At 49.1% G+C, this 119,618-nt stretch overlaps 9 protein-coding genes across 14 annotated transcripts; 4 read left to right on the plus strand and 5 right to left on the minus strand.

Annotated features, from left to right (window-relative positions):
• Positions 1-423: 423 nt before the first annotated feature.
• Positions 424-4,149, minus strand: TMEM262 (transmembrane protein 262). Of its 2 annotated transcripts, none has more exons than XR_010561545.1 (4): positions 4,017-4,149; positions 2,954-3,378; positions 2,415-2,514; positions 424-1,993 (listed from the first exon to the last, which is right to left on the minus strand). XR_010561545.1 is itself a non-coding variant. In XM_065408132.1 (4 exons), the coding sequence occupies exons 2-4, from the start codon at positions 3,185-3,187 to the stop codon at positions 1,917-1,919; spliced, it is 411 nt and encodes a 136-aa protein (XP_065264204.1). In that variant the 5' UTR covers positions 3,188-3,341; positions 4,017-4,149; the 3' UTR covers positions 424-1,916. The 2 variants fall into 2 exon arrangements, 1 of the variants encoding a protein (XP_065264204.1); XM_065408132.1 differs by having other exon boundaries at positions 2,954-3,341.
• A 206-nt stretch (positions 4,150-4,355) lies between these two features.
• VPS51 (VPS51 subunit of GARP complex) lies at positions 4,356-12,699 on the plus strand. The gene is made up of 10 exons (XM_065407853.1): positions 4,356-4,571; positions 5,333-5,462; positions 5,562-5,708; positions 6,359-6,578; positions 7,015-7,756; positions 9,700-9,915; positions 10,706-10,924; positions 11,010-11,131; positions 11,588-11,675; positions 12,163-12,699. The coding sequence occupies exons 1-10, from the start codon at positions 4,356-4,358 to the stop codon at positions 12,421-12,423; spliced, it is 2,361 nt and encodes a 786-aa protein (XP_065263925.1). The 3' UTR covers positions 12,424-12,699.
• Positions 12,700-17,574: 4,875 nt separating this feature from the next.
• On the plus strand, positions 17,575-24,161 carry LOC135881990 (toll-like receptor 5). The gene is made up of 2 exons (XM_065408781.1): positions 17,575-17,644; positions 22,189-24,161. The coding sequence occupies exon 2, from the start codon at positions 22,197-22,199 to the stop codon at positions 24,159-24,161; it is 1,965 nt and encodes a 654-aa protein (XP_065264853.1). The 5' UTR covers positions 17,575-17,644; positions 22,189-22,196.
• A 9,154-nt stretch (positions 24,162-33,315) lies between these two features.
• TM7SF2 (transmembrane 7 superfamily member 2) lies at positions 33,316-45,719 on the plus strand. Its single transcript, XM_065408291.1, has 10 exons — positions 33,316-33,373; positions 33,626-33,822; positions 34,124-34,178; positions 34,530-34,724; positions 35,334-35,437; positions 42,075-42,194; positions 43,875-44,043; positions 44,504-44,584; positions 44,730-44,852; positions 45,559-45,719. Exons 1-10 carry the CDS (start codon positions 33,316-33,318, stop codon positions 45,717-45,719), a joined length of 1,263 nt encoding a protein of 420 aa, XP_065264363.1.
• A 6,915-nt stretch (positions 45,720-52,634) lies between these two features.
• On the minus strand, positions 52,635-54,169 carry ZNHIT2 (zinc finger HIT-type containing 2). Its single transcript, XM_065408108.1, has one exon. The coding sequence runs from the start codon at positions 54,152-54,154 to the stop codon at positions 52,853-52,855; it is 1,302 nt and encodes a 433-aa protein (XP_065264180.1). The 5' UTR covers positions 54,155-54,169; the 3' UTR covers positions 52,635-52,852.
• Positions 54,170-55,745: 1,576 nt separating this feature from the next.
• FAU (FAU ubiquitin like and ribosomal protein S30 fusion) lies at positions 55,746-60,013 on the minus strand. 3 transcript variants are annotated; one of them, XM_065407694.1, is made up of 6 exons: positions 59,905-59,981; positions 58,887-59,035; positions 58,348-58,435; positions 57,115-57,259; positions 56,124-56,179; positions 55,746-55,908 (listed from the first exon to the last, which is right to left on the minus strand). In XM_065407694.1, the coding sequence occupies exons 3-6, from the start codon at positions 58,420-58,422 to the stop codon at positions 55,783-55,785; spliced, it is 402 nt and encodes a 133-aa protein (XP_065263766.1). In that variant the 5' UTR covers positions 58,423-58,435; positions 58,887-59,035; positions 59,905-59,981; the 3' UTR covers positions 55,746-55,782. The 3 variants fall into 3 exon arrangements, with proteins under 3 accessions (XP_065263766.1, XP_065263767.1, XP_065263765.1); XM_065407695.1 differs by having other exon boundaries at positions 58,883-59,035; XM_065407693.1 differs by lacking the exon at positions 58,887-59,035 and having other exon boundaries at positions 59,905-60,013.
• Positions 60,014-60,092: 79 nt separating this feature from the next.
• MRPL49 (mitochondrial ribosomal protein L49) lies at positions 60,093-65,152 on the plus strand. Its single transcript, XM_065407750.1, has 4 exons — positions 60,093-60,188; positions 60,375-60,540; positions 63,553-63,677; positions 64,844-65,152. Exons 1-4 carry the CDS (start codon positions 60,093-60,095, stop codon positions 64,988-64,990), a joined length of 534 nt encoding a protein of 177 aa, XP_065263822.1. The 3' UTR covers positions 64,991-65,152.
• A 79-nt stretch (positions 65,153-65,231) lies between these two features.
• Positions 65,232-90,680, minus strand: LOC135880794 (pre-mRNA-processing factor 39-like). Its single transcript, XM_065407135.1, has 14 exons — positions 90,569-90,680; positions 86,574-86,887; positions 84,990-85,115; positions 82,407-82,525; positions 81,850-82,017; positions 79,660-79,924; positions 78,677-78,784; positions 76,848-77,012; positions 75,635-75,761; positions 73,923-74,191; positions 71,658-71,842; positions 70,088-70,162; positions 67,969-68,122; positions 65,232-65,831 (listed from the first exon to the last, which is right to left on the minus strand). The coding sequence occupies exons 1-14, from the start codon at positions 90,678-90,680 to the stop codon at positions 65,769-65,771; spliced, it is 2,250 nt and encodes a 749-aa protein (XP_065263207.1). The 3' UTR covers positions 65,232-65,768.
• A 1,515-nt stretch (positions 90,681-92,195) lies between these two features.
• Positions 92,196-117,786, minus strand: SYVN1 (synoviolin 1). Of its 3 annotated transcripts, none has more exons than XM_065408779.1 (16): positions 117,721-117,786; positions 110,547-110,695; positions 108,700-108,792; positions 108,081-108,233; positions 106,567-106,615; positions 104,322-104,425; positions 103,588-103,714; positions 102,316-102,415; positions 102,171-102,236; positions 101,371-101,487; positions 100,648-100,823; positions 99,847-100,005; positions 99,069-99,188; positions 98,626-98,812; positions 97,120-97,274; positions 92,196-96,688 (listed from the first exon to the last, which is right to left on the minus strand). In XM_065408779.1, the coding sequence occupies exons 2-16, from the start codon at positions 110,676-110,678 to the stop codon at positions 96,534-96,536; spliced, it is 1,893 nt and encodes a 630-aa protein (XP_065264851.1). In that variant the 5' UTR covers positions 110,679-110,695; positions 117,721-117,786; the 3' UTR covers positions 92,196-96,533. The 3 variants fall into 3 exon arrangements, with proteins under 3 accessions (XP_065264851.1, XP_065264849.1, XP_065264852.1); XM_065408777.1 differs by having other exon boundaries at positions 117,669-117,779; XM_065408780.1 differs by lacking the exon at positions 99,847-100,005 and having other exon boundaries at positions 117,669-117,779.
• Between the last annotated feature and the right edge of the window lie 1,832 nt (positions 117,787-119,618).

Below are 119,618 nucleotides of genomic sequence, written 5' to 3' on the forward strand. Positions count from 1 at the left end.
CAATTCCTGTAGCCTCAAAACACTTCAGAGCTCTCTGATTCTAAGCCCATCTGCTACGTTAAGCCACCTTGTGCTTTATTCACCCTTGTCCCCAAAACCCCTTTGTCCAGAGGAGGGAGATGTAATTATTTTCCTGGTCTCAACTAGATGGGAGACAGCGGATCTGTTTGACACCGCCAGCTGCTGGGACTTTTGGGGGAGGCCTGTTCCAACAGAAACCTCCTTTCCTGCCTGGGGATGGGGCAGGATTGCAGCCCCACCCACAGACCACACATAAAACTGCCCTTCTGCTTTGCTGGGAATGGGAGTGGTACAGAATCTTCCATCATCCCTCTGCTCCCACACATCCTTTGGGGGTTCAAATGGAATGGACACTGGATCCCAACCCTCTCCCTGCCACACACACACGTTTTAGTTTTGCAAATGCAGCTCAAACCAAATGACAGTAACCAGCCCCTTGTCGCATCCTCATTTGCCCTCCCTCCTACTGAGCTATATTGGGGGGGCGGGGGAGGTATAACTTACTTTCACCTATTCTAATTTTTAACATCAGTAACTACCTGGGCCTTAACTTTGCCAGAATTTGATGGGCAAATACTGAGATCCACCCCTCTATGTCCAGTATTATTTGCAGGGATGAGATGTCGTTAACCCCCTCCTCCAACGTCATCTCCGTTGAGCGGAGCCTTCGCTTCCCATCTCAGAATACCAGGGGAAAGGGAAGGAGTTGGCTGGGCCTCTTGGGTGTGATTATTTTACTAACGAGAATGGGGTGGGGTTGGTGTCCCCCTGCATCCCATGGGGGTGTGGGGGGGGTGTAATTCCAAAGTTGGTCCCTCCATCTCTGTACAGAGCTGTCACCATGGGTGCTTTGGGCTGTCCCCTACTGGAAAGGGGCATGCGTGTGTGTGAAGTATTGACCTGTTCTGGAGTTTAGGGAGGGGATGGGACATGCTGGTCAGCACTGGAGCTTAAAGATGGGGGGTGGGAGGGGAAGAGACTTCCTGGCTTGTGGATTTTCAGAGTTCTGGTGGGGATGGGGTTTCATGCTTTGAATACAGTTGTTTTCCTTCTATTTATTGAAATGGTTGATAGGAGACAGTTCTTCCTGTAGGGTTTGAAATGCATGGGGGGCCGCAGTGACCAAAGAGAGCACACACCACGCCCCCTGCCCAAAAACTGACCATTGCCTCCAATCCCACTGCTTTCCTGTGTCCAGCTCTTTGACTGGGCCTTAGTCCAGATCTGCTGTTTTGCAACCTCCCAAGCTCCCACCCTTTTCTGCTTTGCTAGCCCTGGGGTAGGGGAGGTGGCATGGGACTTAGGGTGGAAGGCAGTAGAGGAAAAATATCACCTTCCTCACAAGCCACTGCCAGTGGAAAGGAGAGCTATGAACATAAGTCCTGTAGGCTTCCCCAATGGGTGGGAGCTATTTGTGGTGGGGGATGAAGGGGCTGGAATCTGAACCTCTTCCCCTCCCTTGTGTTGGTTCCACCATGAGCCAGAGGGTTGGATCGGGCCCATGTCCGTTAGCATGACCCTATGGTTAGGGTGTTGGGGTAGGGGTTGTGATGGGCCACTGCTATGGAACGGATGAGCCCTGTAGCCATCAAATGCTCCCACTGAGGGTTGGCCACTTGAGTTGTTGAATGCCCATTGGGTGTGTTGGGGGAAAGATCCTGGCTGTAATGACTGCCTTGCTCCCACCTCCCAGGAAGGTGACATGACTAATGAATGACACCGTCTCTAACACTACAGCAATATCCTGTATTGTTATTAAACTTGATTTTGGCTACAGCCGGAGCAATGTGTTACTGCCCCCTTCCCTCCCCGCTTCCCAAGTCCGACAGATCTGGGGATGAATGCTGCGTGTGCATCTCTCTCCAGGGCTGCTTTGGACAAGGCCAGGCTGGGGCTCAGTAAAACTCCTCCCTGTATTCGATAGTCAGGTAGTCCAGGCAGAAGCGGCCCACGAAGAGGGCGAAGTTCATCACTAGAAGGGATAGAGCCAGAGCCCTGGTCAAGGGGATGGGAATGGGGTTCACAGTTTCCCTTTGCGACTGGACCAGAGGGGCAGCTAAACAGCTGGAGTCCTCCCCAGAATAACTGAGTGTCCACACATTCACCCTCACGCACACGGGTCCCCCGGCTGTGCCCCTGTGTGGTTCTGAGTCATGCTCAGAAATCTCCTGAGCTGGGGAGCCTAAATCCCAGCTGCCATACCCCATGCAAACTGGCTTTGGAAGGTGCTCCCACTGGAGCACACTTCTCAGCTAGAGTTGAGGATAGAACCCAGTAATCCTGACTCCTGCTCCTCCCCACAACCACTTAAACTGGTTAGACTCATCTGAGTTTCCCCTGTTGCCCTTGCTGTGAACACCCATCAGTTCAGGCATCTGGCTGGAGTTACTTACCCAGCGAGGTCAGGGCAAACCCCCTGAGAACCTTGTCGTTGGCCTCCAAAGTGTAAAATGTTCCAAGCAAGGCCCAGTAAAAGCTCATCACATGAGATACCTGCAGAGACCAATGCAAATGGTCAGGGAGATGGTCAGGACCCTTCCCTGATCTGTCACTCCCCGGTGCTAACCTGTTAGACCCCACTCCCCTCCTAAATGTCTTACTACTCCTGCCCAGAGATGAGAATAGAACCCAAGAGTCCTAATACTGCCCTCCTCACAGCCCTCATACTATAGTCATCCCTCAGTATTCAAATGTATAAGGGGTATAGAAATGGCCAACCTGGATTGAACCTAAGGTCTGACAGTGGCCAGCGCCCGTAGATCCCTGTCCAGTAGGGATGGGTTATCTCCACTTCAGAGATGAGGTGACTTGCCTGAGGTCACAGAGTCTGTGGCAGAGATTGGAGTAGAAAGCAGGTGTCCAAAGTACCTGACTAGTGCCTTAACCTCTAGGCCAAGCTGCAAGACACAAGGAGCAAGGGGACTCCCCTTACCAGTAGTACTGTGGTGCCATGAAAGCTCATGAGATCGAACTTCTGGGTCACAGTGAAGTGGTAGAGGTCTCCTCCGAAGATACCCATGTGAACCAGCAGCAGCAGGAGGGAGGCAGTGGTGAAGATTACTTTGCTGGGGAAAGTGACGGTGACAAAGGGGTCCTTCCAGCTCATACCTCCCCATCCCATGCTAGGTGTAGGGACCATCTGCTTGGTAACTTTGATGCTGACCATGGTGCTGGGAGAGGGTAATTAGCTCCAGGAGGCAGGCTGGAGGCTGTTTGTAGTGATGGCGTGACCTCACTGCAGGCTAGGAGTGGTTTGGAATCCTTGCTGAGGTCATAAAGAACTGAGAGTTCTAGAAGGGTTTGCAGAACATCCATAGGGGCTAGAGAAGGGATTGCAGAAGGTTGAGTGGAGGGACACTGGGAGAGGGGAAAAGAGGATACAGGATGGGGAATCATTATGAACTCTTACCCCCAACTTGAGATATCACAGCAATAAACAAATTAGATTGTCCCCATGCATGATAGATTATAGATGGATAAATGAGCATGTATGGGAATATTAGATGGGGATGAGATGGATGGATGTCTGGACAGATTAGATGGTATGTGAGGGCACGGACTGGTAGATGGGTTGGATGCATTAGATGGGTGTGGAAAGGGAGGGATGGATAGATTAGATGATGAGTGTGCCTGGGGATAGTTAGATTTATGGATGGATGCACAGATTAACTAGACTAACAGATTGTAATAATTGAGAAATTCTACGGTAACAGCATGATGTCATAAACCAGTTTGAAGGTGTCATGTGGTAAAATAAGGACCAGGATATGTCATAAAATCACGCCTGTGTGCTGACATCATAAAACAGTCTGGGAAATGCTGTGTAGATGTCTGATTAATTCATATGTGCATGGAACTGGATGTCATATGCTAACATGGTGACATCACAGCACGATAGGGCACTGCCACAGGCTCAGGGAACCACGCAGCGCCTGTGATGTCATTGGCTCATTACAAGATATCATTCAGTTGCAATGCCACCTTCAAAATGTCACCTTCTTGTCGTGGTCACAGTTGCCCTCCCCCGGCCGCCAAAGGCTTATTGTAGAGCTAGAGGCTATTGTCTGCCAAACAGCGCGTCGCTGCTTCCCACTGGCGACGCGTCGGTACAGGGGATCTTTGCTGAATCAAGAGAACGCTTCCGCTTCCGGAAGTGACCTCACCGCCATTGGGGGTGAATGTTCTCGACAAAACTTCACTGATCCCGGAAATGACCTCATCATCGTTGGCGGGGGGGGGGGGATGTGCTCAACAGAACGTCACTGATCCCGGAAGTGACCTCAGTGTCTTTTTTCCCGTCCAAACAAACCTGTGTGGCTCTCGGCCGGGGGAGGATGTCGGTTCCCCAGGGGGGTCCCCTGCCGGGGCCGGCCGAGCCCGGCTCGGAGCCGCCGGGCGGGAAGCGGCGGCCGCACGGGATGCTGAAGCTCTACTACGGGCTGCCGGACCCGGCGGGGGAGGCTCGGGGCGGCCTGCCCCCAGGAGGGGATCCCGGGGGACCTACTGACATCAATGGGGCGCACTTCGACCCGGAAGTGTTCCTCACTAAGGTGCTCCCTGACGCTGGATGTGCTCAGACCCAGGGGGACCCTCAAAACCTATGGATCCCTGTGTACCAAGGTCCTCCCCCCAATATTCCTCTATGAGCCCCCCACACACTGACCCCTCTGCCGGACTCCCCCCACGCCTGGATCGCCGAGCCCTGCCCGAGGAGCCTCCCCTCCCATACTGATTCTCTAGGGTTCGCCCCTCAAGTCCCTGGTTTACCCCTACCAGGGACGCAGACTCCTGCGGGGTAGCTCCCCCGGCAGCACTTCCCACACACACTTCCCTCCCTGGAACCCTGTCACAGCAGTGACTGCACCTGGGGATTCTCCCCAAAAGGGCTTGACTTTATAGCCTGTCTCTCAGGGAAACCATCCTGTCAAACCCATTTCAATATCGCAACCCCTGCCGGTGACTATTGCCTGCCTCCCCTGGGGAGCCCTCCTTTCTGCTCCCTCCTATGCACCTCCATCCCCCAATATTGGGCGGGCTGTGGGTCATGATTATGGGGTACCAGCAGAATAGGGGAGTTCAGGCCTGAGATTGATGGGGCTGCAGGTTGGCTTGAGGTGCACCAGCAGAGCTGGGGAGGGCACATAGTCTAGGCCTGAAATTGTAGGGGGCTGCAGATCAGTATTGAGGGGAATTGGCAGAACTGTAGGCCTAAGCCCAGGGTTGAGATAATGGGGAAACAGGTGGGGATTGAAGGGCACTGGCAGAGCTGGCATCCCTGTCTATGCCCCTCACTCACTGTTACTCTCCCTAGCTGCGGAAGGAGTGCTCACTAGCCCAGCTTATGGACTGTGAGACTGACATGGTAAAGCAGATCCGCGCCCTGGACAGCGACATGCAGACCCTGGTCTATGAGAACTACAACAAGTTCATCTCAGCCACAGGTACCATGCAGGGCTGCCCAGATCCCAATCATCCATATGTGGCCTTAGCATTGGGACTGAATCTTTGGGCCTGGCTGATTTCCTTCTTCTACTCCCCAGACACAATCCGCAAGATGAAGAATGACTTCAAGAAGATGGAGGACGAGATGGATTGCCTGGCTGCCAACATGGCTGTCATCACGGAGTTCAGCGCCCGCATCAGCAGCACCCTGCAGGACCAGCATGAGCAGATCACCAAGCTCTCGGGTACTGGCCACAAGCCGCCCTCTGAGCCAGCTGAAAAGATCCAAGGGTCTGATGTGGGGTGGTAGGGATACGGTGCTGAATAGGCTCATTGGTTTGATCCAGGGCAGTAGGGATGGCGTCTGGAGGCATGTCAGGCTAGATGAGCTCATCGGTTGTATCCGATACAGGAAATCCTATGTGAGGTTCAAGAGCAGAGAGGATTTTGGGAGAGGGTGGCAGGTGTGCTGTCCTCTGCCTTGGCTGGGCCAAGACGCCAAGTCCCTTCTCAGGAGACAGGGACTCAGGAGTGGATCTAGGGCTTCCAAGGATAGAAATGAGGTGTGGAGGGAAGCCTGGGAAGGAGAGCCCTGTAGCTGCACTGTTCAGTCCCCTGCTTGGCCAGTGCTGTGGCTGCTCTTCTCCACAGCTAGGGAAGGCAGTATTACCCTGGTTTCCCTGCTCTAGGGCCAAGATGGAAGCTGATGGAGCGGGAAGAGCAGCCCAGCAAACCACCCAGTGACCAGAAGAATCAGGATAGAACAGGGGTGGTGGGAGGGTCCATGAAGAGCTACAGGCCATATCCTGCCTGAGCAGCTGAAGAAGGGCATAGGGAGGAGGTGCGTGCTAGGGGATGCTGGCACTGCCTCTAACAGGGTTTCTCTGGATCCCAGGGGTCCACACGCTCCTGCGCAAGCTACAGTTTCTCTTTGAGCTGCCTGCCCGCCTCACCAAGTGTGTGGAGCTGGAGGCCTATGGACAGGCAGTGCGCTACTACAGCAAAGCCCGCTCTATCCTGCACCAGTACCAGCACATGCCCTCCTTCCAGGGCATCCAGGACGACTGCCAGAAGATCATGGCCAACCTGGCGCAGAAGCTGCGGGAGAAATTCAGGTACAGGCCCTTGGATCTGATCCAGTGTTGGGAGAGTGGACAAAGAGCGAGGTGGGACAGCTGCATTGGTCTGACCCAGAGTGGGAGGGATACCAGGGTAGATGGGAGCAAAGGTCTGATCCAAAGGATGATAGGTTAACTATTACCTTAATCACCCAACTTCCCCCATTCATTTCAGTCGGTTTGTTAACTCTGAAACTTAATGTCAACACAAATAGTGACGGCATGGTGGAAATCGGCAACATTGAGGTCTATCATTAGGTTTCAGAATTATTACCCCAATTGAGTCAAATGGACTGGATTCCAGGTCCAGAAGCTGGATGCTGTTGTTAATTCCCATAGCCATCCCTTAAACCCTACTGCAGGTGCATTGGGAGTGGGGGGTCCATGTCTCAGCTCCCCTGCCATTTCCAATGTCCTCTCCTTTCCTTGGTAGGGACGGGGGCTCTGGGGCAAAGGACCTGGCTGAGTGCGTGGAGCTGCTGCTGCAGCTGGATGAACCAGCAGAGGAGCTGTGTGACGAGTTCCTTTCCCATGCCCGCTGCCGGTTGGAGGCTGAGCTGGAGGCCCTAGAAGCAGAGCTGGGGCAGCCAGGTGGTGCCCCTATCACTGACATCCTGGAGTTCATCGACCGTGGCTGCAACATCTTTGTCAGCAACATGTGCCTGGTGATCGCCTCCTACCAGGAGCTGTTTGTCAGCCGAGAAGGGGTGCAGGGCATCACCCGCATGGCACAGGACAAGCTGGTGGCCTTTGTCAACTCCCTCATGGAGACATACTTCTCCCTGGTGGAGCGGCGCATCCAGCTGGAGAAAGGGGTCGGGGACAACTCACTGCTGGTGCGGGCCCTGGACCGCTTCCACCGGCGCCTACAAGCCCTGGCCAAGCTGCTGCCGGCCTCCAATGTGGCAGCAGAGGGCACGGAGATTGTGGTGCGGGCTGCCAAGGAGCGCATCCGCCAGTACCTGCTGGCCCTGCAGAGCTTCTACCAGGACTGTCTGACAGATGTGCGCCAGTCGCTAGCTGCCCCACGCCTGGCAGGCAAGGAGAGCCCCAACCTGGCCGAGCTGCTGGGCACCATCTCGGCCTCTGTCCTTAACCAGATCAAGTCGGTGCTCACCTACGTCCACCTCTTCACAGCAAAGGACATCACCTTCTCCAACAAGCCCTACTTTAAGGTGACACCGCCTGGGGGGGAGGAGGGGACTGTGAGCCATGGGAGTTAGAGATTTAGAGTCAGGTATATTCAGTTTCTCCTCCAACAGTTCTAATGCCCCTCAGCAATCCCTAGCTCTTCTAGCCCTTTTCATCAGGACATCTTCAAAGCTCTATATAAGGGCGGTCGCTATCATTAGCTCCATTCGTAGAGATGAGGAAACCCAAAAGAATGGTCCAGGGGTTCAGGCACTAGCCTAGGACTTGGGAGACAGGTTCAATTTCCTGCTCTGCCACAGGCTTCCTCTGTGACCTTGGGCAAGTCACTTAGCCGCTCTGTGCCTTGGTTTCCCCATCTGTATAAGGGGGATAATAGCACTGGGGGCAGGGGTGAAGCCACAGGGGGCTGTGGTGGGGGCTGGCAACCGGGCCTGCAGTCAGGTGTGGTGGGGGCTGGCAACCGGGCCCGCAGTCAGGTGCGGCTCTGCTCTGCTCCGCTCCCAGCCCCACCCCACCCCGAGGCTGGGGCCAGGCACAGGGCCGGGAATGTGGCTGGGGACGGGACCAGAGCTGTGGGCAGGGAGGGGCTGGGTGGTGCTCCCTCCCCAACCCTGGGGCTGGCCTGGTCTCTGCTGCCCCCTGCTCCTGAAGGTTCCTCCATGGCCCCCTGGAGTGGCACGCCTCCCAGTTTGGTGACCTCTGGAATAATGTGTTCCATGCAGATACTGTTCTGTATCAGTGTGCAGGGGTTTCCTGACTGCTGCTGGGCCCTTCCTGACTTCATAACTGTCTTCAGAGCTGCGGCCTTTATGAATGTCCCGTCCCCCACAAGGACTTTGTGCAATTGAGACTACACCATAGATGTGCCTTTTTATGTTGATACACAATTCAGCTGTGTGCTTTGTCTCCTGAACTAAGGAGCCATGTGGGACTTCCCGAGATTCTAAAATCAGAAGGGACCATTATGATCACCCAGTGCTCTCCCACGCACCCAGGCTATAGAATTTTCCCCAGACGCTGGATTAAAGCATGAAAGAGATCTAGTTTAGAAAGAGATCTAGTTTTGCTTTAAAGACTCCAGGCGGTGGCCAGCCCATGGCTCCCCTGGTGAACTGTTCCAGGGTTTATTCACCCTCCCTGCTAGGAAATTGCTTTATTTCAAAGTTACATTTGTCTAACTTCAACTTCCAGCCATTGGATCTTGCTATGCCTTCGTCTGGTGGACTGAAAAGCCCCGTCTATCAGATAGATTTTCAAACTGGCTTATGTGCAGAGAAGAGTTCCTAGGCTGATGAGGAGAAAGGAGAGCTGATCTTAGGGAAGGAGACTGAAAGAGCTGGGCTTGTTTAGATTGGTCAGACGAAGGCCAGGAGGGGCTCTGACTGCTTTCTATCCATACAGCAGAGGGGCAAACCCCAGGGAGGGAAAGAGCTATTGCAGCTAAAGGACAGTGTTGGCACAAGAACAAATGGGGATAAAGTGTCCAGGAATCAGCTGAGGCTGGAATTGAGAAGGTTTCTACCCATCAGAGGAGGAAGGGTCTGGAACAGCCTCCCAGCAGGTGGAGTGGGGGGCAAAGAGCCCAGCTAGTTTTACAAGGGAGTTTGTGGCCGGGATGATATGGCCTGGTTACTTGTGATAGGAGGAGTTGGACTCAGTAACCTAGAAGGTCCCTTTGAGTCCTATGTCCCTGTAACTTTTTCCTGTATCTTTCTCCCTAATCCCAACCCACAGCTCCCAGGACTCCTCCCACTATGACATTTCTGCTGGTGCCCTTCGATCCCCACCCACATCCCCACCAGGTCTGTCGTCTGGGTGTATTCCATGGGCAGTCCTCATCTGGGGGAGCAGACATGGAGTGGGGAGATGGTGTCAGGATAGCTGCCTGGCTCCAGGAGGAGCCACTCTACCGGGCAGCAAGAGAAAGTGCTGAACCCCCCTCCCCCCCCCCCATTTCATCCCCCAGGGTGAGTTCTGCAGCCAGGGTGTCCGCGAGGGCCTGATCATTGGCTTCATCAAGTCCATCTGCCAGACGGCACGGCAGTTCTGTGAGACCACAGGGGACAAGGGTGGCTCCACTCCCCCCGCCCTGCTGCTCCTGCTCTCCCGCCTCTGCCTGGACTACGAGACCTCCACCATCAGCTACATCCTCACCTTGACCGACGAGCAGTTCCTAGTGCAGGTGGGCAGGCACCAACCCCTGGGACCCGGGAGCAAGGAGGAAACACACCCCCGCCCCCGAGATCCTGATCTGGGATCCAGGCCCTCAATATGCGGGGAGGGGAGTCCCTGTCTGTCTGGCTCTGGGGATTCTCCATGTGGGACCCCATGTTCAATTCAAAGCCCCTCAATACCCAAGGCCTCCTTTCCCATCAAGGGCTAGTAGGATGGACCTAGACAAGGGTGGAGGAGGCAGTCTCCATCTGAGGGGTTTGAGCCCCGAAGAGGAGCGTGTTAGGAGGTGGCCCCAGGGAGTGTGACTAAGCCAAATTTCCAGGGGATGTTCCCTGGGGTTGGGATCCCCAGGGCTGGGGAATTGTCTGCCCAGGGGAAGGGATGGGATATATGTATTCAAGCTGGATGGCAGTGGGAGATCTAGTGAGTGGGCATGCGCCCCCCTGAGCTCTGCTGCATGCCACAGGGTTTCCTGTCAGGTCCCAGCTGATCTGACCACCCCACTCCTTCAGTGGGTGTGAGATTCCATCCCCACCTGCAGGCAGTGGGGACATGGGGAGCATCAGGGATGGGGGCAGCTTGGGGGGAAGCGATGTATGGATGGCACTGGGCAGGGTAGGATGGGGGCAGCCCATGCCGTCTTGAGTGCCCCTACTCCACATGGAGCAGGTGGTGCTGGGTGGCACGTGGGGAAGGGTGGGGGCAGCCTATCCCTCCTGAGTGCCCCTCGTGGAGCTAGTGGGTGTTGGGGAAAATGCCCTGTCCGGCACTACTGACCCGCTGTTCTCCCTCCCTAGGACCACTCCCCCATCACCCCGGTTACCAGCCTGTGTGCGGAGGCCCGCGAGGCGGCCCAGAGGCTGCTCAACCACTACGTGAAGGTGCAGGGGCTGATCATCTCGCAGATGCTGCGCAAGAGTGTGGAGACACGCGACTGGGTCAACACCATTGAGCCACGCAACGTGCGGGCCGTCATGAAGAGGGTGGTGGAGGACACCACCTCCATCGACGTGCAGGTCAGTGGGGAAAAGGAGGATCCAGGGCTTCCTGTACCCCCAGGGACCCCGCACTCACCCAGGCTTCTTGCCTCCCCCCTTGCAGGTGGGGCTCCTGTACGAGGAGGGCGTCCGCAAGGCCCAGAGCAGCGACTCCAGCAAGAGGACCTTCTCTGTGTACAGCAGCTCCCGGCAGCAGAGCCGCTATGCACCCAGCTACACACCCAGGTCAGGGGGCTGCAACGGGGTGTGTAGTGGGTCAGGACTGAGGGGCACTGGCGGGGGGAGTGCAGGGCTGGAAAAGCAGGGGGCTGCAGGTCAGAAGTGAGGGGCACCGGCTGGGCTGGGATAGCAAGGGGCTGCAGGTCAGAACTGAGGGGCACCGGCAGAGCTGGGATAGCAGGGGGCTGCAGGTCAGAACTGAGGGGCACTGGCAGAGCTGCAGTGAGGTGTCTATCCTCCTAGCTACATGTTGGGGTGAGTGGCCTGCACGAAGGCAGGTGGGCCTGCTCCTACCTGCACCCCAGAGGAGGGGGGGCTTTGACCCTGTGTTTCACTCCCAGACGCAGCCTCAAGTGAGGAGGGCTGCCCAGATCCAATCCCCTGCTGTGCAATGGGGTTCCTGGCTGCTGGTGAGTGTGTAACCCCTTGTCTCTGCCTCTCCCCCCACCCCTCCCCGTGCAGTGCCCCCCTGGACACTAACCTCCTGAGTAACATTCAGAAGCTGTTCTCTGAGCGCATCGACATCTTCAGCCCCGTGGAGTTCAACAAGGTGAGCAGAGCTGCCACCCTGGGGGTGGGGGAGAGCCCCCCACAGATCAGAGCCCGCTAAACTCAGCTTGTCCTCTAGCTCCTCCCCCACCCCCCCAGTGCATCAGAGCAGGGACACAGCTCCCAACACTCACTCCATCTGATCACAGTGGTCTCTTCTGGCCTTAGGCTCTATTAATCTTCAATGGACCCCCTCTCCCCCCAGTGCATTAAAGGAGAAACAGAGCTCCCCACACACCTCCCCTGTCCTCTGGGGACCCTTCCCTCCAGAGCTGTCACACATCCACTCCATGTTCACTCACACTTCCCTGTTCCCTAGCTGCCACTGACCCCCTTGCCCCTCTGGCTGGGGGTGCAGCCCAGACCTGGCCTCATTCCTCCACAAGAGACTTCTGCCACATAGGGAGTCCTGGGGGTGATTCTTCCCCTCTGTGTCCTCCAAGCCCGTAGGGGACAGTGCTTGAATGACCTCCCCACCCACCCCCCAGGTCTCCGTCCTGACCGGCATCATCAAGATCAGCCTGAAGACCTTCCTGGAGTGCGTGCGGCTGCGGACCTTCGGGCGCTACGGCCTGCAGCAGATCCAGGTGGACTGCTACTATCTACAGCTCTACCTGTGGCGCTTTGTCTGCGATGAGAACCTGGTGCACTTCCTGCTAGATGAAATCGTGGGCAGCACAGCCCACCGCTGCCTGGACCCTGTGCCCATGGAGCAGAGTGTCATTGAGGTCATCTGTGAGAGGGGCTGATATGAGGGGAGTCAGCCCAGCCTCGAGGCAGACGCTGGCTTGCTCCTATGCGGGGAGCGGACACATGTCCCCCTCAGACTCATCCATTTCACCAGATCTTTCCCACACCAGATGGTTGTGAGGGGTGCCTGAGAGCATGGCGGAGAATGGCCTGTGAACATATTGGGGGGTGGGAGGTAATGCCCTGTGAACACCCTGTGAACATTCTCACTGCTGCTAGCCTGGATCTTATTGGGCAGGGAGGGGAATGTGCTGAATAAAACATACCATGATCTGATCATGTCTCTGCTGCTCATTGCAAGCTCTGGGGTTGGCTCCCCTCTATTGGCCTCAATTTCAGAGACCCCGTGTCATGTACGGCTTCCCTGTGCCTTGTTACTTGCAGGGTCTGAACTTCCCCTCCCATCTAGCACTAGCTCCTCCTCTGTCTTTCCTGGATGTGGGCGCAAGAGCTTTTGCCTTTGCAAGCTGCCATGTGCAACTGCCTCTCTGTATTTCTCCATATCATCCCTTCTCCCATTCCTTCTCTCCCTCCTGTTGTTTCCCTTTGTGCGGTTTATAGAATCATAGCAACGTAGGACTGGAAGGGACCCCAAAGGTGATCTGGTCCATCCCCCTGCACTGAGGCAGGATCAAGTATACCTTGACTATCCCTGCCAGGTGTCTATCCAATAAGGGGATTCTGCCTGCTCCCTGTGTAACCTGTTCTAGTCCTTACCTATTGTTGGGGTTAGAAAGTCCAACTTGAATCTCCCTTGCTGCAATCTAATCCATTTACTTCTCTTCCTACTCTATGTGGACATGGAGAACAACTAAGCTTTATAACAACCTTTTGCACGTAAGTGTGGTGCCCAAAACAACACAGGGCTCCAGTTGAGGCCTCACCTCAAGTACAGCAAGTACAGTTACATCCTGTGTCTTACCTACAACGCTCCTGTTACTACATCCCAGATGACATTTGCTGTTTTTGCAACAGCATCACAGCCTTGAATCATATTCAACTTGAGATCCACGATGTCGCCCTCCAGTTCCTTTTCTGCAGTACTGCTGCCTAGCCAGTTATTTCCTATTTTGTACTTGTGTGTTTGGTTTTTCCTTCCCCAGTGTAGTGTTTTGCACTTGGTTTTTATTGACTTTCATCCTATTGATTTCAGACCAATTCATCCAAGGTCATTTTGAATTCTAATCCTGTCCTCCAAGTGCTAGCAACCCCCTTCAGCTTTGTGTCATCTGCATTTTTATAAGCATACTCTCTACTGCATCATCTAAGTCATGAATGGAAATATTAAATAGATACATCCTCCCAGTTTACAGCAAACCATTGATAACTACCCTTGAGAACAGTGTTTGAACAGTTATGCCCCCATTTTTTAGTAATTTCATATTTTCCTAGTTTGCTTCTGAGACTGTCATGTGGGACTGTGTCAGAAGTCTTACTCAAGTCCAGATATATCACATCTACTGCTTCTCCTCTATCCCCTAGGCTAGTTATCCTGTCAAAGAAGGAAATTAGGTTGGTTTGGCATGATTTGTTCTTGACAAATCCACGTTGGCTATTCCTTATAACCTTATTATCCTCTAGGGGCTTACAAACTGATTGTCTAATAATTTGTGCCTGTATCTTTTTCTGGGTATCAAAGTTAGGCAGACTGAGTCTATAATTCCCTGGGTCCTCCATTTCCCCCCTTTTGGAAGATGATAGGTGTTATCCCAAGTCCTCTGGGACCTCACCCATTCTCCCGGAGTTCTTGAAGATAACCACTACTGGTTTGCAGATTGCTTCAGCATGTTCCTTAACTACCCTATGGTGCATTTAAGAAGGCCCTGCTGACTTGAATATATCTAACTTAGCTACATATTCTTTAACCTGTTCTTTCCCTATTCTGGAATGTGTTCTTCCTTCTCCCTTTTTAATAGTAACTGTATTAAGTATCTGGTCCCAACTAACCTTTTTAGTAAAGACTGAAACAAAAAAGGCATTAAACACTTCAGCCTCCCCTGTGTCAGCCATTATTTGCTCTCCTTCCCCATTAAGTAATGGCCCTGCACTTTCCTTTGTCTTTCTCTTACTTCTGTTTTTGCAGGAAGGGAGATGCTGACCACAGTACGGTTGCCATGCACAAGGGAAAATGCCTGCAGTGACCATGGCCTGAAACCACAGGATTCTCCCATCTTCATTCTTCAGGGTGGGAGCGGTGGAGTGTCACTCTGTTTTTGTAACAGCACTGTGCGTGCAGGAATTTAAATCCACTTTTCATCCAGGTCAGAGGTAATTGCCTGGGGCAGATTCTACCAATAAATGGGATTGGTTTGTCATATCCTTCAGAGAGAGACAAAGGGTGGTTTACACTGGGAACTTACAGCTGTATAACTACATGGAGAGAGATGCAGCTATGCTGACCTAATCTCCGGTGTAGATGGCGCTAGGTTGATGGAAGAATTCTTCTGTTACCCTAGCGACTGCCTCTCGGGAGGTGGATTATCTACACAGATGGGAGAACCCTCCTGTCGGCACAGGTACTCTTTACACTGAAGCGCTACAGTGGCGCGGCTGTAGCTGTAATGGTTTAAGTGTAGACATACCCTACGCCTCACTTGCACCTGCCTCTTGGGTGGGCCATGGCAGCTGTTTATACAAAGACCACTCACCCAGTGCCAAGGGTATGTCTGTACCGCAGATGAAGGTGTGACTAGTGTGAGAGAGCATACCACTGCTAGCTTTAGTCTAGAGGGTGCAGGTAACGACACCCGTGCAGATGTGGCATCATAGACTTCAACACAGGCTAGCCACTCAGATAAGTAGCCATGGTCCCTGGCAGGCTTCTCCTGGGATTGCTAGCCCATGCTGATGCCTGTGCCACCACAGCGTCATTGCTGTTGTTACTCGTGCTAGCTATATGAAAGCTAGAGGCGTAAGTCTAGCCTTGCTACACTTACACCTTAATCAGCGGTGTACATATACCTTTAGGTTTAGCTGCCTCTGGGGTGGGACACCACCGCTGTTTATACAAAGACTGCTCACCACTTGCTGAAATTTACCTGTTTCTGGTGTAGAGTGTAGCAAGCATTAACACTGTGCCAAAGCATCAGTTTAGGACAGGGAGTAAAAGGGGAGGGACAGCCCCCACCCCTGATCTACCTGGGACTATCAGGGGCGACTGATGACAGAACTGACCTAGGCTGGCATTTGGGTAGTGAGGTGCATTTAATGCTTCTGCGCTTGGGAAAAATGTCTTTAATCTGCACGAGGGGTTAGAACCACAGCATTGTGTGTCTGCCAAAAAACTACAGCAGAGCAGCGGGCGCCACACCAACCAGCAGGGTATCCCACCACACAGTGCCCTGGTAGTATCAGCACTGCTGCTTAGGGGAGTGTGCCCCCTACCCTGCTCCATGCAGCACAACACCCCTTAATGCCACACTGGTGCCAGCACTGACTCTGAGGGGACAGTGCCCCCTTACTGAGCCCCCACCCCACTCCCTGTACCACAGTGCCCCCTCGCAACACATGGGGGCATCTGCACTGATCCCAAGGAGAGGCAACCTACACCACTCCCTGCAACACCTCTACCTGATCTCCCATCTACATCCTGGCCAGGCTTAACTCTAGGGGGTAACCAGCTCACAGCAGTCGGCTCTTTCTTTACTACCCACCCCAAGGGCAGCAAGAGCTTCTTGCTTAGAAGGGGCCTTTTCACAGCTGCGTGGTGCTTCCTGCATCCCCAACGCTGGGCCCCTATGCAGTCAGAACACCCCTGGTTTCGTAACTTGGACCGATCCTGTTTGCTTCAGAGGACGGCACGTGCCCCATGACCTGGCACTAGTTCAGGCTGTGATGAAAGGGCCACAGTTGGGTAACACTCCCGAGCACCCTGTAGTTACCCGGGGTCCTGGGACACTCTGTGCGCAGAGAGTTTAACCCCTTGTGCCCTGCAGCGCCGCTCAGGGAGATTCCAGGGTTGGGCAAGCGAACATGCTCTGACACGGAGGTAAATCACAACCTGGGAAAATACCAGTTCTAGGAGGCAGTGGTGTGGGAGTTTGGTTCTCCCTGGCCAGGCTCTCTCCTGGCACGGTTGAAATGTCAAGTGTCATCACAGAGCAGTTCCAGCTGCGGGTCTTGTCTCCTTTTCCTCCCTCCTAACATAGCGCCAAAACGTGGTCCTGGCTAGGGCCCCCGGTTACCATTTCAGTGTTGGAGCAGCATTTACCATTGGCAGTGCAGTAGCCCCTACAGAGCCCTGATGAGATCGGGCTCCATTGGGCCAGGCACTGCACAGTCCTTCATTGAGACTTGGGCCCCATTGTAGCACAGACGGTGACTGAAATCAGAGCCGCATTGTATGGAGTGCTGCACAAACCCTGATCAAGATTAGGGCCTGCATTGTGCCAGGTGCTTCACAGACCCTGACCGAGAGTGGGGCCTCCACTGTGCTGGGGGCTGCCTATGCTTGATCAAGATTGGGGCCCCATTCTGCCAGGTGCTGCACAGACATTCAGCCCCTGTCCCAGGACAATCTAAATAGACAAGGCAGAGGAACAATTATTCTTCCCATTTCACAGATGGGAAACTGAGGCCCAGAGAGGTTCAGTGATCTGCTCATGCGCACACAGGGAGGGTGTGTCCAAGCCAGCAACAACCCAGGAGTTCTCCAGCCTCACTCTTCAGGCTTGGAGCTGGTCACCAGCGGGAATGAAGAAGGAATCTGCCTCAGGGGCCAAGATTGCACAAGGTTTTGGTCTGAAGCATCCTGAGCCCCCTTCCAAGTGGCCAGCCTTTCCCACGTTTACTGGTATAAGTAGGAGACTGGGAGTCAGGACTCCTGGGTTCTGTTCCAGCTCTGGGTGGGGAGTGATGTCTAGTGGTTAGAGCAACAGGGCTGAGAGTAGGGCTGCGGCTCATTGACTCAAGAAGATGTAAGGCCACTCACACCAGCTTGCTAGGGTGACCCGCGACCGTTCACCGCAAAGGCCTGAGGAAGCAATAACTGCAAGAGGGGGCCAGGAGGGGAATTTCCCCCAACTTCCCATTTTGCAAGTTCCTGAACACCCGCTGAGTAAACAGCAGCTGAGGTGGGGGCCGGAGCCTTCTGGGAGCAGCTGTCTTCTTCCGTGGTGGGGGCTTAAATAAAGCCGGAGCAGACGGGTGGATGGCAGAGGGCGCAGGTGGTGAACGTGGCTGCTGTGTGGTGTCTCCAGCACAAATCTTCGCTCCCTTGGGGTGAGTAGAGGGTCTGGTAGGGATGGGGGAGATGCTGGGTGGGAGGGAGAGTTCTGCAAAGGGATAGAGCAGGATGCCTGCAGTGCAAGCTTCCCGGCCAGCATGCCTGGGTGCTGCCTTTTGAGTATGGCTGCTAGAGGGGAGCACTGTCCCTGCGGCCCTCTACTGAGATGAAGGGGCCAGTTATGGTCACCTGGTTCCCTGGGAGCTGAGCTGAGACTGGTCACGCTCATTTCTCATATGCTACTGGGCAGTTGTTGGTTACTGCTAGCAGTCACTGCCCTGGAGAGGGAATCCAGTGGTCTCCCCATTCCCTCAATGCACAGTGCCCTGTACCCAATCCCTGAGGTAGCCAGGATATGAGGACACTGATGGGAGAGAAAGGCATGCTCAGCTACCCTGGAGAGCCTCCTGGCTTTACTTGTGCCTGCACCTTACAGCACAATAGAAATTGGTATTTCTAGCATAGAATTGCTAGAAGTCTAAATAATAAAATGGGTGAACTGGAGTGCCTCGTATTAAATGAGGATATTGATATAATAGGCATCACAGAAACTTGGTGGAATAAGGATAATCAGTGGGATACAGTAATACCAGGGTACAAAATATATCGGAAGGACAGAATAGGTCTTGCTGGTGGGGGAGTGGCATTATATGTGAAAGAAAACGTAGAATCAAATGAAGTAAAAATCGTAAATTAATCAAACTGTACCATAGAATCTCTATGGATAGAAATTCCATGCTCTAATAATAAGAATATAGTGGTAGGGATATATTACCGATCACCTGACCAGGACGGTGATAGTGACTGTGAAATGCTCAGGGAGATTAGAGAGGCTATTAAAATAAAAAACTCAATAATAATAATGCAGGATTTAAATTATCCCCATATTGACTGGGTACATGTCACCTCAGGACGGGATGCAGAGATAAAGTTTCTTGACACCTTAAATGACTGCTTCTTGGAGCAGCTGGTCCTGGAACCCACCAGAGGACAGGCAATTCTTGATTTAGTCCTAAGTGGAGCACAGGATCTGGTCCAAGAGGTGAATATAGCTGGACCGCTTGGTAATATTGACCATAATATAATTAAATGTAATATCCACCACAGCAGCCCAACACTGTAGCATTTCATTTCAGAAAGGGGAACTACACAAAAATGAGGAGGTTAGTTAAACAGAAATTAAAAGGTACAGCACCAAAAGTGAAATCTCTGCAAGCTGCGTGGAAACTTTTTAAAGACACCATACTAGAGGCTCAACTTAAATGTATACCCCAAATAAAAAAACATAGTAAGAGAACCAAAAAAGAGCCACCGTGGCTAAACAACAAAGTAAAAGAATCAGTGAGAGGCAAAAAGGCATCCTTTAAAAAGTAGAAGTTAAATCCTAGTGAGGAAAATAGAAAGGAGCATAAACACTGACAAATGAAGTGTAAAAATACAATTAGGAAGGCCAAAAAAGAATTTGAGGAACAGCTAGCCAAAGACTCAAAAAGTAATAGCAATTTTTTTTTAAGTACATCAGAAGCAAGAAGCCTGCTAAACAACCAGTGGGGCCACTGGACGATCAAGGTGCTAAAGGAGACAATAAGGGACGATAAGGCCATTGCAGAGAAACTAAATGAATTCTCTGCATCGGTCTTCACGGCTGAGGATGTGAGGGAAATTCCCGAGCCTGAGCCATTCTTTTTAGGTGACAGATCTGAGGAACTGTCCCAGATTGAGGTATCATTAGAGGAGGTTTTGGAACAAATTGATAAATTAAACAGCAATAAGTCACCAGGACCAGATGGTATTCACCCAAGAGTTCTGAAGGAACTCAAATGTGAAATTGCAGAACTACTAACTGTAGTCTGTAACCTATCATTTAAATCAGCTTCTGTACCAGATGACTGGAGGATAGCTAATGTGACGCCAATTTTTAAAAAGGGCTCCAGAGGTGATCCCGGCAATTACAGGCCTGTAAGCCAGACTTCAGTACCAGGCAAACTGGTTGAAACTATAATAACAATATTGTCAGACATATAGATGAACATAATTTGTTGAGGAAGAGTCAACAAATTATGGTTTTAGTAAAGGGAAATCATGCCTCACCAATCTACTAGAATTCTTTGAGGGGGTCAACAAGCATGTGGACCAAGGGAATCCAGTGGATATAGTGTACTTAGATTTTCAGAAAGCCTTTGACAAGGTTCCTCACCAAAGGCTCTTATGCAAAGTAAGCTACCATGGGATAAGAGGGAAGGTGCACTCATGGATTGTTAGCTGGTTAAAAGATAGGAAACAAAGGGAAGGTATAAATGATCAGTTTTCAGAATGGAGAGAGGTAAATGGTGGTGTCCCCCAGGGGTATGTACTTGGACCAGTCCTATTCAACATATTCATAAATGATCTGGAAAAAGGGGTAAACAGTGAGATGGCAAAATTTGCAGATGATACAAAATTACTAAAGATAGTTAAGACCCAGGCAGACTGTGAAGAGCTACAAAAGGATCTCTCAAAACTGGGTGACTGGGCAACAAAATGGCAGATGAAATTTAATGTTGATAAATGCAAAGGTAATGCACATTGGAAAGCATAATCCCAACTATACATATAAAATGATGGGGTCTAAATTAGCTGTTACCACTCAAGAAAGAGATCTTGGAGTCATTGTGGATAGTTCTCTGAAAACATCCACTCAATGTGCAGCGGCAGTCAAAAAAGCGAACAGAATGCTGGGAATAATTAAGAAAGGGATAGATAATAGGACAGAAAATATCATGTTGCCTCTATATAAATCCATGGTACGCCCACATCTTGAATACTGTGTGCAGATGTGGTCGCGCCATCTCAAAAAAGATATATTGGAATTGGAAAAGGTTCAGAAAAGGGCAACAAAAATGATCAGGGGTGTGGAATGGCTTCCCTATGAGGAGAGATTAATAAGACTGGGACTTTTCAGCTTGGAAAAGAGATGGCTAAGGGGAGATATGATTGAGGTCTATAAAATCATGACTGGTGTAGAGAAAGTAGATAAGGAAGTGTTGTTTACTACTTCTCATAACAAAAGAACTAGGGGTCACCAAATTAAATTAATAGGCAGCAGGTTTAAAACAAATAAAAGCAAGTATTTCTTCACACAACACATAGTCAACCTGTGGAACTCCTTACCAGAGGATGTTGTGAAGGCCAAGACCATAACAGGGTTCAAAAAAGAACTAGATAAATTCATGGAGGATGGGTCCATCAATGGCTATTAGCCAGGATGGGCAGGAATGGTGTCTCTAGCTTCTGTTTGCCAGAAGCTGGGAATGAGTGACAGGGGCTGGAGCTTGATGATTTTCTGTTCATTCCTTCTGGGGCACCTGGCATTGGCCATTGTCGGAAGACAGGATTCTGGGCTAGATGGACCTTTGGTCTGACCCAGTAAGGCCATTCTTATGTTCTTAAATTGGGAAAGAAAGAGAAGTCACCTGCTTGTGACCCCCAGATTAAGATCTCCTGCCCTGCAACCTGCTCAGGGCAGGGATCACAGACAGACCCCCTTCCACCTTAATGATCTGTATCAAAGTAGTACCTAGGAGCCCCAGTCATGGCTCAGGGCCCCATTGTGCCCGGTGCTGTACAAACACCTCACTTGAGACCCTATCCAGCCCACAAAGAGTCCAGTTACGAGCCCCATAGCACCTGGGATGGCCCTCTCTCTCCATATTCGACCCAAGCCCAGGCTCTTAGTTAGAGGCAGAGCTGCTCAGAAAATGCCAAGTGTCTTTATTATTTTAATAAATTACAGCTCCTGTGGGAAGTTCTTGTTTCTGTGAGGAAAAAAATAATACGAAAACGGGGGGCAATTTTTTCCAGTTTTCCATTAAAAAATATTGTTTTTCAAAAACCAAAAATTATTATCCAAGAAAACACACTGAAGATGAAAAGTTGATTTTTAACCAAAAGATGAACAACTTTTACCCAAAACCAACATTATTTTACTGAAACATTTTTCAGTTTCCAGGTTTTTTAATCAGACAAGTGGAAATTTTTCCATGAAATTAAAATTTTCCACAAAGTACTCAGTCTTGGACAAAAAGCCACGTTTTGTCAGAAAAAAAATATATCTTGACAGAGTCTTACCAGCTCTGGAGACCCTTCTTGCTGTCCCAGGGAGAGGCAGAAGCCCACTATCTATGGGTTTTATCTTGCAGCCCATCACAGTGGTGTCTGAGCACCTTCCAGCTAAAATCAATAGCAGTAGACCAGTCCCTTTTTAGATATCTTGCTATCTCTGTATAACACCAGTCCTCTGGGTGGGTTGTTAGTAGTAGGAATCAAACCTGGGATCTCAAGCAAGAACCTCTACTGCCTGGGCTAAGAGAGACAGCTTTATTATGCCTGTAGCAGCCTCATCAACCACTATATATCTCCCAGCCGTCACTGGTGGGGGCTAGCATGCTGCACAGAATGGGTGTGGGTTGTACCTGCACTTAGCACCACTAGCAGGCACAGTATAAATGTCCCATTACAGGAGTGGGTGCTGTGGAGTAACATCGTTCTTATTCTTTGGCAGGTTCCACTATGCTCAGACAACTTTGGCTCCTAGCGCTCTGGTTGCTGGGCTCTAGTCCTGCCCTGGCTGAAGTTCAGAGCTGTCACGCCTCCAGGGTCCAGTCTTCAGTGGTCTCCAGCTGCCAGGCTCAACACCATGAGACACTGCCAGAAATTGACCCATCCACCCAGATCCTTCTGCTGAATTTCAACCTCCTCTCCAACATCTCGGCCTCCTCCTTCCCCAGGCTGGAGAGGCTCAGGAAGCTGTCTCTGGGATGTCAGCTGGGGGGATCACTCTCCATTGGAGAGAAGGCCTTTGAGAAGGTGGCCAATATCACGTTCCTGGACCTCGGGGGCAACAGGAAGCTGAGCCTCCAACCCACGGCCTTGGCAGGCTTGCGGCAGCTCGAGGTGCTCCTGCTGGATGCCAATGGCCTTGATGAGACCGTGCTGGAGGGTGGCTACTTCCAGGATTTAGTGTCCCTCAAAAGGCTGGATCTCACAGGGAACCAGATAAAGAGGCTGAGACCCGATTCCTTTTTTCAAGGCTTGAAGCTGCTGGCTGTCCTCCAGCTCCGGCTTAACAAGATCAAGACAATCTGCGGGGAGGATCTGACCCACCTTGGGGGACGACACCTGTCCCTCCTAGATCTCTCATCCAATCTGCTGTCCTATAGGGACCCTTGGAACAACCACTCCTGCCCCAGTCCCTTCCGCAACATCACAGTGGAAACCCTGGATGTATCCTCCAACTCATGGGATGTGGGTAGTGCTGAACGGTTCTTTAAGGTCATGGCAGGTGCCCAGATACGGCATCTGAAGTTGCAGCACTCGGGGGCCATTGGGAGGGGGTTCGGGTTCAATAACCTGCGGGGCCTCTCTGCCAGCACCTTCTCAGGGCTCAGCCAGAGCAGGGTCCTCTCTTTCGACATGTCTCATGGCTTCCTCTCCAAGCTGGGGCCTTTGGTCTTCTCGGGTCTCCCTGAGCTGCGTGCACTGCGCCTGGCATCCAATCAGATCCACGAGATCCGTGGGGAGGCCTTTGCTGGACTGCAGCACCTCTGGACCCTGGACCTCTCGCACAATCTGCTGGGGGAGCTGAACATGGAGTCTCTCCAGAGCCTAAGCTCTTCCCCACTGCTGCACCTCAACCTCAAGTCCAACCACATTGGGGCCATCCAGCACAATGCCCTGGAGGGACTGAGGACCCTGCGGACGCTGAATCTGCAGGACAATGCCCTCTCGCGCGTGCTGCCAGGGCGGCTCCCTGCCCTGGAGCGCCTGCTGCTGGGCCAGAACAGGATCAAGGACGCCTGGGGAATCGGGAAGCTTTCCACGAATCTGACCTTCCTCGACTTGTCTTCCAACCGCATGCAAGACCTGAGAGGGCTCTGGAACGAGCTGAGGGGCATCCCTGCCTTGCAGTTCCTGAACCTTTCACACAACCTGATCTCAAGGTGCTCTGAGCACCAGGACAGAGCCATGCCCAGGCACAGCCAGCTCAGGGTGCTGGACCTTTCCGAGAACTCCCTGAATATCGTCTGGAATGCAGGGGGCTGTGTGGATGTCTTCCACCATCTAGACAGGCTGGCAGCCTTGAATCTCAGCAGAAACAACCTCCAGACCTTACCTGAGGGCCTCTTCCAGGGGCTGGTGTCTCTCCAGGCTCTGGACCTATCTGGGAACCTCATGGCCATGCTTCCTGATGGGCTGTTCCGGGACCTGCGCTCCCTGCAGGTGCTAGGGCTGCAGGGCAACCCCTTGGTGACTCTGTCACCATCTGCTCTTCAGCCGCTCCAGGCACTAGCATTCCTGAATCTCCAGGAGGTCTCTCTGCTTTGCCACTGCAGCTTGCGGGACCTGGAGGCTTGGCTGCACTCCACCAACGTGACCCTGAGTGGTGGGAAGGAAGGGGTTACCTGTTTTATGCCCACGCCTCCCTTCCCACGAATGCCCCTCCTTTTCTTCATCCAAAGCAGCTGTGTCCAGTAGCACAGCCCATGCTGTGTCCAGCTTTCCCCAGCATGGGATCCCACCTGTGTGGCTTTACAAGCTGTTCCATATGCCGTGCGCTTGGCACTGAACTGTGATACTTATGCCATCACAGGCAGCGATGCCCAGTCACCTTCAGCTTTGAACCAGTTTCCCAAAGGCATAAGCATAGCCTGGACTAGGAGTCAAGGCGTCTTGGTTTGACTCCTAGTTCTGGGAGTAGAGTCTAGTAGTTAGAGCAAGGGGCAGGAAGTAGGGTCTAGTGCTTAGAAGGATGGGGATAGGGTGGGGGTTCAGGTGTATTCCTGGTTCTGGGAGTGGGATCTCATGGATCAGAATAGGGGGGCTCAGAGTCATGACTCCTGAGATCTATTCCATTCTGTGGGGTCTAGTGGGTTGGAGCAGAGGGCTGGGAGTCAGGCTCCCTGGTTTCCAGCTCCAGGAGGAGAGAGGTCTAGTGGTTAAAGCAGGGGTGTTGGGAGTTCTATGGGTTCTATGCACAGTCTTGCCCCTGGCTGTACAACAGTACAGTAGAGGCATTGGGAGATTTCATAAATCTCTGGGGTGTTATAAAGTGCTCAGTGTCATCACCTTTATTCTTCTAATGCCAGTATAATGGGTTGACCTCCCTTACGGCTCCTGGCATGGCAGGAACTATGCTTTCTCAACCCTGGAGCTGATGGGTACACTATGGGCATTAGGCAGGGTCTGTTTAGCACAGATGCAGGTTAAATCACTAGCTACACTCCAGTCTTGTCTTTCCTAGGGAACAAGGTGTGATTTTAACACGTGTTAGCCCATATCTGTTAACTAACGTGGTGAAATCATAGTGCAGACCAGGTGAGATGCAGTTTTAACACGTTAGCTTGTCAAGGTAGACCCATATTAAACCTACAGCCACTTTGTCTATACTGGGATTTTAACGTGTTAAAAACACACCTTTTATCCTTATTTAGACCAAGGGATGCGCTCACCCAAGGGAGTGCTGGCATTATTCATTATTCTTATATTGTGTTACCGTAGTGCCTAGGGACCTTAGTCAGGACCCCTTGGTGCTCGGTGCTCTACAAACAGAACAAAAAGTCCCTGCCCCTACTTCAAAAATGACCCACAAGGCAGTGCGCTGGACAGTGACACAGGAGGCACGGGTACCTACTCACAGTGCAGCGTGTCATTTGCTGACACAGTCTCTCACAGTGAGGCTGCGCGGTACTGGCAAAGGCCATGCTGGTGACATTGGAACAGCAGCCGCGTATGCTGGCAAAAATACTATTGGCAAAACTTTTGAGAGTAGATGTGGCCTTAGATTGCAAGCTCTTTGGGGCAGGGACCATCTTGCAGTTCTGCATGTGTACAGCACCTAGCACAATGGGGTCCTGGTCCATGACTGGGACTCTAGACGTCATCACAATACACAACATAATTAATAACAATGTATGTAGACATGGTTGGGGCTTGTGGACGGGAGCTGGGATTTCGTATGAGTGCTATTTCCTAAATGGTCTCTCTGAAATAGCAGTGTTGATTTGTTGTTGTTACCTTTGCCAATAAAACCTCAAATTCTTAAATGCAATTTTAAAAGAACACAATAGTCTGGATTCATAGAACCCTGGAATGTGCCAGGGTTGCAGGGAGATCTACAAAGACATGGGAGTACAAGGGTGAAAGAAAGGAGAGGAAAATCAAATGGGGGGAAAGCCAGCAGGAGACCAAGTTTGTCTGTGCAGGAGACCAAGCTTTCTCGGCGGCCGGTCCGAAAATGTGGAACAAAATCCTCTGGGAAACCAGGACCATCCCAACCCTGCTTGACTTCCACTCCTAGTGCCAGGCTCACTTCTCCGACCAGCCTTCTCTGACATAAACACAGAACAGTGTGGACATAGACACAACCCTACCTAAACAAACCACGGCATGCAGGATTCTCCCCCTCGGTAGAGGATAAGAGAAAGAATGACCCCCATGGGGCAGATGTTAGTCTTATTGCATAATGCAAAGATCCTGCAGTGATGAGAGTGGGATAAGAGCCTGTATAGAACAGAAAACCTTCTCTCGCTGCTAAGAATAGGTTCCTGCTATTCAGCCCTGAATGTCTCTCTTGTCAATTTCAGGCACTTGCTGCCAGCCACACCCCTTGAATGCCCCTCAACAACCCCCTCGTTTGTCTCAGCCGTTGTCCCTTTCCATGCCTCTCAGTCAGTTCTTACCCAAGCTTAGACATATTTAGCAATTTTTATTCTTAACTCCTGAGTCAGTCCCTCCAGCCATTTTTAGCTGTTCTTCTCTTAGAACACCTTCCAATCTGCCATTATTCTCTCTGGCAGGAAGGGGACCCAGAAGTGAATGGAGTTCCTAGAGCCACACAGAAGGGCTGTCCCTGCCTTGCTTCAGGCCTATTTGGTCCCCATGTATGCGATGAATCCCCAAAGGGGATCCATCTAGTAAACCAGAAGTCCTCCCCCTCCTCAGAGGGGAAGGACAAAAAAATCCAACATCGGGATCAACTAATTTCGGGGAACAACAAATGAAAAAGACAGGAATGGGAGTGAGGGTTGTACGTTTACAAGCAGGGTTCCAGAGGGGGACATTGAGTAGAGGACCCTAGACAGCGGCCACTACTCCTAAAAAGAGTCCAGGGAGCTAATGGGCACTGCCCAGAGGAACCCTGCCCAGAGACATGAATTGACAAGTGCACAAATTTGAGCCCCACAGTCATGTTTGCAAGAAACCCCCCTGTCCTATCCCCTCTTCCTTAGTAGATACATGGCCAACTCCCGGAGGAGGTTGACGAGGAGGTCCCGTGACTTCACGTGGCCACAGATCAGGAGAGAGTAAATAAAAAGGTGCGAGGAAAAGTGAAGCCAGAACCTCAGCAAGAGGTTCTGGAGGAGGCAGGAAAACGGCTGCAAGCTGGTGCACAGTAAATATGCATGCCTCAAGGTTTCTCTCTCGCCACAAGGAAAACAAGTGTCAGGGAGTCTGAAAACCGTGTCAGCATTGTGTCCGTGCTCATGGCTCCATGGAGGAGCTGCCAACCTATATCCCCAGCAGGCTGTGGAACCAAGGTGGAATACAGGCTGGCCCACCGGGGCTCCTAGCCCTCCACAGATGGCAAAAGGTCCCCCCATTTCATATCAGGGCAGAACACAAAAGCGAGGAAATGGATAGTATGGAGTTCAAGCTTCTGTAGTTGTTCCTGTGATGCAGCTCGGAAGTGGCGCTCATATGGGAGGTTTGAGGCAGCTGGCTTGCAGGGCAAGGGCCAGGGGATACAGGTGGGTGGGGAACACCTTGCTACAGGACTCACTCAAGGAAAGATACAGAGGCATGGGGCAGGGCAGCCTTTCCATCCTGGAGCATGAGGTGGGGGACACATGGGGTGGACAACCCCATATGCTAGGCGAGTGTACAGTATCCACCTAGTCCTGCTGACTGTAGTCCAGGAGGTCTCCGACTTTGATGACACCAGCCAGGACCAATCTCCTGTGCACTGGGGGCACCTCCACCACCTGTGCCACACGATGTAGATTGTGGAACCAGGGTTCAACTGGGAGTTGACAGCCTCGGTAGCCACAACGGACCTAGCTGCAGAGGTCAACTTCCAGGTATTGAGGAGGTCCTGGTAAAAGACCAGCAGCTCAGAGGCATCTTGAGGGAGACTCTTGGCTGGAGTTAAAGAGCTGCCAGTCGTATCAGAGCCCTCAGAGGTGGCGGAGGAAGGTGTGCCATAACTGGATCCATGTCACACCATGAGCTCTAGAAAGGAGCCTCTGCAGAGCCTGAAGACGGAAAGTATGAACCTCGCTGTGTATGCACCAGGCCCTACCATCCCTCTTCCAGATGAAGGCTCAGGACACTGAAGAGACCCAGTGCTTCCCTGGCCAAAAGAACTCCAGGACCTTCCTCTGGAGGTTGGCCAGGGTACCCAGGAGTGGACACAGGACTTTGAACCGGTCAGGGGCGCCGAAGCCCTCCCAAAAGTGGCTCCCCACAGCTGCTGCCAAGGCTCCCTGGACAGGCTCCATGGTGGCATGGCTCGGGCGGGGGGCTCTCAGGGGGAAGAGGAGAGGAAGGGGACGGGGTCTGCCCAGGTGAAAAGTGGACGGGCCAGGCCCCACCACTTTCAAAAAGTGGGAGGGCCCAGCCCCCGGTTCTGGTGCCTCTGGAACCAGTGCCAGAGCATGGAAAGGACCAGCTGGTTAACAACCAGTGCCCTTCCCTCAAAGGCAAAGGCACTGGAGAAGCCCTGCCCATGCCTGCAACCTGTCAGACACTCTGGCCTCCAATTTTCCAGCAGGGCGGGATTGAGAGGTAAACAGCCAGATAGAGCGGCAGATCCGCACCCCACTGGATGCCGGCTTCAGGACAGGAAACCTCTGGGAATGAGAGTTCTATGTGGGGTGTCTACCCGGGGCCATCCAATCTCTGCTCGGTGCCCAGAAATAAAATCAGTATCCCAGCTGCAGCTAGGGTGACCAGATAGAAAGTGTGAAAAATCGGGACAGGGGGTGGGGGGTAATAGGCACCTACATAAGAAAAAGCCCCAAACACTGGGACTGTTCCTATAAAATCGGGACATCTGGTCACCCTAGCTGCAGCTTGGAAACTGCATGTATTGTGAGTGAAACTGCTGTATGCTCTTTGGTGGGGGGGCCTCACTTTATGCAGTGCCTAGCACAATGGTCACTGAATGGGGCTCCTAGGAACTACTGCAATTAGGGTGACCAGATGTCCCAATTTTATAGGGACAGTCCCGATATTTGGGGCTTTTTCTTATATAGGCTCCTATTACCCCCCCGCCCCCGTCCTGATTTTTCACACTTGCTGTCTGGGCACCCTAACTGCAATACAAATAACAACTGGAGAAAGAGATTCAGGAGGGACGGGATTTGGTGTGGCACCAGGGTCTCAGGAACACAAGCCGGGGTCAGGTTGAGGCTACATGTGCACAAAAGTGAGAGCCTCAGCGTAAAGCACTGGCCACTCAGCAGGACTCATCACGGTCTGTTTCCTACACACAATGCTCTGTTGCTAATGAAACACGGTGTGATGCTGAAAGGTGCATCCCAAGACAATCACAGCCCTAGTTCAAGCCATTGGCTGCCCCATTCAGCCTCCTTCACGCTCAAGAGGAGGAGCAATTAAACCCCTCGATGTAAAGACAGCTGCAAACAATGGAGGCGACCCCCAAAAGCAGTACTAAGGCTGTCTTCACTGCTAAAAAAGGGTGTGTTTCTAAAGTGAGTTAGCTAACAGCTGGGGAATTAGCTCAGATGGCAGAACACTCACTTGGCACGTGGCAGGTAGTGGAATGGATGCCCATTTATTTTATTTTATTTTTAGATGTGTTGGGATGACTCAGTGGTTCAACGCACCAGGCTCAGGGCTTTGCTTTCCCTTGTCCTGGGTATTCAGGTTGCTGTGTAGAAGAATGAGGCCAAATCTCACTCCTGACACACCTCTTAAAACAGCAGTGTGGCTTAGGGGATAAGGGCATTGGCCAGGGGCTCAGGAGAGCTGCATTCACTTCTCAGTTCTGATGGGTTATCTTAGGCAAGTTGTTTCCCTGCTCTGTGCCTCAGTTTCTCCATCTGTAAAATAGGGATACTGATAGTTACTTGATAAGTTTATGAACAGGAGTATATGACAGAGTTCTCTGCAATAGCAGGGACTGAACTTGTTGATTCAGGCGGTCCCTGCCATCCCCAGGAATGTTAGTTGTTTTGCTGTAAAACGCTATGGGGACAAGGGTCTGTAACTTTCACTGTAACACAGATAGGTGGGGTCACACCAGATTGGGGGGATGATGTTGCTACATTGGCAAAAACTGGCTGTGCCTTGTCTCCACTAGGATTTTGCAGCAAGGTAGCAAATGCTCATTAGTTATCCCGCTGTAACACGTGAATGGCCGTGAATTTGGTAGGGCCCTAGTCATTTGCCCTGCACACACAAACACTTCTGTCCCGCCCATTGCCTCCTCCCAGGCAGCTTTCAGTGCTGCAGGGCTCCTGGGATGGGCAAGGCAGCCATTGCCATGACCACAGCTCCAGGCCAGTAAGAAGAGAGCTTAGGGAGCTTGATCGACCCACTTAGTAAGAGTCTCAGAGTCATCGTGATAGGCCAGAAACTCTGGCTTTGCCCCTCGTTCGGCAAAACTCCCTGCTCAGATTGGATGTTTGGTGATAGTAACAGGCTGGGACAAGAGGACGAGCTACAATTGGCTGGTGCGATAACAGCTGCTGTGGGTTAAAGGGACAGGGGGTGGAGCGTATGCATGGGAGGATTCTGGAGCCACTGCTAGTACCTGCTGGGTGTGCTTTGGAGAGACGGACACCGGGCGGGCTGTCAGGTAGGACTGTGCGGCAAGGGGGAACCGGTTAGTCACACAGAGGCGGGCAGCAGGCAGAGCTGCGGCTCAACATTGCTCAGAGCGTTAGAAGTGACCGGTGCTGCAGCATTTCATATGGCTGACAAGGCAGCGTGGTCTTGTACAGCCACCAGTAACAGCCTGGGAAACCGAGAGATCGCCGCCAGGAAGGGGGTTTCTGGAAGAGTTGGAATTTCTTCCCCTTTTGTGAATTTGGAGGCCTGAGCTGCACATCGCCCAAACTTTCCCCTTTGTGCAATGATGCCCCTTAATCCCAACCTGCGTTGCAATCCTGGACTCCCCTCACATGCTCTGTTGGTGCTTCTCCATATCAACCTGCAGCCTCACCTGCTACTCCGGTTCTGGCCTCCCTCCCCCCCCCCCCCCAGCTCTGCCAATGCCCCTCTGTCCTGGCCTGCAGCCCCCTGCTATTCCATTCCTGGTGTCTGCACCCCCCATGCAGCTCTGCCAATAGCCCTCAGTCCTGACCTGCAACCCCAACTACTGTTCCCATTATGGGTTCCTCCCTCTCAATCCTGACACGCAGCCTCCCTGCTCTCCCAGCCCTAGACCTTCCTACAAACGTACTTTAAAACAAAAAAATGTTCTGCCAGATGACTAGGAACTCCAGAGCAGACAGGGCTGTTTTCTGTCTTTAACTCTATTGCTGGAAGTATTTCCAGGTCTTCTCTGATCCAGCAACCTCATCTTTCCCATAGCTATAGACCCACATTCAGTGCCCTGCTCTACCACAGACTCCCTGTGGGACCTTGGGCAAGTTGCTTAGGCCCAGACCCTCAAAAGTATTTAGGTGCCTAACTCCCATTGTCATAATCTGTCATCCATCACCGCACAGGAGTTTGATGCTGCTCCTATCTTAAACCTATGGATCTCCATGCTACTGGATTTTACTGAAGCAACCAGTAAGATTAAAAGAAAAATGAGTGGGAGATATGAATGACCGGGAGGGAACTGTCAAGAACCATGGGGCTGAGTTCCCTGGCTGGGGCTAGTGGGTTTAGCCTTTGGACAGGTTAATGAGCCCAGCTGGGCTTCAGCAAAATCACCTGATTGACCAGTCCATCCAATTGGCTGAAAGAAGCCAACACCTCTGCATTTATGCTCAACAGCAGCACAGCTTAACACTTATACCTGCAGCTGCAATTGCTCTTGTGCACAGCTCGCCAGGGATATTAGTTGGTGGCTCCTTCATGGAGCGGTGAGCATGGGCATGTACCTGGCATGGTTCACCACCTCCCCCGACACCTTCCCCTTCTGCGGTGAGAGGGAGACCCTGGTGCACATCTACTGCGAGTGCACCAGGTTGCAGCCCCTTTTCCGGCTCCTCCGGAACCTCCTCCTCAGGTTCTGGCTGCACTTTTCCCCACACCTCCGGATCTATGGCCATCCGTGGCCCCATGAAGTCGCAAGACCTCCTCGTTGACCTCCTTCTGGCATTGTCCACGGTGGCTGTTCACCATACCAGGAGGAGGAAGCTGGACGGGGAGGTGCTCTGTGAGTGTGAGGTCTATTTCCAATCCTCCCTTAGGTCACATTTCCAGACAGAGTTCCACTGGGCCACATCCACTGGACACCTTTGAGGAGCAGTGGGCATTGTCCAAGGTTCTCTGCTTAGTGTTCCCCTCTGGATCCCTGCTGTTGACCCTGTGACCCTCACTCTCATCCCTGTTTTTTCATTTGTGGTCCCCTGAATTCAGTTGAGACCTGGGTCTAGTAGCTCCTCCCCTTAGGCTGGGGTGAGGGGCCTTTAGATGTGGGCAGGCGCCCCCCAGAGCCTTAATAAGTGCAATTGCTCCTGTGCCTGCTTGCTCCTGCCCTGTTCTGGTCCTCCTCCTGCCCACCCGACCCTGCATCCTTGCCTGGCTTCTGACTCCTGGCTCTGATTATTGGCTTCAGATTCTAGCTCTGACCATTGGCTCTGGGTAGTGGCTTCTGACTCTGACATTTGGCTCTGGCTTCCGGTGCCTGTTCCAAAGTCTAACCTCTAGGGCAGACTGCCCACATCCTGGTCCTGACAGGGGGTGGGTTGCCAGCAAGAGAAAAACAATCCAGGCTAAGCAACATGAGTCATTCATGCCCTGTTCCCTTCCCATGATCGCTGCATACACGGGCTGGAAACTTCAGACTCCGTTCACCTCTGTAGTCCTGTGACAACTCCAGCCCCAGCAGCGTAACATAGGCCTGGTCTACGCTACACTGTTAGGTTGACGTAAGATGCTTTGCGTCGACCTAGCTGTGGAAATCTCTTCATTTACGTTTGGCTCCCGCTGATGTAAGTTCCTCTCTGTGGCACTTTAGTAACACCACCTCCCCGAGCGGTGGAGAGCCAAGGTCAATGTAATTAGATGGATGCAGTGTCAGTGCAGACCCTGCATTGCTTTCATTGACTGTGACTGGCTTTCAGGAGCCGTCCCACAATGCTCTGCACTGACAGTACGATCGATACACGCGTCCTGGTGAGGACGCATACTGCCGACACAAGTGATTTAATACCTGTGGTGGCTGTATGCAGATGTAAGTTAGGTAGACATAATTGTGTAGTGTAGACATGGCCATAGGCTAAACACCCAGCCCAGATCAGAGCAGGCTGTCTCTCACCCTTCCACCGCAACCACTGTCAGCTGAGAGTGGCAGGCACTAATGACCCATGTTCTGTCCCATAGGTCCGGGATCCACAAGAGCCTCTCCTGAAGGAGGAAGTGACTGTGGTTAGAGAGGCTTCCTGTGGGAAGAGCTTTGTGTCTCGGCAGAGAAGGTTGGAGCACGAGGATGATGGATCGGTATAAGATCCCACGCACCAAAGAACTGGAGTTTGGAGGGCCCCTGGGTAAGACAAGGGTGAGGGGGTTTGGAAGGCAGTGGCTCACATACCCTGAAAGGCAGTGCAAACTGGAGCTGTGCATGCAGCTACATGGTTAGAGCAGGGTGGGTCTGGGAGTCAGCACTTTTGGGTTCCCAGCTCTGCCATTGACTCTCTGTGGGATCTTATCTCTCAGGGACGCTGCTGCCTGTCACTCACCCACAGTTCTGATCACCCTGGGGATCTTGTCCCTCTAACCTCTCCTTCCTCCCTCTACAGGAGCCATGATCCTCCTCTTTCTCATGCCAACTACTGTCTTCTATCTTCTGCTGACATGTCGCACTGAGCAAGCCAGCGTGCTGAACTTCCCACCCCCGCTGCCACCCCTGAGCACCCTCTGGAGCCCCCACACCTTCCTGCTGCTCCTGGCTTGGGTGGGACTCCAGGCTGCCCTCTACATGCTGCCTATGGGAAAGGTAATGCGGGGTCAGCCTCATTGGGCAGAGGGGAGGGCAGGACGTCCCCTTCCCTGCTGGGTGCCATCTGCCTAATGGTAGCTGTTTGGCTACCCATGGGGGATCAAGGGCACATGTGAATTGCCTGGGCCACGGCTGAGCCAGATCATGGCTAGCTGGCTACACCATGTAGGCAGAGACCTGTCCAAACTCAGTTCATCTACACAGTTGTGAACCGAGGCTCCAGGGAGGGTGCCGATGAGAGGAGTTGGAGTCAAGACCAGAGAGATCAGTGTTAACTGGTTGCGTGGCTTTCCCCCAGGTCACAGAAGGGATCGTCCTTCGAGACAAGAGCCGGCTCCAGTATCGCATTAATGGTGGGTGTTGGATTTTGTTAGGGAGGGGAGATCGACTATGACCCACCCCAGAATTTGCAGCCAATCACATCACTTACTGAATTTCCTCATGGTAACAAGTAATGGGGGGGGGGGGGGAAGAGTGCTGTCTATTGGGACTGAGCAAGTGGCTAGGAGTCAGGACTCCTGGGTTCTATCCCCAGCTCTGCCACAGATTCCCTGTGTTACCTTGGGCAAGTCCCTTCCCCTCTCCATGCCTCTGTTTCCCAGAATAACAGTGCGCTGTGACTCAGGGATCCTCAGCTAAAAAGCCGCAAAGTATTGCTGTATCTAAGCAGCATGTGTCCTGTCTTCCCTCCTCCCGCACTGCAGCTTTCCATGCAATGGGGGTCACAGCCCTGGTGGTGGGGGCTGGATTGGCAGCCGGGTTGCGCCTCAGCTACATCTATGACCACTTCCTGCAGTTGGCTTTCTCGGCCTTGCTGCTGGCCTTCGGCCTCAGCTTCCTCCTCTACTTCAAGTCCCTCTTTGCCCCAGAGACAACACTGGCTCCAGGCGGGAACTCAGGTGAGCCCTTCTATACACATGGGGCACACGGACACAGGAATGATCTTGTGCACGCAGACACACAGACGTGTGCACATATGTATGTTTGAACACACACAGACACTTGCACACTGACACTTGTGCACCACACACACAGGGACACTTGTGCATGCACTAACACGTAGACACTCTCTTAGACACACAGGTCATACCTGGTGTGTCACAGGAGTGCAGGGGGAGAGCAGCCAGTGATGCCAGTCAGGGTAAAAACTGCCAGGACTCTAGGGAGGTATCTGATCAGTTGATGAGGGTCAGAAAGGAACCAGCCTTGTTGCAGAGAGTTTAACCTTCCAATGAAGCATCCAGCAATAGCACCCATTGGAAACCAGACATATCCAGATTTAGCACAGCAGGGGTGGGGATACCAGGCCAGTGGGATGGGCCCCTTGGACTGATCCGGGGTAACAGAGAGAGGAGCATACCAGACTAGATGGACCCATTGGTCTGATCTGAGGCAGCAGGGGGGATGCTGGGCTGGACAGGCCTATTGGTCTGGTCCAAGGTGGCAGGGAGAGGAAGGGGGAGTAGCTATTCCCCCTTGAGGTGCCTGACTTGCTATTGGTCACACAGGGAATCCTATCTATGACTTCTTCATGGGCCATGAGCTGAACCCACGCATCGGCTCCTTCGACCTGAAGTATTTCTGTGAGCTGCGGCCAGGCCTCCTCGGCTGGGTAAGTGGGTGGGGTTTTAGGGTACTCCCTGCTGCAGAAAGTCCCTTGGGCCCATGGCTATAATGACCTTGCGAAGGCAAAGGATAAGAGAACCTGCTGCAGGGGAACAGTAGTCCCGGGGGAAGAGTTGCAAGGGGGAATTTCCCTCCCTCCAGATGGCCATGTGTAGCAGATACTATCCATAGCCAGAAATCCCAGCCTAGATGGACCCATTAGTCAGACCAAGCATGGTGGGAGGGGTGAAGAATACCAGACTAGATAGGCCCATTGGTCTGATCTGGGGCAGCAGAGAGTGTGGGATGCCAGGCATAGGTGGCCCCATTAGTCTGATGCAGGGGTAGAGGTAAACCAGGCAGGATGGTCTTACGCGGGGGCTAGATATGCCCTTGGTCAAATCCGGGGCAGCGGGGAGCAGGGCCGGTTCCAGGCACCAGCCAAGCAAGCTCGTGCTTGGGGTGGCAGATTCTAAGGGGCAGCATTCCGTCCAATCTTAGGGCGGCACGGCTGCCCTTTTTTTTTTTTTTTTTTTTTTCCTTTGCGTCTGGGTCCGGCCGCCCTGCTTGGGGCAGCAAAAAAGTCAGAGCTGGCCTTGGCGGGGAGGGGAAGATACCAGGCTGGTCTGCCCCAGTATGTCAGTGAGATATTGGGGAGGTCTCACTCAAGGGTGCCAATTAGGTAGGGGGGAGGAGGGGCTGCCACGCCCCCCTCCCACTCCACCCCCACCCCGAGTTTCATACAGGAGGTGTGCTCCCAGCTGGAACTCTTAACTGCACAGCATTAGTGTGGAATGTGAGTTCTGCAAAGAGGTGCTTCTCCCAGCTTGTGTCCCCAAGGCAAGGAGTCAGTGTTTTCTTTCCAAAAAGAGGCTTGGGTGATTAAGATAAGAAAAGGATGGTAATTAAATTAAGGCTCTGGAAGTCCTTAGATGAGCCTGTAAAACAGGTTTCAGAGGGGTAGCCCTGTTAGTCTGTATCAGTAAAAACAAGGAGGAGTCCTTGTGGCACCTTAGACAATTTATTTGGGCATAAACTTTCATGGGATATAACCCACTTCATCAGATGCATAGAGTGGAAAATACAGTAAGCAGGTATAAATATACAGCACATGAAAAGATGGGAGTTGCCTTACCAAGTGGGGGGTCAGTGCTAATGAAGCCAATTCAATTAGGGTGGATGTGGCCCATTCCCAACAATTGACAAGAAGGTGTGAGTATCCAGTCTTTATTTGGGCCTAATTTGATGGTGTCCAGTTCGCAAATTAATTCCAGTTCTGCAGTTTCTCGCTGAAGTCTGGTTTTGAATGTTTGTTGCTGAAGAATGGCCACTTTTAAGCCTGTTATTAAGTGTCCAGGGAGATTGAAGTGCTCTCCTACTGGTTTTTGAATGTTACAATTCTTGATTCATAGATTCTAGGACTGGAAGGGACCTCGAGAGGTCATCGAGTCCAGTCCCCTGCCCGCATGGCAGGACCAAATACTGTCTAGACCATCCCTGATAGACATTTATCTAACCTACTCTTAAATATCTCCAGAGATGGAGATTCCACAACCTCCCTAGGCAATTTATTCCAGTGTTTAACCACCCTGACAGTTAGGAACTTTTTCCTAATGTCCAACCTAGACCTCCCTTGCTGCAGTTTAAGCCCATTGCTTCTTGTTCTATCCTTAGAGGCTAAGGTGAACAAGTTTTCTCCCTCCTCCTTATGACACCCTTTTAGATACCTGAAAACTGCTATCCTGTCCCCTCTCAGTCTTCTCTTTTCCAAACTAAACAAACCCAATTCTTTCAGCCTTCCTTCATAGGTCAAGACCTTTAATCATTCTTGTTGCTCTTCTCTGGACCCTTTCCAATTTCTCCACATCTTTCTTGAAATGCGGTGCCCAGAACTGGACACAATACTCCAGCTGAGGCCTAACCAGAGCAGAGTAGAGCGGAAGAATGACTTCTCGTGTCTTGCTCACAACACACCTGTTAATACATCCCAGAATCATGTTTGCTTTTTTTGCAACAGCATCACACTGTTGACTCCTATTTAGCTTGTGGTCCACTATAACCCCTAGATCCCTTTCTGCCGTACTCCTTCCTAGACAGTCTCTTCCCATTCTGTATGTGTGAAACTGATTTTTTTCTTCCTAAGTGGAGCACTTTGCATTTGTCTTTGTTAAACTTCATCCTGTTTAACTCAGACCATTTCTCCAATTTGTCCAGATCATTTTGAATTATGACCCTGTCCTCCAAAGCAGTTGCAATCCCTCCCAGTTTGGTATCATCCACAAACTTAATAAGTGTACTTTCTATGCCAATATCTAAGTCGTTAATGAAGATATTGAACAGAGCCGGTCCCAAAACAGACCCCTGCGGAACCCCACTCGTTATGCCTTTCCAGCAGGATTGGGAACCATTAATAACAACTCTCTGAGTACGGTTATCCAGCCAGTTATGCACCCACCTTATAGTAGCCCCATCTAAATTGTATTTGCCTAGTTTGTCGATAAGAATATGTCTGATGTCTGATTTGTGTCCATTTATTCTTTTGTGTAGACTGTCCGGTTTGGCCAATGTACATGGTAGAGGGGCATTGCTGGCACATGATGGCGCATATCACATTGGTAGATGTGCAGGTGAACGAGCCCTTGCTGGTGTGGCTGATGTGGTTGGGTCCTGTGATGGTGTCCCTTGAATAGATATGCGGACAGAGTTGGCAACGGGATTTGTTGCAGGGGTTGGTTGTGTGGTGTGTAGTTGCTGGTTAGTATTTGCTTCAGGTTGGGAGGGCTGTCTGTAAGCAAGGACTGGCCTGTCTCTCAAGGTCGGTGAGAGTGAGGGACTGTCCTTCAAGATAGGTTGTAGATCCTTGATGAGGCGCTGGAGAGGTTTTAGTTGGGGGCTGAAGGTGATGGCTAGTGGCGTTCTGTTACTTTCTTTGTTGGGCCTGTCCTGTAGTAAGTGACTTCTGGATACTCTTCTGGCTCTATCAATCTGTTTCTTCACTTCCCCAGGTGGGTATTGTAGTTTTAAGAACGCCTGATAGAGATCCTGTAGGTGTTTGTCTCTGTCTGAGGGGTTGGAGCAAATGCGGTTGTATCTTAGGGCTTGGTTGTAGACAATAGATCATGTGATGTGGTCTGGATGAAAGCTGGAGGCATATAGGTAAGTATAGTGGTCAGCAGGTTTCCAGTATAGGGTGGTGTTTGTGACCATCGCTTATTTGTGCTGTAGTGTCCAGGAAGTGGATCTCTTTTGTGTGAATTGGTCCAGGCTGAGGTTGATGGTGGGGTGGAAATTGTTGAAATTCAGATAGATTTCCTCAAGGGCCTCTTTCCCATGGGTCCAGATGATGTCATCAATGTAGTACAAGTAAAGTAGGGGTGCTAGGGAACAAGAGATGAGGAAGCGTTGTTCTAAGTCAGCCATAAAAATGTGGGGCCATGCGGGTACCCATAGCAGTGCCGCTGACTTGAAGGTATAAATCGTCCCCAAATCTGAAATAGTTGTGGGCGAGACAAAGAAAGTGACAAAGTTCAGCCACCAGGTTTGCCGTGACATTATCGGGGATACTGTTCCTGACGGCTTGTAGGCCATCTTTGTATGGAATGTTGGCGTAGAGAGCTTCTACATCTATAGTGGCTAGGGTGGTGTTTTCTGGAAGATCACCAATGGATTGTAGTTTCCTCAGGAAGTCGGTGATGTCTGGAAGATACTATAGTGATGGGGAAGTGCTGGTAGTGTCGGGCTTGAGGAGAGAGTCCACATAGCCAGAAAATCCTGCTGTCAGGGTGCCAATGCCTGAGATGATGGGGCGTCCAGGATTCCCAGGTATATGGATGCAGGTGGTGATGGTGGGCGGGGGTTGAAGAGGGAACGCAGGGGACTCAGAAGAAATACAACCAAGCCCTCTGAGCCAAGGTTACAGTCAGAAAAGAGGAAGATGTGAGGGGCATAAGTGAAAAGAAGGGGCCAAAACCCAGGGAAGGGATAGCAGTGGTATAAAGAAGTTCCCACTCTACCTGTGGTACTTATGTGGTCCCATCACCGTAGTATCTGAGCACCTCACATCACAGCCCCTCGGAGAAGTCGAGCAGTACTGTTATCCCCATTGTACAGATGGGGCACCGAGAGACTAACAGCCAGATTTTCAAAGGTATTTAGGCACCTAGTGGGATTTTCAAAAGCGCCTAGAAGGTTAGGTGCTTTGTAAACCCCACTAGGTGCCTAGCTGCATCTTTGGGTGCCTAAAAGCCTTTGAAACTCTGTCCCTAAGGCACTGACCTGAGGTCATACAGGAAGTCATTGGGGGGGGGGGGGAGAGGAAGGGTAGAACCCAGGTCTCTCAGATCTAGCTCCCTATCCACTGGACCAGCCTTTCTCTCTGCTGCATGCTGCAAAAAAAGAGGCCTCTGATGGACAGGAGCAAAACCAGGAAGGCCAGCTCTCTGAGATTCCAGCAATTGGTCCCAGGTAGGGTGACCAGATGTCCCAATTTTACAGGGACAGTCCTGATTTTTCGGTCTTTTTCTTATATAGGCTCCTATTACCCCCCACCCCGTCCTGATTTTTCACATTTGCTGTCTGGTCCCCCTAGTTCCAGGTGATTGGGAAGGATGTCATGGTTGACAGTATGAAAAGCAGCAGAGGTCAGGAAGGATGAAGGAAGAAAGAGAATGAGAGTCAGATGAGGAGAGCACTTAACTGTCAATGGGTGGCAGGTTCTGCCCCAGGCTGAGTTGTACAGCAATGCCTGCTATGCAATTTTAGGGCTTGTCTACACTGGCACCTTACAGAGCTGCAACTTTCTCACTTAGGGGTGTGAAAAAACACCCCCCTGAGCGCTGCAAGTTTCAGCGCTGTAAAGTGTTAGTGTAGACAGTGCACCAGCGCTGGGAGGCGCTACACCCCTCGTGGAGGTGGGGTTTTTTATAGTGCTGGGAGAGCTCTCTCCCAGCGCTGGTGCCGCGACTACACAGCCATATTAAAGCACTGCCGTGGCCAGCTCTTTAACGTTACTAGTGAAGACATGCCCATTTATTTTAACTGAAAACCATTTTTTGTCATTTTTTGTTGGGAGTTTGAAAAAAGGAAGGAATGAGAAAGTGTTGTATGAGTATCAGATGTGATTTATACATCAAATTTGTAGGGTTTCAGCCGTATTCAGGCCAATTCCAGAACAAAGAACAAAGAACAGAGTCCATAAAGTTGACGATTATTGTCATGATTTGTGTTATTTGTTGGGCACTATCTGTGTGCTCAGCACTATTCAGAATATGCCAGAAAATGCAGTCCCTGAGTCAATGCATATAAGATGTGTAACTCTGGATAAGATGGCTCAGATATTTAAGTATGCATAGTTATTGACCTCACATGTTCACTGTGTTTTATATCTATGAGTGGAGGTGCTGATGGCAATAGAAGTTTTACTTGTTTAAGGACTAGAAGATTTGACCCTCCAACTTTCTTTCAAGAGGAAGAGTTGCCCAGAGCTTCTGTGCCTGTTTATTTTCCTTTCCTGCCTGCAGTCACCCTGATATACCTCAGAAGTCTCAATTTTTTCCCCAACTTCAAAACGTGGAATTTTCTTGGTGTTTGATTTTAAAATAGTCTCCTGTGAAAACTGCAACTCAATCGCTGTAGTGTTATGTTTAAGACCCTTCTGGAAAGTAACTGGCCTTTAAACAGAAGTGAAAGCAGTGTTGCCAACTCTCATTATTTTGTCATGAGTCTCATGATAATTATTGTTTTCCTTAAAGCCCCAGTTCCTGGAGTCAAGTGATATGTGATGATTTCAGCCTTCCTTCTTAAAGAAAAATGAAGTTTAGTTCTTGTGGCTGTGGAGAAAGCTTCAAAATGTGACCCCCAGTGCACCTTAAAGGCTCAAAAAGCAGAATATAAATAAAAAACCCCACCAAATCTATGATTTTTACACAATATCATTATTTTAAAGCCAATCTCATGATTTTTGGTGAGCCTGATTCTTGATTTTTGAACATTTGGGGTTGGCAATACTATGAAAGTGACTTGAAAGTGTCAGTTTCACTACTGTTTAAAGTAATTTTTTAGTCTATGATTTGTAGTGGGGTAACACCCCTAGAGCCCCAGGCAGGTGCAGTATAAACTCATGGGGCCTTGCCCTAACAGGATGTTTCCAAAAGTTAAATGATCTATTCCAAGCGTGATGAACTGCAAAAAAGTGATAGAAAGTAATCTAGATTTTTCTACAATTGTTTCAATTGTTCTATTCAAGAGTTAGTAACAAATTAAGAATATACATTAAAATTTTAAACCTAACCAGTGTCCCTTCAGTGACTTGACACAAGATGTCAGAACATGTTAGTATTAGAGCTGAGTGAGTCTAATATTTATTTAATTTTTTTTTTATATACGAATTAGAAATTATTATCTGATAGGAGCACTATATATAAGATATCATCTGCAAGAAAACCAAGAGTTTATAGGTGCTCAAGTAGCCTCTGGAATCATAGTTAAATTTGCCCCCTCCCCTACCAAAATCTGAAATGGCACTCCTGGTCCGCTCAGCAATCAGGTGTTTTTCTCTGGGCAGACAGGGTGTTGGGGGCAAGGGAAGGAGTAGGGAGGGAGGCAGGTCTTCTCTAAACTCCGCCTGATTGCTCCCCTCCTGCCAGGCACTGGTGAACATGGCCATGCTGATGAAAGAGACTGAGCTGCGAGGCAGCCCCTCGCTGGCTATGCTCCTGGTCAATGCCTTCCAGCTGCTGTATGTGGTGGATGCACTTTGGAATGAGGTGAGTCACTCCCACATCCCTGGCTTAGCCTGGGCTTGGGATCTGCAATGGCCTAGGGGCTACAAAGGGAACCTTAGGGGAGGCCTCCTGGGTTCCCTTCCCATGTCTGGGAGGAGGGTGGAGTCCAGTGGTTCAAACAGGGGGGCTGGGATTGAGGACCCAGCTCTGAGAAGGGAGTGGGGATTGGTGATTTTAAGCACAGATGTGGCCAGGGTGGATTGATTTAATTTAAATAATTGATTGTAGTCAAGTTTTGCATTTGTACTTCATAGTTATTTTCCTAACAAAAGGTTGATTTTTTTTTTTTTCACTGGTGGGTAACTATTAAAACATGTCAGTTTGCAACCAAACATACCCTGACATTATACTGTACTAAATTCGGTACTTCTTTTTGCTAACCAGGAGAACACAATACATCTCTACACATTTATTTGAGCAATTATATAGCTTACTTTACATGTATTCTGATTCTTAATTTTTACTTTTTATTATGTTAGAAAATGGTGAAGGTTGTATTTATTTACAATATGATGATTGATGTTTTACTTGCAATTTGTGTCCAGCTCTATTTGGATGGAAATTAAAATTCAATAAAAAATTCCCAGAAACAGCATGTTAGGGTTTTGAATAAAATAAAACTACTTTGTGTGCTAATATACTTTTAAAACATTTATCAATAAATGTGTTCTATTTAAAACTGATTGTATTAAACGAAGGAAGTACAGTCAAACCCCGCAATAAGGCGCCCCGCCATAATGCGAAATTGCATATAACGCGATCACAATTTGGCCCCCGTTTAAGACATACAGTAATACAGTATGTACCAGTGGTCCCCAACGCCATGACGCCTGCCGAGACATTGATGTGCCCCCGCCTAGTGCCAGGCAGGGGAGAGAAGCTGCGGCCCTGCGCCTGCCGGGGACAGTGAGCACCGGCGCCCGCAGCCCTGGAGCTCTCTGTCCCTGGCAGGCGCGGTGCCGCGGCTTCTCTCCCCTGCTGGGCACTAGGCGGCGCACATCAATGCACCGCCTTGGGGACCACTGATGGGCTTGAAACCCCGCTATACTGCGACCCCGCATTTAGCACGATGTAACTTTTTGGACCCCAAACATCGCGGTATAGTGGGGTTTCACTGTAGTATCTGTAGTCTGTGAATTTAACTGATTGTTTCTGGTCACCATGTCATTCAAGATTTTAGAACTAGTAGATCTCATCCTCTCACACATAGTTTTTCTTCATAGATTGGAAGAGAAAAACAAGCTTTCCTGCCTGTTCAACTCCCAGTTGATTTCTTAACTTCAAATGAACTAGTCACTGAACTGATTTAGTTGAATAAAAGGAAATGAAATTAAATATTCTCTCTGCACCTGCAGAAGAGACTACTGCCAACAGTTGAAAGGTGGTTTAGTGCTTCAACAAACTCTGGTTCCAGGTGCCTAGCCAGTGATGTCAAGCAATTCTGTGTGTTCACTTTCTTTAAACTTGGCAGCAAACATGTCCTGCTTAATATTGGGGGGTTTTGTATTTAAATGGTTTAATAGATTACAGCATGGTTAGGCTTTAGCATAGGTTGTTTATTTCATATTTAATTTTAAATAGATTTAGGGTTTTTTAAATATTTAAATTTTGTTTAGCATTGATTTTTATCTATGCTGGATGTGGCTCCTCTGTGTCCTGCAGGAGGCCATCCTCACCACCATGGACATCGTACACGATGGGTTTGGCTTCATGTTGGCCTTTGGGGACCTGGCCTGGGTGCCCTTCACCTACAGCCTGCAGGCCTACTTCCTGGTCAACCACCCCCAGAAGCTGAGCCTGCCCATGGCTGTCGGGATCCTCTTGCTCAATGGTGAGGCTCAGGTGATTCCCTCCCACAAACCAGACCAATAGGCTCATTCAGTCCCATATCTCTCCTCTTCTTCCCCCCCCCCCCCAGATCAGACCAATGGATCCACCTAGTCAAGACCAATAGGTGTAGTATCCCTCTCACTTTACCCCATGACCCCATCTATCACAGTATCTCTTACCCCCCGCTCCACACACACCCTTCCTGCCTCACCAACCCTACAACTCACCTTGCTGTACAATGGAGTGAAATCCCTTCCTGCCAGCCCCAAGCCACACCCTGAAGCGTGAGGATTGAAAGCCCTGCTCAATGCCACCCTGAGCCAGCATCCACCACCATTGTCGTTCATCCCTTTGTCCTCTCCAGAGCGATCTGTTTCCATACCAATCCATGGCAGAAGTGCCAGTATCCCCATGCCTAGAGCTCCCACAGCCTATCCTCACTCTGGTTCTCTTCTTGGCAGGTCTGGGCTACTGCATCTTCCGCAGCGCCAATTCCCAGAAGAACACTTTCCGCAGGAACCCCAATGACCCCAGAGTAACTGGTGAGCTGCAGCCACCTCTTGGATGGGAGTTAGATGGGGGACTTGGAGTGAAGGAGTCTGGAGTGGGGGGAGAAGAAGGGGATGCTAATGGGAGGGAGGAGGAGGAATGGATGCCATGTGGGTAATGCTCTTCTCCTCCTCCCAGGTCTCAAAACCATCCCCACAGCCACGGGCCGGCGTCTCCTGGTGTCTGGGTGGTGGGGGTTTGTGCGCCACCCCAACTATCTGGGGGATCTCATCATGGCTCTGGCCTGGTCGCTGCCCTGTGGTGAGTCTAAATCTTGCCTGGAGGAGCCTGTGAAGGCTAGCAAGGAGGTGTTGGGGGGGGGGGGTGGTCTCCTTCTCCTGCCCCCAGCATTGGTGTCCCACTGGGACCTGTGCTTTTAGGGCATATCCCTACTGCCCCTCTGCAGTGGAGGCAGGGCAGCATCTCTCTAGCCCTCAGGGCAGTGGTGTCTGCCTTGGGCACCCATTGTGTCTTTCACAAGCTACACAGAGGGTGCCCGCTCTGGCCCAACATCCCAGTCATGGCCCAAGCAGATGGCACCAATATGCTGCCCCCTACTCCAGCCAGAGGTCACGTAGAAGGCACCTAGTCTGGTTGGCCTGAAGTCCCAAGTGGAAGGCACTGGTCGCACCTTCAAAGGATGGCATCAGTGTATCATTAATGTGGGAGTGGGGAGGAATCTAGGCCCTAGACAAGTTTGCTCAGCACTCAGGCTATCCACTAGAACAATGGTTCTCAACCTGTTTACCATTGTGGGCCACATATGCAGCTCTCTGTGTTTTATGTGGGCTGCATCTACGCAATATATATACTGCCTGTAAGGCCCTGAGGATGTCACATGGGCCACAGCTATGTGCTGATTAGGACACAAGCAGCCCCTGGGCTGAGAACCATTGCACTAGAAGGTCCTAGAGGAAGGGCCCATGGCCTCCTCTCCTCATGCCCCATGTCTCTCCCACCCCTTCAGGCCTGACGCACGTCCTGCCCTACTTCTACGTCTTCTACTTCACTGTGCTGCTGATTCACCGGGAGGCTCGGGATGAGCACCAGTGCCTGCGGAAATACGGGCTTGCCTGGCAGGAGTACTGCCGGCGAGTTCCCTACAGGATCTTCCCTTACCTTTACTGAGATGTGGCCCAGCACACCATGCCCCATGCAGACCCAGGCACGACAGCTCACATCTGCCCACCACTGCTCCAAAGGCTGGCAGGACGCTAGCCTCTGTCCTCACCACTGGGGCACGTTGTCATCCCCAGAGGGCTCCAGATGGAGGTGTGGGCTCTGGGGTGGGGCTGGGGATGAGGGGTTTGGAGTGTAGGAGAGTGTTCCAGGCTGGGACCGAGAGATTTGGAGTGTGGGAGGGGACTCCAGGCAGGGGCAGGGAATTGGGACACGGGGTGAGGGCTCCGGCCGGGGGTGCAGGTTCTGGGGTGGAGCTGGGGATGAGGGGTTTGGGGTGCAGAATGTTGGGAATCATTAAGAAAGGGATAGATAATAAGACAGGAAATATCATATTGCCTCTATATAAATCCATGGTACATCCACCTCTTGAATACTGTGTGCAGATGTGGTCACCTCATCTCAAAAAAGATAGATAGGAATTGGAAAAGGTTCAGAAAAGGCAACAAAAATGATTAAGGGTATGGAACAGCTGCCATGTGAGGAGAGATTAATAAAACTGGGACTTTTCAGCTTGGAAAAGAGACAACTAAGGGGGATATGATAGAGGTCTATAAAATCATGACTTGTGTGGAGAAAGTGAATAAGGAAGTGTTGTTTATTCCTTCTCATAACACAAGAACTAGGGGTCACTAAATGAAATTAATAGGCAGCAGGTTTAAAACAAACAAAAGGAAGTATTTTTTTCACACCACGCACAGTCAACCTGTGGAACTCTTTGCCAGAGGATGTTGTGAAAGGTAACACTGTAACAGGGTTCAAAAAAGAACTAGATAAGTTCCTGGAGGCTAGGTCCATCAATGGCTATTAGCCAGGATGGGCAGGGATGGTGTCCCTAGCCTCTCTTTGCCAGAAGCTGGGAATGGGCGACAGGGGATTGATCATTTGATGATTACCAGTTCTGTTTATTCCCTCTGGGGCACTTGGCATTGGCCACTGTTGGAAGACAGAATACTGGGCTAGATGGAGCTCTGGTCTGACCCAGTATGGCCATTCTTATGTATAACAAAACCCACAATGTTTTCATAACAGCACTAGATGTCTGAGCTGCATTCCTCTGTGCTTCACTCGAGCTTAAAGCATTGCCTCCCATGAGGGACCACGATGGAGCTCACTGCATGATTGGTAATGCTTTAATGAAAGAGTCTAACAACATCACAACCACTACAGTTGGCTGCAAGCTTATTGCAGGCTTCACCCTGGACATCTGAGAATGGAGCATGCCTGAATTCTCAAGCCCACAGCAGAAAGGTCAGCCCGACAGATGCATGGGTCATGATGAGATGGAGGGTTTGTCTTCACTGCAACAGTTAGCTCAAATGAGTACACTGGAGTTACTCTCACTTGAATTCGGCTAGAATATGTCTACACTGCAATCGGACGTGTGAGTGCAGCCTCGACTGGCATAGCCACATTAGCTTTACTCTAGCTCAGGGGTCGGCAACCTACGGCACGCGTGCCAAACACGGCACGTGAGCCGATTCTGAATGGCATGCTGCCTGCCCGGTGAGAGGAGGAGGAGGGGCGGAGGGGCTGGAAAGTGCCACGCTGGGGGAAGAAGTGGGGGAGGGGGGAAGCTTGGCTGCGGCAGGACCAAGCTTCTACCTCCTGCCCCGGCAGGGGAGAGCGGTGGGGGGGGGGGTCCTGGCCCCCCGCCCCACTCAGCCCCCCCGCCCACTGCTCTCCCCTGTGGGGGCAGGAGGCAGAAGCTTGGTCCTGTAGCAGCCAAGTTTCCCTCCTCCCCTGCTTCTTCCCACAGCTTGGTGCATTCTGGCCCCTCTGCCACTCCTCCTCCCTCTCCCTGCCTGCGATGGCCCTTGCGAGGGGGAGGGGGAAGAGTGGCAGCCTGCACACAGCTCCATAGAGCAGGCAGAGAGAGGTAGGGATGGGCCTGGGGGAAGGGAGTGGAACAGGGCATATCCTTCCCAGCCCCCTGCCATGAGCGGCTCATGGCAGGGGGCTGGGAGCACCCCCACGAGCTGAGCACCCCAGCCTTCTGCCCTGCACCCCCCACACACCCTCCAGCCCTCTGCCCTGCACCTCCACACACCCCTAGCCCTCTGCCTGAACCCCCCAACACCCAGCCTTCTGCCCTGCACCTCCACACCCTCCCCAGCCCTCTGCCCTGACCTCGAGTCGCCCCCACCCCCCAGCCTTCTGCCCTGTACCCCCCAACACCCAGCCTTCTGCCCTGCACCTCCACACCCCCCCAGCCCTCTGCCCTGAACCCCCCCCAACACCCAGCCTTCTGCCCTGCACCTCCACACACACCCCAGCCCTCTGCCCTGACCTCGAGTCGCCCTGCTCAGCCCACTGCAGGCCTAGGTGAACAGAACCCCAGGCTGGAAGCGGGCTGAGCAGGCTGGCAGCCTAAGATCAGCATTTTAATTTAATTTTAAATGAAGCTTCTTAAACATTTTGAAAACCTTGTTTACTTTACATACAACAATAGTTCAGTTTATATAATATAGACTTATAGAGAGAGAGCTTCTAAAAAACGTTAACATGCAAAACCTTAAATTAAAGAGAATAAATGAAGACTCGGCACAACACTTCTGAAAGGTTGCCTACCCCTGCTCTAGCTAGCATGGCTAAAAATAGTAGTGTGGATGCACAGGCTTGTACAGCATGTGCTGCTGCATCTTCACTATTTTTAGCCATGCTAGCTAGAGTAAAGCTAGTGCAGGTATGTCCGCCCCTAAGCTGCAGTCATGCCTCGGAAAGCAGTGTAGACATACGCTGAGAGCAGCATGAGAGCAACTGCACCGTGAAACAATACTGGAGCTGTACAGAATGATTGGATTAGCAGTTGATGTGCTGCTGTAACTCAAGCTGCTGCATTACTAGCTTGAGTGGCAGCAGCCCTCCAGCTTCAACCTCCATCCCCTTGCAAACCAGCTAGCTTGATTTTAGAGCACTACTTAACTCATGTTAGAGATTTCTGTGTGGACAAGAGTCAGGTTAGGAGCAAAACTTGAGTTAAACCTTGCACGAACACCAAAAAGAAGACAAGCCCCAAGGAGAGAGAGTCACAGCTGGGAGTCTGTTTTGGCTTGAAGTGGAATACAAGTTTGGTTTGCTGTGTTTGTAAGGGACTGATTAATTTTAAGGACTGGGAAAATTCTGGAGTGTGGTTTTGGACAATGCACTGATGTGACAATGATTTTTATTAAAAATATATTAAATGCAGTCCCCATCTGCGTTCTAGGGTGACCAGATGATAGGAAGAAAATATCGGGACACAAGGGGGGGGGGTCACTGGCGGAGCAAAAAAAACCAAAAACCGAGTGCTGCCGGTGTAACGACACAAACAGCTCCCTCTCCCAATTCCCTACTGTGGCCCAGTGCTGCCTGCAGTCGGGGGCGGGAGCTGAGAACAGCCGAGTGCTGCGGGCAGTCAGAGGAGATTATGCACCCTCCCTTAGCTAGGCATACCTTCAGCCTCTGGTTTTCGGGGGGGGGGGGGGAGGGGGAGAAACCAACGGAGAACAGCTGAGTGCTGCCGGCAGTCAGAGGAGAGGGGGGGGGGGGGAGGAAAGCCAAGAACAGCTGAGTGCTGCCGGCGGAGGGAAAAAAAAAAAAAAAAAAGCGGAGTGCAGCGTCCCGACCGAAGATCAATCGGGACGTGGGACAAATACCTAAATATCGGGACGTCTGGTCACCCTATCTGCGTTCAAAGTCAATTGTTTGCGATGCTTTTGAGGGCTAGATGAGCAAAGTGTCAGATCTGAAATACAGGAAACAACCAAATAAGCAATACTCCTTTTAGGGGGAGTCTGCTCCAGAACCTCCCTCCCCTGATGAGTAGAAACCTTCTTCTCATTTCCAGCTTCAGTTGATTCCTGGACATCTTATCCCTATTTGTTCTTGTGCCAACATTGTCCTTTAGCTTCAATAGCTCTTCTCCCTCCCAGGATTTACCCCTTTTGTGTAGTTATAGAGAGTGATTAAATCCCCTCACGTTTTAAGGGCCAGGCTAAACCACCCCAGCTCTTTCAGTCTCCTTTCCTAAGGCCGCCTTGCCACTCCACTCATCAGCCTAGGAGCTCTTTTCTGCACCTGGGGCTGTTTGAATAGCTGAGAGACAGGGCTTTTCAGTCTAGCAGAGGAAGGCATAGCAAGATCCAATGGCTGGAAGTTGAAGTTAGACAAATGTAATCTTGAAATAAATCAATTTCCTAGCAGGGAGGGTGAGTAAACACTGGAACAGCTCACCAGGGGAGCGTGGTCTGGCCACCACCTGGAGTCTTTAAAGCAAAACTAGATCTCTTTCCAAAACACATGCTTTAATCCAGTTTCTGGGGAAAATTCTATAGCCTGTCTGTGGGGGGTGGGGAAAAAGCAGACTGGATGATTACAATGGTCCCTTCAGGCCTTAGGTCCATGACAGTCCCACAGGGCTCAATTGTGTACCAACATAAAAGGGCACATCTATAATGTAGTTTCAGCTGCACAAAGTGCTTGTGGGGTATGGGACATTCAGAAAGGCCGCAGGCTTTGAAGCCAGGGAAGGGCCAGCAGCAGTCAGGAAAACTCTGCAGACTGATACAGAACAGTATCTGCATGGAACACGTTATTCTGATTCCCTGAGGGCCCATAGCCAAGGATTAGGTGTTTATGGCCATGTGGCTTAGAGGCTAGAGCACTGGGACTCAGCAGATTGGGGTTCTATTCCCAGCTCTGCCGCTGGCCTGCTGGATGACCTTCAGTGACTCATTTCCCTCCTTGTGCCTGTGTGTATCTTAAGGTACATCTACACTGTGATTAAAAAAAAAAGTCTCAGTGTCTTAGGTCAGCTGACTGATTCATGGGGCTTATGCTACGGGGCAATAAAGTTACGTGTAGACTCTTGGGCTGGAGCCCGGGCACTGAGATCCTAGTGAGTGGGGAGGGTCTCCGAGCACAGGCTCCAGCCCTAGCCTGAACATCTGCCCTGCAATTTTATAGCTCCACAGCCCCACCCCAAGTCAGGTGACCTGGGCCAGCTGCAGTTGTGCCACAGATCTTTTATAACAGCGTAGATGTAGTGGTATCCAAGGACCTTACAACCTTTAGTGTATTTATCCTCATAACATCACTATGTGGTAGGGCAGTGCTATTATCCCTATTTTACTTATGAGGAAACTGAGGCACATAAAGGCTAAGTGACTTGCCCAAGGTCACATAGGAAGTCTATGTCAGAGCAGGGAGTTGAACCCAGGTCTCCTGAGTCACAGGCTAGTGCCCAAACCAAATGGAGTTCTTAGCTCACAGGACCACACTCCACCCAGGATAGGTTAATGCTAGTTTGAGGCTTACACCCTAACCCTTCTTTGGCTGGGCAAAGGAATTTGAGGTAGGAGGTGGGTTGCGGTCAATTGGATACCAGTATAAGAGCTAGGTATTATTTTAAATTCATACAGATTCTATTGGATTGAGCCCCAGACCTTCCATGACTTCTCCCTTCCCCACCAATTCTCCCTCACTCAAACAACCCACCGCAAATAAAATGCCCCATTTTTCTCAATCCATAGCTGGCTCTCAGCTCCAAGCAAAAGAACAGACGGGCTGTGCTGCATGCCCGGAAGGGCTACAAGTTCAAGCTCTCTCACACTGAAACCTTAGGGTATCATTCTATGAAGCCTGACACTCATCACTGGCCCCATAGGACAGAGTGTAAGACTAAGGTGTTAGAACTCTAACTAATCACACCAAGCCAATGGGATTTAGGGACATCAGTAGCTTTCCAAAAATATTTAGGGGACAACACCCCTCTCCTTGAGACGCACAAAATTCACTGGTGCCACCCTAAGACAGTTTGGAAATGGGCCTATTTTCCAACAATCCTGCAAACCCTTATTCAAAATCCCTGTGCTTTGCATTCTGTGCTCTGATAAAACAAAACACACCTTTTGCAGACAACACATTGTTAGACTGTGGAAGTCATTGCCACAGGAAGTCATTGCCATAGGAAGTCATTGAGGTGAAGAATTCAGCAAGATTCAAAAAGGAATAAACTATTTATATGGATATCAAGAATATCCAGTTGACATAATTCAAGACAACATTATGGAAGGAATATTAAACCTTGCTATTCAGGTCTTAATGCCAATCTAACTCCTACAGAGCTGCAGGAGCAGATTACACTACATCTGCCTACTGTGGGGTTCTTACACCTTCCTCTGAAGCATTTGGGGTAGGCCACAGTCACAGATAGGATACTGAACTAGATGGACCATGGGTCTCATCCAGGCCAGCTATTCTTACCTTCCTACCACAGTGATCAGTTAGAATAGTTTAGAGAGCTAAATAAACATTAACTAGATAAGACTACGTACATTAAAATATCAGATTTTAAAAATACCTGATACTCATTCACTGTCTCTCACTCTCTCCTGAGCTGTGAATGGGTCTGGCCTTTCTCTCTCTCTCTCAACAGGAGCTGTCTTTTTAGTTATTTCCAGCTGAAGCTCCAGTCTAATGATGGAGATTGGGATTTGGGGGAATACATCTCCCATATTAATGCACAGGAAAGCAAGGACTTTTCACGTTCTGTTACTGCTGTTAATTTGACAGTGGTTTATAACAGCTGTAAGGATGCAGAGTATGTTTGTCCTTAAAATGCTCGTTTTCTAGTTGACAGCAACTCTAGCTATGAGGATGTCTAGCTGTCCTTTTATTGATGATTTCTGCAAAAATCTGTATGTGGTGGGATACAAAACACATAGAGTCCCATGCTGTGACCAGCTAGCAGTTTCTGCAGCACCAGTGGAAAACACACCAATTTTGAAACCAATAAAGTAACAGCAAATGCTTTAAGTGCATGGAACACACCAAGGGTCCCGCTGAATGGAAGACAGAAATATACACAGCCAGCTGCTTTGCTCTTTTTATTGCAACAGGTCAACTCCCTAGAAACCAAATCAACATTTGTGCCAAGACTCAGTGTGGTGGATTTATCCAAAATAGCTATTGACCAAGAGAGGGTTCATTCACTTTTCCCAACTTAAAAAAATAATCCAGTCTCTAAATGGGTCCAATTCCACTAAAATCCCCCAATGTTTTAAGTGTGGATGGTTTTAGGGGTGACTAAGTTCCAGCCATCAGTCCAACTCCTCGATCAATGGCTTTTTTGCAGGGGGCAGTTTCCCACCCCACATCTTCTGCAGTTCTTTGGTAACTACATCCACCTCTTTGACTGCCTCCAAATGGGTTTTATATTCCCTTTGTACCTCTAGGGCCAGGCCAGTCAAAGATTCCTGGTTCTCATTGACCCAGGAGAGCAGAAATTCACACTTCTTCTTGGCACCATACACCCTGGGCCGCTCCTCTGTTGGCACCAGTTTCTTGGCCTTGCCCAGCAGCCTGGCAAGATGGGAGAGGGCTGCCAAGCTGTAGCCTTTCTGCTTGGTTTGATTCTCCCCCATCAGGATCTGGGCCACTGCCATCATAGCACCTGCATTCCCCAGGGGGCACTCGGGGTACCGGCTGGCTGTCACTGCCTGGAGAGCAGCCTGCAGCGCCTCTGCTGTGGAGTGGAAGACCTGCCTGGCACCCAATGCCCCGCAGACATCCAGGACCATGTCAGAGAACTCAGGCAGCAGCTCATCTTCACTCAAGTCACCATTGTAGAGGGTGAGGGCGAAGACGTAGGCATAGAGGACATTAGGCAGCTGGAAGCATACCAGGGGTGAGGCTGGGGTGCAGGTCAGGGAGCTCAGTGGTGGAATGGATGCAGGCACAGCAGGCACTGGGCTTGGCATTTCTTCAGGCTGCTGGGTGGGTGCCATGCCTGAGCTCTCCTCTGGCTGCCGGGTGCCCGTGGGGGGGTAAGCACCTTGGGGTACCGGTGGCTGGTGGATAGGTGCTGAGTCTGGGATCTTCTTCTCTGGCTTCTGGGTGCCTGCAGGGGGCTGGGTATCCCCAGCTTCCTGGGCACCCTCAGTACCCCCCAGCTCCTGGACCAGCCCCCGGCCCCATCCCCGCCACCAGGGCCTCCAGGGGGGCAGGAAGGTTCCAATCTCCCCGCTGCTCAGCAGGCGCTGAAAGGCGGCCTTTTCGGCCGGACTGAGCCGCTCCCACAGACCGTCGTCCTGGTCCTCCAGGTCGCGGCCTAGCTGGGGCTCCGCGTCCTCGAGCTCGCGTAGCTCCCGCAGCCGGAGTAGCGCCTCTTTCAGGCGGGTTCGGGAGGCCGGGTCCCCCCGCTGGCCCTGGAGCCGGAGCAGCAGCTGCCGGCGGTGGAAAGCCTCGGCGCAGGCCCCGTGGCCCCGGTAACAGGGCACCGAACAGAAATGCATGTTACAGCGGGGGCACGTGTAGGGGGCCCGCTCCTGCAGGCACAGGCCGCAGGGCTCGGCCGCCTCCATCTTGGCAGCGCTCGGGTCTTTCCGCCACCACTCGGGCATTTCCGCCTTCCGCCACAGCCGCTGTTTGGTTCGGCTATTTCCGCCTTCGCGCCGGAAGCGCTCGTACAACTTCGGGTAACTCCGCCCTAGATTCGGAAACTCTCGGGCGTTTCGCCTCTTCAGCTTCGGAACTCCACACCCTTTCGGCTATTTCCGGCGACCACTGCATAAGGGTCGCGCTGTTCCAGGGTATGAGAAGTCTGCGGCATCGTGGCCGCCCCTGCCCTTACAAAGCTGGCACCCATATCTGAATAATCCCTGCATTGATCACCCCCTCCCACTCTGTCACTACCCTATCTGTTAAAAAATGAGCCTGCTCCATTCCCAAGGCAGCTGCACCAAAATTGCTTTGGGTTCTTGCAGAATGGAGCCCCAGGAGAGTCTGTACACTTCCTCTTAAAAAGCATCTTGCTTCTTCCTAGAATTACAGATCCAGCACTACACTCTCAAAGGTGCAGTAATAACAAAGCAGCAGCACAGTCCCCACCACACACACTGAGTCATCACTGTAAAGCCAGGTGGAAAGAACACTTGGGCCTTCCATCCAAGGATCTCCCAGCACTTCTCAACTATTGACACATTAAGCCATAACTGCCTTAGAAGTATCATCACCACATTACAGACGGAGAAACTGGTGCAGAGACAGACAGATTTCAGCTATATGAAGTGAGCAGCACTAAAGCCCTGCTCACGTCTTCCACTCTAATCTAAAGCATGAAGTAGGGAACAGGACTGAGTTACCCAGGTTCTCAATGCAGCTCGGAGTACTAGATCAATCTTTTTGTTCTTTATTGGGGGTAGCCGTGTTAGTCTGTATCTACAAAAACCACAAGGAGTCTGGTGGCACCTTAAAGACTAACATTTATTTGGGCATAAGCTTTCGTGGGTAAAAACCTCACTTCTTCAGATGCATAGAGTGAAAGTTACAGATGCAGGCATTATATACTGACACATGGAAGGTTTTTACCCATGAAAGCTTATGCCCAAATAAATCTGTTAGTCTTTAAGGTGCCACCAGGCTCCTTGTTCTTTTTGTTCTGTTTCTACTAATCTGTTTAAGCAGAGGATAAACAGTTGCCTGCTCATTGTAGCAACAGCTTCCAGAAGGGTTTTCCACCCCTAGATTTTGGGCACCAAAATGAGAAGCTCTGGGGAGACTTCTAGTGGGAGAAAGAATCTGCACTGTTGTAAAGAGTGAGTTCAGAATTCAGCCCACAGAGCAGACAAAACTAGCACTCATTCCCCTTCCTGCTTGGAGTGCCAGTAATGCAGGTTGCCTACAGGACATGGAATGCACTGAGGCTTCAGTGAACATGCAGTGGTATGTAAACTCTCAGAAGACAGCAGATAGGGCAACCCCAGTTGTCTGGGACCTAGCTCCTCCCCAACCTCTCTTTCTCAGCCACTCATAGCTGGTTCCCTCCCTTGAAGTGCCCCAGAGGAATCTGAAGCACAGGCAGGCAGGAGTGGTTGAGACTCAAGGGCATCTTGAACAGAGCCAGCTCACATGCAAGGGGAGGGAGAAGAGAATGCCCCCCCGCCCCCTGGGTTTCAGGACCCTGGGAATGAAAGCAGCCACAAGACAGCACGCTCAGGTGACATCTGCTTTATTGGGTGAAGTGTGCCATTTAGGAGTTAGCATTGGGGCCCTTCTTCTTGCCAAAGCCCGGCACAATATTGACAAAGCGCCGGTTGTACTGCATGCGTCTCTTGGCACGGCCAGTCTTCTTCTTCTTCTTCTCTTGCTTGGCAACCTTTGAGGAAGAGAGCACAGTTAGCTTAGCAACATGCCAAGAGGGGGCGGGACTCCTGGCTCCTAGTCCCCCTGTGTGAACCACTAGGCTGCAGTGGTCTCACAGTGTTTACTGATATCAAATTGCAACAAACCCTCAAGGTCTGCAGCAGGTGAAACAAACAGCCCCGCCCCCACTCCCCCTGGTTACATCAATGCACCAAAAGAATCACTTACCTTGGGAGTCTGGCCTCTCACCTTCCCAGCACGAGCCAGGGAGCCATGGACCTTACCTGGGGAGAGAAATCAGGAGAGCTGTACTCAAGTGCCACAGGACACTGGGTAATATGTACAGTGTGGCTGGGACACTGGTGTGGTTGCCCTGGTGGCCAGATTCATTCCAACTTTGTCACTCTAGGTCCTGCATTTTCTTCACTAGACCTTTAAGTTAACCCACATGTCACCAGCATCCTAGTAACTGGCTCCTGAACCTCCTTTGTAAAAGAGACATGGTGACTGGGGGCCTCTAAGGATATGTCTACAATAAAAAGAAGTCGACGACGACTAGCACCCTGGCTGGCCCAGATCAGCTGACTCAGTCTCACAGGGCTACAGAACTGCTGCGTAGACTTTCAGGCTCAGGCTGGAGCTTGGGCTCTGAGACCGTGTGAATAGGGAGTCTCAGAGCCCAGGCTCCAGCTGGAACATCTACACTGCTATTTTTAGCCCCACAGCCTGAGTCAGCTGATCAATGCTCTGAGACTCTGTGCTATGGGTATTGTTGTTTTGGGTTTTTTTTTTTTTTTTTTTAAATCAGTGTAGATGTATCTCGAAGGACTGACAAGGTTCCCACAACCAATCCAACCCCAATGGGCTTCAGTCCTGGACTGGAGTTCAATATGTTCTATTCACTCTGGGGCCTCCGACTGAATATGAGGGGCCTCCGAGTGCTGTCTGATGTGGATCCCTGTACAGTGGGCTGAGACCCAGCAAGCTTGTTTTACACAGGCATCCTCCAGGTCCTCTGGCTTCTCATGCACCAATCAGAGCCCCAATGGCTGCAGTGGTCTTAGTCTAGCATGACCCTGCTGTAGCTGGCCATCGCCTCTTGAAACCCAGCTAAAGAGCTCAGTGGGATGAACTCTTTTGCATGCCTCTTCCACCTGTCCAGGAGCTTTATCTGGGATTTAAGTCCAGTACACCTCTCCCAGAACCTTTTAATACTTACCACCCAGCATGCGAGCAGCCACCTCCAGGGTGGTAAACTCGCTGATGCCACATTGCCCAATGAGAGATTCATCCTCCAAGGGAGTTCCACCCAAGAGAACAACCTGATCCTCAGGTGCGATGCCCTCCAGGGACTCAATGTGAGCCTGATAGGAGACAGAAGGTACAGAGAGGTACAGTCAGCTGGTGAGGCCAAGAGAGCAAAGCTAATCAAGCACCTTCCTCAAGTCAGCAGGCATCACTGTAATCCTCCCCATAACATGAGGTAGAGGTGCGCTATCCAAGGGGACACAGTATCCCAGATCAAAGAGTGTTTCTTTCTGGGCAGCACAATGCTAAAAAGGTTGAGTGATTGGAAGGAGCTCAAATCCCACTGCCACAGATCAGGAACGAGGAGGACTGATTCATGAGGAGAGTTAGAGCTGTCCAAGCTGGCTTTGCAGGGAAAGATGATGCATTCCAACAGTCTCTGGGGATATGACTGGGGTAAATGCCATGGAGGGAAAGGAATCCATGCACTAGGGCACAGACAGGCGCTATAGAAAAGCCTGACCAAATTGTTTAGAGTGGCACTGGGGAGAGATACCACTGAGTTATGGGGTGAAACTAACAGCCCTTCATTCAAACTGCAAGGCCAAATGCAATTACCCCGATTACAATTTGGTGTCACAGAAAGTGCCAGGGAGATTTTAGTGACAAGCAATCGGGAATGTTTAATATTTCTTCCGAAGAGCAGACACAAGGGAGTACTGGTTGAGGCCAGCATTGTAAGAGGGGAGAGCAACCCCTCCTGAGCTCAATCCCCCCCCCCCCCCCCCCCGCAGCACAGCCTTTCCAATACCATGATGGGACACTGGAATCAGCACAGAATGCCCCTTACTGACTCAACTCCAGAGCACCTTGGCTTCCTGTGAAGGTCTTGCATCCAAGTTCCGGACTAGGAAGCACATGCTCAACTTATAATGTCAAGATCAAAGCCTGATGTGGTCCAACTTTGGGCAGCCATGTCCCTATGATTCTCTCAACACAGATCACACAGAGGAAAGGGACCTGCAGTGCCCAATACCTTCTTTGCCAATATTTATGATCAGAAATCAGCAGCAATTCTACCCCTGCCCTTCCCCTCGGGCATGAGCAATCAGATGAAGGATGCATTGAAAAGCCTTACAGAATTGTTTAGGGTGGCATAGGGGGGCAGAGAGAGAGCGTGTGTATGTGGATAGCGAATCCTTACCTTAATGTGAGCTACTGTTTCCTGGCCAGACACCTCAAGGGTGTGCAGGTTCTGAGCACGGATGAACAGCTGCATGGTTCCAGCTATGCTGAATGGACAGAACAACAAGTGTTAAGGCAATTTACCTGAGACCAGGCCATTCCCACAGCAGGCTAAAGACATTAGGCCTCACATTCTGTGGCTACATCGCACTAGACTGGCTGAGAGAGACAAGCAGCTACCCAGTAACCTACTGGGAGCGCTACAGATAAAACCCAAACAGGAAACAAGCAGACATCATGAGCCAGTGAAACACCTACAAACAGAACCCAGGAGTCCTGACTACCAGCACCCCTGCTGTAATCCACTCCCCCCCACCCCCACTTCCAGAGCCAGTGACAAACCCTGAAAGAGAGCCCAGAAGTTCTGTCACTGGCTCAAACAAAAGAGCAAGTAAAGGAACTCAGAAGACCTGGCTCCCAGCCCCCTTCTCTAGCTGTGAATCCCATATCAAAACATGAGTTAAGTGACTTAGCCTGCAGCAGTAAATCATTACCTACACAATGCAATCAGGATACCCAAACCCTGGCAAAGGCAGGTATCTCCAAAGGCCCTGGAATTCTGCTATGACTGCCTCTGATCAAGCACAATCTAGCCAAAGTCAGTCTCTGCACCTTCCCAACAATGACAGAGGTTTCAGGTAGCAGATCTGCTAGGACATAAACAAGGAAACTTTACTGATGCTCCTCCCCAGATAGACTTTGCTGCAACCCCGGCAACAGACAGTACTGGTAAAAAGTCAATGCCACCTGCTGGGCCTGGATTAGTCTGAAGGGTTGTGTAACATGTGGAAGTTTGGATACACTTGAGTAGCAGCATCCTTAGTATGCCACAAACAGAACCCAGGAGTTCTGACTCCCAGTCCTCCCCTGCTCTAAAACCCACTGACTCCACTTTCCTCCCAGATCTGGAGATAGAAGCCAGGAGTGGTTCACTAGGGAATGAGGCTTAAAAGTGCCCAGCTGAGCTAGCCAACTTTACCAGGAGATGCAGAATGGGGAGCCACTTCCCAATGACCAGGTACCTTGGGAGAGACACAAGGCACCCGGCACCATCCAGGGATCTACTCACTAGTCACAATCCATGACATGAGTCAGCCCCAAGCCTTCTCACAGTTTGCCTGTGAACCCCATCTGCCCCTTCCTTGCCCACGTTGGGCTCCTGTTCCAGACCAGGCCAGCGAGGCGCCTGGCCCACTGGAGTGGTGGAACAAGAGGCGGGGGAACCTCCTGCCTTCACTCACCCAAGGGGTTTCCTATCCGCCACCCTGGACCCATCTCCACCCCGCACCACAACTACCAGGCACCCCATACCGCCCGGGGGTGCCCCCGCACCACGAGCCCCCGGGGGACGGGTGAGGCGAGGGCTGCTTCGTGTCCCGCCCCATTCTGAATCCCCCCTCACACCCACAGCCCCCAAACCACCCTCCCACCGGCGTCACCCACCGCCTGATCCAGCCCCCCAGAGCCCCTCCCAGGCCGCGCTCTCCGGCGGGCAGAACATCGGGGCCTTACTCACCACGAGACGCTACCACCATACAAGATGGAGCCGGAAAGAGAAAGGAGTTGAGCGGGAGCGCGCACGCTGATATACGTACAGGGAGACGCGCGCGGTGCGTAAAGCGTCACGTCATACACGGTCGGCTGTCGCCCGCGGAGGCGTCCTATTTTTACGTCACAACCCCTCCCCTCGGTCCCAGCAGCAAGATGGCGGCGGCCATAGCCTTAGCGGGGCTGAGGAGGCGGCCGGGTAGCGTGTGGGGCGCGGGGGCCCGGCGGCTGCTGCAGGCGACTGCCCGGCAGGTACCGGTAACGGCGGCTCAGGTAGCCGGTTCGTCCTTACCGCCCGCCCGCAGCTAGGGGGTGGCTCTCCTGCCCCACTGAAACGGCGCCCGCCGTGGGGCGGGACAGGCAGCGCTCGGCTCCCGCCGGCGGGATAGCACAAGAACAGCACCTGAAGGTTATTTACCCTCCCCCCTTGCATTTCAGAGCCAGTCCCGGGACAAACCTGAGACCCACCACCCCCATTATCCCGGGATTGTGGAATCCACTGAAGAATATAAATTTGTGGAGAGACTCATTCCACCCACCAGAATTCCTGCTCCCCCCAAACACGCCGAGTACCCCACCCCGTCGGGCTGGAGAGCCCCATCAGGTAACAGTATAGGGCCCCTATCCTGGAGCTGGGTTTGGAAGGATTCCATTTATCAGTAAAGGTCAATTTCACCGCATGCACCCAAACCACTGAAATATTTCTATTGGTAACTGACATTTACAGATAGTCAACATAAAAATACTGCTTGAGAACTTAATTTGGTTTAAGGATATTTACTTTGTATATTTTGATATGTGATACTGAGTTTGTATTTTAATGGTTATAAAGCTTTAACTTTGAATTTCAACATGTCTAATTTCCCACAATTGTGAACAACATTTAAATCAACAAAATGCTTAAAATCCATGATTTTTCACAACTGGAAATTTAAATTGAAAAAGCTGCTTAAAACATTATCCATCAAAACAAAACAAAAATCAAATTCTGCCAAGCCTACTTGTAGGAACTGTTGTTGAGTGCCAAGTTTCAGAGGGGTAACTGTGTTAGTCTGTATCCACAAAAACAAGGAGGAGTCCAGTGGCACCTTAAAGACTAACAGATTTATTTGGGCATAAGCTTTCGTGGGGAAAAATAAACCCACTTCTTCAGATGCATGGAGTGAAAATTACAGATACAGGCATAAATATATATTGTCACAGGAAGAGAGTTACCTTACAAGTGGAGAACTTCCCTTCTCTTCCTGTGCCAATATATATTTATGCCTGTATCTGTAATTTTCACTCCATGCATCTGAAGAAGTGGGTTTATTTTTCCCCACGAAAGCTTATGCCCAAATAAATCTGTTAGTCTTTAAGGTGCCACTGGACTCCTCCTTGTTTTTGTTGTTAAGTGCTGATTTAGCATGCTGTACCTGTATCCCAGTTCTGCATTGACTAGCTCCTCCGACCAATGAGATAAGAGCCCAAGATGGTGCTGTTGTGAGGAAGACCAGCTTTGGCCTGAGCTAGAGGAGTGGTCTCCAACCTTTTTATGCTCAAGATCACTTTTTGAATTTAAGGGCAACCCAGAATCACCCTCCCCCAGACCTGCCCCACTCACTCCAATTACCCCCCCCCCTCCCCCCCGCTTGCTCTTCTCCAACCTCACTCATTTTCACTGGCCTGGGGTAGGGGCAGGGCTGTCCCTACCCATATGCAAAGTATGCAGCTGTGTGGGGCACCACATTTCCTGGTGCCCTGTGCAGCTGCGTGCTGCTCCACCCCTGCTCTGCCCCAGCCCTGCTCCCACTCCACACTTTCCCCAAAGCCCCAGCCCTGCCCCCACTCTCCTGAGGACTGCAGCAGGGCTGGGCCTGCACTCACCAGCAGCTGGAAGTGCAGCAACCTAGCTGTGCAGCCAGTGAGTGCTGGGGGGTGGTTCCCTCCTGCCCCCCAAGCCAGCCCCCATGGAGGCCTGGGGACCCCCCCCCTTGGGAGGGGCTGTGTATGCCCCAGAATAGCTAGGGATGGCCCTAGAGTGACCAGATGTCCCGATTTTATAGGGACAGTCCCGATATTTGGGTTTTTTTCTTGTATAGACTCCTATTACCCCCTTATCCCGATTTTTCACACTTGCTGTCTGGTCACCCTAGATGGCCCTGGGTAGAGGGTTGAGGTTTGGGAGAGGGTGCGGGCTCTGGGTTGGGGGATTTCAGTGTGGGAAGGGGTTCTGGGCTAAGCCTGGGGTAGAGGGTTGGGGTGCAGTAGGGGGTGAGGGAGGGAAGCTCTGGGAGGGAGTTTTGGTACGGTGGGGGGTCAGGGCTGGGGTGTAGGAGGGGGTTTAGGGTGCTGGATCTGGGAGGGGGCTGGGATTAGGGTGCAGCCTCCTGCTGGGCAGAATTTACCATGGGTGGCTCCTGGTCAGCGGCGCAGCAGGCTAAGGCAGGCTCCCTGCCCACTCCACTCCTGGAAGGGACCAATGTGCCCCTGCATACTGCCCCTCTCTGCAAGCACTTCCCCTGCATCTACTATTGGCCACAGCTCCCTGTTCCCGGCCAATGGGAGCTGCAGGCAGGAGCAGCGTGCAGAGGGAGACCCCTGCTCCCCGCTGGGGCCTGCACTGGCCATTTCCAGGAGCCGTGTGGGGCCAGGGCAGGCAGGGAGCAAGCTTTAGTGGCAGTCCCGCTGCACTGCCAGAGATCACGATCGACTGGGAGATCCTCTAGGATCGTGGTGACCGCTGTTCCACAGTATTTTAGAACATCCAGTGCTCTTAAGTGAAGGGGAATTAGTGTCACCTACATTTTTTCCACCAGATTATGGGTTATGCTGCAGTAAGTGCATTGAACGTTAGCAAGTCCCATATGCTCCTTAAAATGTTTTTCCATGTGATTTTAAAGTGGTGGGTTTTGGTCACAGTGCTATATATTCCTATGACTCAGATTATTTATTTTAGTCTGAGGAAGTTTTCATACAGTAAAAGAGTTGGGTGCCATTTGTCTCTTTGAAAGTTTCCCCCCATAGTGCTGCATAACCCTAAAGGGTATATGAGCCTAGAGCAAAAAGATACATTTTCTCAGATCAGAAGGCACCCAACCTGCAATACTCTTTGACTTCTAACAACACAAACTGGCCCCTAACTCTGGCCTCGCTTCCTGTAACTTATTTTGAGCTACAGTCACTGTTTGCATGTTTTATTTCAAGGATTTGTGGTTTTAAGAGTAAGATACAAAGTGATCAAGGCTTCTAGTAGTCCTTCCAGCAGGCCTCTTTGCCTGGAATAGGCTTACCCCTCTGTTTCTAAAGCTTGAGAAATACAAGCCTTGTTAAGCAGTTGGCATCAGAAAAGTGACTAAAATTTATTCCAGTCAGATTTTTAGCCAAGCTACGGCATATGAGCAGGCATCTGTTCTGCCTTTATGCTTAAGTCAGCTAAATTCTGATTGCATTTTTGCCAGGAACAACCCAGTTGGATTTTTAGATAGTACTGGGAGTCTGTGGTACAGAGAGTAGAGTTGCAAACTGAGATGACTTGAGCTTCACCAGGGTCACTTTTCTGATCTGAGCTCACTAGTGGAGCATGCAGAGCAGACAGTGGTCTGACCTAGAGCTGAAATCAGTTTTTTTTTATTAGATACTCCACCTGCCCTTCCGTACTTTGTGAGACGGTCCCGCATGCACAACGTTCCAGTCTATAAGGACATCACCAGTGGCAATAGGAGGATGACTGTTATCAGGAAAATCGAAGGAGATATCTGGGTATGCACCATTCCAACTCATTCCTAACAGCCTACCAATGATGATACAGCTTCTTCAACAATGCATATTCAGTGATTCTCCTTACCCCAAAAGGGAATGCAAATTTAATAATAGTAGGAGAATGTGTATTGAATGTATCCTGCAGAAGTCAGTTTCACAGCCAATCAGAGAAATATAGCTAGGGTCCTACCAATTCACAGCCCATTTTGGTCAAATTCACAGTCATAGAATTTTAAAAATGGTAAATTTCATTTCAGCTATTTAAATTTGAAATTCCATGGTGTTGTAATTGTAGGAGTCCTGACCCAAAAAGGAGTGTGAGGGGAGGGAGTCGCAAAGTTATTGGGAGGTGGGGGGGGGTGGTTGGTTGCGGTACTGCTACTCTTACAGCAGCACAGCCTTCAGAGCTGAGCAGCTGGAGAATGGCAGCTGCCGGCCAGGAGCCGAGCTCTGAAGGCAGAGCCGGTGCCACCAGCAGTGCAAAAGTAAGGATAACATGGTATAGTATGAGCACAGAAGTAAGGGTGACAATACCGTAGCCCCCTAAAATAACCTTGTGATCTCCCTGCAACTGCCTTTTGGGTCAGGACCCCCAATTTGAGAAACACTGGTCTCCCCCCATGAAATGTGTATAGTATAGGGTAAAAGCACACAAAAGACCAGATTTCATGGTTTGACACACATTTTTCATGGCCAAGAATTTGGTAGGGCCCTAAATACAGCTTTGTAAGACAATTACATATTCCCAAGAGTAACAGCCACTACAGTGATATTAGTTAGGAAAAAGCTAATAGGGATGCTATACTAGTCCAGAATAAGGAGCAAAGCTTTCTTTCTTGAGGAGAGATCACTTTCCTCCTTGCATGGATGCAGAAAATGGAGAGTTCTATTTGTTAGACTCATCTACCACCCCAGGAAACAAAATACCAGACTAGCTGGACCATTGACACTGCTATTCTGGCAGCTCCTACAAGACATAATTAACATAACATCTCTGAACGGTTTAGTGTTATGCCTTACACATGCCCAGCTTTAAACCAAGACAGTCAAACTAGCTCTTAACTGCTGAAAGTCTGGCCTAGTGTTTGATGCCTATAAACTTTTGGACTGTCATTATTTGATAGTTATATTGAGACTTTATTCTTGTTCTGTTTCTTTAATCTCAGGCCCTGGAAGAGGAAGTTAAGGAGTTCCTCACTCAGCTCGCTGGAAAACCACCACCTATTCAAGTCAACGAAATCACCAGCAGCATCCGTATCAAGGGCTATTTTGACAATGAACTGAAAGAGTGGTTGTTGAACAAGGGCTTTTAAATAAACTAACTATCCTGTTTTCTTTGTGCTGATGGATGCTATCTGTCCCCTTCTGAGGAAGATGTTTTCTTGCTCAGAGCTATCCTAGAACCAGATGAACCAGTCTTATTTTTTATGCAACAGCAGCAAGTGTCCACGTAATGTCCTATTAGCACAATGCTTTTTGCCAAGAGAGGGAGCTGTACTATAACATCCATGTGAAAGTTAACAAAACTCCATCCTCTGCTGTGCTGAAGAACGTCTGATTAATTGCACATTTATTTATACCACATGAAATGTACAGGAAAAGTTTACAAAATGACCCTTCCCTGGGTGACTGTTGCAATAAAATTAATTAAAAAAAAAAAGTTCTGCTCTATGAGCTCCAATAAGGGATTGTTCCTTGTTGCTGCTGCCAAATGAGTTCAGCTTTTGGATCCCATTGTGTCTGCAATGAGGCCAGTGTGAGTTCACTGTATACAGGAAGGGATTCTTAGACATTTCCATCTAAAAAGAGATCAGTTCAGTGCAAAGAGGCAGTGCCCACTCTGTGGCTGCCATTGGAGGTGAAGGCTAGACATGATCTAACCTGGTTCATAATGTGGGCTAAGGAAGGAGTTAGGGCAGCTCACTGCAATGAGAGGAGAAATGGGGCTTTTTAACAAGGCAGTTCAGTTTCCCTCTCTTACAAAGAGAGTCAACAGCCACTTTTCCTTTCACTTCTTGTTTTCTTGGAAGCAAGTGTAAAGTGGCTACTCCTTGAACTTTTGAACTGGTCATGCATTTCACACTGTCACTTTCAGCTTTGAGAGTAATAGTGGCTGTAGTTCCATGGATTTTGATACCCGTAGACGCCGTAGTTCTACATTTGAAACAGAAGAGAGAACATAGTTATTGTCAGAGTGGGGCAAAGCATGAGACTAACTTCTCCCCCAGCATTAAGGAAATTCCTTTGACAGTGAGGCCACCATAAAGAATTAAATTTCTATAGCACCCTTAACCCAAAGGATCCAAACACTATACATAAAGGAAGCACTTCATCCACCTCTGGAGTTCAATATGACCACTCTTAAACAGCTCACAGTAACACTGGATGAGGATAGGAAAGTGAAGAGTCTGCCATGCTGGATCAGACCAATGATTCATTTAGTCCCATATCCTGCAATAGCATGAATCAGTTATTGAGGCTGGAGAAGGGAGGTTTACATCTTATGGAGGCCAAGAATGTGTAGTTGTGGAGCAAATCCCATAGGCAAATAAAACCGGGGGGGAGGAGGAGGAGAGAGAGAGAGAAAGAGAAGAACAGGGCAAGTAACTTGCCCAAGGTCAGTGAGTCAGTGGTAGAGGTGGGAATAAAACCTGAGAGCCCTGACTTCCTGTTCTAGCCACAAAAGCTCATTCCCCTTCCAGTACTGGGACTAGAACACAGGAGGGCTAACTCTCAGTCCCTCTGCTAACCATCAGAAAACTCTCCAAGCTAGGAATAGAATCCAGGAATCCTGAACCCCAGCCCTTTGATCCGATCACCAGACCACACTCTCCTTTATTAAAGACCCCAGAACTTCGTTAACACACAGTTCAGGGTTGCCCAGCCCTGCCTCGTGCTCTTCCAGAATGTGCAAAGTGACTAACCAAAAACCTTTTAAAACCAGAAAATACAGGACTAAGGCACATATTACCTCTTCAATGCAAACTTAACTCTGCCCACTACCCTGCAGCTGGCAATAGCTCCTAGGAATGGATCAGTAAGGGCGGTGGTGAAGAATAAAATTACAAAGAGATATGGTGGATTTTCCATCTCTTCAGGTCTTTGAATCCAGACTGGATGCTTTAGTCAATCACAAGTTATTGGGCTCAATATAGAGGTAACTGGGTGAAATTCTCTGGCTTGTGTTGTACAGGTGGTCAGACTAGAAGATCCAATTTTCATTGCTTATCTTAAAAACTATGAATTTACAATAAGGAGATACAAGGAAGTTCTAAGAGAAAGTGCCATTGTGTTTTCCAGAGATCCAAATTCCAGCATTTATCTGTATGCACACCACCTGCATTCAGTGTTAGATGTAGCTAAATGAATGGTGAAGGGATTGGTTGGAGCATCTTTGCAGATCTGTTACTGTGATATGAGAGGTGCACAGTACCTTGAGGGATTAAGTATGCCTCTTTTCAGTGCTGAGTTCTGCAGGTTGTGTCAACAGAGGTACACAAGGGTGTCTTCTTGCCATAGGGATTTTGTTGGTAGTCTGTGGTCTCTAAGGCTTTGTGAAGGATAAATGAAGGCAATGTCTCAGAAGGAATCCTCATGGCAAGAGTGAAGGGGAGGTAACATTTAGCAAATCTGAAGTGGTTTGTGTTTGAGTGTAAGTACCTCTTGTTCAGCACACCTGACCAAATGCAAGGATTGCCTTAGCAAAAAGGTGCTATCAGACAGGGTCCTACAGTGCTCATGTGCTCTGTAGCATCTGTGAAGGGAGAGTGCTAGTATGGGTGTTATTGGCATGGTAGAGCATTGCTCAAAGAGGAAAGAGTTAAGGCTGCTTTGTGGGGAAGGACAGGGGATGTACCTTAACTCTTCATTTCCTGGTGTTCTGTGGTTTAAACTTAGCCATTCTCCAAATTCTGGAAGGGCACAAGACACCACAAAGGCAACCTTAACATTTTTAGGCATTTAAATTCCCTCTTTTAAAAAAAAAAAAAAATCTCTCAGCACCTCTGCAACACAGCCTACTTCTCCACTGTTTAACATCCAAATTTGACCCACTAACCCTATCCCCACATCCCTGTGAGACACAGCAAGTTCAAGACAATCTGAATCACCATGCAGATTTTATAGCAATCATCTTAACCGTTAAGCAACTCGCAACCTGAACTATAGTAGAGCTGCTGTTCTGCTAGAACAGGGAATGGACATGGAAACATGTCACACACATTTATTTCAATCCTGCCAGATGCATTAGCATACAGGGCTCAGAAAACCGCATTAGTGCCACACTGCTGACCTGATACCAGGTGCTATAGTTATAAGCGGCTGCTGGATTGGTACTCATATCTCCACCCATCAGTGGTGGGATGCCTGCAGTAGTGACCGCAGGGTTGACCATCCCAGGAGAGTCCTCAGCTCTCAGCTTTTTGTCTTCTGGTTCGTCAGTGCAGCTGGGGAAAAAATTAAAATGCAATCAGTAACTCAGTTCATAGCACAGGACCTAGAGGGGTCTGGAATCAGAGAGAGGAAACCTAGTATGGTACACAGCACATCCTTGTCTGGGCTCTGGGATGAGCATTACTTCATTAAGGAAGTCAATCATCAAAAATGCTGCTTTTTAGTCTGCGTACAACAATTGGCAAGCAGGAGTCTTAACTGAGCAGGGTGGCATTCAAGATCAGATACTGACAGCTCTGGTGCACCATAAAGCAATCAGGACTGGAAGGAGCCTCCTGTGTCAAATAGCATGGATTGGATCACAGGCAACCTCATGTTACAATCCTGTTTATAAACTTATCAAGGTCCATCTTCAAACTAGTTTGGTTGTTTGTCCCCACTGCCTCTACTGGCAGACTGTTCCAGAATATCAATCCTCTGATTGTTAGTACCTTTCTAATTTCCAGCCTAAATTTATTCTTGGCCAGTTTATCTCCATTTGTTCTTGTGTCATCATTGTCCTTTAGCCTCGACAGCCCTTCTTCCTCCCTGAGGTCTATCTCCCAGTGTATTGATAGAGAGCCATCAGATCCCTTCTCAGCCTTCGTTTTGCCACGTTAGACAAGCCCAGTTCTTTCAGTCTCTGCTCATAAGACTGGTTCTCATTCCCATCATCCTAGGAGCCCTTCTCTGCATACATTCCACTTTGGATTCATCTTTCTTGAACACAGGTGATCAGGCTTGTACACAGTATTCCAGATGAGGTCTTATAAATGTCTTGTCCAATGACATTATTACTTCCCTATCTCTACTGTAAATCTCTCACCTGATGGTATTGCATTTGCCCTTTACATGGCTGCATCACGTTGATTGCTCTCAGTAATTCTGTGATTGACTAATACACTGACATCTTTTCCTCCTCATTACCAACTGATGAGCACCTAGCTTATAGCAGAAAGTATTAGGCCAGGTCTACACTACCGCGGTAGTTCGACAGCTGGCAATCGAACTTCCGGGTTCGATTTATCGCGTCTGGTCTGGACGCGATAAATTGATCCCGGAAGCGCTCGCCGTCGACTGCGGTACTCCAGCTCGGCGAGAGGAGTACCGCGGAGTCGACAGGGAGCCTGCCTGCCGCGTGTGGACCGCGTCTGAACCGCGGTAAGTTCGAACTAAGGTATGTCGACTTCAGCTACGTTATTCACGTAGCTGAAGTTGCGTACCTTAGTTCGAATTTGGGGGTTAGTGTAGACCAGGCCTTAGTTTCTAAATTCACAACCTTGTACTTTGTACTATTAAATTTCATCCCATTTCTATTACTCCAGTCCTCAAGACTGGCCATCCCTGAAATAGACAAACTGTACCTCGCAAGCCACGCGTCGCTCTTTTATAGTTAAAATGTGGCTCACTGAGCCCCCTACTTTCCCCCCTATTCTCCACCTACCAGGCTGGGGGGAGAGCTCGGGGCTTCTGCCCTGCGTCGGGGTGGTGGGGCTAGAGGCTTCTGCCAAAGATAACTGGTGCCTGCAGAGATTTGGGGGCACAATTTAAAGGTTCTTCCTCCCCTCCCGCAACAGCTTGAGTCACACACCCAAGGCATGCCCCCCCTTACCCTCAACAACCCCTTCCCGCAGGTCCCAGGTGTTAGCTCCACGTGGAGAGGCAGTAGCAAACAGATGGGAGCTGCGGGGAGGAGCATCGTCTCTGGTTTCTGCCCAGCGGGGAGGGGTTCTTGGGGCTTCAGTGCCGTGGGGCGCGCTTGCCGGGGCTTGGCGCTTCAACAAGAGCGGGGCTGAAGCCCCAAGAGGCATTCCCTGGCTCTCGAACTTCTGAAGATTGTCATATTTGGCTCGGCGGGTCAGTAAGTTTGGCCACCCTGATCTAGTTCTTCCTATATAATATTCTGACCCTCCTCTCTATTCATGACACTTCCCAATGTATGAGAGACTGTTTAAAATCTGGTAGCATCTGTGCCTTACCCATTTTCAGGGGCTCTTTTCCTGGTCATCTGGTGTTTGAGGAACTTTTGGTGTTCATCATACGCTGTCAGCAAGCTGGGAAGACAGAAGGGGACAGATGGTTAAGAACAGGAGAACTTGCTGTGTGTGTTTCAGTGATTTTACCAAAGTTTGCACTGGTGAGAAGAGAAAGCTTTGTCCCTCTAACTTTGAACATGCTTTGTTTTGCCCCAAGCTTCGTTTGGCCCCTGGTACTCCCTAGCAGAGGTGGGAATAGAAGTGGCATGCTAAACTCCAACCACTTGAGCCAAGTCTTTACCCCCAACAAAATGGGTATTTACTGGTGGTCCCTTCTGGCTTTATAACCTATGAAAGAATGATTGTCTCCCTTGTTGGCAGATTTGAAAGATGGAAGATTAGGCCATCAAGTCTCAACTACGATCCCTAGTGGTAATTCAAGGGCAAGGGGCTGGCGTTAGCCACACTGTGACTGATCTGATGTTTGTGGATGCAATTAACCCAAAGTCAGTTCCAGGCTAGAGGATTCTGGGTGTAAGAATAGAGGGCTTAATTCTCTAGAGCCATCAATCAGGTACCTTTCACCAGAGAAGGAGAACCCCAAGAACACTCCCCTCTATGGACACTGGGACGGGGGGCAGTGTGGCCTAGTGGATAGTACTCTGGACTGGGATGCAGGAGACCTTGGTTCTATTACCAACTCTACCACTGGCCTTTTGGGTGACCTTGGGCAAGTCACGTCCACGATCTATGCCTCAGTTTCCCCATATGTAAAATGGGGATAATTATACCTGCCAGCTTTGGGCTCTACTGATTAAAAGCACCGTACAAGAGTTAGGTACAGTAACTCCTCACTTAACATCATCCCAGTTAATGCTGTTACATCACTGCTCTATTAGAGAACATACTCATTTAAAGTTGCGTAATGTCTGCTTGTTTGGCCGTGCGGGCTTGGAAGCAGGGTGGGCCGGCAGCCCCCCAATCAACTCCCCTCCACGCCCCCCCGCCCTCTGGCAGCCCCGTGGATCAGCAACTCCCCCCTCCCCCCGCGCCTCCTGCCCGCAGCAATCAGCTGTTTTGCGACGTTCAGGAGGCTGGGGGGGGGGGAAGGGGAAGGAGCAAGACGTGATGCGCTCGGGGGTGTGTGTGTGTGCAGGGGCAGGAAGAGTGGGGCAAGGGTGGAGTGGGGGCAGGGCCTGGGGTTGACCACCCCCTGGTACTTTGGAAAGAACAGCAAGAGGAGCAGCCAGACGATCTACCCTCTTTCACTCTCTGATTTCACCACCTCAACCAAGCTTCAAAGTCAGCATTGATGAGTACAGTATTAAATTGTTTAAAACTTGTACTGTATATGTATGTGTCTTTTGTCTGGCGAAAAACATTTCCCTGGAACCTAATCCCCCTATTTACATTAATTCTTATGGGGAAATTGGATTTGCTTAACATCGTTTCGCTTAAAGTCGCATTTTTCAAGAACATAACTACAACGTTAAGCAAGGAGTTACTGTATTATCTGACTTTTTGTACCCAAGGGGTGAGGGTCTCAGAAACAGCAGACAGGGTGTTCTCTTACCTGTGTATGCTGGACCCAAAGTCCTCAAGGAACTCCACTCTGCGCTGTGAGAAGACAATCTTCGTCTCCTCAGGGAGGCCACTGCTCAGGGCTCTCTCAAAGCAGTTCATGGTGTTGCCTTCATTCTGCCTGACATCGGCGCTGAACTCTATCTCCAGGAGGTTGGTGTAGAGCTTCGCATTTTCCTGTGTGACACAGGGAAGAGGGAGAGATCAGAGATGTGGTGCCTGGTCCAGGTGGAAAAGGTATGTTCAGAAGGCACCGGGAAAGTCTTGTTGAAATCTTCCTGCTTCAGTCTTCATTCTGAGAACTAAGGATACATGTCCCTCAGCTCCAGGAATTATGGAGAGGTCTCTTCTGCACTCAAAAAATTCCCCAGCTCCTTTCATCCTGAAGTGCTTCATCGTTTATCTATGGTACTGGAGCGCAACAGCTGTTGACCCACACAAAAATACCACACCACGATTTAGTACAAGCAGCAAAAGAATCCCACACTCAGATGCAAGTATCAGAGTGTGTGTGTGGGGAGGAGGAAAGTAGATTTAGTGAGGCAGAATGGACTGGTCTAACCTGGAATTCAGCCAGGACCCTGTCACTAACAGAAGCCAAAATGGCTAATGGTTGGTTGTTGCCCTTTGATCCTTGCTTACCACACCCCACACTCCCATAAACCCTCGACCTGACTGCTCTCATATTAGAAGTTGTTTGACTGGGCCACTCCAAGAGTCGGGCAGAAGTGTAGTTTAGTGACTGGAACACTGGGAATAAGGATACCTGGGTTCTAGTCCCTGCTCTGCCACCACAGGCACATCCTTTCCTTTCTCAGTGCCTCAGTTCCCTTGTGACACTGGCAGGCCACAGATGCCAGCTCCTGCCCAGGCTGCAGGCATAAGCTAAGAATCAACAAACCCATAGCTGAAGACCAGACCAGTTCACCTGTATGTTTGTTTTGCTCAAAATAGGTATTAGTCTTATAAGAATGTATTTAGTGTTTAGACTCTATGAAATGCTTGTAAATTGCTGCATTCATTAATCTCACTTGCAATGTCTGTTTTCCATGCTATAAGAAAATATGTAAGTTTTACTTTATAATTTTGAAAATGATCACCTGGATGCTGATCGCTGCCCCGCAACACCCCCTTCCTTGATGGCCCATCTGATTTTGATAGCCCTTCTGGATGGGTGGGTGGGACAATTCCCATGCCTGAGTTTACAATTTCAGAGCAAGGGAATTGTCTCACCCACCCAGATAGGCCATCAAGGAATATCACAATACAATGGACTGGTTAATGGCCCTATTGCACCTGGAAAATGCTACATACAAGGAAACTTGTCCTATGGACTTGGAAGCTGAATGAAGGAAAGAAAACCGTCACAGGAAAATTTTCCATCTCTTTGGCTGTTTGAACTCTGACAGGGCCAGAGACTCTAAACTGAAGCCAGAGATCTCCAGTGTCTGCCTCCTGGGTCTGCCCTCAAAGACACTTTGAATTGACAGATGACTAATTCTGTCACTCTTAGGATTTACATGGTAACTCATTTGTGTGTATATTTGCTTGCTTTAACCTGTAAATACTCTCTTATTTCTTTTGCCTAGTTAATAAACCTTTAGATAGTTTATTAAAGGACTGGCTATAGGCATTGTCTTTGGTGTAAGATCTAGGGTACCAATCGATCTGGGGTTAAGTGACTGGTCTCTTGGGACCGGAAGCAACCTGAATGTAGTGTGATTTTTGGGGTAAGTGACCATTTAGCACTAAGTCCAGTTTGTGTGGGTGGCAAGATAGACTGTAGAGTCTAAGGGGACCATCTGTGACTCCATGGTAAGACCGTTATAGTGATCCAGGAGTTCACATTTGTTACTGGGTTGGTGAAATTTAATTATAGAAAACACCACTAGTGTGGGGTGTCTGCCTTGAGGTTGGCACTCACAGTCATGAGTCACTGTGTCACCCCTCACTAAGCTTGACTACTTAGCCTGTGAGCTCTCTGGGGCAGGGATTCTCTCTCAGTAGGTGCCTGTGCAATGCCCAGCACCACAGAAAGATGACCCTCAAATCTTGGTCACGGTCTGTGTGCAGTGCCTAGCACCCCCTCAATCTTCGCTGGAGCCTAGATGCAATCAATACACTAATAAAAATATGCAATTATGCAGAACAGTCTTCCACAGCATCTGTTCCCTCCTGGAGAGAGACACTATCTCAACAAGAAACCCTAATGCATTGTCTTCTTGGGAACGTCACCCTCCCCATCCCAAAATCTCACCGGGTCTTTCTCTAGTGCTTCCATGAGAACCTTCCGAGCCTTTATTAGATTTTTCTGCACTTTCAACACCTGTCGGGCCAGCTTGATGGCATAGAATGAGGCCAGGGGCATCCCCTCATTGTCTCGTATGGCTTCCTGCAGCAGAGCCTCAGCTGCCTCCAGGTTGCCATGTCGCCGCTCCAGGCTCACCCTCCGCAGACGAACCATAGCCAGCCCAGGGATGGACTCCTCATAAGACTTCAAGATGCGACGTGCCTCCTCCAGGTCTCCTGCACAGATGCGGGAGGGGAGAGAGAAAGAAGTGACAGTGGCAGTGAAGGCAGGCAGCATGGCAAGCACATGTGGTGCTCAGTGAATTTAGAGGCTATATTTATTTTGCTTTAAATCTGTTGTAGGAGAGTCTCACTCATTTCAAAGGCAAAAAACTTACCACACTAGGGGGCTTAAAGGGTTTAGCGGCATTTTCCAAATCATCTAACCTCCGCTTTAAGCCTGTAAAGACTGAAGGGGATAGCGCACCATCACGGATACACATTATGGTCTTGGCTTTGCAATTTAAACATGGTACAGGCCAATATTTGCAATTGAAATCAATATAAATCTGACAAGAACACATTTTAAACACATGGACACAGCTAAAGCAAAGGGTTTCTGGCCAAGAAGCTCCTAGGTTTCTGTATGTCTCTTACTAGGCAGCAGTTCACAGATTAAGGCCAAAAGAGACCATTAGATCATCTAGTCTGACCTCCTGTATAATATAGGCTGGAGAATCAACCAGTTCCCCCTGTGTGGAGCGCACAGACTTATAATTGACAAGCATCTCCCAGGAAGACATCCAGTCTTCATTTGAAGACCTGAAGAGATGGAGAATCCACCACTTCCCTAGGGAGTTTGTTCTGATCGTTAATCATCCTGTCAAAAACATGCCTTATTTCTAATTGGAATTGGTCTGGCTTTAACTTCCAGCCACTGGGTCTTGTTCTGCCTTTCTCCACTATGCTAAAGAGCCCTTTAAGTATCCAGTATTTCTCTCCCCCCACCCCTGAAGGTACTTATATACACCATAATTAAATGACTTCTTGATCTTTTTGATAAGCTAAAGAGACTGAGCTCCTTAAGTCTCTAAATAATTTTTTCCAACTCTCAAATCATTTTTCTGGCTCTTCTCTGCTGGGGGTTTGAAGACACACACCCAGGTGGACTATCCCAACTTACATGTGAGTTTATAGAAAAGTGAGCCAGAGCCAAGATTTACAGAAATGACTAGTGATTTTGCTCAACTTGAGACATCTTAAAGGAGCCTGGATTTTCAAATTGCTAAGCACTCTACCTCTAAGAAAACATCAGGTGTCACGCTGGGCACTCAAAACTCACTAACTGATTTTGAAAATCTTAGCCCAGCATTCCCAGATTCTATTGCTCGCTAAGCACTCTGGGAGAGACTAGCACATGAAGAGCTAATTTAGAGTTCAGAACTGAACCAGTCATGTCTGCCCCTTAAGATTTGGCCTCAATCTTTCAATAAGAGTTACTGAGCAGGCTGGTTGTGAACACACAAAAACAGGGTTGGGTGGCTTAGTGAAATGTCAATGAGAAACTCTATCACCTCCCCCGCTATTGAACTGCTTAGTTAAGTCAACTTCCAGCTAACCAAGGGCTTCTCAGGCCAGCAAATCAGCAGAGGGGTGCAGCTAGGGTAAGTTTCCTCTGACCTTGCTTCTCTTCAAATGCAGCCCACAGGAGGTGGATGTTGGGCTTCCTGGGGAGGTGGTAGCCACAAGCTCGTTGGAAGACGCTCCTGGCCCCAGCCACAGTGTGGTTCTCAAGGTATTTCGTGTACTAGATTAAAAGGGGTCGGGGGATACAAAGAGGACATGGATGCGTTAAGGTTGCCCACTTCCTGTGGCATAGAATGTATGAAAGTCTGCTACATCAGCTTGTATTGAGAAGGTTATGGTGCACTCACGTTAAGGGGCTTAACACACCTCTCTTCAGAATTTCCTGCACCCTCTTAGGCAGGTAGGAAACACGGGCAGATAAAAAGCAGCAACGGAATTTAAAAGAAGGGTGTTAGAATTTTGCTCCACAATATACATGCAGAATAAAAAAAAATAAATGAAACGTTTGGAAATCCGTAAGAGAGCACCACCTGAACTCATGCTGACTGCACAAGTAATGTGGGCAGCAGCCAGGGTGGGGAGAGGAATCTCATGCCCTGGTGCAGAATTAACTCTCTGATTCCCAGGGGGCATTTAATACCCCCACCCCTACAAGATGCTGCTGGCTTAATCCAAGGGCTAGGGGACTCTGCCCAAGGCTAAAGGGGAGCAGAATTACTAGACCCTGCCTAAGTGCTAGAGGGCGAAGCCAATCTACTTTAAACCAGTGAAACAAGAGACTGCACCCAACCATTCTGTTCCAGCTCTGAGCTGCTGTCCCAAGGGGTGGGCTTGCTAAGCCCTGTAGGCCAGTGTGCCCCGGGGATTTAGCAGATGCTCCCCCCTTTACCCACAGCCATTTTTTTAAAAACCAGCAGGGGTATTCAAGTTAAAATTTGCTCTTATCAGCTGCAGAATAGGGACACAAATCCTCCCAAGGCCTGCTACCTCCATCCAAAGCCAATCCACCCTCCTAGTCATGGCATTGTTGAACATTTGGGACTGCAACGAGGCTTTGGCTTATCTCCTGCCTGTCTTCTGTGAATGAGGAAATACGGTAAACTAACAGATCCATCTTCCAGGGCTAAGACAACACATAGCCATTAAGGAGATTTTTTAGAGCATCCTCTTAACTGCCTTAGGAGCAGAGATGGAGGATTGTGTGGGGAGGAGGGGAGGAGCGCCGCCCATCTTCAGAGTGAAGTCAGCAGGATTCAGATATGCGGCGCAACCCCCAGGGAGGAGGGGGAAGCGAGAAGGGGCTCACCTTGATCCAGAACTCCTCGTAGAGGGCACAGGCAATGACGCAGCGCTCAAAAAGCACAATGGTGCGCTCGTGGGAGCCACTGGTGATCTCATAGTCCAGATAGTCACGCCAGTTCTTCAGCTGTGCTCGTTCCAGCGGCTTGACATGAAAGTATGGCCTCTTGATCTGCAAAATGTTTGGGATGGGGAGGAATAAACAGAGGTTCGCAAGACAGATAGGAGGGGGGCTGCAGAGGAAGCAGACTCAGGCACAGGATGGTGGGGGAGAGCTAACCTAGAGAGCGAGTTCTCAGGGGCAGGTATTGCATGTAGTGCCTTGTACAATGGAGCCCTGACTAGGATCCTTAGATGTTACAATAAAGATACAATATTGTAGAGCAGACATTCAGAACAGCATTCAACCCAGGAAGGAGCTGATGGAAGGGCACCATGATGGTACATCCCTCATCTATCTCCCTACAGTTTGCAAAATGCTACCCAGGCAGCAAATGTAGCCACCTTTGGGGGGTGAGATGAGAAACCCTGAGTACACAGCAGCAAGGGAAGAAAATTTTGGCCAGATATCTCCATTACAAAGAGCGCTGTGAAATCTTATGTCTGTGTAAAAACAGGAGCTCAGGTTAAGGCCCCATGACTACAAGCCCCCCACTACAGCTCCATGTTCAGCGTTGCTACTTCAGAAGGATGAAGGAGTGATTCCACCAGGGGAAGTCTAGGTATGTCTAACCCAGGGGTGGGCAAACTGCGGCCTGCGGGCCGGATCCAGCCCCTTAGGACTTTGGATCCGGCCCGCGGGATTGCCCCCCGTGGCACCGTGGGCCCCGCGCCGCTCTCAGAAGGGCGGGGGGGGGGGGGGGGGGCAGAGGGCTCCGTGCATTGCCATTGCCTCCAGGTACCACCCCCCACAGTTCCCATTGGTTGGGAACAGGGAGCCGCGGCCAATGGGAACTTCGGGGGAGGTACCTGGAGGCGCAGCAAGGGCAGTGCACGTGAAGCCCTCCGCCTCTCCCACCCCCAGGGGCCGCAGCACTTCCTGGAGCGGCGCGCCATGCAGGGAGCCTGCCCTGGCCCCGGTGCGCACCGCTGCTACCCCAGAGCTGCTTTAGGTAAGCGGGGCCGAGCCGGAGCCCGAACCCCTCCTGCACCTTGCACCCCAACTCCCTGCCCTAAGCCCCCTGCCTGCACCTCGCACCCCTCCTGCACCCCAACTCCCTGCCCTGAGCCCCCTCGTACACTCCACACCCCTCCTGCACCCCAACCCCCTGCCCTGAGCTCCCTGCTGCACCCTACACCCCTGTGCACCCCAACCCCCGGCCCTGAGCCCCCTGCTGCACCCCACACCCATTCTGCACCCCAACCCCCTGCCCTGAGCCCCCTCCCGCAGTCTGCACCCCTCCTGCACCCCAACCCCCTTCCCTGAGCCCCTTCATACACCCCGCACCCCTCCTCTGCCCCAATCCCTTGCCCTGAGCCCCTTCCTGCACACCACACCCCCTCCCACACCCCAACCCCCTGCCCCGGCCCTGCATACAATTTCCCCACCCAGACGTGGCCCTCGGCCCAAAAAGTTTGCCCACCCCTAGTCTAACCTAACCTGGCCATCCCCTCTGGCTTTCTATCTCTCCATAAGAGATGGCCTGTGCGAAACAGAGAACCCACAAGAACGTCTGTGAATTCCTGCCAAAACAATGCACGTTATTTCCTCTTCACCGAACAGAATTTGAGGCTTCTGCACATAGGGACTGGGGTATCAGCTCAGATAGTGGATGCTGCTAAGCACCTAGTCCATGCCGTGGAGCCTTGCCTACAGCTGAGTCCATGGTTACCTACCCCTTCCTCAAAGTTCCAGCGCTTGCTGACTTCCGCCTCATTCTGGGTGTACACTTGCTGCCGGATGGAGATAACGAGCTCCCGGATCTTGTCCTGGTCCAGGTCTCCCTGGAAAAGGAACCAGAGCAAAGAGATGGTGATAACCTTATGTTTCTATAGCATCTTCCATCTCATTTAGATCTTAAGAAGTCATGTGTGAAAGGATCACTAAACATGGCTGCCCTGAGGTGAAACACAGCCATGCTGCCTAACACTTTAAGACAGTCGGTGAAATAGACTCCTTAATTCAAATTAAATTGAAAGGGGGGAATTTCAGAGAGCCAGCACGTAGCTGGAATATGTTGGAATATGGCCAGGAGAGGGAGGATCACATGCTGTCTTTGACAAGAACTGCCAGGGCATCTTTAGTAACAAGGATCTATGTTTCACATCTTAATCCTTTCCACCATGCTGGGGTACAAAGGCAATGGCTCACACTGGCAATCCACGCTGAGGTCACTACCTCCAATTCCTGCAGTTCTCCAGGATGGGAAAACGCTCCAAAGTGAAAACCTTGAGTACTGTGCAGGACTTTGCATACAAAAACGGAGGAAATCTCAGATTGCACTGAGCAGTCTATAAAATGCAATGCAGCATAGGGCGGGCTCTTGACGGGGGAAGAATAGTCAAGTCTGCAGCAATCGCTCCAGGTCTATTCAAGAGTGAATACTGCACTGGACTGGGCATCAGGATAGACTGGACTACTATTCCTGGCTGTCATTTACCGCTGTGACACTCTGGAAAAGTTCCTTCTCCTGTCTTTGCCTCCATTTCACCCCCTACCCTTTGTCTATTTAGATTCTAACTTCTTTTCTGGGGGGATGGGCAGGGATTCTCTCACTAAGTGTTTGTCCAGCACCCTGCAGAATAAGCCCCACCCCCAACATTGTTCAGGGCCTCTCTGTGCTACCATAACACAAATAATAAACAACAACAATACCCACCCTGACAGCAGATGTCAGCTCAGAATAACTGTCAAAGTCTGCATCATTTGGGTAGGAGGCTGAGAAGCGTGGTACCTGGGCATCTGCTCCTGTTTCGGACTTCACTTCCACCCCCGGAGGCAGGTCTTCCCCAGGCGGCACCTCCTCCACCTCTGTCTCCACACCTTTCTGTACCGTGTCCGTGGTGATCTTGGATTGCAACCAGAGCAGCTCCTCTGCAGACAGGATGTCTTTGGGGGAGTTGCTCATCACATGCTCCTTGAACCTGAGGCATGGGAGGAAGGAACAACAGCTGATGATGGATACCAAAGCCCACTCAAGTCAGAGTGAGGAGGACTTTTAAACCTGGTCATTTAAACTGCTCAGGAGAGTCTAAAACCGAGGAACAGCTGTACCCAATCAGGTCACATGTCTGCCTGAAGTGGTGTCCCACTCAGCCATCTGATTTTATACTGCAAGCTAATTTGGAGGCATCTGCACCAATTTGTGTGTCATTTTTCTTAGGTCATTACCACAGTATCACAGCACCTCACAATTTTTAATGGATTTATCTTTGAAAAACTCCTGTGAAGTAAGACAGTGCTATTATCCCTATGTTACAGATAGGGAACTCAGGCAGAGAGAGACTAAGGAGAGGTCTACCCTGCAATCAGGAGGCGATCCAGCTAGATCAAAGCCAGCTCAAGTAACAACACCAGTGAAGCCACAGAAGCATGGGTGGTGGCCACCTAAGTATGTACCCAAGATCCCAGGTGGATGGGACTAGCCTGTGCTGCCAGAGCTTCACTCCTGTTACTCAAGCTAGCTCTGATCTAGCTAGCTCAGGTACCGGTACCCTGGCTGGCAGAGCTGGGAACTGAACCAGGTCTCACCAGTCCCAGGCTAGCACCCTAACCACTGAGCCATCTTGCATCTCTCGTCTTCACCTCCAGTTGTATCAGAGCAGCCCAGTGTCCGCTGTATCAGACAAGATGGACAGTGTGGTCTCTTGCTCGGAGTAAACAGCGTGGGGTGCTCCAGAGGAAAATGCTCCTTAATGCGTAACAGTTTGATACAACACTGCATGTGTACGTACATGTGACAACCTACACTCCCCACCTCCCTCTCTGATCCAGTTAGCAATCAGCTCGTGCCTTGAAGATGGAGAATCACTAAGCGTGTTTAATCCTTTCCCCAGACTTAGCAAGCTCTCTGCCTCCACTGTCCTGCCACAGAGAGTTCCACAGCTCAACTACTCAAATTGGCAGCAAGTGGGTTGAGAGGAAGGATTGTCCAGTGGTTAGGGCACTGGGTTCAATTGTCTGCTCCCTCAGACTTCCTGTGTGAACCTGGGCAAGTCACTTAGTCTCTCAGCTCCCCATCTGTAGGATGGGATAACAGCACCACCCTACCTCACTTGAGGGGGTGGGGGCACGAATTGTGAGGCCATTAAAAGATTGTGAGGCACTCAGATGCTGCAGGAAGGGGAAAAATCTGCCTTACAAAAAATGACAACCATCAACTTCTACAGCTAGGAACTGGGCAACTTGGGAGAAGGACGTGCAGGGGGCTGTCCCAGAAAATCTGGGACGATTTACATGTTGCAAAAGAGAAATTTTTGTGATTTTTTGTGTGAATTTAACCTCAATAGTAAATTCCACACTGAGCCATAGAAAGAGTAGTCCTCTGTCTACAGAATAGGCCAAAAACTCCACCAGATTAAAAGAGAGAATGGATACTTATATGGATATCAAGAAAATCCAGAGTTGTAATAACTAACGACAATAAATATTGTGGAAGGAATATTAAACCTCAGGCTTCAGGGTTTAAACCAATCTCTAACTATTAGACATCAGGAGGGGCCTAAAGGTGGGGACCAGATTATTCCATGTCTGCTAATCCGGGGCTTTTATGCCTTCTTTTGAAGCCTGACCTCCTGTATAACACAGAGCAGAGAATTTCAACCGGTCACTCCTTTATTAAGCCTAATTTCTATGTTCAGATAGAGTACAAGCAATGCAATACAAGTTTCTCCTATGCTATCCTGCAAACACATCCCCTCTAGGGAAAGAGGGAAGGTCAGTTTAGATGACCTACCCCAAGCCAACGCTTAGCCTCTCTGCAAAGACCACCAATAGGGAACCATCACTGTCAAACTGTGGTGGTTGTTCCTGAGACCCAGGGACTTGTTTCATCCTGAATGAGACTTACTTTTCCCAGTGGTGGCTGTACAGCTGGGTTGGTGTGGAGAGCACTCGGTCATAAATTGCTGTGATGGCCTTCAGGTCACCTTGTTCTTTCTCCCACTCCACATACATCTCCCACAGTTTGTCTGAGCGGAAGTCCATTCCTGCAGCAGCCACGGCTGACTCAAACACGCTGTAAGGGAGAAAGAACATCCATTAACAAGAAAGACAGCGTGCTCTAATGGGTGGGGCACTGGACTGGCACTCAGGAGACCTGAGTTTTATTCTCATCTCATGGGCAGGTTGCTTCCCCTCTGTTTCCTCTCCACCCTTTGTCTTGTCTATTTAAACTATATGCATTTTTGGGGCAAAGACTCTCTCTCCCGACATGTCTGTACAGTGCACAGCATTATGGGGCACAGATCTTGGTTGACCTCTAGGCACCACTGCAATACAAACAGCCACCCCAAAGAAAGCAAGATCCCTGGATCTTCGAGTAGTTCACTGACCCAGCCAATATTACAGTCTCCCCTAATGCCTTACACAGTGTTGTCCTGTGTTTTTGATGCTCTGGTTATGTACCTGTGGATCTTCTGTATGGACTCAGGAAGGTTCATATCTAAGGTGGCCTGTAGGTAAGAAATGTAATGGATCCAGAGGTCCATGCTGAGGGGGATGGACTGCAGCCCTCGTTCGAACACCTGTAGAGCAAAAAGTTCTGACAATGACAGCAACAAAAAGAAGCTTCATAATGCTCCCTCCCATCTGACCCATGTGAAAGATGCTATGGTATATTCAAAGACTATTAGACGGATTTCATAGGTGCTGTATGTATCTGTATGTGATCATTAGCAATTATATTCCTAGCTAAAAGGGTAAGGTACAGAATGCTTCCTGCAATAACTAAAGGAAGTGGGGTAACTAATACAAATTCCTAATACTGAAACAATGCAACTAAAGTCTTTTGAAGATTCAACCTCTTGGGGGGAAAAAAGCACAGAGACTGCTCTGACCTGGATCAGAGGCCTTAGCAGACAAAGGCCTTGAAGCAGCACAAAATAACAACCCTGACCTGAGATATGGTCATAAACCATTCAATAACTGACAGGCACGAGATGTTTACCAATAGAATCAGACTGCATGAGAAGACCCAAAGTATTTTAGACCTGCCATGGTCTCCACATGGAAGAGAGGTGACCACCTGGTAAACAAGACATGCATATAAGCTTTTGTTGTGAATAATTGGTACTTTGCTTTACAAAAACTGGCTGGTAACTGGATAATTCTGTCATTGAGAACTGCAGGTAACTGAAGACAGACCTACTGAGGCAATCACAGTAAATTGCAGGGGTCTGCACCTAAGGACCAGTCTGGAGAGAGAGAACTGTGGTATTCCACCCTGAGAAAGGGGACTACTGGAGGCCTGAGACCTAAGTGTGGTGCCCTTGAGGAGATGAGGGTCAGAGGTGCAGTTAATTCAGGAAATGTGCCAGATCAGTCCCAGGGAAGAGCACCCCATTGGCCATCAACTCCTGGGAAACCAGCACAGCACCAAAGGAGGCAATCATAGAAAAATAGGACTGGACGGGACTCAGGAGGCCACCCCCACCGACCATCCTTGACAGGTGTTTGTCTCATCTGCTCTGAAAAACCTCCAAGGACGGGGATTCTACAACCTCCCTACATAATCTGTTCCAGAGCTTAACTATCTTTAGAGTTAGAAAGTTTTTCTTAATATCTAGCTCTCCTTTGTTGCAAACTAAATCAATTACTGCTTGTCCTATCCTCAGTAGACATGGAAAACTATTGATTGCTCTCCTCTTTATAACAATCTTGTACATATTTGAAGATTATGTCTCCCCTCAGTCTTCTCTTCTCTAGACTAAACAAGCTCAATATTTTTAAATTATTTTCAGTCATGTCTTTCTAAACCTCTTGTTTTTGTTGCTCTCCTCTGGACTCTCTCCATTTTGGCCATATCTTTTTTTAAAATGTGGTGCTAAAAATCAGTCAGGGTACCCCAGCTGAGGCCACATAAGTGTTGAGTACAGCAGAACAATTACCTCCTGCATTTTATATACATCATTCCTGTTAACACACCCCAGAACAACATTTGCCATTTTTGCAACAGCATCACACTATTGACTCGTATTCGATTTGTGATCCACTATAACCCCCAGGTTCTTTTCTGCCTTGCCAGTAATTCCCTATTTTATAGTTGTGCGTTTGATTTTTTCCTTACAAAGTGTGGTACTTTACAGTTGCCTTTCTTGAATTTCATCCTATTGATTTCAGACCACTTCTCCAATGTATCAAGGCCATTTTGTATTCTAATCCTGTCCAAAGTGCTTGCAACCCCTCCCAGCTTGGTGTCATTCACAAATTTTTATAAGCATACTCTCGACTGCATCATCCAAATCATAAATGGAAATATTGAATACTACTGGACCCAGGACGGATATTGCAGGACCCCACTAGATATGCCCTCTCAGTTTGACAGTGAACCATTTGTAACTACTCTTTGAGAACAAAAACTAGACACAGTCTTTCAGCCAATTATGCACCCACCATATAGTAGAGCATTTTCCCCTAGTTTGCCTATGAAACTGTCATGTAGGAATATGTCAAAAGTCTCACTAAAGTTCAGACATATCACAGCTGCTGATTCCTCTCCTATCCACTAGGCCGGTTACCTTGTCGAAGAAGGAAATTAGTTTGTTTTGGCATAATTTGTTCTTGAGGAATCCATGTTGGCTGTTACTTAACATCCTATTATCTTCTAGGTGCTTATAAACTGATTGTTTAATTTGTTCCAATATCTTTTCGGGTATCAAAGTTAGGCTGATTGGTCTATAATTCCACAGGTCCTCTTTTTCTCCCTTTTTAAAGATATGTGCTATGTTTGCCCTTCCTCCAGGACTTCACCCATACTCCATGAGCTCTCAAAGACAATTGCTTATCGGCTGAAACAATGCATTCCTGCTATATAATTACCAAGTCACCTGTGATAGACACCAAGGGAGACCTTTTGCACAGGCTTTGTGAAGAACTCCTGGCCCTATCGCATTGGGTCCATTCAACAAGGAGTTAGCCACTGGGGTAATCAACCTTGGAAGGGCTGCTGTAGCACAGCACAAAGAAATCCCAAATAATTCTCCCTCCTACCTCCTCTGTCTCCTTGCTGAAGTCGAAGCGCCTCTCCATGTCCGCATACTTCTTCCAGTAGCCGTAGCAGTAGGGGTAGCGAGCAAAAAAGGCGTCGAAGGCTTTTCGTGCTGCAAAGATGTGATTCTGCACAGAGAGGGGGCAGCAGGAGGGGAATGAGCATGTGTGAAGAGCCCTGGAACTGGGAGAGCTGGAAACCAAACCCTGCCAGCCCCAAAGCAGCCTTACAAATAGAACTGGTAGGAAAACAAGGGTCGTCGTCCCCCTACACACAAAATATCATGTTTTTGGCTGAAAATTGAAGTGTTTCAATTTTGAAATGTCACTGTGGTGCCTCATGGGAGTTGTAGTTCAGGTGTCCCATGCTCCCATTCTCCTCCATGAGACGGGCTCTCTCAGTCAGACTACAACTCCCATGATGCACTGGAGTCTCCCCCTCTTTGTGGGGGACACTGTGCATCATGGCAGCTGCATTAATGCGGTGAATCACAGAAGATATTGTCCATCTCCGAACTACAACTTCCATGAGGCACGGCAGGTGCACTTCAGAAATTAAACACTTGGGTTTTCAGCTGAAAGGTTTCTGGTTTTCAAGCAGGGTTGGTGATTTTGGGGGTGGTTGTTTTTTGGGGACAAAAACAATTTCCATAGACAGCAGACACTTTTATCAAAAAGTTTCATTTAATCAAAACCCCAATTTCCATTGAAAAACAGTTTTGACTGAAAGTTTTCAAACAAGAACATGTTGGTCTTACTTAGCACTTGACAAACCCTAATTTGGGTTTACAATATAATAAGCTGTGGGTGTCTAAATACTATGTTACCACACCACTTTCAAAGGGAAACTCCATCAATTTGCAGCGAGTCTTAGGCTCTTCCAGATTATCTCTTGTATAATGCTCTTTCAGGTGGCAATTTGATCTTTCATCTGAAGATCTGCAAGGGCCTTGCATTAAATCTCTCACTAATTAGTACTGAAACTTGCAATACCTATTTAAGAATTAGCCCATTAAAATTAATCAAAGGCACTAGAACAAATCTAGCCCTTGACAAACCAGGTGCAATACCAGAGACTTCAATGAAGTTGCTTCTGTTTGTGGCACAGCTGAATCTGTCAGACCTTAAGATGGCTTGATTAGGGTGAAGCAATATGCACTGCACGTAAGTGATTCATCTTACAAATGGGAAAACAGACACAGATAGGTGAACTGTCACAAAAGTTAGTGGTAGAGTTTGGGAACAGAACCTAGGAGTCCTGTCCCTTAGCCATCTGCTGCGCTAACCATTCAATCTCACTCCCCTCTGAAAGCTGGGAATAGAATACAGGAGTCCTTACTCCCACCCTCCACACTGCTTTAACCATTGGACCCCACTCTTCTCCCAAAGCTGGAAACAGATCCCAGAAGTCCTCTCCACACAGGACCCTCTCTAACTATTAGACAACTCATTCCTTTTTTCTAAATTAAAGGAGTTGCTACTTTTTTGTAGAATTATAAACTTCACAAGCTGGTGCCACCTGCGCCACTGTTAATTTTGCTATTTGCTTTTTAATAGCCCCATGCACCAAGAGAATTCACTCCCTACCTCTTGTTCCACATACTGCAGCAGTTCGGTCCATGCCGTGAAGTCATGAGGATTCTCGTGAGCTGCCTTCCAGTACTTCTCAAACTCCAGAGGGTATGAGAGGGAGGCTTCTTCCATTGCCACAGGGGTAGCCACTGCTGCGTGTTCCTCCTCGGGGGCAGGATATTGACAGATCTCTTCACTTGCATAGGGGTCCTTGAGCCTTGACACGCTGGCTTCAGCGTTAACTCCATTGCACCCTTGCACTGCTTTGGTGTCTTCCTGCTTACTGCTACTGTCACTTGGCGGGTCTGGAAGCAAGTCTTGGTTGGGACCTACAGCATCAAGATCAGTAAGGAGGTGAGGGATCTATCTTAGGTTTCTCTATCTTGCTGCCAACGATTACCATCTTTTTAAGCATATGCATCAGTGAAATACTATATCAGTTGTATCAACATTCCCTGACATACATTCATTACCCAGTACGTGTCAACATACTGGGTAAAGAACAGAAGCCAAGGTGTGTGCCTTTAATTCTGCTTTTATCTTGGAGTAGATAAAATAAAAAACAAGACAAGCCTCCTCAATCTTGTTTCGGTTCATATAGCTATACCATGTCCATTGCTATGATATCTGATAATCTGATTGTTCTTCTGAGAGGTGTAAACACCGAAGAAAGAACCAGACCAGACCTAGATTGATATCCTGTCTCCAGACACTACAGGATGATTGAGGGGGAAATGCAAGAAACCCCTGCAGTGGATAATTATGTAATAACCTGCCCACAGGGTAAGTTTCTTTCTCATCTGAGGCAGTCAGCAGTTGTCTTGTGTGAGAAGGACTACAGAGGGCCCAAAGGGATCTAAATAGAAGCATCAGGACAGAACTGAACAGAGCAAAAACTTCAGGCTATATACCTGAATATCTAGAATCATCTCCTAATGTGGAGAAATATCAGATTGTAAAAGAATCAGTGGTAAAAGCCTCATTGCTTGAGCCACTGAAACTGGATGGTCAAAGCCCTGGAGAATATATTGCAGAAAGCAATCCTACATTTGGGAAGAGGGAGATGAGGAGGCAGACTCCAAAATGATCTGGCATATTTTCTTCATCATTAACTTCACAACACAGATTACTGGAAAGGAGAGTCATTCTGCAATTAACACATACCTTACTACAAGGCAATATTTTGGAAAGAAAACTAACATACAAACTACAGCTCTTGAGTAAACTGGGAAGGAATGTAACATTTCTTTGGTGTTGGAAACTACTTCACTGTCTTATTTGTACCGATACGGGAGCAAGTAATGTGGTTAAGAAAGAAACCGCTGTTCCCCAGAGCATTAGACTAAGGATGGGTGGGTAAGATTAGGAGGTGGGGACACAAGAGTTCTATGTACTTATATGGTCCTCATCACAATAGTATCTAAGCATCTCAATCATTAATGGGGGCTTTTTATCTTTCACAACACCCATGTGCGGTAAGAAACGAATTACCCCCATTTTACTTAGGAACAGGTTCTATTAAGTGACTTGCCCTAGATCACACGAGTTTGTGACTATAGGAGGAACTGAACCCAGGTTTCTTGAGTTCCACCAGTCCAACATTCCTACCCTAGGAATGTATACCTAGAGTGTTATACAGAAGGGGAGGATGGATAAGGAAGGTTATGAGTAGCACGGTGAAGATGCAAACCAAACTGCTTTGTTGTATTCCTCAATTGCCTTCTATACAATTTCTTGCATCTTCCTCTGAAACAGCTGGTACTGTTCAGTATCAGAGACATAATACTGGACTAGTCGCTGCTCTGAAACAGTTTGGCAAATCCTAGGAGCCTAATTTTTCCAATTAGCTTTTCCTACATTTTGTTGCAAAATTAGTTCCAGTGAAAGGTGCTAGCTTGACAACCCTGTTGACTAAGGCCCTAGGAGCATTTTCCCAGTACAGCTATCCCAGTATACTATGCCAACAAAGGGCTCCTAGTGTGGATGCAGCTTAGGCCAGCAAAGCTGCACTGTTATGGTCTAGCTTATTTCAAACGCCCAAACAAAAACCATTACCGTATACAAGTAAAAGCACCGTTTTGCCAGTATAGGAGTTCTGCCAGGTGCAGCTAGGTCGTTTGGGGATTGCACCTCTTCACAACCCCTGATCAACAGAGCTGTGCCAGCAGAAGTCTGTAGCAAAGACATAGCCTAAGTTCTCCAATTCTCCACAGATCAGGTGTCACCAGAGGCTGTAGCAGGGCAAGCTGCCTCATCCTATCAACATACTTCAGCCCTTACACAGAGGAGCTAACTCCAAAGGTGTTCAGTCTCCATGGTTCATGCAGTCCCTGGCCTCTCTAGGAAATGGACTAAACTCAAACTTGGGTCACACAGCCCTCTGAATAGTAACTAATTTTAAAGTTTTGAGCCTATCCCCACACCTGTGGATAAGGTAGAACCTAAATGGGTTACATTTTTAAGAGGCAAGCTTTTGCTCTGTGATAAAGCACCAAAGATGTCAAATGCCGCTGCTCCAGTAAGTACCCAATATACTACAGCACTTTAGAAAGTGAGTCGTCTTCATGCAAGTATCCCACCAAATATCTTCATTGAAGTCCATCTATGTCAGCAAAGCTAGCTAATGAGTCTCTCCCACTTAGAACACACTTTATAAACTAAGCAATGAAATTCCAGGCAGACCATGGCAGGAAGAAAAAACTACTCACAAGTAAAGTAGCTGCATGAAAACCTAGGCCCCTCTGCCTTAAATTTGGTGCATGTCACTGTCTGGGTCATCAGTCAAGAATTAAATTTTTTGTGTGAATACTGCAAAAGGTGCCTCACAGGGCAAAATCGACTGCACTGTGACAGACGGTGGGGAAAGAGACACAAAAGTGAAGCAATATGCTCTACACCACAAATGGAGTTAGGGAGAGATCTAGGAGTAGAACTCAAGAGATCAGGCTCCCAATTTCCTGCACTCACTACCAGGATTCACTCCCCATCCCAGAGCTGAGACTAGAATTCAGGGATCCTGGCTTCCCCTGCTCTCTCCCCTAGATCCTCCCCAGAGCCAGGAATAGAACCCAGGAGTCTCTAACCATTAAGCATTGCCATTTCATAGTATCAGACAAAGAAGGTGAACTAATCAGTCCCATGGCCTCCAACAGAACACCACACAGGTCCACTATTTACATGCAACCCAGAAACGAACCAACTCCAGTTTCCCTGCTGTGTAACCAGACTGCCGACAAATTTATCCCACAGCAAGTTAACTGTTTAGACTAATCCAGCTGACAGAGTTGGACCAGCAAGAGATAAGTGTCCAGAGACTAACTACCAAACCCTCCACCTCCTCAGAGAAGGCCATACTTCAGGGATCATCCCAATACAGGGATCCCTTTTGGGGTGTCCCTCCTCAGCCCAGGAAGCACCTCACCCTTTCCCCTCTCCTCTGAACTATTCTATAGCATTTCCCCCCTTCACCAGCAACCCCATGGGTCCCACTGCAGAGAGGTGTTCTTCCTCAGTTCTAGCAGTTCTCTCTACCAAGGTCCTATCCCAGAGGTACCTTCCCGGGGAATCCCCCTGAAGAATCCCTCCTCCCCCAATCCCCAGGAGGCGCTCTCCTCTCGGAGCACTTCTCTCCCCTAGCCCGAGAGAGACCCCATCGCCGCCCAGGGGGACCCACCCCCCAGCCAGACTCCTGGCCTTCCTCTTCCCTCTGTCCCCAGGGGGACACACTCGCTCTTCTTGAAAGTTTCCCTCCTTCCACCACCCCCATACCAAGAGCTCCTCCCCCCTCCTGAGAGTGTCCCCGGGGACCATCTCTCTTCCAGGACTCCCTGCACGCCAAAGGGATCCCCCCCAGCCGGGTCATTCCTCCCACAACCCAGGGTCACCATGGAAAGGAACTCCCTCCCCCCGCCCGGGGAGCCCGCTCCTCTCCCCCACCCCCGGAGAGCAACCTGGCCGGGGACTTCTCCCAGCCCCAGCCGGACCCCGACCAGCCCCTTTCCCGCTCTCACCGCCAATGTCCAGGCCGCTCTCGCCGCCCTCGCTTCCCCCACCGAGGGCCCTCTCGGTCCCGGCTCCGCCACAGCTTGTGCTCCCCGCCGCCTCTAGCCCCTCAGCCGCCATCTTGTCCCCCAACTACTATGGCGCCACCAACTGCGCCAGCAATGCTCATGCGCCCGTCACAAGGACCCGGATGGGTAGGCCGCAGACGTAGTACAGGAAACCAGCGAGAGTAGCGGGAAACAGGGTAGAGCGGCCCCATCAGCGGTTCTGGACTCCCCCTGAGAACATAGAGACCTGGCGGACGAGGAGCTGAGAGACTCCATAACCCCTTCTGGGTTCTGTGCTATAGAGCAGAACCATAGAGAGCTGGTGGAAGAGGAGCTAGAGCGGCAAAGAGGCTTTTCAGCTGAGCAGAGGCCTTGAGAAGGAAGGGCAGGAGGGCTTCCTCTCAGCTGGCATGTCTGGGCCATGGAGGGGGAGGAATAGGGTGACCAGACAGTAAGTGTGAAAATTGGGATGGGAGTTGGGGGGGGGGTAATAGGAGCCTATATAAGAAAAAGACCCAAAAATCGGGACATCTGGTCACCCTAGGGAGGAAGAAAGGGTTGAGTGCCAACCAGAGTCCCATGGCACCAGCTCTAGTTTTAAGATTAGAAGACAAAAGGGAACCATAGAGGCCTGGTTAAAGAAGATCTAGAGGGGACAATCAATTATGTGGCCAATGGACTCCTTTGCCACTGTGTGGTCTCCCCATGTAGTCTGCAGGAGAAGTAAAGAAGATGAACTCTATCCTGTCTTTCACCAAGTCGCTAAGGCTATATCTACCCTACAATCGGGATCAAGGCTATGGGATCAATCCACTGACAGTCGATTTAGCGGGTCTAGTTAAGACCTGCCACATCAACAGCAGATCGCTCTGCAGTCGACCCCTGTACTCTACCCCCAACAACCCCGCGGTAACTCGACCTAAGGTATGTCGAGTTATTCACATAGCTGGATGTGTGTAGCATAGGTCGACTTACCGCGGTGGTGTAGACATTGCCTAAGAGTCTCCTACTTGCCACCACCGGAGGTGTTTGTGAGCTGGAGATGAAGGGAGGCACCTAAACCTATCAGTGTTACACTTTGCATTTGCAACATTAAGCCTTATGTTACTCACGGGCAGGGGTAGTCAGTAGGTGGACTGGGGATCACCAAACACTTTTGAATAGACCCTGAAATCTTATTTACTTATTATTGTTGGGTTTATATTATTATTTTCTCTGGAGGCCTTGACTATACCTTTGACCAAGAAATTTGGACCTTGACAAAAAATAGACTACCCCTACTCTAGGGCATTGGCTGGGTGGTAACTATTATCCTCATTTTACAGAAATGTAAACTGAAGAACAAAGAAGTGACAAAACTTGGTGCTGGCCTCCTCCCTCATTTCCCCTGCAGTAAGGGCAGAACCATGTAGGGAAATCAGGCATCCTACCACTTTTGTGCCTGCTATCAGTATTAAATCATCTTCAGTCACCCAAGGGAGGCAATGGATTAGTAGGGTTGTGTACTTACTATAGGGAGAGTTGGTAGCACCAATTGTAGGCAAGGCTGCCTAACACTTCCCCTCCAAAACTATCAAAGCACTACACCATCTTTAAAGCAAGTTTTATTTTGCTGTATATACAATTTAAGCTATTAAAAATGTACACAATATTTACAAATTAAATAATTATCCAAACCCTCTTCACCTCCAACACAACTCTGCAACACAAAAAACAATGAAAGAGAAGTTAAAGGAAACCATTGGGATGAATATAGGCCATGAACATTTCCCAATGGTCTCTCCATTTATGTATTTTCCTCTTCATTTATGTATGTAAATAAACTCCTAAAGGATGCAAATATCATGGAATGTGTGGCACAGTTTAGCACATCCTCTGCTAAATAGTCATTTTATTGAAATTGAAAACATAAAATATGGACGCTTCCCTAAACTATTCCCACCTTTAAATTCAAACAATTTAATTTTAAACAGGACATATGGCATATTTAAAAAAAACAAAACAAAACAAAAAAAACACCTTTTAAGCAATCGCTGGAAGTATGAGACCAAGTTTTCTCCTCTTCCGCACACCCAGCACTGAATTAAAGATGTTTATGCAGGCTGGCTTGTTATTGCAGAGTTCCTCATATTACCATAGTTATTTCTGGTAAGGAGCCAAACAAGTTATTTTGGGGGCATGGAGGAGGGGACCCTCAGTATTAAAAATCAAAGAGGATATATGAGGACCACATGTCAAATTCTGAGTTGACTGATCTTATCGTCCCTTTATAGAATGAAGAAAAGGCCTCTCTGCTCACTGAAGGAAATGCACATGTTCCAAGCATGCAAAACCCCTTTAAAAAAGAAAAAAATGCAGTCTCTCACTACTTCATGTTCCATGGCCAGAGAACAGGAGGTTCTCGATCCACACTCACAGATGAGTCTGCATTTATGTATGGATTTTACTCATGCTTTTTGTTGTTGGTCTTTCTTAAAAACCAAGTTTTTCTTTCTTAAGGTTTGGATATAAAGAAGGGAGGGAATGCATAGTTATTACACCAAATGCAAGTTTAGCCCACTGTCTTGCTACAAAGTGATATGCAGCCTGGTTGCCTTTTGATACCCTCTCCCCACCAGATCACCAGGATCCTAGCTGTCTGCCAGATATCACCATCCCTTGTCACGGTCACCCACTCCCGTCCTCGATGCTCAGTTCTAATTCTCGGTGGCTGGGACTCCCATCCAAACCAGTATTGTAATCCTGATGTGCCTCCAACAAAAACACAGATCTATGTTTTAAAAATATAAATCTTTAACTACTTTTGCCCTTCTTCAGAAGGAACTCAACTATTAACCGAATTTACAACCCTTAAGTGCTGTCTCTGGATTGTTTCCCTGAGATAGGTGTATGATTAGAAGCCACTTAAAGAGAAGCACTGAAGGGTTATACCAACTGCTGAATTAAAGTAAACTGAATAGCAAACAACGGTTTAGGGTCACCACACACACAATTTTTGTTTTTTTGGGGAGGGGAGGGGAAGAGAGGAATTTTAGGACTCATTCAGTGCTGGTTCTATAATGTAATCTATTGCCTGTTGCAGAGCATCTTCCTTATACTAAAAATGCTTACTTAACCCTTCATTACCTCTCCTATCTAAATCCAGCCCATGGCTTACTTCCCCATTAAGTTGATATCCCTTTAGATACAGGGGTGCGTATACTGTATTATGTTTGCATTAGGTATGTGAGTTCACATAACTCTATTGGATGGGATTTTCAAATCACTCGGGGACTTTTAGGACCACCAGTCCCACTGAAAGTCAACAGGACTGGTGCTCCTAAGTCACTTAAGTGATCCCCCTGTCATGACTTACACTCAGGAGACGTGTCAAACAATTACAAGTCAGATTAGTCCTCTCAAATTACATTTTTTGAAACACAATGTTTAAGGACTTTAATATCCTTGCCTGTTGTCTTAACCTATTTGTCCTGTTTTTAAAATTATATAGGCTCACACAAAAAGGGACAGAAGTAGCCTATCGTAATGGCCAAGGTAGCCAAGAGCCTTTTCCAGCTGATTACTAACAGACTGAACAAACTCATGGTCCATAACCATGACCACGCTTTAATTGCTTGCTTACATCAATCCAAAAATTTTTGAATTTGGTGTTAGTCTTTTAAGGTGCATTGGTATGCAAGCAAGGATCTGGGGAAAGAACTAGGCTGGACAGATTGCAGAGGAGTTACTAAAAATCTAACATATGTGAAGGTGCTACAAGTAACAAACCCATAAAGTCATATGTTCTTATATCAATTAGCCTAATGTCCTTTAATTGACCTACAGAGTCTTGGTAGTAAAACAGACTGGATGAGCAGGGTCTCATTGCTAATGGGAAGTTTCTACTTATTTATCCAAAGTAAAGGTATTTTCCTATAGGAGTTCCACCACTAATACTGTCAATCAACAAGAGTCCATGCAACCCCTAATAAACTCTTCTGAAGTTGTTAGGCCACTGCTCTAAAAAAGAATAAAAAGCAGAGGTGACTGTTTTGTGTCTTGAAAGCAGCTCTTAGAGAACCTGACGGTGGTGCCAGGAGCTGTACAAGATCCATGGGGACAATTCACAGAAGATGGCTACGGGACCATGGCCTGCATACAGACAGAACAACATGAACCTGGCCAATAAGCCATTTTCATCCCAGGCATAAAAGCATGGACTTAAGTAGAATCACAAAGGATGAGGTTGGCCCATTCGCTTCCAAGTAAGACTGGAGGTGAAGAGGCATTTCATCTCTCAACTCCTTAGCAATTAAAGTGTCACTATGATGAATAAAGCATGTGAAAGCGCCAACATTAGAGAGTATCAAAGGCCAGAAGTGTCATTGAGTAGCCATGGCTACTGCAACTTCTCCAATTCTTCGATACGGGAAACATGACAAGTGCTTCTCTGGTCGTGGGGCACAGAGAAGGGGGGAATATTAACTACATCTGACTAACTTCTAAATTCTTCGCTATCTGTGCCATCAGCATAGATTCATTGCTAAACACAGGCAAATCAATACTCTGGTTTCAAAGGTCTAGCAGACTCCATTCTACATCCAGAAGATGTTCTTCTTGCTGGGATGAATATTTGAGCAGTGTAATCCAGGGGAGGGGTTTTAACTGCACGATCATCCCCTTCTAAGATGATCATCCCAATGCCATTTGGATAAAACTCTTTAAGCATCACAGTTTGTGATCAATACTGAAGTCATTTGCACTAAGTTAAATTCTAGATTGCGAGAGCCCCCACTGGGCTTCCTCAGATGATGCAGAATGTTGATCTCCACCCACACTAGAGCACGCAGAGAGGAAATAAAGTTAAAAATGGACTTTAAAGCAATCTCACAACTCTCCCACAGCGTCCACTGCTCCATTCAGTGCTCCTCACTCAACAAAAATAAATTCAAAAAAAGGTATAAAGCAGAAGCGATGGTTGACGTTTTAACTTTACCCCACCACAAACCAAGCCAAACTAGCAATGACTACCAGAAACACCTAGGGTCTGGATCCTGCCATCCTTAGGCTTAACTGTCTTGGGAGTTCTGGCTGAGTATTAGCCGGGGACGACAGGTGTGTTTCATGAACTCCTCTCACCTTGAACTGAGTCACCTACATACATTGCTCCTACATATAAAGCTGAGACTATGCTCACTTACAGGTATCCTTCCATGGGTAGTTTGTTAAGGAAATACACCTCTTTCCCCCTTTCATGATGGGAGCATGTTTCTTATGGACTTCCTTCAGCTAGACATTAACATTGTTAGGATGAGCCCAGAAGGCATTGCTTGAGGATGGAGGCCAGCCGCCACATGAATGCCACAGAGGTAGAAAGAACCGGGTTAAAGCAGAAGAGAACTATTTTGAGAAGTTGCCACCCAACTCCTGTTAGGCGGATGGGGGGAGGAAGGGCAGCTTTCTAAACAATAGATATGCCCACTGCAGTTAAGTGGCACACCACGGAACTCCCTGGGGTCTGACCACCTCAGCCCTGTGCATCGTGTTTTGTAGAAGGACCCTGCTTTTCAGGGAATGCTGCTGGGAAGGCTCTGGAATTAGAACAGTTAGTGCACAGGTGGGTATGACTGAATCTGCACATCAGAGAGAGGACAGCTGCAGACTGGGCGGTGGGTTTTTGTTGTTGTTGTTGTTGTTGTTTTTAAATTAGAAACCATGGCAGATTAAAGAGTCAATTCTGAGCCCCAGCATAGCGGCCCTAGCACTCTCATGTCAAGTCAGCACTTGGTGCAGGTTAGAACATTCTAAACAGAGCGATAGCAGAGTCTCACTTCTCTTGTCGCATCCCCAACCACCACCGCACACGCTGCTTTTCAAAAGAAAAAGTCAGTGTCAAACGGTAACCCAGGCAAGACAAGGTACTTAGGAAAGGGGGGTGGGAGGGGTGTCAATGGGAAGGGGGAGAGGAGGATTCCAGTTTCTGAAGCCGGCGCCTGCGAAGCTCAGCTGTGTCAGGCTCCCCCGGTAAAGGCTGATCCTCTTCTTCCTCGTGCCCGGCTGGCTCGGTGTATCCCTCTGCACCCACCAATCCAGATGGATCATCTGAGACAGCAACGGGGGAGGAAATCATCAGAGGTTGACATCCACCAGATTCCTTTGTTTCCCCACGCTCCTAAGGGACTTAGAACCACTACTTTAGGACAGCCAAATGTGGCCATTAGCACTTAAGGGGACAGCCACCTGGCCTGTCTCATTCAGCAGCAAACCCTCAGCTGGGACACACACCAGCATGACAGATGCTGCCTATCCTGGATGCAGCTGTACCCTGCACAGTCAGTAGATGTGTTGCACCTAGGATGAACATGGTGCAGCCAAGTGCCATCAGCTGCTAAAGCCCGTTACTACAACTTTTGGCTCTCTCTGTAAGGTTCCTTAGGGAATGGGTTAGGTCTTGTTCCTAGACCATGTGGCTAACAGCGACACCGTGAGGCTTCGCACTACAAGGTCCTACAACAAGGAGGACTTCCGTCTACCTGTTTGACCTGTTGAGTCTGGTTCCACTGCTGGAGAGGTCCCTGGGGAAGAGGTACTGTCGGGTGAATTGAAAGTGGTGGATTCTCTGGTGGGTGTCTCTTGAGAGGAGGTCGAAGTGTTTAGGGAGCTTGGCAGCTGCGTAGGACGGGGTGACCTGTCCAGAGGGGAAGCCAGAAGACGGTTACAAGGTGGAGAGCTATAAACAGACCATGATTAATTCTTTGTAGTATGCTATCACTTAGAGGCCCCAGATGAGATCAGGGCCCTAACAAAACTTTACAAAAGAACTGTCAGACTGAATCAGACCCTTGGTCTATCTAGTCCAGTATCTTGTCTCCAACAATGGCCAGGACCAAGTGCTTCAGAATCAGGTGCAAGAACCTCACAGTAGGCAGATATAGGGTAATCTGCCCCTCCCACATTGGCTTAAGCAATGAAGTAGGAAGTTCAATGTCCCTTCCAAAAAATTTTCTGTCATGACAAACTCTCAATATTCTTGATATCCATATCCAAGCCCTTTTTGAATCTAGTGTAATAAAAAGAGTGCTCCTGCCCAGAACAGCTTACAATCTAAATGGATGAGAGACACAAAGGATTACCACCCTTCTCTTTATGTATAGCTAAGCTAAGGTAAAGAGAGAGAAGTGCCCCAACTCACACAGGATGTCTGTAGCTGAGCCAGGACTTGAACCCTGATCAGAGTCCCAGTACAGTGTCAGCCACAAGAACACACTTCTGGCTTCCAAACTCTGCTTTCCTAGCCCATGTTTCCTTTCACAGGGTGGTGAGCAGAATCTTGGCCTGAGTGCAAGTGCAACTACATCTTCCAGCTCTTCCAGTGCAGGCTTATTCCTGCCCAAGGATAGGAATAAGGGTGTCTCCACACTTCAGTGCTAATTTGCCATATAAGCAAGCAGGCCTTAAAGTATCTACTCAGTGCTATAAAAAGGAGGTATTGCCAGGAACCGAAACTCCTGAGTTCTCACCCTCGCTCTGAGAAGCTATCTATGGCAATAGCTTCTCCACCGCTCTGCTTCAGGACCCCATTTGCACCATGCAGATGGTTACTGACCTACGTCATGGGTTGAGGTTTGTACATAATCCCTAGATCTTACATGACACTTTTCATCAGCAGATCTCAAAGGACTTCACAAAGGTGGTCAGTATAATTATTCTCATTTTACAGATGGGGAAACTCAAGACCAGTGGCAGAGTTGGAGTAGAATACAGATCTCCTCAGTCCCAGACCAGCACTCTATCTCCTAGGCCCCACACATTGGTGGTACAAGCTTTGGGCACCTGTTATCACCAACGAAGACCACCCAACTTTTAGCATTGTGAGGACAGGGAGCCAGCAGTTTGGAATCACATGGCATTACAATGTGCTGTCACTAAGCTAGATGGATCCAACACAGAGCTTGATGGATTATGGTCAAGTCAGTGGTTGCACCATGTGTCCGACAGAGTACAAGGTCTCACACCCTGCCACAGTACTGGATAGTTACCCAATGGTCGCCAGAACGGTGAGATACTGGTTTATCTGTAACATGGCTGCATCTAGGAGCGTGTGGATGTTCTGCAGACACTGGAGCCTGGCTTCCAGATGCTGCCGGTCATGGCCTTCCATGGCACGGAGCTCTTCATCTGTCAACCCAGCAAACCCGGCGGGTGGCACAGGCATGGGAGGGAAGCCTGTTCAGAAGGAAAACAGATGGTCTGTAAGAGAGGACTCAAGGAAAGCTTCCTGACTCCCTCTCCAATGGACAAGGTTTTAATTAGCGGTGAAATCTATCAATTTACTGAAGAAGATATGACCATGCTCTTGGCAAGTTGCTAATTTGGGCCTTAGAGACAAAGTTTGGATATTTTCTTCTCCCTCCCCATGCTTCCAGTAGAGGAACTTTCTTCCCCCATCCAGCCCTGGATGGAAGAAGCCACCCTAGCTTACCAAATAGAGGTGGCAATGCCATTCCCATCCACGGGGGAGGGAAGGGAAAGCCAGGCACTGCTCCCACAGGGGCAGTGTCAGATCCAGATGCTGAATCACCACCAGGTCTCGAGGTACTCGCTGCAGAGGGTGAAGGGGACAAAGAAGAGATAGCAGCCTGGTTAAACAGTCATGGTACATTTATGCCCATCCACCGCTTTACACATAGCCAATGAGGTTTCAGCATGTCTTCAAACACACAACACCTGGGTATCTTTCTCGGGTCAATGTTAGTTAATCCCACACTATAAAATAATGTCAAGAAAGTAAGGGGATATAAAACCTTTCATCTCTAGAGCTGCCAGTTCCAACCTGGCCCAGGGGTGGAGACTAGCTATGGGGGGGGTGGGGGGTGGGAGAGGGGGGAGAGAATACAGAACTTTTTCTCTCTAGGGGCACCAGCTCCAATCCAGCCCCAGACTGGGGAGATTTCCTGACCTCCTGAGCCAGCCAATGGGATATAGGGTCTTTTCCCCTTTAGGGGACCAGCCGCAGATCAATAGCGTCAAAGCTGTTTTCATCTTGTGGCAACTCTGTGGTCTGTTGGTGAGTCTCTGTCCAAACCCACGACTGGCATAACTGACCTCCTTGCTGGCAGTCTCAATTTACAGGTCTAGAACCAAATGGGCCGGGGAGAACCAGAAGCAGGTCACAGTTGAAGTATGTTGGCGGGGCAGCGAGAGGGAAGCCTGCCCCAGTGATGGCATGAAGGAGAAGGTTAGACTCTGTGGCTTCTCACCTGTTGTCTGAATGCCTGAAGTGGAGGGTGCACTGGAAGCAGCAGAGGGATTCTCTGCATTGTTGGGTGGTTGGACACCAGGCACTGGAGGAAATGGACCTATGGGAGGCCAGAGAGGGAACATCCCAGGAGGAAACGGGGGCAGGATTCCTTGGGGGACTGCGGAGTGAAGGAGAGAAGTGTGTGACCCATAGAGAAGATATGCCAGACAGACACTACATTTCTCCAGCACCTTCCAGCCAAGGGTCTCAAGGCACTTGTGACATTAAAATAGCCTCAGGGGAGGTAGGTCAGTGTACTATCCATTTTACAGCGGTACACTTATGCAAAGTGGCAGAGCGGAGTCCTGATTCTCAGCACCCCCACACCCGGCTCCAGCCACAGGACTATCTGTTCCTGCTTCTGGAGGGGGAATAATCCAGGAGTCCTGATTCCCAGTCTGTTGCTCCAAGAATTACACAATTCCTCTCCATTACACTATGCTCTTACTTTCCTTCTAATGACAGAGAAGCTAAAAGGCCAAATGTCTTTGGTTACTCCCATATGGCCCAATGCATTGTAATGTTGTTGTGTGTATAACTGAAGGCAGAGTTTGGCCCAAACAAGGTACATTCAGTAGTACAACATAGTAATACACTTCAATTTTTCAATGCTGGGCAAGGAATCCCAGTATCAACAGCTGCTGCACCTCACCCTGGAGGTGGCTGCAGTGATTTCCATCTGGAATGAATGGCATCAGGACAGGATTACTGAGAAACTGCTCAGCCCTGCTGGCTTGGTGTCCAGAGAAGCTGTACTCACAGTTAGGCGGCTGGGGAATCAGTGGAGTATGGTGCGGCGGTGGCTGCTGTTGCTGCTGCTGCGCTTGCTCCTGTTGCTCGGGTGGCGTTTGGGACTGAGTGGGGAGGGAGGCACGGAGGACGTCCATGCGGCAGGTGGGGCAGGTCTGCTGCCGCTGGAACCAGGAACGCAGGCAGCTGTGGAGGGGGCAGAGGCCACCTGGTTAAGATTGGCTCATTAAACAGGTTACTTTTTCAGGGCAATAGGATTTACACACAGTCCCGACAATTAGCTGGAGACGCCCTCCCCTGTTATTGTTTCTCACTCTTGCCATGGGTAGATGGAGAAGAGAAGAGATTTCAGCCTGTGTAGACCCATTCAATCCATGGCTTCTCGACAGAGATGGTATTTGTTACATGGACCTGCTCGCTAGGGACCGAACTTGGAGCCACCAACTCACAGGCCTCCAGACAGCAATGACCAGGCCTCACAGTTGAGAAGGGAGATGGATTGGAACCAGTGATCTACAGCAGAGGGGACTGAATTCCTTTACAAACCCTTTTTAGTTGTTAGATTCTTCCCTGGCACCATGCACCTTACAGCAAGGAGGAAGTTACCATGCCCTGGCTTCTCAATTATACAAGGACAAGGCTTGGATTTTCATGCCTTTGGCAGCTAACTCCACACCACAAAGAAAGCCATCTGCAAGCAGCTGCGTGGGCAGAAGTATTAGCCTTTCCTCACCTGGTGTGGAATATGTGGTTGCATGGCAGGCGTTTGGCACCCATCACCATCTCCTCCCGGCAGATAATGCACACATTATCCATGGCCTGAAGCTCTTCTGGAGTGGCATCAGGGTATCTGGGGAGGCAGTAGAGTTTTAAGAGGCAGTAACGTATATATTCTCTGATGATCTACAAGGGCAGTGATGCCAATGAAGGAGCGGGGGCTATAACAGGAGATAATTAAGCAAAGGGAAATTTAGGTTGGATAGCAGGGAGATCTATGTGAGACAGTCCACCCACCCCCAAGGGAAGTCGTCTTGCCCAGGGCATTCCAAACTGGATGGGACAGGACTGAGGGGTTGCGCTAGATTAGCTGTGACCTACTAGGCCTCTAAAAAGCTGTACACTGGACTGAGTGTCTTAAGCCAGACTGCTCTAATGCGGATTTCTCCTGTATTAATGAAGCTTAAAGGGCCAGAGAGATTCATTGCAAACATGGCTGTGTGGTCTTGTGGCCAGAGGACTGGACTGGGAGTCAGGAAATCTGGATTCTACTCCCAGCTCTGCCACTGACCTTGGGCAAGTTCTTTCCCCTCTCTGTGCCTGTTTCCTGCTCCCACCCTTTGTCTATTTCAAATGTAAACTCTTTGGGACAAGCGCCATCTCCCTAGGTCTCTGTGCAGCGCCTGGCTCAATGTGGTCCTCCCCACCCCAGTCGAGGGGGTGAGGGGTCTGTGCGGTGCCCTGCCCAATGCCTTTAGGCCCTACTGTAACAGATTTCACTCTATAGAAGCAATTTCTCTCCAACTGGATACTTACAGAGTGTTCATGTTGCGAATGGCGCGGCGTGACATGATGGCATCAGTCACAGCTCTCTTGAACTGCCTGAAATGACACACAAGTTGCTGGAGTTAAACACACACACACACACAGGAACAGTATCAATACCCCAGCGACATCTTACCTCATTGCCAGGTACATGGGCCGGATGGCGAAGAGAGGGAAAGTGTGCACTTTAATCATGATGGTCATGAAGGCCATGTACAGCAGCACTTTAATGAAGCCTGAGGAGGAAGGAGAGAGATTAGTGCTCTCTCGCTCTCTCTCGTGTGCCTCTACTCGGAGGATCTCATTGCCCTTAAACACTAGCGAACTCCCACATCCAACCCCAGGAGGCAGGGAAGTGCCTCAATTTTACAGGTGGAGAAAGAGGCACAGAAAAGAAGCAATTTGCTCCCCCATGTCACACAGTGAGTCAATGACCAAGCTAAGAACAGAACCCAGGAGGCTCTAGTAACTCAATTGCACTCCCCTCACAGAGCTGGGAATAGAACTCTGGAGTTTGGCTCCCAGTTCCTCCCTGCTCTAACTCCCCTCCCAGAGCTGGGGATAAAGCCCAGGGATCCTGACTCCCCATCTTCCTTGCTCTAGCCACCAGACCACAATGCCTGCACAAACCAACCCACTGTGGCCTCCAGAAATCCACCCAATCCATATTTTGATTCCAATCTTACCAAGCCATCAGCATTTTAGGCCTGGTCTACATTACAGAGTTAGATCGACATAAGGCAGCTTACGTCAACCTAACTCCGTAAGCGTCTACTCTAAAATGTAGCTCCCACCAATGTAACTCCCCCACTACACTGACTTAATAACTCCACCTCTGCGAAAGGCGTAGCGCCTACGTTGATGTAGTTAAGTTGATGCAGTATCAATGTAGACACTGTGTTGCTTACATCAACTGTTGCTGCCTTTCAGAAACGGTCTCACAATGTCCCACACTGGCAGTTCAATCAGTGCAAGCACTCCTGGTGAGTACGCGCACCGCCAACACAATAAGCGTAGTGTGAATGTGTAAAACCGATTCAATTACTGCGGTGGCTGTACGTCGACATAACTTAGGTCAACTTAATTTTGTAGCGTAGACTTGCCCTTAGTTTTAATGATACATTAAATGATTTTGGATCGCCACAGGCTTCTCTTAACAAACACAGCTGCTACTTAGCTATATTTCAATCCCACTTTCTTCCCTTCAGCTGATCAATGAAGTGGTGAGACCATCTACAAACTACCCCTCCCAACCATGCTCCTATGAAGAGCTCTAGCACAAGGCCCCATATAGCACCACAATTCAGGCTCCCATGGCTGTTAGATGTTCATATGGGAGAACACACAAGTCCCCACGGGGCTATGGAAGGTGCTAGCTGTTATCCAGAGCTGGGAAGAGAGAGTGTACCTGTGAAGAGCTCCGTGTACAGCATGTAGACGGCCTTGTTGTCCCATGGATTCTCACTCTGCAGGTCGACTGAATGCAGAATGTACTTTATGAAGATTGTGAGCACCATGGTCATGAGGATGGCATACTGTGGGGGCAGGAAAGAAATAAGAGGCATGTCACAGGATGAGCTAATCTTTTAAAGGCGTTGGAACTCATCTGTACCCTGTGCCAAGGTCAGCCCACCTCTCCAGGTGAGGGACCAAATCACATGGTAGGAAACTGGTGTCTCCGAGCCAGGCCTGCACGGATACAAAAGGCAGCCTGAGTTCAGGGAGAGAAGAAAGGAGTAGGGAGGCTCTCCTTAGCTCCCTGGCAGATGGCCTGGGAGTGCAACCCTACAGGAAGCAGGCTGAAGGAAAGCCTAAGCAGAAGGGAGTAAAGACTCACTTTAACTTGAAGGCAGAAGTCCTGGGGAACCAGACCTGCATGGAGCAGATGGTCTCCATCAGAAATCCCAGGGCAGGGGAAAGGACTTGGCTGATATGCATAACTTCTGTTTTTGGAGAAATAAACAGAACCACGAAGGAAAGGGACCAAAATCCACTTGCTGCCGAGAGAACTCTGAAGCACTGGCTGGTTAGTCAGCCCCACTGGCTTACAATGCATGACAGAGCTTTGATTTGCAGTAAGTAGCAGAGCAAGGCAAATATTCCTCCCTCCCTCCTTGCCACACAGGCAGACACATTTCGTACCTCAAACCCAAAGACCAGCTGGACGGAGGCTCCCCGGGTGAGGATGCTGTGGTAGGCATGGCTGACAAACAGGAAATCCAGGACACCCAACAAGAGCATCAGAGCTGGACACAGAAAGAAGGGAGGTTAGACGCTGGAATTACAATACTGAGCTGTGATTTGGGGTACACATGGGGAAGGCTTGACAGAAGTAAAGAAGGGGGTGACTTAAGCATAAGGCTAGGAGCCAGGACTCCTACAATCTATTCCCAACACTGGAAATGGAGTGTGATCTAGTAGTCAGAGTATAGGTATGAGCGCCAGGATTCCTGGGTTATAACCTTAATTTTCCCACTGACTCACGGTGTAACTGTGGGCAAGTCGCTTCATGTCTCAGTTTCCTCATCTGTAAAATAGGACTAACTCTTCTCACAGGGGATTGGGAAGCACTAGGCAAGTGCCACGTGGAAGTAACTGAACATTTCAAACCCTAAACTGCATGGGATGAAAGCCATGCGGGGTGTCAAACGTTGATATTTATATTACGACAAAGCCCCAGTCAAGATCTGGACCCCATCACACAGCACAAACACATCTCAATGGGTCCCTTAGGATCCTCTGAAAACCCCAGCTTCAGTTTCCCATGGCACTTTGTTGCACGAGTCAGCGTGTTAACCGCAGCGTGCTGCATAGTTTCATTCTTCCTTCCTGAAGTTTTAGTTAGCTACAGGGTTCTCCTTGATGTCTTGTCCTCAACTAGGTTGCTGTGAGCTGTTAAACAGCTGCTCTGCTCCAACCCAGAACTGAACAAAGCAATCTAATCCATAAAAGGCCTTCTGGAAGACATTACATACTGTTTTGACAAGGTTATCGACTCTGAACAGTCTCACACTCAACTGCACAAATGAGAAGGGGTTTTACATTAGCGTATTTAGCCTGTCACATGCAAATTATCTTCTGAAATTATCTTTCCTGGCCAGCTGTTGCTGCTCATCGAGTCCTGGAGAGGAAATGTTCAGAATAAAGAAACTCTCCCACCCCCCCACCCCCGCCCGGTTCTCCCCTAGGAGATTTGTGTCAGGTATCAAGCCACGTCATGCCTTCATTAAACTTTGTTGCTTTAATGATTTCTCCACATCCTTCCCTCTACATGGGTAACACTTACTCACAAAGTCATTTTCATTATTAACAGTGCAGGCAGAGGTTAGCAAGCTTCTCACCCACAGCTTTGCCAATGCGCCTCCAGGGCTGCTATTCCAGGGCTGATCCATTCCCACACCCACAATCCTCTGCCAAAGCCCCTCAATCCTGGCTTGCAGCCCCCACATTCCAATCCTGGATCCTCTCTTACCACTGCCCCACAATTCTGAGCCACTGCATCTCCTGCTACTCCAGTCCTGCATTCTCTATGCCTCTCCATTCTGATCCACAGCATTCCCTGCTAGTCTAGTGCTGGACTTTCTCCCTCCCAACACACAGTTCTGCCACTGCCTCTAAATCCTGACTTGCTGCACTCCCTGTTAAACCACTTCTGGACTCCTGACTCTCAGCTCTGTCAATGCCTCTCAATCCCAACCCACAGCTTTCTGCTATTCCAACCCTGAGCTCCCCCTGAGCCCCACAGCGCTCGGCTGATGCCCCTCAGTCCTGATCTGCAGTCCCCTTGCTATTCCAGCCTTGGGCTCCACCACATACACAACTCTACCAATGCCACTCAATCCTGACCTGCAGCCTCACTCCCCCCCCTTACTAATCCTGCCCTGGACTCTCCAGTACAAACAGATCTGACAATACTCTCAGTCCTGACCAGCTGCATCTCCTGCTATTCAAGTCCTGAGTTCCCAACATAGATTGTTGAGGGTGAATTGTATGATTGTTTTTGGAAAATGGGGACTAAGCCTGTTACAGAGATCTGTGAATCTCAGAGATAAGAAACATATTAGGTCCTATCAAAACAGTCTCTCGAGGACCAGAACTAGGCAGGGAAAATAAGATTCCACGTATGATCTAAAGAGAATTTGAAGCAACTGCTCTCACATCACAAGGCAGATGTGTTAACATGCTGAATCAATCCTGCTGTCTGAAGACTTCCCTTGCAGGTAGATTATCCCATATCTGCCACACTGCAGTGTTTCTTGCACCTTGCTCTGAAACATCTGGTGCTGGGCTCTGACCCAGTATGGCAATTACATTGTAATGGGGGGAAGAGGGGAGAGAAATAAGAACAGGGGAGGATAGACAAAGGGAATAAAATAAAGGCACTTACAGATTATGCGGAAATGAAAGAGCCAGGAGATGTTTGGACTCCTCTCCATCTGGGAAGAGATGAACAAACTTTTAGGACTCTCCACCCAATTTTCCAAAACTCCATTCTCTGCATTCTGAACTGTAAAGAGTTACTGATGTAGGACCAATAGGCCAATCTTATTTTCTATCCATCTTGGTTTCTACACCACAAGCATCATCATTGTGTCTTGCTGGTTCCTTGTCTGCTGGCATCACAGTGTCTTGCTGATCCTGCAAAAGTGCTGAGCACTTCGAGGTACTGAGCTACTTTAGCTCCTACGGAGTCAGCGCTTTTACTATTTGTATTACTCTAGAACAGGGGTTCTCACAACAAATTTTTGGTGACCTAACTCTTGCTGGTGGCCGTTCTGACAATTTTTCCTAAAATACATAAGTAACTTTAGGAAAAACAAATAAATATGCACATATACATGTCCAAATCATTGTAATTTATTTATGTAGGGTTTTTTGCAGACTCAGTAATAAAAATAATGTACAGCTGTCTCTATCCTTTACTGGACCTAAACAGAATGGAAATACAAATAAGGTGCTTTGTATGTTCTTGTCTTTTTTCTTTTCTTTTTTTTAAAGACTTGCTAGCTAGTAAGTCTGCTGTGAAAAGTGATATTAACAAACATACAAATATCACATGTCACAGCAGATTTACTCAGTCCCAGCAAGCCCAGGGACAAATTAAACCCTGGATGGAGGCGCTGGGGCACTGGGGGAGGCAGCAGGGACCAGCGGTGATTGGGGAGGGTGAGCTCGGGACCAGAGCCCGTCACCTCACAGCCAGGGAATGGAACCAAAAGCCCCATGCCCAGGGGACAGGGCCCGAGGATGGAGCCCAAAACCCCATAGGTGGAGCCTGCCACCCACCACACCAACCTCATCACCCCTGGGAAGGTGGGGAACTCACACCGTCTGTCTGCTCCTCCAGCTTTTCTGTCTCCAGAGGCGGCCAGGGCCCAACCACTGCTGGCAGCCCCCGGGCAGGGCTGCTGCTTTGCCCCCACCACCACCACCACCCAGGAGGCTGTGACCGCAAGAACATCCCCTGGTGGCCGCATTTGAGAAACACTGCTCTAGAACCTTAGACGCCCCAGTCATGGAGCAGGCCTCCACTGTGCTAGGCACTGTATAAACACAGAACAAAAAGATGGCCCCTATCTCAGAGAGCTTATAAGACAAGAAAACAGTGAGATAATCCTGACCAGCCTGGCCCAAAGGACAATTGCAGAAGCACTAATGAGAAAAATGAATGTAGAACAAGCAGAGGACACAAAAGGATCTGCTTCCCATGCTCCCTACACACAGGACACTCTATGCTGTGACAACCAAAGCACAATGACAAGTGTTTTCATCCCTCAGAAGGCCACAGAAGTAGCTTAGATAGACAGATCCTTGTTTGTTACCAAGATCACTGAATGACTCCCCAGATAGATGGCAGCCAACCCCAATCTGGTATCCTGCTCAGGGGCATGTCACACTTACAAAGTCCACCCGGTCCTCAGCAAGCCAGTGGAAGCACTTGAGGAACAGGAGGAGGGTGAAGAGGGCCACAAAGCGGGGACTGAAGTCATCTCTGAAGACGGTGAAGGCCAGGCAAGTTTCCGTGACCGCATACCATGATCTCTCAAGTAGGTGCTGAGAGAGAGAGAGAGAGAGTTAGCAGCACTGTCCCAGTTCCCCACATACCGCTCATCTTAGTTCTCAGTACTGAAGGGAGGAGGAGAAGGAACTTATTCTTTTATGTCCCAATTTTTAAAGGAAAGCATTTTCTTTTGCACTCCACCACTTTCCCTCGGAGGCTCTCAGAGCACTTGGGTATCAAATTCTGTACCACAGTTCTGTAAAATGGGGTAACAGCAATGCCCTGCCTCACAGGGATGTTGGGAGGATAAATACACTCAAGACAGATGCTCAGACACTCTGGTAACAGGGGTCATGCAAGTACCAAAGATAGATATGATTTTATGCTCAGCATCAAAATCCCATTTAACTTACAATCAATGCAGCTCTCAGAGCAACCCTCTGCTACTGTGTACCTTCGTCACCCAACATAAGATTGTGCTGCAAGTAATCAGTTACAACTGCCAGAGGCCTCACTCACCTCCATTTCTGCTGCTCGGAGCTGGCCAAAAAACACTTTCCCCATGAATTTGCCCAGGAGGAAAACCAAAACGAAAGCCTGAATGTAGAGAACCTGCAGGGAAGGGAAAGGGAGAGATTGAACCAAAAGAAACACTCACATACCACAGCTTATGAACCAAACCAGATCAAAAGAAAAGGCTGGAGAGAACAATCCTGCAGAACCCCTTCTGGCCTAGATCAGACCTTCCCATCCTTAAAGTCTATGATTTACAACACCCAAGGGATCTACTTTTACCAGTTATGACTGTCCTCTGTCCACTTTCAAGGCACATAACACCTTCCCATCTTATTTCCCATCCCCAAGGAAACATACGGCTAGTTTTCAGTTAACCCCTTCACAACATTCTAATGCCCTTCGGGCTGTGTGAGATCTGTGTACCCTGGGGCCTGGAATTTGTATTTTGAAGGTACTTTGGTTACTGTGGAGAATTGGTGAGATGTACAGATTTCTACCCCACTTGCACCTGCATGTTACTACGTACGTTAAAAAAGCCCAACTGAAAACAGATTGATGAGCCTTTCCAAATTTAGCTAGAATTTTGCAAGCCAGCTGTGGAGTCAGTTACATGCACACATACTTCTATATATTTCCCACACTAAAGAAGTAGTTTGTTCCGAGTACTACTGGCTCAGCAACTGCTGTAGCGTGGAAGTGTTTGTTTTGGTCAACATACCCTGGGGGAATAGAAAGCAGAAGTGAACTGAAAAAAGAGCCACTGAATTACATTGATAAAGAGAAATGACTCATTTGAATGCTGTCCAGTGCTCCCTGAAGTAATTTGAGGGTAGGAGGAGAGGGACAGGACTCTGTCCATTCCCTAGCAGATGGATGCCAACCTCACACAGAAGTCACCATCACAGTTTGCACTTATTAGCATCCTTGCTGGAAGACTGAGTGGAGTGGTTAAATACACATTAGGCCATGGAGACAGAACTCCCTCCAGGCAGGGCTAAAGCCCACTGGTGGATCAGTATGGAATACTTGCCCTACTGCTGGCAATGCTGTACCTATCCTTGGAATAAACAGAGTGAGAGAGGCTCCAGAGCAGTCAATCCAGCATCGTTCACTGACATTGCATCTACTCAATTAAACAAAAGCACAAAGGAAGCCAATATTTCGACTAACTCGCAAGATTCATTTGGGACCTCAACTCCTGAGCCTCCAACTCAAGAGTTAATCAACCCAAGGATGAAATGAGACAGCCAAAGACTGTTCAGGATTTGGCTCTGCTCTGTATCAAAATAACCCTGGATTTCAGCTCTCTTGAAAATGTTATGTCCTCCGCTCCCCGTGTAAATGTAGAGGCACTGCATAACAAATTGTTTCCAGGGATTGGAATACAGCACCTGTTAAAAGGACTGCGTTGACAGGAGTTTGCATTACTGCTGCTCCTGTTTTTATACCACATCCCACCAACATACCAGAGCCCTCCCTGTAAGAGGAAAGATTCAATTCCATGTCACACTCAATTCACACTCCCTCTGCTGATATTGACAGTAAGGGGGACACAATTAGTGCCAACTGTGCAGGGTTAATTGCGGCTTGGATTCTCAAAGTGGGTAAGGCCCCATGAAACTCATTCCACTGATCAGCACCAAACAGGAATGACTTTCAGTAACTACCAAACTGGGAGTTCAAAGACTAGCTCTCATTACCAATCCCCCGGAGACAGGTCACTTCCACATGGCTTTGGATGGCCACTGTCGCAGTGCAAGTTAAATACCAATAGTTGACAGGCTGAGCCATTATCAGAGCAACCTGCTCTCCTCCCCACAACCTGGGCAGCCCATGGACTGCATACTTACTGCCATGCTGGGGCTGGATTTGGTCAGATACACCACTGTTGGGTAGAACTGGTGCTTCAGGTAATAGGCATGAGCCACTACCACTGATGTCAGAGCCAGGCTGGCAGCCATCATGATTGCCGTTCGGAACATCTCCCCAGCCCAACGACCTGGGAGAGGGAAGACAGACATGAGCATATGGTTTAGAGATATAGAATAAAGCCATAGCTGCCTTCACATCACCTAAGGCAACAAAAGAGCCACCAAATTTGCATTGTAAGGGGTCAGTGGATCATTGCTGTACTTAGTTTGCTGCTTCTTGGCTTAAAGTTTTCATTACATTCCCCCTCTCCATCTGCTTTGTTCTTGGCCTCCCATACTGGTAAGTTCCCACCAGGCCATGGACTTTGTCTTCCGATATTTGTCTGCAAAATGCCTACCAAACACTAGGTGATCACACAGCAAACTTCCTTTAACCTGGATGTAAATAGTTATCAAAGGATACCAAAGCACTTTACAAACAAAAGAATCATTCCATGCAGCCACCTCCGGATGGGACAGGGAAGCTCTTAAACAGCCACACAGCACCAATGAGCAATAGTTTACGACTGGGAGCAAAGAACAAGTCAACCAAGAGATTGGTTCTTGGCCCTATGCTATTAAACATTTTTATCAATGACTTGGAGGAAAACATTAAATCATCACTGAAAGTTTGCAGCTGACAAAATTTGGGGGAGCGGCAATTAATGAAGAGGATAGGTGAGGTCACTGATACAGAGCAATCTGGACGATGCATATTTTAATACAGTTAAATGTAAATATTAGGGCTGTCAATTAATCGCAGTTAACTCACGCAATTAACTCAAAAAAATTAATCACGATTAATCGCACTGTTAAACAATAGAATTCCAATTGACATTTATTAAATATTTTGGATGTTTTTCTACATTTTCAAATACATTGTTTTCTATTACAAAACACAATACAAAGTGTACAGTGCTCACTTTATATTATTTTTATTACAAACATTTGCACTGTAAAAAATGATAAACAAAAGAAATAGTATTTTTCAATTCACCTCCTACAAGTACTGTACTGCAATCTCTTTATTGTGAAAGTGTAACTTACAAATGTAGTTTTTTTTTTTTTTTGTTACATAATGGCACTCAAAAACAAAACAATGTAAAACTTTAGAGTCAAGTCCACTCGGTCCTACTTCGTTTTCAGCCAATCGCTAAGACAAACAAGTTAGTTTACATTTACGGGAGATACTGCTGCCTGCTTCTTCTTTATAATGTCACCTGAAAGTGAGAACAGGCTTTTGTTCTTATGGCACTGTTGTAGCCAGTGTTGCAAATTATTTACGTGCCAGATATGCTAAACATTCGTACGCTCCTTCATGCTTCGGCCACCATTCCAAGGACATGCTTCCATGCAGATGATGCTCGTTAAAAAAAAAAAAAAAATGAATTAATTAAATTTGTGACTGAATTCCTGGGGGGGAAACTGTATGTCCCCTGCTCTGTTTTACCTGCATTCTGCCATATATTTCACGTTATAGCAGGCTTGGATGATGACCCAGCACGTTTGTTTTAAGAACACTTTCACAGCAGATTTGACAAAACGCAAAAAAGGTACCAATGTGAGATTTCTAAAAATAGCTACAGCACTCGACCCTAGGTTTAAGAATCTGAAGTGCCATCCAAAATCTGAGAGGGATGAGGTGTGGAGCATGCTTTTAGAAGTGTTAAAAGAGCAACACTCCAATGCGGAAACTACAGAACCCGAACCACCAAAAAAGAAAATCAACCTTCTGCTGGTGGCATCTGACTCAGATGATGAAAATGAACATACATCGGTCTGCTCTGCTTTGGATCATTATCGAGCAGAACCCATCATCAGCATGGACGCATGTTCTCTGGAATGGTGACTGAAGCATGAAGGGACATATGAATCAACGCATCTGGCACGTAAATATCTTGTGACGCCGGCTACAACAGTACCATGCGAACGCCTGTTCTCGCTTTCAGGTGACATTGTAAACAAGAAGAGGGCGGGATTATCTCCTGCAAATTGTAACCAAACTTGTTTTGTCTGAGTGATTGGCTGAAGTAGCACTGAGTGGACTTGTAGACTATAAAGTTTTACATTGTTTTATTTTTGAATGCAGTTATTTTTGGACATAATTCTACATTGTAAGCTCAATTTTCACGATAAAGAGATTGCACTACAGTACTTGTATTAGGTGAATTGAAAAATACTATTTCTTTTGTTTTTTACAGTGCAAATATTTGAAATAAAAATAATATAAAGTGAGCACTGTATACTTTGTAATCTGTATTATAATTGAAATAAATATATTTGAAAATGTAGAAAACATCCAAAATATTTAAATAAATGGTATTCTCTTATTGTTTAACAGTGCAATCAATCATGCAATTAATCACGATTAATTTTTTTAATTGCCTGACAAGCCCTAGTAAATATACACATCCAGGAATAAAAAAATGTAGGCCATACATACAGGATGGGGGAAGCAGTGGCTGGAAAAAATTTTGGATTCATGGTGGATAATCAGCTAAACGAGAGCTCCCACTAGGACACTGGCCAACAAGGCTAATGCAATCCTTGGATGCATAAATAGTGGATTATTGAATAAGAGTAGAGAGGTTATTTTACCTCTGTATTTGGCACTGGCGTGACCACTGCTGGAATACTGTGTCCAGTTCTGGTGTTCACAGTTCAGCAAGAATGTTGATAAATTGGAGAGGGTTAAGAGTAGAGCCATGAGAATGGTTAAAGGATCTGAAAACATGCCTTATATGATAGGCTCGAGGAGCTCAATTTATCTATCTTAACAAAGAGAAGGTTAAGGGGCGACTTGATCACAGTCTGTAAGTACTTAGATGGGGAATAAATATTTGAGAATGGGCTCTTCCATCTAGAAAACAAAGGTCTAACACAGTGGTTCTCAAACTTTTGTACTAGTGACCCCTTTCACACAGCAAGCCTCTGAGTGCAACCCCCCTTATAAATTAAAAACACTTTTAAATATATTGAATATTATAAATGCTGGAGGCAAAGCGGGGTTTGGGGTGGAGCCTAACAGTTCGCGATCCCCATGTAATAACCTCACGACCCCCTGAGGGGTCCCGACCCCCAGTTTGAGAACCCCTGATCTAACATGATCCAATGACTGGAAGCTGAAGCTACACAAATTCAGACTGAATAAGGTGCACATATTTAACAGTGAAGACATTTAATCCATGGAACAATTTACCAAGGGTTGTGGTGGACTGGCAATTTTTAAATCCAGATGGGACAAATTTCTGAAAGATCTGCTCTAGGAATTATGTTGGGGAAGTTCTATGGCCTGTCATACAGAAGGTCAGACTAGATCAGCGGTTTTCAAACTTTTTTTCTGGCGACCCAGTTGAAGAAAATTGTTGATGCCCATGACTCAACGGAGCTGGGGATGAGGGGTTTGGGGTGTGGGAGGGGCTCAGGGCTAGGGCAGAGAGATGAGGGGTGCAAATGAGGGGTTCAGAGTGTGGGAGGGGGCTCTGGGCTGGGGCAGGGGTGCAGGAGAGGGTCAGGACTCTGGGCTAGGGGTGCAGGCTCTGGGGTGGGCCCAGGGATGAAGGGTTGGGGGGGGCCTCAGGGCAGGGGATTGGGGCGCGGGCTTACCTTGGGAGGCTCCCGGTCAGCAGCGCAGTGGGGGTGCTAAGGCAGGCTTCCTGCCTGTCCTGGCACCGCACACCGTGCTGTGCCCTAGAAGCGGCCAGCAGCAGCTCCAGCTCCTAGGCGGAGGCGCACAAGCGACTCTGTGCAGATCTCGCCCGCAGGCACCACCTTCCCAGCCAATGGGAGTGCGGAGCCGGTGCTCAGGGCGGGGGCAGCACGCGAAGCCCCATGACCCCCCAACTGCCTATGCGCCGGACCTGCTGCTGGCCACTTCCGGGGCGCAGCGCAGTGTCAGAACAGGTAGGGACTAGTCTGCCTTAGCCAGGCAGCACCGCTGAAGGGATTTTTAACGGCCTGGTCAGCACTGCTGACCAGAGCCGCTGTGACCCAGTGCCTTACATTCCACAACCCAGTACTGGGTTGTGACTCGCAGTTTGAAAACCACTGGACTAGATGATCACAATGGCCCACTCTGGCCTTGAAATCTATGAATTCTGTACGCTATCCATCTAGAGAAGTCTTGTTAATGTTTTTCCTCAACCTACTATGCAAACCTCTGTGGTAAAATTCCCACTGATATATGCCACATGACAACATTCAATACCCTGATTAATAAATATTAATACCACCTAGTTCTTATAACACTTTTCATCAGTAGATCTCAAAGTGGTTTACAAAGGAGGGGCAATATTATCCCCATTTTATAGATGGGGAAACTGAATCACGGAAAGGTGAAAGTGATTTGCTCACAGTCACCAACAGACCAGTGGTAGAGCCAGGAACAGAACCCAAGTATCCTGAGTCCCAATCTGTTCTATCCCTGAGGCCACACTACCTCCCCACACTGATTAGCACCTTGCATCCAAGGTTCTCAGAGTGTCGTATGAAAGAGGGGACATTATTCACATCTTACAGATGGGGATAAAAGCACATGACCCACGGGCACAAAGCAAGTCAGAAGAAGGATGGTTCTGTAGTTATGAAGCACCAGAATGGGACTCAGGAGATCTGGATTCTATTCCCAGTTCTGCCATTGACTTGCTGTGTGACCTAAGGCAGTGGTTCTCAAAGCCGGTCCGCCGTTTGTTCAGGGAAAGCCCCTGGAGGGCCGGGCCGGTTTGTTTACCTGCCGCATCCGCAGGTTCGGCCGACTGCAGCACTCACTGGCCACAGTTCGCCACTCCAGACCAATAGGGGCTGCACGAAGGGTGGCCAACACATCCCTCGGCCCGCGCCACTTCCCGCAGCCCCCATCGGCCTGGAGCCACGAAATGCGGCCAGTGGGAGCCGCGATCGGCCGAACCTGCGGACGCAGCAGGTAAACAAACCGGCCCGGCCCGCCAGGGGCTTTCCCTGAACAAACGGCGGACCGGCTTTGAGAACCACTGACCTAAGGCACATCACTATCATTCTGTACCTGAGTTGTAAATCAGGAATAACAATCTTTCCTTTCTCTCCCATCCTTTGTCTTTTTTTAAGTTAGACTGTACACTTTTCAGGGCAAGTATTCGCTCTTACTCTGTGTATAAGAGCAACTAGCACAATGTGGCCTTGAGGCACTAACGCAATAACAAATAATAAAATATGCCAGTAGCAGTCAAAGGAAGAGAATTAGCTCTCATGCTCCCCAGAAGTCTCTGCTCTAGCAACTAAAGAGCATTCTCTCTCCAGAGCCAGGCATAGAACCCAGAATTCCATCTCACAATCCTCCAGCTACCAGACCAGACTGAGAGACACCTGTGCTTTCTGAATGTTTAAATACTCAAGTCCAATTAGCAGCATTCCTGTGCTAGAACATTAAAGCATCATATTATAACAAAGCAAAACACTGACACATAAGAGTGAACATAAAGCAGTTCCGTGCTCTAAGGCTGTCCCAAGTAGGGCGGTGGAATTTTAGTTAGCCATCCAGATTGCTTCTTTGGCCATATCTTGCCCCTTTTAGGAAGTTATTTATAAGATGAGTTTTTGAGACCACATCTTTCTCTTCGCTTAAGTTTCAACCAGAACTGGTTTGTCCCCTAAACCTGTGAATTATAATCGCCATGTTTAGATTAAGATAATTTAAACTATATAAAGCAGATGGCAGAGTAGTGGTTAAAATGTTAGACAACAGTTTCTGAGCCTGCACATGACTAGCTACTTAGGTTACTTTAACAGTGGAGTTACATGCACACCCTTCATTTCAAGTAGCTTATAACAGAAATGCTGACAGCCTGTATCCATTCAAGTGTCAGGGAGTACCACTTGGAGATTCTTATACGGATGTCATTTCCATGTCCCATACTAAACAGCTTCAGTCAGCCTACCTTGCATTAAAACAATTTAGTTCTTTAAATACTTATGTGCTAGAAGTGGATCTTTTATAACACCGAGTTCACGAATATATTTTACATTTCATTAGTGCCTTTCACACCAAAGGCTCTGGAAGCACTTCACTGACTATACATTATTAATCCTGTATATTACAGTAGTGCCTACAGGCCAACCAAGAATGGGGCTCCATTATGCAGGGCACTGTACAGAGTAGTCGATAGACCCTGCCCCAAACAGCTTACAGTCTAAACAGATAGAACAGATGAAGAGGGTTGGAGAGGGAGAGCATAGGACAGACAGACCCAGAGCATCTTTGAAAGCACAGCCAATGCGGAGATGAAGGGGTAGAATCATAGCTGGCACAGTGTGTTATGAGGGGGTTGGACAGGTGAATCATGATCAAAGACTCTCCAACAAGTCACCTTTGTTGCAGAAAGTACTAGGAGTGATTAGGTGGGATCTGTAGTTTCTATCCTGAGCACACAAGACCTTGTTTGTAGACAGCATGAATCGAGATGGGAAAGCAAAGTTACACACTTTGGAAAGGGAAGAATTGTTAATTTCTACGTGAGCTGCTTCAGAAGTTCTCTCCCATCATTTTTAATATTGAAAGAAAGGGAGGGTATCAATTTCCTGAAGGGTCTCTTCTCCCCCAGTCCATATGAGTGACATCAAAACACACAAGAATCCCCACCACCTCCGACACTTTCAAGGGAGCCATAAAAGGACACTCTCCATCCATGTGAGCTCTACTACCCCTCTTAGCATCTTTGCCCCCCCTTCCCCCAACGAGAACAGCTCAGGTCCCCAACAACTACTTAAATCCCAGTACTCTCCTTCCAGCTTCTCAGATACCTCCTACTACACAGGCTCTAACTTGCCCACTCCACCCACCACCACCCCAAAAATCCACTTTATTCAGGTGCCCAGGATCGAGCCCCGGTCTCACGTACCACCTAGCCAGCCCACCCAGATCCGATCTCCTCTTCTCCAGACCTTCCAGCACCCCCCTCGCTCCCTATGTCCCTCAGGTTTCAGCTCCTCCCCCAAGCCCCTACGTCCCCCAGCAACCCCGCTTCCCACTGTTCCTTCCCCAGGTTTCAGCCCCTCCCCAGGCCCCCTTGTTCCCCAGCTCCCTTGTACCTGCTGCACCCCCCAATCGGTCCATCGCCCGGTCTCCCCGGCCCGGACTCACCAAGATCCGGGAGCCCCTCAGACTGCTGCACCCACCACCACAACCAGCTGCGCCTCCCCCCTCCCTCCGCCGGAAGTCCTGAAGCTAGGAGACACCTCACTTCCGTTTGGGATGTACCATCCGCACACATCCTAGTAACCCCACCCAATTAAACCTCTATGGGGACTACCCCCAGTCACGCCCGGTGGTCTCGCCTCAGACCCTCCCTTATTTAGAGCAGCGAGCGGTACAATTCGAACACAACCAGCTCCCCCCTTTCAGGATGCAGCTGGACTGAATCAAATTCACAACTCCCTGCTGCCCCCCCCCGCCCACTTCTTCAGACGGTACGGTCCCAGTGTCTACTTGGTATCGTCCGCCTTCCACCGCTAAGGGGTGAAGAGGGTCCCGTGGCTCCTGCTGATTGGTCTAGCGTCATGGGTGTCCTCTAATCAGAAAAATCCCCAGCGCTCGCTAATGAGGAAGGAACAGTTGTTGCTAGGGGCGATGGGGCAGATTATAGAACAGACTTGTGGCGGACTCTGCGTTTGTGTAATGAGTTGGGTATGTTCTCATCCCAGATTCCGCTCTCATCACCTCCCCACCAGCTCTGGTCCAGGGTGACGGTGGTACTGTGGGACAATGGATTAGGGCACAAGAGTGGGAGCCATATCTGCCGGATTCTTTCCCAGTTCTAGGAGGGGCGTGGGCTCTACTGGGTTAGAGCGGAGTGGTGCTGGAAGTCAGGACTCTTGGGGTTCCATTTGTAGCTCCGGCACTGACTTGCCATGTGAGTGACCTTGGGCAAGTAAGCTCTGTGTGCCTTAGTTTTTCCAGATGTAAAATAGGCATAGGGATACTATGAGATAATGCTATGAGATCCTTGGATATCAGTCATAAATTTGACTGTAAAATTTCCTACAAGTCAAAAATATGCTGCACCCAGGCAATATGTGCTATAGTCCTGAGAGCATTAAGATGCAAAAGAGAGAGATCAGAGAGAATAAGTATCCTCACTATTCTGCATTTGTCATCTCCCTGCCACCATGGTAACAGATCTGACTCTGCCTTACTGTTCACTTGCATCAGAAAGTGAACACTTCTGTATCTGAGATGCTCAATCTTTCCTGCAAGTAAAATCCTTCAGGGTGGGAATGTATTTGACTCAATTACATGCAATTGTGTGACTCTATTATTGAATAAAATTATTGCAAAACAAACAACCTAGTGCCTAATTTTATTTGTGAGTTAATTTAGTGCTCAAGAAAGTAAGGCATATGCCTAGAGTTCTGGTGTGAACAGTTGCGCTTCCCTTATACAGTTAATTTCTCCTGATCTGCAATACCCTTCTAATCCCAGATTCACCACATAGCTCTGCCAAACCAATGTATCTAAAGATGGTTCTGCAGTACTGCTGTTCTAGTCTGGGAGTTTGCTTCAGCACTGCCCTTCACCTTGTGTAGTCATTTATACCAGTGCAAAGTGAGTTCAAAAGTGGGTATGTAAAATGCCACTGTTCTAATTCGGTAGCAAATTATATCCACCACTCGTGTAAATGTCTAAGTAGTGCTGGGCCCCTGTTCTCACTACACACAGTTTTGCTAATACATCTCAGTCTTATCCCACAGTACTGGCTGATTTTTCAGTCCAGAGCTCCCTTGAGCTGTGACTGCCAAATATGCTTGCAATGCACACAAATAAGGCATCAAGTACCTTTTCACTTGTGACCTAAGCTAAAATTTGAACCCATGTGCATAGGATTGATAGCCTACTACATTAACCCATTGTGTTTCAGGCCTTGCAAATGCCTTCTGTCAGGTTATTTATTTATTAATTTATTATTATTATTATAGCACCTAGGAGCCCCAGTCATGGACCAGGACCCCGTTGTGCTAGGCACTGTACAAACAGAACAAAAA

The sequence above is a fragment of the Emys orbicularis genome, chromosome 7 (genome assembly GCF_028017835.1).
Source record: "Emys orbicularis isolate rEmyOrb1 chromosome 7, rEmyOrb1.hap1, whole genome shotgun sequence".
Lineage (NCBI taxonomy): Eukaryota > Metazoa > Chordata > Testudines > Emydidae > Emys > Emys orbicularis.

What these genes read in the sequence shown, in the direction of transcription:
- TMEM262 (XM_065408132.1), bottom strand. Translation starts at nt 3,187, where the DNA reads ATGGTCAGCATCAAAGTTACCAAGCAGATGGTCCCTACACCTAGCATG. An exon ending in ATGGCACCACAGTACTACTG is followed by an intron (nt 2,515 to 2,953) that starts GTAAGGGGAGTC and finishes TGGTCTCTGCAG; the next exon opens with GTATCTCATGTGATGAGCTT. An exon ending in GTTTGCCCTGACCTCGCTGG is followed by an intron (nt 1,994 to 2,414) that starts GTAAGTAACTCC and finishes TATCCCTTCTAG; the next exon opens with TGATGAACTTCGCCCTCTTC.
- VPS51 (XM_065407853.1), top strand. Translation starts at nt 4,356, where the DNA reads ATGTCGGTTCCCCAGGGGGGTCCCCTGCCGGGGCCGGCCGAGCCCGGC. An exon ending in CAAGTTCATCTCAGCCACAG is followed by an intron (nt 5,463 to 5,561) that starts GTACCATGCAGG and finishes TCTACTCCCCAG; the next exon opens with ACACAATCCGCAAGATGAAG. An exon ending in CCAACAAGCCCTACTTTAAG is followed by an intron (nt 7,757 to 9,699) that starts GTGACACCGCCT and finishes TTCATCCCCCAG; the next exon opens with GGTGAGTTCTGCAGCCAGGG.
- LOC135881990 (XM_065408781.1), top strand. Translation starts at nt 22,197, where the DNA reads ATGCTCAGACAACTTTGGCTCCTAGCGCTCTGGTTGCTGGGCTCTAGT.
- TM7SF2 (XM_065408291.1), top strand. Translation starts at nt 33,316, where the DNA reads ATGATGGATCGGTATAAGATCCCACGCACCAAAGAACTGGAGTTTGGA. An exon ending in GGAGTTTGGAGGGCCCCTGG is followed by an intron (nt 33,374 to 33,625) that starts GTAAGACAAGGG and finishes CTCCCTCTACAG; the next exon opens with GAGCCATGATCCTCCTCTTT. An exon ending in GCTCCAGTATCGCATTAATG is followed by an intron (nt 34,179 to 34,529) that starts GTGGGTGTTGGA and finishes CCCGCACTGCAG; the next exon opens with CTTTCCATGCAATGGGGGTC.
- ZNHIT2 (XM_065408108.1), bottom strand. Translation starts at nt 54,154, where the DNA reads ATGCCCGAGTGGTGGCGGAAAGACCCGAGCGCTGCCAAGATGGAGGCG.
- FAU (XM_065407693.1), bottom strand. Translation starts at nt 58,422, where the DNA reads ATGCAGCTGTTCATCCGTGCTCAGAACCTGCACACCCTTGAGGTGTCT. An exon ending in AAACAGTAGCTCACATTAAG is followed by an intron (nt 57,260 to 58,347) that starts GTAAGGATTCGC and finishes GTCTCCTATCAG; the next exon opens with GCTCACATTGAGTCCCTGGA. An exon ending in GGCTGCTCGCATGCTGGGTG is followed by an intron (nt 56,180 to 57,114) that starts GTAAGTATTAAA and finishes TTCTCTCCCCAG; the next exon opens with GTAAGGTCCATGGCTCCCTG.
- MRPL49 (XM_065407750.1), top strand. Translation starts at nt 60,093, where the DNA reads ATGGCGGCGGCCATAGCCTTAGCGGGGCTGAGGAGGCGGCCGGGTAGC. An exon ending in TGCAGGCGACTGCCCGGCAG is followed by an intron (nt 60,189 to 60,374) that starts GTACCGGTAACG and finishes CTTGCATTTCAG; the next exon opens with AGCCAGTCCCGGGACAAACC. An exon ending in GGGCTGGAGAGCCCCATCAG is followed by an intron (nt 60,541 to 63,552) that starts GTAACAGTATAG and finishes TTTTTTTATTAG; the next exon opens with ATACTCCACCTGCCCTTCCG.
- LOC135880794 (XM_065407135.1), bottom strand. Translation starts at nt 90,680, where the DNA reads ATGGCGGCTGAGGGGCTAGAGGCGGCGGGGAGCACAAGCTGTGGCGGA. An exon ending in AGCTGACATCTGCTGTCAGG is followed by an intron (nt 78,785 to 79,659) that starts GTGGGTATTGTT and finishes TTCCTTTTCCAG; the next exon opens with GGAGACCTGGACCAGGACAA. An exon ending in TTTGGGTCCAGCATACACAG is followed by an intron (nt 70,163 to 71,657) that starts GTAAGAGAACAC and finishes CTGTCTTCCCAG; the next exon opens with CTTGCTGACAGCGTATGATG.
- SYVN1 (XM_065408777.1), bottom strand. Translation starts at nt 117,693, where the DNA reads ATGGACCGATTGGGGGGTGCAGCAG. An exon ending in AGCTGGTCTTTGGGTTTGAG is followed by an intron (nt 103,715 to 104,321) that starts GTACGAAATGTG and finishes CTGCCCCCACAG; the next exon opens with TATGCCATCCTCATGACCAT. An exon ending in ACCGTTCTGGCGACCATTGG is followed by an intron (nt 97,275 to 98,625) that starts GTAACTATCCAG and finishes CCCTCTGGACAG; the next exon opens with GTCACCCCGTCCTACGCAGC.